The following is a 144,179-nucleotide window of genomic DNA, read 5'->3' as shown; positions in this document are numbered from 1 at the left end:
AAAACCAAGATTCAAAGAAGTAAAGTTGCTTGCCTGATGACCCACATATAGCAAATGGTAAAGCTGGAATTTGAACTCAAGTCTAACACAAACGTATGCTCTTTTCACAAGAGTATGTGCCAATTAGAATATTAACTCTGAAGGGGATAAGAATATACCACCCCCAAATATGCCACTTTGACATAAGAATTATTTTGAGCTGAAAGCAATTGAGGAAACAGAAGACACAGGAAGAGCTCTCTGCCCGCCCCTTTCTGTCAAAAAGCAGGCCATAGGGCTTCCCTGGTGGCACAGTGGTTAAGAATCCATCTGCCAATGCAGGAGACATACGTTCAAGCCCTGCTCAGGGAAGATCCCACATGCCGTGGAGCAACTAAGCCCGGCACCACAACTACTGAGCCTGCGATCTAGACCCCGCGAGCCACAACTACTGAGCCCAAGTGCCACAACTACTGAGGCCCACACGCCTAGAGCCCGTGCTCCGCAACAAGAGAAGCCACCCAATGAGAAGCCCGCGCACCGCAAGAAAGAGTAGCCCCCGCTCACCGCAACTAGAGAAAAGCCCACGTGCAGCAACAAAGACCCAAGGCAGCCAATCAATCAATCAATCAATCAATCAATAGATAGAAAAGCAGGCCATAAGTTTCCCTTTGTAAAGGTGATATAAGTTTCCACGTGTAAAAGTGTCCTCCTCTCCCACACCAGGGAAAAGGAGAACCACTTTTATCATCAGAGATGTCTTCAGTCTGCATAACAAACCTTACTAAACAACCCTTGTCTACCATATATTGCCTAATCACCTTCCCCAAATTAACCACCCCTAGGAGCCCAAACCCCCTTTTTCTTTGTCTAGTCACTTCACAATTTATAACTCTTTGTTAAAATGGCATAAAAACCCCGGAGTCTAATCTCTTCTTTGGTCTTTCACTTTTGTGAAGCCCTTTGTGCACATAAAAATATTAACATGAGAGATAGCCTCATCCACCAGAGGGCAGACAGCAGAAGCAAGAGAACTACAATCCTGCAGCCTGTGGAACAAAAACCACATTCACAGAAAGACAGACAAGATGAAAAGGCAGAGGGCTATGTACCAGATGAAGGAACAAGATAAAACCCCAGAAAAACAACTAAATGAACTGGAGATAGGCAACCTTCCAGAAAAAGAATTCAGAATAATGATAGTGAAGATGATCCAGGACCTCGGAAAAAGAATGGAGGCAAAGATCGAGAAGATGCAAGAAATGTTTAACAAAGACCTAGAAGAATTAAAGAACAAACAAACAGAGATGACCAATACAATAACTGAAATGAAAACTACACTAGAAGGAATCAATAGCAGAAAAACTGAGGCAGAAGAATGGATAAGTGACCTGGAAGACAGAATGGTGGAATTCACTGTTGCGGAACAGACTAAAGAAAAAAGAATGAAAAGAAATGAAGACAGCCTAAGAGACCTCTGGGACAACATTAAACGCAACAACATTTGCATTATACGGGTCCCAGAAGGAGAAGAGAGATAGAAAGGACCCGAGAAAATATTTGAAGAGATTATACTCAAAAACTTCCCTAACATGGGAAAGGAAGTAGCCACCCAGGTCCAGGAAGCACAGAGAGTCCCATACAGGATAAACCCAAGGAGAAACACGCCGAGACACATAGTAATCAAATTGGCAAAAATTAAAGACAAAGAAAAATTATTGAAAGCAGCAAGGGAAAAACGAAATATAACATACAAAGGAACTCCCATAAGGTTAACAGATGATTTCTCAGCAGAAACTCTACAAGCCAGAAGGGAGTGGCATGATATACTTAAAGTGATGAAAGGGAAGAAACTATAACCAAGATTACTCTACCCGGCAAGGATCTCAGATTCGATGGAGAAATCAAAAGCTTTACAGACAAGCAAAAGCTAAGAGAAATCAGCATCACCAAACCAGCTCTACAACAAATGCTAAAGAAACTTCTCTAAGTGGGAAACACAGAGAAGAAAAAGACCTACACAAACAAACCCAAACAAATTAAGAAAACGGTCATAGGAACATACATATCGATAATTACCTTAAACATGAATGGATTAAATGCTCCAACCAAAAGACACAGGCTTGCTGAATGGATACAAAAACAAGACCCATATATATGCTGTCTACAAGAGTCCCACTTCAGACCTAGGGACACATACAGACTGAAAGTGAGGGGATGGAAAAAGATATTCCATGCAAATGGAAATCAAAAGAAAGCTGGAGTAGCAATACTCATATCAGATAAAATAGACTTTAAAATAAAGAACGTTACAAGAGACAAGGAAGGACACTACATAATGCTCAAGGGATCAATCCAAGAAGAAGATATAACAATTATAAATATATATGCACCCAACATAGGAGCACCTCAACACATAAGGCAACTGCTAACAGCTATAAAAGAGGAAACCGACAGTAACACAATAATAGTGGGGGACTTTAACACCTCACTTACACAAATGGACAGATCATCCAAAATGAAAATAAATAAGGAAATACAAGCTTTAAATGACACAACAGATCAGATAGATTTAACTGATATTTATAGGACATTCCATCCAAAAACAGCAGATTACACTTTCTTCTCAAGTGCGCACGGAACATTCTCCAGGATAGATCACATCTTGGGTCACAGAACAAGCCTCAGTAAATTTAAGAAAACCGAAATCATCTCAAGCATCTTTTCTGACCACAATGCTATGAGATTAGAAATGAATTACAGGGAAAAAAACGTAAAAAACACAAACACATAGAGGCTAAACAATACGTTACTAAATAACCAAGAGATCACTGAAGAAATCAAAGAGGAAATCAAAAAATACCTAGAGACAAAAGACAATGAAAACACGATGATCCAAAACCTATGGGATGCAGCAAAAGCAGTTCTAAGAGGGAAGTTTATAGCTATACAAGCCTACCTCAAGAAACAAGAAAAATCTCAAGTAAACAATCTAACCTTACACCTAAAGGAACTAGAGAAAGAAGAACAAACAAAAACCAAGGTTAGCAGAAGGAAACAAATCATAAAGATCAGAGCAGAAATAAATGAAATAGAAACAAAGAAAAGAATAGCAAAGATCAATAAAAGTAAAAGCTGGTTCTTTGAGAAGATAAACAAAATTGATAAACCATTAGCCAGACTCATCAAGAAAAAGAGGGAGAGGACTCAAATCAATAAAATTAGAAATGAAAAAGCAGAAGTTACAACAGACACTGCAGAAATACAAAGCATCCTAAGAGACTACTACAAGCAACTCTATGCCAATAAAATGGACAACCTGGAAGAAATGGACAAATTCTTAGAAAGGTATAACCTTCCAAGACCGAACCGGGAAGAAACAGAAAATATGAACAGACCATCACAAGTAATGAAATTGAAACTGTGATTAAAAATCTTCCAACAAACAAAAGCCCAGGACCAGATGGCTTCACAGGTGAATTCTATCAAACATTTAGAGAAGAGCTAACACCCATCCTTCTCAAGCTCTTCCAAAAAATTGTAGAGGAAGGAACACTCCCAAACTCATTCTATGAGGCCACCATCACCCTGATACCAAAACCAGATAAAGACACTACAAAAAAAGAAAATTACAGACAGATATCACTGATGAATATAGTTGCAAAAATCTTCAACAAAATACTAGCAAACAGAATCCAACAACACATTAAAAGGATCATACACCATGATCAAGTGGGATTTATCCCAGGGATGCAAGGATTCTTCAATATACGCAAATCAATCAATGTGATACACCATATTAACAAATTGAAGAATAAAAACCATATGATCATCTCAATAGATGCAGAAAAAGCTTTTGACAAAATTCAACACCCATTTATGATAAAAAAAAGCTCTCCAGAAAGTGGGCATAGAGGGAACCTACCTCAACATAATAAAGGCCATATATGACAAACCCACAGTAAACATCATTCTCAATGGTGAAAAACTGAATGCATTTCCTCTAAGATCAGGAACGAGACAGGGATGTCCACTCTCACCACTATTATTCAACATAGTTTTGGAAGTCCTAGCCACGGCAATCAGAGAAGAAAAAGAAATAAAAGGAATACCAGTTGGAAAAGAAGAAGTAAAACTGTCACTGTTTGCAGATGACATGATACTACACATAGAGAATCCTAAAGATGCCACCAGAAAACTACTAGAGCTAATCAATGAATTTGGTAAGGTTGCAGGATACAAAATTAATGCACAGAAATCTCGTGCATTCCTATACACTAATGATGAAAAATCTGAAAGAGAAATTAATGAAACACTCTCATTTACCATTGCAACAAAAAGAATAAAATACCTAGGAATAAACCTGCCTAGGGAGACAAAAGACCTGTATGCAGAAAACTATAAGACACTGATGAAAGAAATTAAAGATGATACCAACAGATGGAGAGATATACCATGTTCTTGGATTGGAAGAATCAATATTGTGAAAATGACTATACTACCCAAAGCAATCTACAGATTCAATGCAATCCCTATCAAATTACCAATGGCATTTTTTACGGAACTAGAACAAATCATCTTAAAATATGTATGGAGACACAAAAGACCCCGAATAGCCAAGGCAGTCTTGAGGGAAAAAAACGGAGCTGGAGGAATCAGACTCCCTGACTTCAGACTATACTACAAAGCTACAGTAATCAAGGCAATATGGTACTGGCACAAAAACAGAAACATAGATCAATGGAACAAGATAGAAAGCCCAGAGATAAACCCACGCACCTATGGTCAACTAATCTATGACAAAGGAGGCAAGGATATACAATGGAGAAAAGACAGTCTCTTCAATAAGTGGTGCTGGGAAAACTGGACAGCTACATGTAGAAGAATGAAATTAGAACACTCCTTAACACCATACACAAAAATAAACTCAAAATGGATTCGAGTTTTCTAAGATTTTAATTAAATGCTCAGGGTGTTCAGCAAGGTCTTTCCACTCTGACCAGAACAGGTCAGCACTGTGTTAACTCTGGAATCCCCATTTAGTTCACAGACTCAGAGTTTTTATCCATCAGGCCTCAAAGATTCTTTCCTTGCACATGTACAACTTAGACAAAGCCTCAAGAGTGCATCTATGCAGATCTTCAAAAGAAAAATTGAGAGAGGATTAACCAAGATGGCGGAGTAGAAGGACGTGCTCTCACTCCCTCTTGCGAGAACACCAGAATCACAACTGGCTGCTGGACAATCATCGACAGGAGGACACTGGACTTCACCAAGGAGGATACCCCACATCCAAGGACAGAGGAGAAGCCACAGTTAGACGGTAGGAGGGGCGCAATCAGAGTAAAATCAAATCCCATAACTGCTGGGTGGGTGACTCACAGACTGGCGAGCACTTATACCACAGAAGTCCACCCACTGGAGTGAAAGTTCTGAGCCCCACGTCACGCTTCCCAACCTGGGGGTCCGGCAACGGGAGGAGGAATTCATAGAGAATCAGACTTTGAAGCCTAGTGGGAATTGATTGCAGGACTTCGACAGGACTGGGGGAAACAGAGAACCCACTCTTGGAGGGCGTACACAAAATAGTGTGTGCATCGGGACCCAGGGGAAGGAGCAGTGACCCTGGGGGAGACTGAACCAGACATAACTGCTGGTGTTGGGGGGTCTCCTGCAGAGGCGGGGGCTGGCTCTGTTTCACCGTGGGGACAAGGACACTGGCAGCGGAGGTTCTGGGAAGTACTCCTTGGCGTGAGCCCTCCCAGAGTCTGCCATTAGCCCCACCAAAGAGCCCGGGTAGGCTCCAGTGTTGGGTTGCCTCAGGCAAAACAACCAACAGGGAGGGAACCCAGCCCCACCCATCAACAGTCAAGTGGATTAAAGTTTTACAGAGCTCTGACCGCCACAGCAACAGTCAGCTCTACCCACCTCCAGAGCCTCCCATCAAGCCTCTTAGATAGCCTCAACCACCAGAGGGCAGACAGCAGAAGCAAGAAAAACTACAGTCCTGCAGCCTGTGGAACAGAAACCACATTTACAGAAAGATAGACAAGATGAAAAGGCAGAGGGCTATATACCAGATGAAGGAACAAGAAAAAACCCCAGAAAAACAACTAAATGAAGTGGAGATAGGCAACCTTCCAGAAAAAGAATTCAGAATAATGATAGTGAAGATGATCCAGGACCTTGGAATAAGAATGGAGGCAAAGATTGAGAAGATGCAAGAAATGATTAACAAAGACCTAGAAGAATTAAAGAACAAACAAACAGAGATGACCAATACAATAACTGAAATGAAAACTACACTAGAAGGAATCAATAGTAGAATAACTGAGGCAGAAGAACGGATAAGTGACCTGGAAGACAGAATGGTGGAATTCACTGCTGCAGAACAGACTAAAGAAAAAAGAATGAAAAGAAATGAAGACAGCCTAAGAGACCTCTGGGACAACATTAAACGCAACAACATTCGTATTATAGGGGTCCCAGAAGGAGAAGAGAGAGAGAAAGGACCAGAGAAAATATTTGAAGAGATTATAGTCGAAAACTTCCCTAACATGGGAAAGGAAATAGCCACCCAAGTCCAGGAAGCGCAGAGAGTCCCATACAGGATAAACCCAAGGAGAAGCACGCCGAGACACATAGCAATCAAAGTGGCAAAAATTAAAGACAAAGAAAAATTATTGAAAGCAGCAAGGGAAAAACGACAAATAACATACAAGGGAACTCCCATAAGGTTAACAGCTGATTTCTCAGCAGAAACTCTACAAGCCAGAAGGGAGTGGCATGATATACTTAAAGTGATGAAAGGGAAGAACCTACAACCAAGATTACTCTACCCGGCAAGGATCTCATTTAGATTTGATGGAGAAATCAAAAGCTTTACAGACAAGCAAAAGCTAAGAGAATTCAGCATCACCAAACCAGCTCTACAACAAATGTTAAAGGAACTTCTCTAAGTGGGGAACACAAGAGAAGAAAAGGACCTACAAAAACAAACCCAAAACAATTAAGAAAATGGTCATAGGAACATACATATCGATAATTACCTTAAACGTGAATGGATTAAATGCTCCAGCCAAAAGACACAGGCTTGCTGAATGGATACAAAAATAAGACCCATATATATGCTGTCTACAAGAGACCCACTTTAGACCTAGGGACACATACAGACTGAAAGTGAGGGGATGGAAAAAGATATTCCATGCAAATGGAAATCAAAAGAAAGCTGGAGTAGCTATACTCATATCAGATAAAATAGACTTTAAAATAAAGAATGTTACAAGAGACAAGGAAGGACACTACATAATGATCAAGGGATCAATCCAAGAAGAAGATATAACAATTATAAATATATATGCACCCAACATAGGAGCACCTCATTACATAAGGCAATTGCTAACAGCTATAAAAGAGGAAATTGATAGTAACACAATAATAGTGGGGGACTTTAACACCTCACTTACCCCAATGGACAGATCATCCAAAATGAAAATAAATAAGGAAACAGAAGCTTTAAATGACACAATAGACCAGATAGATTTAATTGATATTTATAGGACATTCCATCCAAAAACAGCAGATTACACGTTCTTCTCAAGTGCGCACGGAACATTCTCCAGGATAGATCACATCTTGGGTCACAGAACAAGCCTCAGTAAATTCAAGAAAACCGAAATCATCTCAAGCATCTTTTCTGACCACAACGCTATGAGATTAGAAATGAATTACAGGGGAAAAAGCGTAAAAAACACAAACACATGGAGGCTAAACAATACGTTACTAAATAACCAAGAGATTACTGAAGAAATCAAAGAGGAAATCAAAAAATACCTAGAGACAAATGACAATGAAAACACGACAACCCAAAACCTATGGGATGCTGCAAAAGCAGTTCTAAGAGGGAAGTTTATAGCTATACAAGCCTATCTAAAGAAACAAGAAAAATCTCAAGTAAACAATCTAACCTTACACCTAAAGAAACTAGAGAAAGAAGAACAAACAAAACCCAAAGTTAGCAGAAGGAAAGAAATCATAAAGATCAGAGCGGAAATAAATGAAATAGAAACAAAGAAAACAATAGCAAAGATCAATAAAACTAAAAGCTGGTTCTTTGAGAAGATAAACAAAATTGATAAGCCATTAGCCAGACTCATCAAGAAAAAGAGGGAGAGGACTCAAATCAATAAAATCAGAAATGAAAAAGGAGAAGTTACAACAGACACTGCAGAAATACAAAGCATCCTAAGAGACTACTACAAGCAACTTTATGCCAATAAAATGGACAACCTGGAAGAAATGGACAAATTCTTAGAAAGGTATAACCTTCCAAGACTGAACCAGGAAGAAGCAGAAAATATGAACAGACCAATCACAAGTAATGAAATTGAAACTGTGATTAAAAATCTTCCAACAAACAAAAGTCCAGGACCAGATGGCTTCACAGGTGAATTCTATCAAACATTTAGAGAAGAGCTAACACCTATCCTTCTCAAACTCTTCCAAAAAATTGCAGAGGAAGGAACACTCCCAAACTCATTCTATGAGGCCACCATCACCCTGATACCAAAACCAGACAAAGACACTACAAAAAAAGAAAATTACAGACCAATATCACTGATGAATATAGATGCAAAAATCCTCAACAAAATACTAGCAAACAGAATCCAACAACACATTAAAAGGATCATACACCACGATCAAGTGGGATTTATCCCAGGGATGCAAGGATTCTTCAATATACGCAAATCAATCAATGTGATACACCATATTAACAAATTGAAGAATAAAAACCATATGATCATCTCAATAGATGCAGAAAAAGCTTTTGACAAAATTCAACACCCATTTATGATAAAAACTCTCCAGAAAGTGGGCATAGAGGGAACCTACCTCAACCTAATAAAGGCCATATATGACAAACCCACAGCAAACATCATTCTCAACGGTGAAAAACTGAAAGCATTTCCTCTAAGATCAGGAACGAGACAAGGATGTCCACTCTCACCACTATTATTCAACATAGTTCTGGAAGTCCTAGCCACGGCAATCAGAGAAGAAAAAGAAATAAAAGGAATACAAATTGGAAAAGAAGAAGTAAAACTGTCACTGTTTGCAGATGACATGATACTATACATAGAGAATCCTAAAACTGCCACCAGAAAACTGCTAGAGCTAATTAATGAATATGGTAAAGTTGCAGGATACAAAATTAATGCACAGAAATCTCTTGCATTCCTATACACTAATGGTGAAAAATCTGAAAGAGAAATTATGGAAACACTCCCATTTACCATTGCAACAAAAAGAATAAAATACCTAGGAATAAACCTACCTAGGGAGACAAAAGACCTGTATGCAGAAAACTATAAGACACTGATGAAAGAAATTAAGGATGATACCAACAGATGGAGAGATATACCATGTTCTTGGATTGGAAGAATCAACATTGTGAAAATGACTATACTACCCAAAGCAATCTACAGATTCAATGCAATCCCTATCAAATTACCAATGGCATTTTTTACGGAGCTAGAAAAAATCATCTTAAAATTTGTATGGAGACACAAAAGACCCCGAATAGCCAAAGCAGTCTTGAGGGAAAAAAACGGAGCTGGAGGAATCAGACTCCCTGACTTCAGACTATACTACAAAGCTACAGTAATCAAGACAATATGGTACTGGCACAAAAACAGAAACATAGATCAATGGAACAAGATAGAAAGCCCAGAGATAAACCCACGCACCTATGGTCAACTAATCTATGACAAAGGAGGCAAAGATATACGATGGAGAAAAGACAGTCTCTTCAATAAGTGGTGCTGGGAAAACTGGACAGCTACATGTAAAAGAATGAAATTAGAATACTCCCTAACACCATACACAAAAATAAACTCAAAATGGATTACAGACCTAAATGTAAGACTGGACACTATAAAACTCTTAGAGGAAAACATAGGAAGAACACTCTTTGACATAAATCACAGCAAGATCTTTTTTGATCCACCTCCTAGAGTAATGGAAATAAAAACAAAAATAAACAAATGGGACCTAATGAAACTTCAAAGCTTTTGCACAGCAAAGGAAACCATAAACAAGACGAAAAGACAACCCTCAGAATGGGAGAAAATATTTGCAAACGAATCAACGGACAAAGGATTAATCTCCAAAATATATAAACAGCTCATTCAGCTCAATATTAAAGAAACAAACACCCCAATCCAAAAATGGGCAGAAGACCTAAATAGACATTTCTCCAAAGAAGACATACAGACGGCCACGAAGCACATGAAAAGATGCTCAACATCACTAATTATTAGAGAAATGCAGATCAAAACTACAATGAGGTATCACCTCACACCAGTTAGAATGGGCATCATCAGAAAATCTACAAACAACAAATGCTGGAGAGGGTGTGGAGAAAAGGGAACCCTCTTGCACTGTTGGTGGGAATGTAAATTGATACAGCCACTATGGAGAACAATATGGAGGTTCCTTAAAAAACTAAAACTAGAATTACCATATGACCCAGCAATCCCACTACTGGGCATATACCCAGAGAAAACCGTAATTCAAAAAGACACATGCACCCGAATGTTCATTGCAGCACTATTTACAATAGCCAGGTCATGGAAGCAACCTAAATGCCCGTCAACAGACGAATGGATAAAGAAGATGTGGTACATATATACAATGGAATATTACTCAGCCATAAAAAGGAACAAAATTGAGTCATTTGTTGAGACGTGGATGGATCTAGAGACTGTCATACAGAGTGAAGTAAGTCAGAAAGAGAAAAACAAATATCGTATATTAACGCATGTATGTGGAACCTAGAAAAATGGTACACATGAGCCGGTTTGCAGGGCAGAAGATGAGACACAGATGTAGAGAACAGACATATGGACACCAAGGGGGGAAAACTGCGGTGGGGCAGGGATAGTGGTGTGCTGAATTGGGCGATTGGGATTGACATGTATACACTGATGTGTATAAAATGGATGACTAATAAGAACCTGCAGTATAAACAAACAAACAAAACAACTAATACTAAACTTTCATTCGGTTATTTGTATGGAAATATGTTAATATAAATGTTTCAGACATTACATGAAATTTCTAAAAATCTTATATGTTCTGGTATAATGTTATAAGTCATAACCCTAGTTATTACTTTAAAATGTATATCTCAGAAATAACTAATTTTCTTGTCAACTGCATTATTATGAACTTTCATCAAATCTTTAACCGTGGTCATTTTTAAGTCTTTTGTCATTTACAGACAGTTCTGGGTGTACTCTGATGCTTTTGTAAATATGTTCCTATAAAAGGGTTTCATCTGCAGGAAATTCATGGAAAAGACTCTGACAAGTACAGGTTTCTGGTACCTGACTGTACTGCTGAACTGAATGAATAAGCATTTTCAGAACTCTAATGAAAAACTGAGGAGCTCATAAAAGTGCTAACAAAAGATCAAGATGAAAAAAAAAATTAATTACATGGGACTGAGTGAACTGATGAGGATGAGTATAATTTTTGTGACTTTCTGGTTGAATTTAAAAAAAGAAAAAATCCCACAAGAACTCAGAGGCAAAGAATATACAAATCAATTTTCACTGCAAAGTAAAGGAGCTGTTACAGTGGAGGATTACTGGACTGAATGTCAATATTATGACATAGTATGAGTGTGTTTCATGTTTGGTAATTGCAATCATTGTTGCTTTTGTTGTGGTCATCCATGTACAATGCTTGGTGTCAGTCTATTTATCTCTTGTAAAAATAAAATACAGTGTGTGTGAAAAAAAAAAAAAAAAAAAAAAAAATGGATTCGAGACCTAAATGTAAGACCGGACACTATAAAACTCTTAGAGGAAAACATAGGAAGAACACTCTGTGACATAAATCACAGCAAGATCTTTTTTGATCCACCTCCTAGAGTAATGGAAATAAAAACAAAAATAAACAAATGGGACCTAAGGAAACTTCAAAGCTTTTGCACAGCAAAGGAAACCAAAAACAAGACGAAAAGACAACCCTCAGAATGGGAGAAAATATTTGCAAACGAATCAACGGACAAAGGATTAATCTCCAAAATATATAAACAGCTCATGCAGCTCAGTATTAAGGAAACAAACAACCCAATCCAAAAATGGGCAGAAGACCTAAATAGACATTTCTCCAAAGAAGATATACAGATGGCCAAGAAGCACATGAAAAGCTGCTCAACATCACTAATTATTAGAGAAATGCAAATCAAAACTACAATGAGGTATCACCTCACACCAGTTAGAATGGGCATCATCAGAAAATCTACAAACAACAAATGCTGGAGAGGGTGTGGAGAAAAGGGAACCCTCTTGCACTGTTGGCGGGAATGTAAATTGATACAGCCACTATGGAGAAGAGTATGGAGGTTCCTTAGAAAACTAAAAATAGAATTACCATATGATCCAGCAATCCCACTACTGGGAATATGCCCAGAGAAAACCATCATTCAAAAAGACACATGCACCCCAATGTTCATTGCAGCACTATTTACAATAGCCAGGTTGTGGAAGCAACCTAAATGCCCATCGACAGATGAATGGATAAAGAAGTTGTGGTGCATATATACAATGGAATATTAGCCACAAAAAGGAACGAAATTGAGTCATTTGTTGAGACATGGATGGATCTAGAGACAGTCATACAGACTGAAATAAGTCAGAAAGAGAAAAACAAATATCGTATATTAACGCATGTATGTGGAACCTAGAAAAATGGTACAGATGAACTGGTTTGCAGGGCAGAAGTTGAGACACAGATGTAGAAAACAAACGTATGGACACCAAGGGGGGAAAACCGCCATGGGGTGGGGATGGTGGTGTGCTGAATTGGGCGATTGGGATTGACATGTATACACTGATGTGTATAAAACTGATGACTAATAAGAACCTGCAGCATAAAAAAAAACAAAAAAACAAACGAAAAAACAACTAAGACTAAACTTTCTTTGGGTTATTTGTATGGAAATATGTTAATATAAATGTTTCAGACATTACATGAAATTTCTAAAAATCTTATAGGTTCTGGTATAATGTTATAAGTCATAATTCTAGTTATTACTTTAACATGTATATCTCAGAAATAACTAAATTTCCTTGCCAATTGCATTATTATGAACTTTCATCAAATCTTTAACCATGGTCATTTTTAAGTCTTTTGTCATTTACAGACAGTTCTGGGTGTACTCTGATGCTTTTGCAAACATGTTCCTATAAAAGGGTTTCATTCTCAAGGAATTCACGGAAAAGACTGACAAGTACAGGTTTCTGGTAACTGACTATACTGCTGAACTGAATGAATAAGCATTTTCAGAACTCTAATGGAAAACTGATGAATTCAAAAAAGTGCTAACAAAAGATCAGGATGAAAAAAAAATTAATTACATGGGACTGAGTGAACTGATGAGGATGATTATAATTTCTGTGACTTTGTTTGAATAAAAAAAAAATCCCACAAGGACTCAGAGGCAAAAAATATACAAATCACTGCAAAGTAAAGAAGCTGTTACAGTGGAGGATTACTGGACTGAATGTCAATATTATGACATAGTATGTGTGTGTTTCGTGTTTGGTAATTGCAATCGTTGTTGCTTTTGTTGTGGTCATCCATTTACAATGCTTGGTGTCAGTTTATTTATCTCTTGTAAAAATAAAATACAGTGTGTGTGTGTGAAAAAAAAAAATCAGAACTCCACATGCAGATCAAGAAACCCTGTCACACACGGCACTTTTTAATCAAAACCTCCAAAAGCAAGGTAAAAAGAAAAGAAAAAAAAATATTAACATGAATAAAATCTGTTTGTCTTTTCTTCTGTTAATCTGTCTTTTGTGTTTAATTACAGTCCTGCGTGACGGAACTTAAGAGGGTAGAAGAAAAGTTTTCCTCCCCTACAATTCCAAGACCACAAGCTCCTATTGCTCTGCCTATGGTAGGACCCAGCAGAAAGAGGAGTGGCCTGTAGGGGAAAAGGACGCAGTGCCAAGCAGGTACCCAGAGAATGAAGATACCTAGATAAGTGGTGGCTCAACACTAAGCTTATCCATAAGATCATATCACTTGCCCCCATTTTATTAATGGATCTTTTATGACAATCAAGTGATATGCTGCATATAAATGACCTTTGAAAACTCTGAAGAGTTATACAAAGGATAAATTAAACAGACCCTTATAATTATCACTATTTCATCCAAAAGCTACCCACAACCTCAATGATCTGAGAGATGAAGAATCAGGAATAGAGGAAGAAAGCTCTCAGAACACTCCAAAATGTTATAAAAGCCACCTGATAAAGGAGAAACCCTAAATATTCACTCAGAGCCTACAGACTCTTGATTTACACACAATTCACACTAAAAGTTACCAGGTTTCCCATTTTCACAGGAGATTCAAAATTCCAATTTGGAGTAAGTAGGATGCTGCTTAGGTGTGATGGACGATAGAGACAGAAAGAGGGGAGCTCTAAAGGCAAATAACGAGGCTTGCAGTCTGGGGCTAATTAGCGTAAGGGCAAACAGCTCTCCATTCCTCAGTCAGGGAGAAATCACAGAACAGTGAAAAGAAAAGGGTGGGGAACCACCTAGAACTATGGTTGCGTCTAACCTCTACCACTGACAAACTCTATGAACTTTGGCAGGTGATGGCACCTCCCTGAGTGTGGCGGTTTTAAAACATGTCTACAAATTCTTTAATACTTCCACCTTCAAGAGGTAGAGCCTAATTCTCCCCTTCTAACAAATAGAATAAAGCAGAACTGACAGTGTCCAACTACAAAGACTAAGTCAAAAAAGGCATTATGGCTTCCATCTTGGTCTCCGTCTCTCCTGGACCATTCTATGTTGTGAGGTCATTCATACAGGCAGCTCTATGGAAAGATCCATGAGGCTAGGAACTGAGGCCTTCCGCCAACAATCATGTGAATGGAAGTAAATTTTCCAGCACCAGTCAGGCCTCAGATGACTGCAGCCCCTGCCACATTCTGAGTGCAACCTCATGAAATCCTCAACCAGAACCACCCAGCTAATCTGCTCCTGAAACACTGACCCTCAGAAACTATGAAAGACCATAAATGTTTGTTGTTTAAAGCTGTTTGATATACGGTGACAATGAATACACTGAGCCACAGTTTCTCCATCTGTAAAATGAGAATAATAACAGAGAATAGGGAACACAAATAAGTATATATGTAAGATGTCTAGCAGATGCTTGGCATGTGGTAGTAGGTGAATATATGTTAGCTTCTTTACCCATCTGCCCCTCAGCTACACCTGAGAGTATAACTTCAGAAAGGATGGATAACTGAATTTTATAACATGGAGAAAGTTAAATTGTTTCTGTACCCTCTTTTTTTTTTTTAATTTATTTATTTATTTATTTTTGGCTGTGTTGGGTCTTCGTTTCTGTGCGAGGGCTTTCTCTAGCTGCGGCAAGCGGGGGCCACTCTTCATCGCGGTGCGCGGGCCTCTCACTATCGCGGCCTCTCTTGTTGCGGAGCACAGGCTCCAGACGCGCAGGCTCAGTACTTGTGGCTCACGGGCCTAGTTGCTCCGTGGCGTGTGGGATCTTCCCAGACCAGGGCTCGAACCCGTATCCCCTGCATTGGCAGGCGGATTCTCAACCACTGCGCCACCAGGGAAGCCCCCCCTTTTTTTTTTAATTTTTGGATTTTATTTCTTTCTTTATACAGCAGGTTCTTATTAGTTATCTATTTTATACATATTAGTGTATACATGTCAATCCCAATCTCCCAATTCATCCCACCACCCCCATCCCCTGCTGCTTTCCCCCCTTGGTGTCCACATGTTTGTTCTCTACATCTGTGTTTCTATTTCTGCCCTGCAAACCAGTTCATCTGTACCATTTTTCTAGGTTCCACATATATGCGTTAATATACGATATTTGTTTTTCTCTTTCTGACTTACTTCAATCTGTATGACTGTCTCTAGATCCATCCACGTCTCTACATATGACCCAATTTCGTTCCTTTTTATGGCTGAATAACATTCTATTGTATGTATGTACCACAACTTCTTTATCCATTCGTCTGTCTATGGGCATTTAGGTCGCTTCCACGACCTGGCTATTGTAAATAGTGCTGCAATGAACATTGGGGTGCATGTGTCTTTTTGAATTATGCTCTTCTCTGGGTCAGCGTTACACCCCCTACCGGACTCTTAATTGCCCTCCCCACTATGTTGCGATGGTTACAAAATTCCTGAGCCCACCTGGGCGACGCCCACCTGAGCAACGGGGACCTGTCCCAAATAAGGAAAGGCATATGCCCTGTCCCACTCCCACCCTATAGAAGGAAGGTATATATGCCTCGACCAATCAGTAAACGAAATTTTCACCTTAGACCATTCCTCTGTTTTCTGGCTATAAAAACTGATCAGTAGCACATGTTTGGGCTAGACTCTCGCAGGTTACTAGGAAGTCGGCCCGCTGTTCTGGCAGCGACCCTTCCCTCTAATAAATTCTAACTTCTTTACATTCTGCCTTGTGTCTGGAAATTTCTTTTCCAACCCACGTTAGGACCACGACGGTTACTATTACCTACTTGAGATGTATGTTCAAGGACATAGAGAATAATAAATGCCCCCAACAGCAGATTAAGAAATAAGCATCCCCAATATATCTGAAGGCTCTTGCATGCCCCTCCTCAACCATACTCCCCACCGACTCCACAGAGGGAACCTCTGCTCTGAATTTGGCGTTTTCAGTCTCATGTGTGTCTCTATACTTTTACTACCCGCGTATGTAATGTGTATTCCTAACCTTACTCAACTGCTTTGCATAGTTTTAAACTTTATAGAAATAACACTCCATATGCATTTTAGGGCAACTTGCTTTTATTTCTCTCGACATTATGTTTTTTGGAGGATTCACCCATGTTGATTCACAGAGCCTGAGCTCATTCATTTTCAGCGGCCTGAGTCTAATGTATATATCCACTTTCCTGTTGATAAGGGGCTAATTTACATCCCCACTCCCAAATACATTGTGAAAAAAGATAATAAAGGGAAATGGAATTAAATATCAAAAGCGCCTGTATTTCAGAGCGTTGCCATATGAAAAGAGCCAAACGTTTTTCATATCTACCTCAGAGGATTTCTGTAAAGATTAAGAAACATGATGATAATAATAAAAGTGAACATTTATCAAGTGCTTACGGCCTGCCTGGCTTCAGGCTAAAAAGCTTTGCATTAATTGTGCATTTAACCTTTAGCACAACTTTGTTGATGGAGCAGCTCATGTTGTCCCATTTTACAGATGAAGACACTGAGGCTCAGAGAAAGGGGAAGTGACTTACTTGAAGAAAAATTGCTCCGAGGAGGCAAGAGTGGCACTTGAACTAAGATTTCTCTGAAATGCTTAACTCTAGACCCCATGCTAGAAAAGGACTCAGGGCAGAGTCTGGCACAGAACAAGCACTTAATCAATGGTACAGAACAAGCACTTAATCAATGGTAGTTGTTATTATCGGTAATAATGAACCATTTTTGAGCCAGGCAGTGTTATCAGAACTGGCATTAATTATTCAGCTCACCTGGGGACAGTGACTTGCAGTAGAGCCTGTATTTAGATTAAGAGGAGGGAAATAGATGACCTCCTCTTAGGAGGGGGTCAACCTTTCCCATAATCTGATTCTAATTATACCCCCAAGGAGTGCCCTAAATCCACAAACATTGGAAAGCTGCACCACTGTGATTCAAAATCTGTGTTAATGCAATCTCTTTTCTCTAGGCTCACGGTTCAGGGTGAAGAAACTGTACATTTATTGCAGGCATGAGGTATAATACTGAATCCTCCACGTGTATTAACTCAGTCAGTCCTCACAGCAACCAAGAACACACCAGAAACTGAGGATCAGGGATATCAAGTCACTTACCTAAAGTCCCTGGGATAGTTAGTGGCTCTGGTATAATACGCAATATATACTTGGTCTCTGTCCCTGGTTCCTTACACAGAGCTCCTAAAACTCTTGTAATTTCCTGAGTGATAGGGGTGCTAGGAGCATCTTTTGTGATAATATTGGGTTGGCCAAAATGTTCGTTCGGGTTTTTCTGTAAGGGAAAATGAACATTTTGGCCAACCCAATATTTGGTCTTAGTCCCCTGTTTCTGACACAGAGCTTCTAAGACCCTTAGGATCTCTGGAGTGTTAAGTGTATCTTTTTTATGCCGATGAGATGACAGCTGGCTGGGAGGCCCTAGAGAGCTTCAGGATGGGCACTGGTCATGGAAAGATCAAGGCATAATTAGAGGGTTGGAACTTTCAGCCCTAAACCCCCTCCCAACCTCCAGGAAGGGGAGAAGGGCTGGAGATTTGAGTTAATCATCAAAGGCCAAAGATTTAATCAATCATGCCTATGTGATGGAATCTCCATAAAAACCCCAAACAGCAGGGTTCAGAGAGCTTCCCATCCCTGTGCTGGAAGGGTGGCACACCCCAACTCCACTGGGGCAGAAGCCTCTTCATCTGGCTATTCCATTGACTGACTGACATATGTTACAATGTGTACAGTGTTTCATGGAATGAAACCTATCAATTTCAGTTTATAAAGTAGAACTCACAGAACCAGAGAGAAGGGTGGTTGCCAGGGGCTGGTGGGTGGGGAAAATGAGGAGATATTAGTCAAAGGATATAAAGTTTCAGTTATAAAATGAATAAGTTCTGGGAATCTAATGTACAGCACTGTGATTATAATTAATAATACTGTATTGTCTGCTTGAAATTTGCTGAAAGAGTAGATCTTAGGTGTTCTCATCCACAAAAAAATATAATACAAAAAATAACTATATGAGGTTATGGATGTGTTAATTACCTTGACTGCGGTAATCATTTCACAGTGTATACACATATTAAATCATCACACTGTATACCTTAAAGTCACATTGTACAACCTAAGTATATACAATTTTTACCTGTCAATTATACCTCAGTAAAGTGAGGGAAAAATAAAATTTAATTTTTTTCAATTTTATGGTTTTCTTTTCATATTTCAGAGGCCACATTTCTTTTTAGGGTGCAAATATTCCCACAGGCCTTTGTAAGGCTCATAAACTCCTAGCACTGACCTCACAGTGCCTGATGGATAAACCAGATCTCATCTCAGCCACATGAAGAGAAAGTCAACTCTCTCTGGCTACCCAGACACTATGACTCGCTTTTGTATTCCTCCATGTTGGCGCTTCTCATGTGTCAAAGCCAATGCAGTAGACGACGTGGAAAGATGCTGACGACAGAACGCCAAGAAGACAAATGATTAATGGCTGTCCCACTCCCCAGCCCCCTGGAACAGAGAGGTTAATTACCAGCATCTAAAACATCTGAGAAGATGTTACACACCCATATTATCAATTAACCTCACATCTAAGAAATCGCCATCGCTGCAAATAATAGAAAATGACTGTCATCCTAATTACAAGGTCCATACAAGAGGCCAGGGTTAGGCAAGGAGACTTCTTTCTTAATTTCTTCCTGGTTAGTTTCCTACTCTGTTCGGCATCCTTTCAATAAGTTACACTTGGGTTCCACTTCCTCCTTAAAGCTGTCCCCAGATATAGTTGCTGCTGCTGTTGTAAATCATTTTTATTGACCACTTACTATATGCCACGTACCACACTAAGTACTTCCTGTGCATTCTCCTCCTCCTCCCACCCACTTCACTTATTCGTGGTCCCTGCCTGGTGCGATTTTTCACTTTTCAGTTTCCAAACTTGATCTAGGTTTCTTTAATCTAAGGAATTCAATTTTGCCATGTACTCCCAAAAAGGGGCTGCCACTCTCGACTCACACCAGCCAAACTCACAAAAGAGCAATGCATAAATCAGTGCCAACAGGAATTCCCTGGCGGTCCAGTGGTTAAGACTCGGTGCTTTCACTGCCAGAGCCCGGGTTGAATCCCTAGTCAGGGAAGTAAGATCCCACAGGCCGCACGGTGCGGGGAAAAAAAAAAAAAAAATCAGTGCCAACGTATTGATTGCTGTTGAGAATCAGAAGTGCTTAGGGAAGAAAAGTTCATCTTCTTCACCGAGCACATTTTCTTCCTGTTACAGATCTCTACCAGAAAACATAGTATATACTATTGCTGTCCCTCTCACCATCCCTTGCACACTGATGTGACTACTTCTGTAAATACCTGTGATTCTTTGCCAGGGCTTTCTCTGGCTAAGCCAGAGAAAAGCATGCTAAGCCAATGCATGGAGCAAGTCAGAAGTGTCAATGAGGTAATGTCCCCAGGAGTAGTCCTTCAGTGATGACTGCTGTGAGTGAAGGATACATACTTCCTCATCCACACAACTTTGCACACCACGAGCAACTCTGAAGCATGTGCTACCCAGCCTCCCAGCTGCCCTCAGCAAAATGCTACTGCTTACTACCCTTCTCTGTCAGATCCCTCCCCTACTAGTGCTTCATGGAATCACCTGCCAAATAAACTCCTTGCACTGAAAACCCTTGTCTCAGGGTCTGCTTCTGGGGGGACCCAGCTTATGACAGACATTATGAGTGGTCCTGCAACCAAAGAGTCAGATGGGCGATCATAACATTGAGCCCCTGCATTCTAGGGATTTCCCTGATGCACAAGCAGGTTCTCTTGCTTGTAGGTCTAGGAACTCTCTTTTCTGGACAATTCTGGACACATACACTGACCAGTCTGGCCTCCTTGGACTCACTTCCACAGATCCTCAGTTAACACAGTCTCTCTTGAGAGGACAACCCAACTGATCAGCTTTTTGTGCTTTTAATTACAATCCCCATCCAAGCACCTTCCTGACATAGGCAGGAGGGGTCCCTAGGCTCTCCCAACTCATCAATCACACACATACTCCCATCCAGGCTTTAGGATGGGTCATTTACTTTTTTCTTGTAATAGATTTTTAAATACATTAAAAACAGTCCCCTTTGGAACGCCCCTTTCTCCTGCTACCAGGGTCCAAGCTCAGCTCTGCGTTTCCTTCACGGTTTGCGATTCTACTGGCCACGTAGATCTTGGGCTGTGGTTCACCATGCACCCACTATGTTCCTGGTGCACCAGTGGGGCACCTTAAACCATCTGTTCACGGCCAGTGCACAGACTAAGAACCGGAGTCAATAGCTTCTTGCCGGGTTCTCGGACTGCCTGGGGAGGAGCGGCTGTTGCGGGGCAAAAGGTGCTCACTTCAGCTTCATCTCGGTCTCCTCCTTCCTACTCCCTCCCCTCTAACACCACCGCTTTTGGAGAGGTTGGAAGCCAATTCTAAGCCGTGTGGCTGACAGGGTCTTGGTGCTCTGGCCTCGTGTCAGGCCTGAGCCTCTGAGGTGGGAGAGCCGACTTCAGGACATTAGACCACCAGAGACCTCCCAGCCCCTCATAATATCAATCAGCGAGAGCTCTCCCAGAGATCTCCGTCTCAATGCTAAGACCCAGCTCCAGCCAACGGCCAGCAAGCTCCAGTGCTGGACGCCCCATGCCAAAAAACTAGCAGGACAGTAACACAACCCCACCCATTAGCAGAGAGGCTGCCTAAAATCATACTAAGTTAACAGACACCTCAAAACACACCACCAGACGCAGCCCTGCCCACAAGAAAGACAAGATCCAGCCCCACCCACCAGAACACAGGCACCAGTCCCCTCCACCAGGAAGCCTACACAAGCCACTGAACCAACCTCACCCACGGGGGGCAGACACTAAACACAAAGGGAACTACGAACTTGCAGCCTGCGAAAAGGAGACCCCAAACATAGAAAGTTAAACAAAATGAGAAGACAGAGAAATATGCAGCAGATGAAGGAGCAAGGTAAAAACCCACCAGACCAAACAAGTGAAGAGGAAATAGGCAGTCCTGAAAAAGAATTCGGAGTAATGATAGTAAAGATGATCCAAAATCTTGAAAACAGAACGGAGAAAATACAAGAAATGTTCAACAAGGACCTAGAAGAACTAAAGAGCAAACAAAAAATGATGAACAACACAATAAATGAAATTAAAAATTCTCTAGAAGGAATCAATAGCAGAATACCTGAGGCAGAAGAACAGATAAGTGACCTGGAAGATAAAATAGTGGAAATAACTACCGCAGAGCAGAATAAAGGAAAAAGAATGAAAAGAATTGAGGACATTCTCAGAGACCTCTGGGACAACATTAAACACACCAACATTCGAAATATAGGGGTCTCAGTAGAAGAAGAGAAAAAGAAAGGGTCTGAGAAAATATTTAAAGAGATTATAGTTGAAAACTTCCCTAACATAGGAAAGGAAATAGTCAATCAAGTCCAAGAAGCACAGAGAGTCCAATACAGGATAAATCCAAGGAGAAACACGCCAAGACACATATTAATCAAACTATCAAAAATTAAATACAAAGAAAAAATATTGAAAGCAGCAAGGGAAAAGCAACAAATAACATACAAGGGAATCCCCATAAGGTTAACAGCTGATCTTTCAGCAGAAACTCTGCAAGCCAGAAGGGAGTGGCAGGACATATTTAAAGTGATGAAAGGGAAAAACCTACAACCAGGATTACTCTACCTAGCAAGGATCTCAATCAGATTCGATGGAGAAATTAAAACCTTTACAGACAAGCAAAAGTAAAGAGAATTCAGCAACACCAAACCAGCTTTATAACAAATGCTAAAGGAACTTCTCTAGGCAGGAAACACAAGAGAAAGAAAAGACCTACAATAACAAACCCAAAACAATTAAGAAAATGGTAATAGGAACATACATATCAATAACTGCCTTAAAAGTAAATGGATTAAATGCTCCAACCAAAAGACATAGACTGGCTGAATGGATACAAAAACAAGACCCGTATGTATGCTGTCTACAAGAGGCCCACTTCAGACCTAGGGACACATACAGACTGAAAGTGACCAGATGGAAAAAGATATTCCATGCAAATGGAAATCAAAAGAAAGCTGGAGTAGTAATTCTCATATCAGACAAAATAGACTTTTAAATAAAGACTATTACAAGAGACAAAGAAGGACACCACATAATGATCAAGGGATCATTCCAACAAGAAGATATAACAGTTGTAAATATTTATGCACCCAACATAGGAGCACCTCCATACATAAGGCAAATGCTAACAGCCATAAAACGGGAAATTGACAGTAACACAATAATAGTAGGAGATTTTAACACCCCACTTTCACCAATGGACAGATCATCCAAAATGAAAATAAATAAGGAAACACAAGCTTTAAATGACACATTAAACAGGATGGACTTAATTGATATTTATAGGACATTCCATCCAAAAACAACAGAATACACTTTCTTCTCAAGTGCTCATGGAACATTCTCCAGGATAGATCATATCTTGGGTCACAAATCAAGCCTTGGTAAATTTAAGAAAATTGAAATTGTATCAAGTATCTTTTCCAACCACAACGCTATGAGACTAGATATCAACTGATGGAAAAAAACTGTAAAAAATACAAACACATGGAGGCTAAACAATACACTACTAAATAACCAAGAGATCACTGAAGAAAACAAAGAGGAAATCAAAAAATACCTAGAAACAAATGACAATGAAAACACAACGACCCAAAACCTATGGGATGCAGCGAAATCAGTTCTAAGAGGGACGTTTTCTAGCAGTACAATCTTACCTCAAGAAACAAGAAAAATCTCAAATAAACAACCTAACCTTACAACTAAAGCGATTAGAGAAAGAACAAAATGAAAAACCCAAAGTTAGCAGAAGGAAAGAAATCAAAGATCAGATCAGAAATAAATGAAAAAGAAATGAAGAAAACGATAGCAAAGATCAATAAAACTAAAAGCTGGTTCTTTGAGAAGATAAACAAGATTGATAAACCATTAGCCAGACTCATCAAGAAAAAAAGGAGAAGACTCAAATCAACAGAATTAGAAATGCAAAACGAGAAGTAACAACTGACATTGCAGAAATACAAAGGATCACGAGAGATTACTACAAGCAACTATAATGCCAATAAAATGGACAACCTGTTAGAAATGGACAAATTCTTAGAAAAGCACAACGTTCCGAGACTGAACCAGGAAGAAATAGAAAATATAAACAGACCAATCACAAGCACTGTAATTGAAACTGTGATTAAAAATCTTCCAACAAACAAAAGTCCAGGACCAGATGGCTTCACAGGCGAATTCTATCAAACATTTAGAGAAGAGCTAACACCTATCCTTCTCATACTCTTCCAAAATGTAGCAGAGGGAGGAACACTCCCAAACTCACTCTATGAGGCCACCATCACCCTGATACCAAAACCAGACAAAGATGTCATACACAAAAAAAAACTACAGGGCAATATCACTGATGAACATAGATGCACAAATCCTCAACAAAATGCTAGCAAACAGAATCCAACAACACATTAAAAGGTTCATACACCATGATCAAGTGGGGTTTATCCCAGGAATGCAAGGATTCATCAGTATATGCAAATCAATCAATGTGATACACCATATTAACAAATTGAAGGATAAAAACAATATGATAACCTCAATAGATGCAGAAAAAGCTTTCGACAAAATTCAACACCCATTTATGATGAAAACTCTCCAGAAAGTAGGCATAGAGGGAACCTACCTCAACATAATAAAGGCCACATAGGACAAACCCATAGCCAACATCGTTCTCAATGGTGAAAAACTGAAACCATTTCCTCTAAGACCAGCAACAGGACAAGGCTGCCCACTCTCAACACTATTATTCAACATAGCTTTGGAAGTTTTAGCCACAGCAATGAGAGAAGAAAAAGAAATAAAAAGAATACAAATCAGAAGAGAAGAAGTAAAACTGTCACTGCTTGCAGATGACATTATACTATATAGAGAGAATCCTAAAGATGCTACCAGAAAACTACTAGAGATAATAAATTAATTTGGTAAAGTAGCAGGATACAAAATTAATGCACAGAAATCTCTTGCATTCCTATACACTAATGATGAAAAATCTGAAAGAGAAATTAAGGAAACACTCCCCTTTACCACTGCAACAAAAAGAATAAAATACCTAGGAATAAACCTACCTAAGGAGACAAAAGACCTGTATGCAGAAAACTATAAGACACTGATGAAAGACATTAAAGTTGATACAAACAGATGGAGAAATATACCATGTTCAACATTGTGAAAATGACTATACTACCCAAAGCAATCTACAGATTCAATGCAACCCCTATCAAACTACCACCAGCATTTTTCATAGAACTAGAACAAAAAATTTCACAGTTTGTATGGAAACACAAAAGACTCCGAATAGCCAAAGCAATCTTGAGAAAGAAAAACGGAGCTGGAGGAATCAGGCTCCCTGACTTCAGACTATACTACAAAGCTACAGTAATCAAGACAGTATGGCACTGGCACAAAAACAGAAATATAGATCAATGGAACAGGATAGAAAGCCCAGAGATAAACCCACGCACATATGGTCATCTTATCTTTGATAAAGGAGGCAAGAATATACAATGGAGAAAAAACAGCCTCTTCAATAAGTGGTGCTGGGAAAACTGGACAGCTACATGCAAAAGAATGAAATTAGAACACTCCCAAACACCATACACAAAAATAAACTCAAAATGGATTAAAGACCTAAATGTAAGGCCAGACACTATAGAACTCTTAGAGGAAAACATAGGCAGAACACTCTATGACATAAATCACAGCAAGATCCTTTTTGACCCACCTCCTAGAGAAATAGAATTAAAAACAAAAGCAAACAAATGGGACCTAATGAAACTCAAAAGCTTTTACACAGCAAAGGAAACCATAAACAAGACGAAAAGACAACTCTCAAAATGGGAGAAAATATTTGCAAACGAAGCAACTGACAAAGGATTAATCTCCAAAATATACAAGCAGCTCAATATCAAAAAAACAAACAACCCAATCCAAAAATGGGCAGAAGATCTAAACAGACATTTCTCCAAAGAAGATATATACAGATTGCCAACACACACATGAAAGGAGGCTCAACATCACTAATCATTAGAGAAATGCAAATCAAAACTACAATGAGGCATCCCCTCACACCAATCAGAATGGCCATCATCACAAAATCTACAAACAATAAATGCTGGAGAGGGTGTGGAGAAAAGGGAACCCTCTTGCACTGTTGGTGGGAATGTAAACTGATACAGCCACTATGGAGAACAGTATGGAGGTTCCTTAAAAAAGTAAAAATAGAACTACCATACGACCCAGCAATCCCACTACTGGGCATATACCCTGAGAAAACTATAATTCAAAAAGAGTCATGTACCACAATGTTCAATGCAGCTCTATTTACAACAGCCAGGACATGGAAGCAACCTAAGTGTCCATTGACAGATGAATGGATAAAGAAGATGTGGCACATATATACAGTGGAATATTACTCAGCCATAAAAAGAAACGAAACTGAGTTATTTGTAGTGAGATGGATGGAGTCTAGAGTCTGTCATACAGAGTGAAGTCAGAAAAAGAAAAACAAATACTGTATGCTAACACATATATATGGAATCTAGAAAAAAAAATGGTTCTGAAGAACCTAGGGGCAGGACAGGAATAAAGACGCAGACGTAGAGAATGGACTTGAGGACACGGGGAGGGGGAAGGGTAAGCTGGGACGAAGTGAGAGAGTGGCATGGACATATATACACTACCAAAAGTAATACAGATAGCTAGTGGGAAGCAGCGCATAGCACAGGGAGATCAGCTTGGTGCTTTGTGACCACCTAGAAGAGTGGGATAAGGTGGATGGGAGGGAGACGCAAGAGGGAGGAGATATGGGGATATATGTATATGTATAGCTGATTCACTTTGTTATAAAGCAGAAACTAACACACCATTGTAAAGCAATGATACTCCAATAAAGATGTTTAAATAAATAAATAAATAAATAAATAAATGTTCCCCCTCAAAGCTGGCATGTAATGCAGTGGACGCAGAATTAAGAAAAGTTAATTTTGAACGTCAGTGTAATTCTTGTGGGAGAACACGCTTCTATAACTTACCTTCCCCATCTAATAATGCTTTGACGGTTTTAGGAATTTAATATTTTAGTCATACCCCACATCTTGCAAACCAATCTGCACATATTTGCTAATAAAAAGGCTATCTTGACTCAACTATATCAAAGTGCAAGCCAGCTAACTCCCCCCTCCCCAAGCTCATATACAAAATACAAAAATGATGTTAGCTAAGCCCTTGATTAAAAATGGCCTCATCTGGAGGGGACTTTTCATAAAGTCATAGCTTGTTAAATAAGGGCTAATTGGAAAAATGAGCTGACAGGGATGAGGGTGGGGAAGCCAGGGGCAATAGAAAGACAGAGAGACACCGTGGCAGCCCAGTGGTTAGGACACGGTGCTTTCACTGCTGGGGTCCTGGGTTCAATCTCTGGTTGGAGAACTACGATCCTGCAGGCTGTGTGGCACAGCCAAAAAAAAAAAGAGAGAATTTAGTGTAAAGTTCAGAGAGAAATGGAGAGAAAAGCAGAGAGAGACAGACAAACGAGTGAGACACAGGCAGACAAAGAGAGATATATGAAGACAAAGAGAGAAAAATGGAGATTGAGAGGCAGAGACAGAAAGACAAAGAAACTGACAGAAATAGAGTAAGAGGGGAAGAGAGAGGTGGGTGCTGGCTTCCCTTCAACTTTAAAGCCCACACCACATCATCATCATCACCAGAGTAACAAACCATAAACACCCTGTCACCTGGGTTCAGGGTGTCCACCAAGGTCGGAAGCAAGGTCAAAATGAAGTGGGTTGTTAGGATCCCAGGCAAGACAGGGAGAGAATGACCAACACAGCTCTCTGGCAGAAGGTTAGACTCCCAGGATTCTGAGCCTTGGAGGCGGAGGCAGAGTTTTCTGGTGCTTTCTAGGCAAGCTGGTCCCCAAAGCATCCATCTTCTGCCTCCTGCCCAGACAGTGCTAACAGGGAATAAGAGTGAAGTTTCACACAGCTCTGAAGCCTTCATTTTGTAAGGGCTAATGGCTGCAGACCAGGGAAATGCCAGGCTCAGGGTGACTTTCAAAACCCATGTGTTCTCTCTTCAGTGTGATCTGAAGGCATCACATACGGTCATCAGTGCAAACCAAAGCTTTTTTGTCCCCCAGACTTCATTGGTCTTCACAACCATGGGATTTGGCCTAGATTTGCTCTATCAGCTGATAATTTATACAGTAAAGAAAAAAAAGGATAATGATAATATCAGCAAGCATTTTTTAATATTTATTTATTTATTTTGGCTGCACCAGGTTTTAGTTGCGGCACACGGGATCTTAGTTGCAGCATGCGGACTCTTAGTTGCGGCGTGCAGGCTTCCTAGTTGCAGCATGCAGACTCAGTTGTGGCATGCACGTGGGATCTAGTTCCCCGACCAGGGATCGAACCCAGGCCCCCTGCATTGGGAGTGCAGAGTTTTACCTACTGGACCACCGGGGAAGTCCCAGCAAGTATTTTTTGACCACTGATTGTGTGGCAGGCATTGGGCAAAACTTTACAAGAATTATGTCATTTCATGCTCACCACAAAACTCCTTGCATTTTAGTAACAGTATTTTTTAGGTAAGATAATTGTAGCTCAGAGAAGTTGTGTTTTGTCTAAGAGCACACTGCTAATAGTTCGGAGAGACAAGATTTGGACCCATTTCCCAGCTCTTCACCACAGTGCCTCTCTTCCAAGTCTCTGCTGTGAAGGTTCATTTAGTTAAAGAATGTAGTTCCAAGTGGCCAAAGAAATGGTTTCTGAAATCCCCCATGCTCCCTTCCTCAGCAGGGCTTTGCATATGCTGTTCCCTCTACCCAAATGCTTTTCCTTTTCCTCTTCCTCTGTCCCCTCTTCTAAGTCTGCTCACTTTTTAGATATCAGTTCAACTGTCTTTTCAGGGGAACCTTCTCTCATTTCCTTGACCAGGTCAAATTCCTCTATTATGCTCTCTCGGAGTATGATGTACCTTTCCTGGGTTCACTAACTGCAGTTGCAATTTCACATATTTTTGTGTGATTGTTTGATTAATCAAAAAACCTCTGCTAGTGAAAAATTCCATAAAGGAGGGATTGCATCTGTTTTTTGCTCATCCCTCCATCCCCAGCACCCAGCAGAGCCCTTGGCCCATAGTAGGCATTCTTTTGTACATATATTTAATTAATAAATTACTTAATTACTGAGTGAGAGAGTGAACGAAATAACTAGAAACATACGTTAAAATCAAGATTAGAGGGTTTCCCTCATGGCGCAGTGGTTAACAATCCACCTGCCAATGCAGGGGACACGGGTTTGAGCCCTGGTCTGGGAAGATCCCCCATGCCGCGGAGCAACTAAGCCCATGCTCCACAACTACTGAGCCTGCGAGCCACAACTACTGAGCTCGCGTGCCACAGCTACTGAAGTCCGTGCGCCTAGAGCCCATGCTCCGCAACAAGAGAAGCCACAGCAATAAGCCCGCTCACCACAACTAGAGAAAAGCCCGCATGCAGCAACAAAGACCAAATGCAGCCAAAAATAAATTAAACAAAATTAATTAATTTTTTTAAAAATCAAGATTAGAAATATGAAGATGGGAAAATGCTACAAGAAACAGCTGGGGGGGGGGCTTCCCTGGTGGCGCAGTGGTTGAGAGTCTGCCTGCCAATGAGGGGGACGCGGGTCCGAGCCCTGGTCTGGGAAGATCCCACATGCCACGGAGCGGCTAGGCCCGTGAGCCACAACTACTGAGCCTGCGCGTCTGGAGCCTGTGCTCCGCAACGGGAGAGGCCGCGACGGTGAGAGGCCTGCGCACCGCAATGAGGAGTGGCCCCCGCTCGCCACAACTGGAGAAAGCCCTCGCACAGAAAAGAAGACCCAACACAGCCAAAATAAATAAATAAATAAATAAAATTAAAAAAAAAAAGAAACAGCTGGGGGTTGCACACCTAATAGGAAAAGATTATTTTCAATTGTTTAGAAAAGGAAAACAAGAACGCAAAGTCTTAAAGCAAAACTGAGGGATAAATTGTATTGGTTCCCATTTATGGTGAAGTTTTAGTTTTAGCTTTTAAAAAGAAAAATAATATCTTAAAAATATAAAAAAGAAACAGCTAGGGGAGTTGAAAATAGTTGCCTCAAGGGATGGACTAGGAGAGAAGTAGGAAACTAATATTTTGTTATAAATATGTTATAATCTGACTTTTAAACTATGTATATGTATTATGTCAATACAATTAAATCATAAAAATTAAAAGTAATGACTTTACTGGAATTTTTTTAAATATAAGAAGAAAGATGAAAGGGAAGGGGAGGAGTTTTTCAAACGGAAAGAGAATGGAGTTGGGAGGGGGAGAGGGGGATGTCAGTGAGGAGGCATCCCGGAGAGCAATCCATGCAGTTCAAAGGATCTGGGTACCCACAGTCTAATTCTGAGAATTAGGAGTCAGTGCTGACCTTGAACTACACAGTGTAATAGAAAGAGACCCTCTATGAAATTGTACACAAAATAAAGTATGTGTGAATTTCCCAGGTTCTATGGCTTTGGTCAGATTATCAAAGGAAGCTATGATGACAGGTTAGGAACTAGTAAATAAACAAGGTAAATTTTTTTATATTTTTAAAAATTGAAAGATTTCATGAAAAAATCTAGATTTCCAACTTCTGTCCCCCAAAATACAGTAACACTAACGCTGTAATGCCTCGTGGTAATGACTGCCCAGAGCTGAGTTGCAGCTGCTCCCTGTGCAATACAGAAGACCAAATCTGACTCGATACTGGATCTATTTCTTTTACTTTAACCTTTGTATTCTATTGCTTTTGCTACTAATTAAGAATGCTGCCTAGAGCCTGAAATACAGGATAGGCCATTCTCAAGGCTCTGACCTTTAAAGGGGTAACAATTTTCCTTCAAATGGAGATAAAAAGTTGCAGAACAGAGAATTACATTGGTCTTGTTGGAGGTTGACAGGAATATGGTGACCTGACCTAATGGGACAGCTGGAAGAACAAAGGATTCCCACACCAAGAAGTTTGCAGCAACCAGCCACATCCTCTTTTAGCATAAAAGAAGCCTGAATTCTAACTCAGGAAAGATGGGTTTTGTTTTTTGTTTTTTGGTTTTTTCCCTAGGAAGAATTTTATTGTCAAGTAATTCCCTTAGGGAACAAAGTCTTCTGAGAACTCTGAAGCACACTCTCTCTCCCCTTTCTTTCTGTGATTTAAGATGGTTCTTTGGGACACTAGACCACCATCTTCTCGGTCTGCTGGCTTTCCGAATAAAGTCTCTATTCCTTGCCCCAACAACTCATCTCTCGATTTATTGGCCTATCGTGCAGGGAGCAGTATGAGCTTGGACTCAGTAACACCTACAGATGGAGCATATGTTCTCCAACTCACCACATCCTACCACTCTTGTATTTTCCTGGCCCAGCCTGCTTCGATTGTTGACATTTCATGCCTGAACCCTGTAAGCAGTCGAGTGTGCAACTCCTGTCAGAAAGTGGCTAGTTCAGACTAAAATGTGAGTGGCTGATATGTTTTCATGCTTTTGTGTTTTTTTGTTGTTTTTTTTAATAGAAGCTTATTGAACCCATCAAAATCCCTAATGATGGAATTTATAGGAGACATATTTCTGAGTCCCACTCAGACAATGTTTATACTCCTCACTCTCTCTGCCATTCAGGTTGGACCAAAAGAACAGAAATCCAGTTCCAAGCATTCTCCCTCTAAAAGACTTCTGTAGACCTTCCCAGATTTCTCTGCATTCTATTTTTGTTGTTAATTTAGTTTGCATTGGCTGGTTTTTGTTTGTTTGACTTTGGAGTCTTTTGTTTTATTTTTGGATTGGTGGGTTGTTTTTTGTTTTTTGTGGGGGTTTTTTTGGTTTGGTTTTTGCTTTTCTAAGACAAACTGTTAGCTGCTGGCAATCATAATTTTGCCTGTCAAAAGAATCTTGGCCTCCAAGAAAATGGGGAATCAGTAGCTCCCTTTGATTGACACATACATTTGAAAGCTTTTGTTTTCCTCCCTAGCTCTGAGGTAACAATCACAGACAACCACTATTGCTGGGGTCACGCTGAGAAAAACCCTGTTACCTTTCCATAATAAAATGCTGTGCAGTTTGAAATCATCTCATGCTGGGCCCATTTTCCTAACTGCTTGGCACCTGCAAAGGGACAAAATGACTTTGAATTGAGGGGTGGCAGTGAGAAAAACAAAGGCGACCAAGCCAGAGTCTGTGATGTTCTTTATACTACAAGCTTGAGAACAGTGACTTCCACTGCAACCGAAAGGGAGAGAGCGATTCCTTGCCTGAGGCTGGTGCCTAAGAGACTGAATCTCTACTTTACTTGAGTCAATTACATTTGATTCAGTACTTCCGGAGCATCATTATGTGAAATGCAGTATGCCTGACTTGTGGGGATGCAAAGATGAGGAAGACACAGCCACAGTTCTCAAGGAACTTGAAGTCTAGTAGGAGAGATCAGACAAAAACCCAGAGACTGATAACAAATATGGTTTCCAACTACATAATCTTTCTGATCTTTCCTGACAAATGTTTATTCCCACTTTTTTTGGTAAACACCACTATGTTCCCAATCTCAAGCTATTTGGCCCAGGTTAGACCCTCACCCCCCCCCCACTTCCCTATTGCTTCCTGAGAGAGAGATCAAGTTCCAATTACACTGCTTGAGCCCCTAGATCAAGTCATACCGAAAATCTTCCCCCTTAGTATTTTCTGAGCCTTCAAGCTGTAAAGTCCCTGTTTGTTTTGCCTAAGCAGGTTTAAGTTATCTTTTTTAACTGAAAAATACTCTTACTTATATTACCTCATTTCATCTTCAAAACAGTTCTGTAAGATTTACAAGAAGGAACTGCTCAGGGCCCTGAAGAGGGTAAGACCGGTGTGAACACTGCCAGTTCTACTATGTAATGTAACCAAACCTTCCTAAAGAAAATGCTTCCTCCACTGAATTATCTGGGGCCAGACCTGAGCTTTAGGGTGTTAAAGGCAAGAAATGCAACTATAACATCAAAAGAAGATTGTGAACCTGGAGACAAGAAGACCTATCAGGAAGGAGGCTAATATAACTTGTCCAGGCAAAAAGGCCTAGACAGAGCAGTGCGCTTCTCAAACTTTAGTATGTATATGGATCAGCTAGGGATCTCATTAAAATCCAGAGTCTAATTCAGTAGGTCTGGGATGGGGCCTGGGATTCAGCATTTATAACCAGCTCCCAAGAGATGCTGATGCTAATGCTGCTAGACCAGGACCACACTTTGAATAGACAGGGTTCAAATCAGAGCAGTGAACAGCTGGAAGTGTTTAGGACAGAAGTGGCCATTGAACATGTTTTATTTGGCTCATACAGTATTTTTAAAAATTAAAAAATGTTACTATACCAGTTTATTTTTGTGTATGTCTGAAATTTTTCATTATAAAAAGTGTTTTTAAGTTTAAATTAATTGTCAAAATATAAAGGTGATTTTTCCATAAATGTCCCAAGTTCTAGCTTCTCAAGAAATCAGATGATCTGGCCACTCTGGGCCCATAATCCTGCCTGGCAACGTGAGGCTCTCTGGTGGGGCTCCAGTTGGCCCCACAGTCCATTGGCTCAGCACAGCACAGTGGTTAAGAGCCTGGAATCTGGACCCATCCTGCCCATCCGGTCCTGACTTGGTACTTCCTACCCATGTGATTGTGGTCAAGTGACTTTCAGCAGTTTTCCTATCTGTGAAATGGGAGTGACATACAGTGAGAATTAAGTAAATGAATATGTGTAAAGCTCTCCAGACAGTGCCTGGTTCCCAGCTGGGACCAAGTAAGGGTTGGCATCATTATTTATCTCCTGGTCCTTGTATGCACCCAAGTTTGCAATCCCTGGTTTATAAGGTGAAATTAAAAGAACACTGTCAATGGGCAAGGCCAGGAAGACCCCCTCTTACTATGAAAACCACCATCCCTGGGTAAGAAGTGAAGATGGGGGTAAAAATCTGATACACACGGGCAGATGCCCACTGTCTCTTAAGCGTCCAGATATCAGCACTTTCTGCATCTCCCCTCTTCCTATTCCTTAGAAAGACCCTTGACCAAGGCCTAAGGAGGGAGAGGTATCCCAGCTGATGCCAGGCAACCCCTAGGACCGCTGAAGAAGGCTCACATCCAACACGCGTGGCTACCCGGACCAGGTGTTAACCCCCTGCCCATCTGGGAAAGAGTGACACCACTGGAGGCACCGCCGCTGCGCCCCAGGCACCGCTCGCGCTGGCGACCACCTGTTTTCCGCGCCCAGGCGCTGCCACTAGCACACCCTTTCAGGGACCCGCCCCCCAAATTCCGGTCGGGTCCCGCCAGTCCTGAGCCTTCTCCCCGCCGTCCAATTCCGTCGTCGCCCCAGCCCTCAGTTTTAGCGCATCCTCCAGCTACAGCAGCCCCATTCCCCGGGACATCGTCCTGCGTCCCCCCCGCTTCCCGCCCCCAGATAACGCCCCCACGACCTCCGACCCAGCGCGGGCTGCAGCTCCGGGAGGCAGGGCCTGCGGTGGCCCGCCCCCCTTCCCGCAGCCCCCGCCCTGCCCACCTTACCCGCCCGCAGCGACTGTGGGCCCGCCGTCCCTCGTCCTCCTCCTCCAGCCTTGTCGCCTCTGCGACCGCCGCCACCACCGCGGCAGAGCCACCTGCGCGTGACCCTCGATCACCAACTCCCTCCCCCGCCCCCCCCACACGTACACACCCGCGTGCGTGCTCTGACCTTAGATGTGGGAGCAGTGGACGAGGGGAAGCTCATAAAGGGTAAGCTCAAAGATCGAGACCACCTCCCTCCCCCTCCACCACCGCCTGTGCAAGAAAAGTTGTCTCTGCAGTTGGGTTTCTCGGCTGGCAGAACCCATTCACCTACTCCTCCCTCTTCCATTCAGTCATTCACTCATTTTCCTGATCCCCAAATACACAGTGGTCTTCGGCCCCTGGCAGAAGGGGGGGATCACCACTTGCTGTCCCTCTACTAGGAGCACTTTCCTCCCCTCCTAAGGGTCCTCAAAGGGAAAATCAGGAAAGGTGGGGTTGGACAGAGGTGAGGGGGGGGGTCAACTGTCATCTCTAGTCTCAAAAGGAACTGCTGGCTGGAATGAGCAAGATTTTTAATCAGTGACTTATACAGTGCCTAAAGTGGACTTTCAGCCAGTTTATTTAACCTCTTTGACCAAATGAAATAGAGTTGATGTTGGAAGTATTAAATGCATTGTTGTATGTAACAGGCTTAGAAAAGTGTCTGGCACACAGTAGGCACTCAATCATGGCAGCTATTATTATTGCCCACTTGCATTCAGCAAGACACCCATCCCCAAAGGTGGAATGGAAAAGAACATCTTGCCAGTGTGGAAATCATCTCATTCTCTTCCTGTTTAAGGCAAGTGATGTAAACCAGAAGACTGTGGCCAAGGGTGGCCTGCAGAATATGTTCTGTTCAGTTTAGTCAGTGTTTTAAGTGAATTAATTGCCAACACTTAAAACTGAGAGAGCACACAAATATGGGGATTTTCAGTACCTCTTTGATAAACAGAAAGTTTAGGCCATACTAAGCCCACTTTCCTGGAGGCAGGAAGATCAGGAGCTGTGGGTCCTTTAAACAGGTGTTTCTTCTGACTGGTCAGTTTCCACTAGGCCCACTTCGCTCATTTACAAGGTCTTCTTGGAGCCTGTGGATCTTTTGAGTTCTGCCTAAGGTCTAATGCTGAGTTTTCTCCAGTTTCCCCAAGAAGTAATTTTCACTATCCCAGGAAACTGAGGATCAGAAAGGTCTAGTGAATCGTCCAAGGTCACACAGCTAATAAACAGAAAAACTGAAATTAGAACCCAGTTTTCATATCCCAGATGCCTGAGGGGTAAGGGGAAGCATAAAGGGGAAAAAGTGCTTTACACCAAATCATCTTTTTGAAAGGAGCATTTTTATTAACAGCCTGCCTCAACGCCAGTTTTGGGGGATTGTTTAATAAGAATTTAAATTTTTACCTTCATCTGAATTGGCAGTGCCCTTTCCCACACTCACTCCACCTCCTTTTTCTTTCTCATTTAAGCACTTTGGAAAATTTCTAAAGGTTTAACTAAGAACGAAAATATTTCTTATTTCTTCCATCCCTAATTACTGGCAACCATAAGTGTTCTTTCCTTTTTTTTTTTTTTTTGGTTTCTTTATTTATATTTTACTCTTTGTAGTTTATAAATTTTCAAAATCAGAGTGTCTTTCCTGTTAAGTTTTCAATTAGGGTTGTGCGGTCTTTTAGCTCAATAAACACACATATAAGAAAAAATGTGTGCTGTGCACATACCCGCCTATCTATATACACTCCCACTCCTCCTAGCAGGCTCTTGGTGTCTCTCCAGGTATCACTGCCCCCAAATATATTTATAGATCTTAAAATTAAACACCAAAGTCACTAAGAGTTTTTTTAATAAGCATAATTTTATCTTTCACATGAAAGTTTTAGAGTTTGGTTGCAACATTGGCCCTAAAAAAATGATCCTATATTTACTGTCATTTGTGCATGTTGATAACTAATTCAGAAGAATCTTAAACACAGTGGAGGCAACCCCCTTCCCCCAAAAAAGAGACACATATCCAGGCCAGATTCAGCTAGTTTATGCCTTCTGTTCTTGACTTTTAGGGCACTCCTTAAGGTGTGTCTACCCCTATGAGGTCAGTTGGAAAGCTCTTCTCCTTAGGCCTTGGACCACTTTGATCCTCTATAGGTTGACAATGTGGGCTGTCAATCATTCCATTCTGTCCAATTACTCTGCAGTGTGGGATGGGTGGTTGGACAGAGGAGGAGGGAAGGGCTTCAGAGACTACAAATTGGAAAAAAGGGAGGAGTAAGAGGTCCTCACTGTGGTCTACCTTCACCCTCAAGCATCTTTAAGGTGTAACTGAAAGTGTGGTCCCCAGACCAGCAGCATCAGCATCACATGGGAGCTTGTTAGAAATGCAGATTCCTGGGCTCTTCCCTAGAGCTACTGAGTCAAACACTCGGGGTGAGGCTCCCAGGGAATCTATGGTTAACATGTCCTCCAGGTGATTCTCATGAATACTAAAGTTTGAGGTTAACCTCGTCCTGAGTGCATTATGCTACAGAGATTTATGCTTTTAATCTCTCTTTCTCCACCTTAAGTTACATTACCAAAGGCTCCCTTCTCAGTTATCCTGGCCAGACCCCAGAGAGAAAGGGAGGCTAGGAACCCCTCCCATCACACTGAGAATCTTGAATAACTTTATCCCTTGCCTTTGGAATATATCATCTTATAATTCAATATTATGCAAATAACCCAATTAAAACATGAACAAAATATTTGACAGTTCAAAAAGAAACGTATATAAATGGCCAATAAGTGCATGAAAAGGTGTTCAACAGTATTAATCATTAGGGAAATGCAAATTAAAACCTCAATGAGATAACCACTATACACCTGCCAGATGGGCTAAAACTAATAAGACTGACAATACTAAGTGTTTGTGAGGATATGGAGCAACTGGAACATTCATGAACTGCTGATGGGAATGCAAAATGATACAATAACTCTGGAAAAGAGTTTGGCAATTTCTTGTAAAGCTCAGCATACACTTATCAAACGACCCAGTAGTTCCACTCCTGGGCATCTACCCAAAAGAAATGAAAGCATATGCTTATACAAAGATTTCCACATATCAGTGCAATTCATAATAGCCCCAAACTAGAAGTGACCCAAATGCCCATCAATATATGCATAGATAAACAAATTCTGGCATTTCCATATAATGGAATACTCTTTAGTGATGAAAAGGGAATGAGCCACTGATACACTCAACAACGTGGATGAATATCAAAAACATTATGCTGAACAAAAGAAGCCAGATAGAAAATGTTACATATTGTATGATTTCATTTATATCAAATTCTAGGGATCTGTCATGATAGCAGATCAGGGTGTGGTGATTAAGGGCAAAGGGACATAAGGAAAGTTTCTGGGGTGATGGAACGGTTCTGAATCTTTACTGTAGTGGTGGTTATACAGATGTAGATATCTGTCAAAACATATCAAACGGGCTTCCCTGGTGGCGCAGTGGTTGAGAATCTGCCTGCCAATGCAGGGGACATGGGTTCGAGCCCTGGTCTGGGAAGATCCCACATGCCACGGAGCAACTAGGCCCATGAGCCACAACTACTGAGCCTGCGCATCTGGAGCCTGTGCTCCGCAACGAGAGGCTGCGACAGTGAGAGGCCCGCGCACCGCGATGAAGAGTGGCCCCCGCTCACCACAACTAGAGAAAGCCCTCGCACAGAAATGAAGACCCAACACAGCCAAAAATAAATTAATTAATTAATAAAAAATATATATATATATCAAACTGTCCACTTAAAATGGGTGCATTGTTACACGGAAATCACACCTCCATAAAGCTGATTCTTTTTAGCATTATCACACATCAATGACAGTTTGATACGAGTGATTTTTTTTAATAAATTTATTTATTTTAGTTATTTATATTTGGCTGCACTGGGTCTCCATTGCTGCACGTGGGCTTTCTCTAGTTGTGGCCAGCAGGGGCTACTCTTTGTTGCAGTGCATGGGCTTCTCATTGCGGTGGCTTCTCTTGTTGCAGAGCACGGGCTCTAGGCGCGCAGGCCTCAGTAGTTGTGGCACACGGGCTCGGTAGTTGTGGCTCGCGGGCTCTAGAGCACAGGCTCAGTAGTTGTGGCACACAGGCTTCTTCTCGGACCAGGGCTCAAGTCCATGTCCCCTGCATTGGCAGGCGGATTCTTTACCACTGCGCCACCAGGGAAGTCCCAAGAGTGATTAATCTGAAGTGCCCGTCTGGCCCCGCTGTGCCCAGGAGGGAATGGCTAACACCAAGAGAAACAGAGAGGTGTCTCTGGTTGGCTTCCAGTCCATCTTAGTGCGGAGCCTGTGCTCTCTCTGTTCCCACTGCAGCTTAGAGGCAGTTCAGCAGTGCAGACACTTTTCCCACATCAAATAAATTCAAATGCCCAGTAACTGGGAAGCAAGCTCCCTGGCTCAATGCAATTACCAAGCACTCCTCACTCTGCCCTTTGAACCAGCCCGACAACCCTGGGATAGAGATTCTGTAGGGAGCGAAGAAGCCATCCTTCCGGGGTTGCCTGGGGACTCTCACCAGCCACATACAGGCACCTGTGCTCCAGTCTCTAACGCTGCTTTCCTAATTGGAGTCAGGATCATCAGAGCTGTGTTCCTGAGCCTTTTGGCGAGAGAAGAAAGCCACAGGCTTGGGGACTCCAGCACATCAGATCCATTTCTGACCGCAAAAGCGGAGCTGCCACGTCTCACAACTCTAAGGGGTGCCACTCATGTAGAATAAATACCATGTAAATGGCGTCCCCGGAACTGGGCAACACAGCGGCCCCTCATGAGACATGGAACTAGGCACCAGCAGCAAAGGTCGCTGGCATTAGCTGGAATAATCCCCATGAGGGATCATTCTTCTCTTCACAGGCCTTTTTTTTTTTTTTAATAATAAAATTCATCTAGCATAAAATTAACCATTTTAAAGGGTTCAAGTCAATGACGTTCACAATGTTGTGCAACCATCTCCACTATCTAGTTCCAAAACTCTTTCATCATCCCAAAAGGAAACCTCTACCCAGTGAGCAGTCACTCTCCATCCCTTTTTCTCCTCCTAGCCCCTAGCAACCACTCATCTACTTTCTGTCTTGATGGATTTGCCTATTCTGGACATCTCATATAAATGGGATCATACAATATGTGGTCTTTCATGACTGACTTCTTTCACTTAGCATGTTTTCAAGATGCATCCATGTTGTAGCACAAATCAATATTTCATTCCTTGTTATGGCTGAATAATATTCCACTGTATGGATAGATAACACTTTCTCTTGATCCAGTCGTTAAGTTAGTGAACAACTGGGTGTTTGCAGGTCTTTTTACAGCCCTTATCTTAGTCCTTGGAGGTGAATAGGACTGTGAGTTCCTTGGAGGACAAATCCATGCCTTTTGAATTCCTGCTCTAACAGAATACCATAGACTAGGCTGCTTAAACAACAAACGCTTATTTCTCACAGTGCTGGAGGCTGGAAGTCTGAGTTCAGGGTGCCAGCACGGTGGAGTTCTTGAGGAGGACCCTCTCCCTGCTTCTGTCCTCCCATGGCCTTTCCTGGGTGTGTGCACAGAGAGAGACCTCTTATCTCTCCCTCTCCTTATAAGGACACTAATCCTGTCACGAGGGCCCCACTAACCTAATCACCTCCCAAAGGCCCCACCTCCAAATACCATCACATCTTGGATTAGGATTTCAACATACAAATTTTGGGAGGACACAGCATTCAGGCTGGTAGGTGGCAGTTTTAACAAGCAAGGGAACTTACTTCTGAGGCATGTCTTGGGGGAGATCTCCACACCTGCCTCCCAGAGTCTGAAACGTTTATATAGAGGCCACAACTGCGCTCAGTTATATATACTGTCCAGACGGTCTCAATCACACCTACTCTCTCAAGGCTGGGCTGTCCTTGAGAATGGCTCTCACTGCAGAACAGTGGGCAGAATGTACACTGCAAGGTCGGGGAAGGGGGTGAGAAGCCTCTGATTGCCTGGGACCACCAACCAGTGGTCACGTCCTCTCAATGACCTCCTCCAGCAGCTGACCCTGACACAAAAATGTGAGTGCAAATAAATTATTTGGGGAGGTGGCCTCAGGAAACACTGGTAGAGGAGAGGGGAAGGCAATGGAAGGAAGCAAATAAAAGTGCATCACTGAGCAGACTGCCATTGGGGTAACAGAGCTCAAATCCCCACTCAATGTATCCTCAACCAAGGAGCAAGGGACCTGGGATCTTATTGTTATCCTCCAACTATCACCAGTTGTGGGTTGATACATGCTCCAGGAGAAGGGAGGGGTGCTAACTCCTGGCACTTCTAGCCTGCCCTGTAAATAGCCAGAAGAAGCCCTCGCCTACGAATCTTAGGTGCAGCTGTTGGAAGCTCTCAGGTCTGCATGCCCAAAAATGGAGTATGCCAAGCGGATATGAGCAGGGCACCCACAACATCTGCTACAGGGACTCACTGAAGGATTTTAAGCAGAGTGAGTTTCAAAGCTCACTCTGGTCTTTGGGAGGAGAAGAGGCTGTAGGCGACAGGAGTGGAAGCACAAGTGCAGCTCGGATCCTGCTGGCAGTGGTTCCAGCAGGAGATGGCCATAGTTTGGACCAGGATGGTGGCAGTGGGGGTGGAGAGAGTGGGAAGGTTTGAGATATATTCAGAAGTAGGAACTGCAGGGTTTGGTGATGGATTGGATATGGGGAAGAGAGAGAGAGGGCCATCAAGGATAGCTCCTAAGTTTCTGGCTTTGTCAACTAGGTGAATGAAGATGCTATTCTCTGAGAGGGAACTGGAGAAGAGAATGTTGGTATTATTGTGGAATTGGATTAAATTAAGGAGACTGCATCTAACCTGGGGCCTTCCCTATGCTAGGCACTCGGTATGGTTCTGTGTTTTTCCTCCCACTCCCATGTTCTTTGAAGACAAGATCAAAGCCTGCTGTGGCCCACAATGAGTGAAACATTTAATCTCTGGGAAATAACAGATAATAGAAACAAACCTCACAGCTCACCTTGGCAGGTTACTGGAATTACATGTGACATCCCAACCCCATTCTGGAAGCAGATTCCAGAAATTACCTTTGGTCCTACTATACCAGGGGCAGATCTTTTTCCTGATTGGCAGCAATTATGGCATAATCTGAGTGTCAGAGCAATGCGGTCATTTTCAGCTGGCAATGTGCTTTTAATTCAGTATTTTCAAATGGCTCAGAGTTTTCTTCTTAATACATGGTCCAAAAATAAACATGGGAGAGCAAACATTTGGGATTTGTTCCAGAAGATTTGAATCAGTCACTCACGTATTCAACAAACATTAGCATCGATTTCAAGGGAACTGGGAGAGAAAGAAGAGCTTTCTCAAGAGCTAAATCATATGGGCGAAGATGAAACTGTTCAAAACAAAGAAAGAAACTGCACTGAGGGGGTCAGAAAAAGCGGTGATTATGTCCACAAGCGGCTTTACAGGGAATACAGGGCCATGGAATGATGCAATAGACTTAGAGATGGAGAGACATGCAGAGTTACCTGAACAGGAGTGCAAACTGGTACAACCAGTTTGGAAAACTGTTTGGCAATATCTATTAGGACTAAACATACATATACACTGTAATCTAGCAATTCCATTCCTAGGCATATTCCAAAGAGAAACGCATTCATTTGTTCACTAAAAGACATGTGCTAGAGTGTTCAAGGTTGTGCTACTCATAATAACAAAAAATCAAAACAAAGAAACTGGAAACAACCCAAATGCCCACCAATAGTAGTATGAATGAACAAACTGTGGTATATTTACACAATGGAATATCGTACACTGTACAGCAATGTAAATGAATAGTTTACAACAACATGCAATAACATGGATGCTTCCCATACAGTCATGATTCTAATAATAATACTTTGCATTTGGACATACTGTTAAATAATTTCAAGAAATACAGAGTAGTATTCCCAGAACAGACACTGTCCTAGGTACTGGAGATACAGACAGTGAACAGAACCTTGAAAAACCCTTGCCTTCATGGATCTTACATTCTAGTGGGGGGAACAGACAGCAAATAAGTAGTATATCCGAAATCTCCAAACATGTTTTAGTTTGCGTTTTGGCTTTTTAATGGAATTAAATAACTTAATGGCCAGGACTGATCTAAATGAACATGATGCTCTAAACCGGGAGGTGACGGACCTTGGTGTCGGGGGGTGACCCTTGATGGACATCAAGGGACCAACGAGTCTCCTAGAATTATATGTAAAATGTTGTGTGTCTGGGGATTTTTCTGGGGAGATGGTCCAAGGCATACTCAGTTTCTTAAAAAGGTCGCTGACACAAAGGGAGTTCAGAATCTCCAAATTCTCCCCAGTGTTGTTTAGGGAGCAGACAAACATTCTCAGAGCACTTGCCTATAATCATGGGATCAACTGTATTTTGCTCCATTTGCTCAACATTATTTCTCTGAACCAGCAAATGTACATACAGCCACAGCCTATGTGTCATTCGTAAATGCTACAAAAGATCACGCTGCTTTACACTCTGATTGCTTAGCGGAACCACTCCCCGAACATCAGGCATGGGGTTGTTTCTCCTTTCTTACCATTCCATAAAGGCTGCTGTGAGAGCTTTGGAAAGATTGTTTGTTCCTTCTAAAGGGTTGTCTTGGAGTGTTTTTGAAAACTGCAAGAAGTGGGTCAAATGGTATCAATGGTTTAATACTCCAGGATGGCTACTGACCACGTTTTCAATATAGCAAGAACAGCTATTAAAAATCACCTACAGGATATGACAAAGGGATCGTTTTAGCTTTAATTCATCACTGATCTTCCTCTCCCCTGCACAATAGTAGTCATTTATCCGTGATGAAATAGGAGAATGAAACATACTTATTACAATAATGGAAAAATACCTATTTTCTGGCAAGATATTTCACGCTTCTATGCCCTTGGAAGTGAAGTTCCTCTCAAATTTTTTCTCCTATCATTCACCATAACCAATGTGTCAGTTTCAGGGTAAACAGGCAAGATGGGGGTGGGGCGGAGGGTGGGGTTAAAGGGTGGAATGTTGCCATGGTAACAAAGGATTTCAGTGATGAGTATCCATGGTGATTGTTGCTAAATTCTGAGAGGTTTTAAATGCTTTATTTAAAATACATAACAACTGTGCAGCTGCTGAGGATGTTATGAGGGGAAGAGAGGAATGGGCTGTTTGTGCATTTATGGATACATGCTTGGTGTGGTTCAGAAGGAAAAAGATAAGGCAGTTCAAGGACAGACGTGCTCCCTGTGTGATGCCTTTTAGCAGCTATCAAGGACTGCTATCCCTCTAACACAGAATGCTCTCACACCCCCGGGTCCCAATTTTACCTCGATCGCCTACTCAACAGGGTGACATCTAAGATAGACTCAGGCAGGAACCAGTCCCCACCCTGCTCCTTCCCTGGGTACCCTGCCCACATCACTGCCTCAGAATAGAAACACCCGGCACTTCTGAGCAGAACTGAGAGTTCCCAAGGGGTGAAGCCCATTGGAAGCTTAAAATGAAAGCTGAGGATTGTAAAGTAGAGCCTATTTTTTCACCCCCAAATTTGCATGGAATACGAATTGGAGAAATGGGACTAGAATCCAGGTCGTCTAGTTAGTAATCCAGAGTTCGCTCGTTCTCCTTTTATATTAGAATGAACTTTGACTATGAACAGCAAAGACCCAACGTAACCGGAACTTTAACAAGATGGAAGCTCATTTCTCTTTTACAAATCAATCAATTAATCAAGCACTAAATCCAGAGGCTCAAGAGGCCAGGCTCACCTTGTTGCTCCACTAGACTCCACTCTCATGGTCACTTCATTGTCCATTATGGCTGCCTAATTCCTGCCATCACAACCAAATTCCAACCAACGGGAAAAAGGAAAAGATGAAGAAATAAAAGCAAAGGGTCCAAATGGTTGTCTTTTTAAGAAGGTTCCTGAAAGCTTCTACCTGATGCTTCCCCTTATACCTCATCTACTGTTACCGAACGCAAGTTTGTGTGCCTGACAAACAGTGAGGCCAAACAATACCAAAACGTTGGAGTTTGGAGCAGAGAAATGTTTATTTCAGGGCCATGCAAGGAGATGGGTGGCTCATGCCTTAAAAACCCCGAACTCCCTGAAAGCTTTAAGCAAAGCCCTTTTATAGGAAAGGTAAGGGAGGGGGCGTGGTTAGTTGCTACAAACTTCTTGGTGTCAGACCCTTTGTTCTTGAGGTCAGGGCACGGTCAGGTCACGATCTTCCTGTAAACCTCCACCAAAACAAAAGTTATTCTCTGTTCTGACAAGAGAGGGCAAGGTCCCGAGGCTCAACTTTCGCCCTCTGAGGTCCAGGCCCTGGCTAAGAGGAAGGGGTCCCTGCACCAGCCGGTTACCCTGCCCGGGAGCATTAGTCCAGCACCCAGTCTCAGTCTTCCTGCCAGTGCCCAGGCCCAGCTGAAGAGACAGATCTCAGCTGCTGGCGCCCTCAGGGGCAGGTCCCCAGATCCTGCCCAGCCGTTATCACTGAGGGAGCCAGGCGCCCAGGACCCAACTGGCCCTCAGGCTTTTCATTTAAACTGAATAGAGTCATTTGTACAGGATCAATAGGAATACATGTTGTAGCAAATACCAGCTGGGTTATTTCCCAACTCACCCTAATTGCCCTTCTCTGAGAATAGCCCCAACTGTTAGAGGAACCACTGACCAAAACTGCCCACCCTGGCCAGGCCTGATAGTAACCACTTGCATGAGTTATCTTACAACAGGGGGTCCCGGTGAGGAACATGGAACCAACAAGCTACCACCAAGTGGAAGAATTCGGGAAAGGTCAAAAGGAGGGAGGAGACGCCAGTCCATATGTCCTACCAACCTCCCAGAATCCTTCTCGCTGGAATCCATCCTGGCTGAGCGATATGCGCACCACCAGGAAGGACCCTGAGTCAGAATGATTGGCCAGAGACGACCCGGAAACTAACCCCATCACCATTAAACCCGAGACTGCGAGCCACGTGGCAGAGCAGTTCTCCTGGGTTCCCTCACCCTGCTGCTCTGTGCCTGGGCGCCTCTTCCCAATAAAGTCTCTTGCTTTGTCAGCACACGTGTCTCCTCAGACAATTCATTTCCGAGTGTTAGACAAGAACCCACTCTCCGGCCCTGCAAGGGGTCCCCCTTCCTGCAACACAACCACAGAGGTGGACCTTAAGTAATGATGTGCAATGTCCTTGCAACTTAACCCTGACCTCTGGCCACCTCCTAGGGGTAGACAACTGATCTAAGCTGGACCAGTTTTTGAAATTTGAACGGAGAGACTGAAGCTGGTTGAAGCTGTTACCTGAATGGCAGTGTCCGTATACTCCGGTTCCTGAGGCCTCCACAGACTGCGCCCCACGGAGACCGCTGCCGCCGCCATTAGGTTGCAGAAGCGGGGATGGCGGAGAGGTCCACTGCTGCCTCAAGGCCTGAGCCCAGCCAAAGGGCGGCCGTGGCGAGGGCTCTGAAGCTCTGCTGGACACAGCCCTCAGCCTTTCCCGGGGTCCCCAGCTCACCCGCCAGCCCTGAGGCCGGAGAGCCTGAAGGGCTCCGGGGAGAAGGCCGCCATCTGCCTCTTACCGCACTCTACCGCGCGAGGACCACCACCGGCCAGGACGACCGTTGGCGGAAGGAGACCTCCAACCGCTGCTCTGCGGCTCTCGTGCCAGCGGTCTCGCGGTAATGGTCATGGTCTCGCGGTAATGGTCATGGTCTCGCGGTAACCGTGGCAAGCTAACGGCTGAGTGCCCACCTTGCCCCTATTACAGCATCTGCTACTAGGCCTCATCTCAATGCAAAGCGGGGAGAGAAAGAAGGAAAGAGAGAGAAGCTCTCACAGTCCAGATTCATCTAAAGTGAGAACTGTGGTGGTGCTTGAGATGATTTTACATGGTATATAATCACCTTGGCAGAAATTCATCCCTTTTCCATTCCCTTCCAATCCTGAGCATGACAAGGAGGAAGTCTCGGGTTGGTACCACAGGTTCTGTACGCCACCCTCACACTTGCTATTGCCTCTTTTTAACAAAGAGAGAGGGAGTCTCAGCCCAGAGTTCTCAGTAGCCCCAAATATCCCTAAATACTAAACCTGATGGGCAGAGCAGATGCTGACTTTTGTTTTACATGAGTTGCTGTCGTATCAATCACAGTTGCCTTACTAGAGCTTTATAACATGATTTTGCTTGTCTTGTTTTAATTGTCATTTATTTTCTATTTTTTTGAGTAATAAGATTTTCCATTTACACTTGTGCAGTGATTTCCTTTTAAATAAACACCTTTACATTTTTAAAAGTGAATTGATTTAAAGGGAAAAACATTAAGTGAAAATAGTATAGAGGGTACATGGATATGTTAAAAATGTGACTGAAGTGTGGAACACACAATCTTAGTGGAAAATACAACTGATGCTGGAAGGGGCTTGCATTCTAATCCCATTTCTGCCACTGATTTGCTGTGTGGCCTTTGACAAGTCCCTTCACCTCTCTGAGCCTCCATTTCCTTACATGTAAAATGAAGAAAACTGGACTCAGCGGTTGCTAAGATCCGTGCTCTGGGGTCTACAGAGGACCCCAAAATATAACTTCCGAGGCCCCCAGACATCATTCCTCTAGCGATACCAGCTTTGCCTCGGTGAGCATTTGAGAGTACATAAGGCAGCAAATGCTTAGCTTAGCGCTGGAGATTAAACTATATTCAGAACATTGCAAATAAATAAAGATTTTTAAGCCAGTGGAGAGCCATCTCCCAAACATGCAAAATTAGACTTAATTATTTTTAAAACAATACATCTCTTAATTTGCAAATGAGCAGAACGGCATGCTAAGCATGGTCTTATTTTGGATGCTAACTACAGTAGCTTTTTCAATTGAAGATTTACGTACTCTCTCTTCACACTTCCCCTCAACTGTTATTAATAACTCTGCCTTTTCCTTGGGTTTAAATTATCCCTAAATATTAAAGCTGGTGTGCAGAGCAGATGCTGACTTTTGTTTTACATAAGTCACTTGTCTTATTATAACCCAAAACAAAGACCCATTTCCCATTTTATCAAGAAATCCCGGGAACAGTTCTCAGAGATTTCTGAGATGCTCTTCCCAGGTTATGATCCTCTAATTTGGCTTAAATAAAATTTTCCATTTCTTTCTTAAAAAAAAAAAAAGAAATCCCGAGAGATGGTCTACTTTGGAGGTCTGGACTTGACCGAGGTGGGGGACACAGCTCCATTGTTCCTCAGACATGTTGACACCTGAGTTCCCAGGCATATCAAGAAATGCACAGGGAAACCACAGTGAGATACTATTTTATACCCAAGCATTGGAGAAAACTGAAATGTCTGACTATAGCAAGTATTGGCAAGGATGTGGAATTCTTACAGACAGGAAGCCAGTCTAGGGAAGCAGTATGTGTGGTGGACAGAATGATAGCTTTGGAGTCGTTCATTCAACAAATATTTATTGAGCACCTACTGTGTGACAGACACTGTTCTTGATGCTGGGGAGGCAGCAGAGAGCATGACAGACAAAACACCTTGCTTTCATGGAGCTGACGTTTTAGAGGGGAAGGGTGAACAACAGACAAAAATAAGTAAGAGATAGAGTGTGTTAGATAATGAGAACTGCCGGGAAGAAAAATAAGGAAAGAGGGAGAAATCAGGGGTAGTGGGGAAAAAATTGCAATTTTTAAAAGGGTTGTCAGAGGAAGGTCAGTGAGGTGACTTTTGAGCACAGACTTGAAATGAGCCTAGGTGGCTCTTTGAGGAAGAGTATTCTAGGCAGAGGGAACAGCCTGTGCAAAGGCTCTGAGGTAGGAGTGTGCCTGGTATGATTAAGGAAGAGCAAGGGGGCCTGTGTGATTGAAGTACAATGAACAAAGGGATAAAGAGCAGGAGATGAGGACAAAGAAGGAACATAGGGGGCTTGTCAGCCAGGGTGAGGCTTTGGGCTTTTACTGTGGTAAGATGGGAGCCATAGAAGAGTTTTGAGCAGAGGAGGACTTAGTGTCCCTGGGGCTGCTGTGATGAGAACAGACTGGAGGGTAGAAGGTGGTGGGGAGGACATAATCAGGGAGACCAGGGCAGAGGCTACTGAGATGTGATAGTGGCTGGACCAGGTGATAGCAGTGGGGTTGGGGAAAAGTGTGCGGGTATTTATTTTGAAAGTAGAGCCAACAGATTATGCTGAATCCAGATAGAGCTGAGTTCAAATCCCAGCTCATCCACTCTCTTAGGCATATCACTTATCCTCTCTGAGCCTCAGTTTCCGCATCTGTAAAATGGGGATAATCATTCCCATGGGGGGCTGTGGTGGGAAGTCAGTGAGGGAGCTGGTGCACAGTGACTCAAAGCTATTATTATCATCTACTCCAGCCAGTGTCCATCTCCTCGTGACTACACTGACCGCCCCAGAAAGACTTAGAGACCCCTGGGGTGAGGGGGTGGGGTCACAGAGCCATGTTCTGATATGGAAAAGGGAAATGGGTCTGACCAGAATGGACCCTAAGAAGCTGATGTCACCGGCAGCCTAGAAACATGGGTCACAAGCATAGGAGGGAGGGGACTGACCAGCACATGACCCATCTGTCCTCAGCGAGAGGCCAGGAAATACTTTTTCTGGGCTCCACCTCTCTCTCTGCCTCTGTCAGTCTCCTCTCCTCCCTCCATTAACTGCAGCCTCTTATTCTCGATGGAGAAGTTTCTGGCTGCCTCTGATGGCCTTTCTGCACACTGAAGATGTGGGAAAAACAAAATAATTAAGCCCTGCCTTTCTTGGTATCTTTCAGCTGGGAACCCAAAGTGCTTTTCCAACATTAATGAGACTGTCGAGGCTCCCAGCAGCTGAGCATAGACGGCAGGTCACAGACAGAGCATGGACCGGGCTGTCAGGGTCTCTCTTTCTGCTGCTTTAAGAGCCCTCCAGGAGGAATATGAGCTAATTCAGAGAAATGTCCATGCCATTCTAAAAGGATGGATGAATCTGCCCTTTGGGTCACTTCTTTAAAAAATGGTAAAATTCAGCACAGAAAAAGGAAGCCAGAAAACCGTAAAATGTTTATGGAAGAAATCTTACGTAATTCGCACAGATTACCAACAATCAGTTTATCAGGCTTCCCTGGTGGCTCAGTGGTTAAGAATCCGCCTGCCAATGCAGGGGACATGGGTTTGAGCCCTGGTCCGGGAAGATCCCACATGCCGCGGAGCAACTAAGCCCGTGCGCCACAACTACTGAGCCTGCACTCTAGAGACCACGAGCCACAACTACTGAAGCCCGCATGCCTAGAGTCCGTGCTCTGCAACAAGAGAAGCCACCACAATGAGAAGCCCACCCACCACAACAAAGAGAAGCCCCTGCTCTCCGCAACTAGAGAAAGCCTGCACGCAGCAACGAAGACCCAATGCAGCCAAAAATAAATTAATTAATTAAAAAAGAAAAAAACGAATCAGCTTATCTACTTCTGCCATAATCAAGCTGGAAATCAGCATAATGTCATTAAGTCAATCAACAAACATTCTGTCATTTCACATGTCGCTCAGACATGTTTTTTTCTGATCTCTGTATTTAAAATAGCATCCCGCTGCCCCCCCCCACTGTTTCCTTTATTTTTTGTTCCTTTATCCTATTTTATTTGTCTTCTTTCTCCTATTACTATATGAAATTATGATTATCTATTTTCTTATTTACTATTTTCTCCTCCACCTGCAAATAAACCTCATGTCTGCCTTATTTGTTGCTCTGTCCCAGCACCTATCACAGTGACTGGCACATAATAGGCCCTCAGTAAATACTGAATGAGTGGGTGAATGAATGAATGAGGGAACAACGCTTTGAGGTAGGTGGGACTGGTATATCTTTGCCATTTAACAGATGAAGAAACTGAGGCTTATCCAGATTAAAGCTAATAGCTCAAGAAGGGGAAGGGAAAGGGACCAACATGGGTGCCTACTATGTTCCAAGGAATGGGCTAGGTGTGCTCTCATCTGAACCCTTTCACAGCCCATGAAGGAGGCAAAATTATCCCCATTTTACAGATGACCAGCAAAGTGCAGATACCACCTTGTGATATGCAGAAAAATAGACCCCCTAAAATGTCCACATCCTAATCCCTGGAACCTGTGAATATGTTACTTCACATGACAAGGGAATTAAAGTTACAGACGGAATTAAGTTTGCAAACCAGCTGACCTTAAAATAAAGAGATTCTCCTCGATTATCTGGGGGCACCCAATGTAATCACAAGGGTCCTTTACATGTGGAAGAAGAGGGCAGGAGAGTCAGTGTCAGTGATGTGACATGAGAAAGACTCAACCAGCCACCACTGGCTTTGAAGCCAGAGGAAGGAGCCATGAGCCAGGGAATGCAGTTGTCCTCCAAAAAGCTGGAAAAGGCAAGGAAATGGATTGAGCTCCAGAAAGGAACACAGCCCTGCTGACACTTTGATTGTAGCCCATTTTGGACTTTTGGCCTCCAGCACTGTGAAATAATAAATCTGTGTTTTTTAAGTCACTAAGTTTCTGATCATTTGTTACAGCTGCAAAGAGAAACTAATACATACTTCCTGATCATTCAGGAGTAAATCCTTGCAATAGATCCACAAATCATTACTGCCCTCTAGGGAACTTGCCCAGCTCTCAGACAGACTCTTCTGTCCCTAGCTGAGTGGGCAGTGGGGACATGACCCCTCCCCAGCTGTGGTTGATTGGACCAAGCAAGGGACAACTGAACCAAAATAGGTCAAATAGAGTCTCTCCCTCCTAGGGATTTGGACTGGAGACAAAAGCCTCAAATTAGTTTCTGTTTAGAGCAGCTTCAGGCCAAATCTGTTTTGTGAATGGGATTTATTGGGCCTGCACTGTGCTTTATTTATTTATTTTTTTAAACATCTTTATTGGAGTATAATTGCTTTACAGTGGTGTGTTAGTTTCTGCTTTATAACAAAGTGAATCAGCTATACATATACATATATCCCCATATCTCCTGCACTGTGCTTTAAAATCTTTTTTTAAATTAGTTGCCAATGCATTTAAATCTTTAAATGTCACATCTTCAAAATCTGGATTACCTGCTGCTGTCAAAACTCAGAGCACCTGGCAATACTAGCCCACACCCTTGAGGGTGATAATTGGCCAGAGCTGGGTTGCAGCTCCCATCTTCAAAAGGGGTCTGCACACTCCTCTTTGCCCCACATCCCACCACCCCCCATTGTTTCCCAGCACTAAGAGCAGGAAGCAATCAACATCCACCATCATGCCTAGGTTACTGTTTGTACTCACGTGTGTCACACTCCAGAGGCTGAGCCTGTGGGTGGCACCAATGGGCTCCTGTGCCCTCTGGATTTCAGTTGGGTGTGGCCAATGGGAGGTGCCAACAGGAGATCAGAAGGCAGAAAGAGCATGTGATTGTATTATTTATTTTACTGGCTCTCTCCCTGTGGGGTCACTAGGACTGACTGTAACCCTCCTCTGAAGGCCACAACTCCTGCCCATGTGGTCCTCTCCATCCCAGATTCCAGAACCACTCCCTCCCCAGTCTTTTGGATGCAGGAGTGGTTACAGCTCTGCTATACTAGCCCTGACGTTCTGCGCTATCCATCCTGGCTTCCTACAGCCTGCCCGAACCTTTATAAATAGTCCCTTTATTAAACCCTTATTCTGATGAGGGTCTGCCAGCTGTTTCCTGATGGGACCCTGACTGGTCAAGAGTGAGGACACGAAAGGTGGACCAAGAAGGCCATTGCTTCCACTGACATCACCTGCCTGGGCCAAGGGAAAGCTGTGTGTTGGGGGTAGAAAACAGAGCTTGGATGCATGGACTGGGGATCTACCCGAGGCCCCTTGGGGTATGGGACAGAGCCAAAGTTTAGTAGAGAAGGGAGAGTGGGCCATGAGCTCTTCCTGAGTCATCACATTCTGGCCCATGACTCTCAGGAATCCAAGATTCTAAATTCAAACCCATATATGTGCCAAGATAAAGATAGCTCATATTTTATTAAGTTTATTTGCCTGATGTATAATTTTCAAATACAAATAAATGATATATGGGCCACCCTTTGCACTCTTGCCTTGGGGCCTGCAAATGTTAGGGGTGCCTCCATCACCCCAAGCCAAGAAGTGAGCATGGAACCCATGCTGAGCTGACTGGATGTCCCCTCTCCCACAGTCTACATCCTGAGCTTTCTGATTAATGCCTTTGACTTAACTGAACCCGAGTTGGTTTCTGTTGTTTACAACCAAAGAACCTGGACAGATATACACCAGTTATGCCCAACCCCAAATTCATTGTTCCTTCCATTAGAATAGGAGGTAAATACTCACCAGGTCTGCATCCACAGAAGACATAGAAGATACAGAGAGGGAAGAAGGGGAGGGTAGGAGGGAACCCTCAGGTACATCTCACAAGAGGTATCCAGAGACTGAGATGGATCCTCCAACCCCAATTTCCCCACTCCCCACCAACTGACTCAGGGCAAATAGTGCGTTAAGATCCACTGAGTCTCATAAAAAGGTTATGCCTTCTGCTGCAGCCTCCACCCTCAAATGTATCAAACAAAACAAAGCAAAACCATTTTTTTTTCATTTTTTGCTAGAAATCATCAAAGCCTCCGCACTTGATTCTCTGTCTTTTGTAAATATTTCTATCGCATCCCTTAAAAGTGATCTCACTGAATGGATGAATAATAATCTAGACAGAGGACAGGAGGAAATTTACATCATTTAAATGAGAGCCTCTATTATGCAAAATTATTATTCAAATCATGTAAATATCATCCTCTCAACTGGATGAACTTGCTGGGGGGGCAGGGGAGGCCACTCTGCGGAGCAGCAGGAGCGAGGAAGCAAGATCATCAGGACCCGAGAAGAGCAGCTAGAGGGAACTAAAGCCTGGAATGGTCTACAGTGGGATGGGCCTTTGTACATTAGGTTTGCTTGTGCATTACTCTCTCCTAAAAATATGCAAAAATCTGAGTCATTCCCCTGCAAATCACAGGAAATGCACCCCTCAGATGTGGGATTTCCCTCCCAGCAGGGTGTCTTGTAAAAATGAGACAACCTGAAAAAAAGTTAGCTTTCAGGATAAATGGGGAAAGGACAAAATGTTTGATACAACAGAGACCAAGCTCCATTATTATTACTGTGGATGCCAATACTCTTAATAAGAACCCCATTCCTTTGCCTGAGAGGCAAAGGGTCTCCTTTCCTTCTTTCTTTCCTCCTTTCTTCCTTCCTTTCTTTCTTTCTTCCTTCCTTCCTTTCTTTCTTTCCTCCTTTCTTTCTTTTTTTCTTCCTTCCTTTCTTTCTTTCTTTCTTCCTTCCTTTCTTTCTTTCTTTCTTCCTTCCTTCCTTTCTCTCTCTCTCTCTTTCTCTCTCTTTCTTTCTTTCTCTCTCTCTCTTTCTTTCTTTCTTTCTTTCCTTCTTTCTTTCTTTCTCTCTCTCTATTTCTTTCCCTCCCTCCCTTCCTTCCTTCCTTCCTTTCTTGATGATGTTCAAAGTTGGGTCTAGATGGCCAGGCCTTCATATTCCACCTTGAGCTGTGGGCTGGCCTGGGAAGGGAAAAGAGCAAGGTGGCTCTGCAGCTGAGGGATCCTTGAAGGGATTAACAGCTAAGGGCCATCGGCTGTCAGCACCCCCCAGCAGTGAGGGCAACAAGCCCTCCATTGAATGGGGATCTGGGTGGCACATGGAACTGAGGCTTGATGAGGTTATGGAACCTGCCCAACGTCTCATAGGTAAAACACAGACAAATAGCAGAGCCAAGATTTGAACCCAGATCTGTCTGATGCCAACATTTCCCCACGGCCATGCACTTTTTTTTTTAAACTGCTAGTCTATACTGCTCAGTAAAAAGCAAAAAGCAAAGGAGTTCATAATGACTTGGATAAAGGGAATAAAAGAGAAAAGATTAAAAGACCAGTCTGAGGTTTGACAGCCTGGGAGCCTGAGTATACGATGGTATCCCTCACAAATGGGAAAGTTGGGGTGTGGCACCAAAGGAGGGAGGCGAGGTGACAGGTTCTGATCTGACCAAGCTGCCTGTGGCAGAGGCAGCTAGAATGAAAAATTTTCATTCAGGGATAGATGACAAAATCACCATTTTTTGAACTCTCTGAGTTGGCAAAGGGCCAAGAAGATAACCCAGTGTTTGTTTGGAGCATTGCATCATGGGAAATGCCGTTAACACTTGGAAAAGATGAAATGCAGCTGAGGAGATTAAATAACAACACTGCACTTTCTTCCAGGGACTGTGAGGACTTGGGCTTGTCCCCAGAGAGAGGCAGCAAATGAAGACAGTTTCACAGATGATGACAAAATGGAACAAGCACACCATGAGGAAGCAGGAGACCTGAGGTTCAGCTCCAGAATTGCGTTGACAAACATACTGTGTGTCCTTGAGCAAGCTGCTTGCCCTCTCTGAGCCTCGATGTGAGTTACAGTGAGTACAGTGAGTGAGTTCTGCCTTACAGACATAATATAGAACAAAATCAGATAGGTTTGTTTCCTAACGATGTCTTAGATAGTATTCTTTTGTCACAGTCACACATCGTTTGCACATTAAAGCTTTAGGAAGAGCATTATTTCCACAAAGAAAAATGTTCATTCTTCATCTGCTTCTAAGACAAGGACCTCTCGATCTGCCTTTTGTTCTTCCCCTCTCGAAGGGGCATTAGGTAAAAGAAATATTTTAGTTTCCTCTTTACTGTAACAGCATATATGTGCTGATACATGGCAATTAATGACACTCCATCTGCAAGTTTGAGAGGCAACAGGAAGTGATCTAGGATGTGCCAGGAAGGCAGGAGGAGGAAGACATCTGGGTGCTTCCTTCTGGCCCCTCCCTGCTCTGACAACCACCCCCACCCCTACCTCCTGCTTCTATCAGCGACCCCTCCTCCACAGCGCCACCTGTCGCTGGGTCCTCCCAACTGCACTCCCTCCCTTTGCCCGAGGGGTGGTAACGCTCCTCTCTCTGCTAGCCCCTCAGTGCCTCAATATGCCCTTTAATTCCCTTGACCACACCCACATCATTGTACATAGTCTTTTTACCAAACTCTGCTCAATTACCCAGTTAAAGTGTGCCTTCTCTTTCCTGCTGAAACCCTAGCTGATATAGTAGGTGCTCAATAAATACAGGAGAAAAAAATAAATGAACGAGTAAGTGAATAAATGAGTGGATGAAAATGGTAACTGTGTGAGGTGATGAATGCATTAATTAACTTGATTTTGGTCATCATTTCATAATGTATATGTATATCAAGTCATCACGGTGTAGACCTTAAATATATGCAATTTCTATTTGTCAATTATACCTGAGTAAATCTGGAAAGGGAATGAGCCGATAAACGAGCAGATACAGGGGAGAAGCGGAGGATTCGGGTTGAGGTTAGTTAGAGTAAGGTCAGTGTTAGGGTTTGTTTGCAAAACAGACGGAGATGGGACTTCCCCGGTGGCGCAGTGGTTAAAAATCCGTCTGCAAATGCAGGGAACACGGGTTCGATCCCTGGTCCGGGAAGATCTCACATGCCACAGAGCAATTAAGGCCCGGGCACCACAACTACTGAGCCTGTGCTCTAGAGCCCGTGAGCCACAGCTACTGAGCCCACGTGCTGCAACTACTGAAGTCAGCGCGCCTAGAGCCAGTGCTCCACAATAAGAGAAGCCACCGCAATGAGAAGCCCGCGCACGAAGAGCAGACCCCGCTCACTGCAGCTAAAGCCCGCGCAGCAATGAAAGACCCAATCAGCCAAATAAATAAATAACTAAATGTCTTTTAAAAAAAAACAAAACAAAACAAAAAAAACAGAAGGAGATGGGATGACATAGAAGGTGAGGAGCGCTGCCCACAGCTGTCTCTGGTGCTGTGTGCAGACCCCTCCATCCCATCTCTGCCACCCAAGAGGACGTGAGATGACTATACTGTGCAAAAATCCCATTAATTACTTTGGCCGAAGGTCAGCCGGCACACCCCACACTCATTCCACAGACAGTACATTGAACCAGCTGCCACATGATGGTCCTTCCAGAGGCGGCCGGCACCTCCACGAAAGGACGCTAGATCTCAGCCTCGAGCAAGGTCGCACTGAAGGAGTCCGGCACGCCTGACGCCCTTAGTGGATGCCACCAGGCTCCGTGGCTATGAAAGGAAGACATTTCTGATTTTCTACAAGCAATTTTGTGAGCTACCACTGCTGTGGCTTAGAATATACTCAGGAGGCCCCATCTGGCTTCTTCCCTGATGCAGGCATTTTCCTCGTTTACAGAATTCTAGGTTTCTAGAGTGTTCAGCGTTTCCCAAGTTTCAGTTATGCAACGCCATGGTCACAATTTTACTGTGCCCTTGTCATGCATGCTTTATTATCTATTTTATATAATTGACTCTCACCTCCCCCCCCCCTTTTTTTTTGGTACATACGTTTTAAAAGGAAACATTATGTCATGCATCAGCAAAGTAGAATGGTTAAGAGCACAGGCTCTGGAGGCGGAGTTCCTGGGTTCAAATCCCCCCTCTGATATGTACTAGCTGTGTGACCTTGGGCAAGTGCTTCAACCTCTCTGTGATTTGATTTTCTCTTTTCTAAGGTGGGGTATACTAATAATAACTTATCTCTTAAGAGAATTGAATGAGTTATGTGTGTAACATCTTTAGAAAAGTTCCTGGAATTAGTAGGCACTATGTTAGTGGTGGTGGTTGCTAGTGTTATAAATGGAAAACTAGTTCTCACTGGCTACATAGACAAAGGGAAAAGGAAAACACAAATACTATATATATATATATGTATTATATATATATTATATATATATATATATTCACACAATGGAATACTACTCAGCCATTAAAAAGAATGAAATTTTGCCATTTGCGACAACAGGGATAGACTCGAAGGGTATTGTGCTCAGTAAAATAAGTCAGACAGAGAAAAACAAATATTGTATGATATCACTTATATGTGGAATCTAAAATACAACAAATTAGTGAATATGACAAAAAAGAAACAGACTCAGAGATATAGAGAACAAACTAGTGGTCACCAGTGGGGAGAGGGAAGGGGGGAAGGGCAATATAGGGGTAGGGGATTAAGAGGTACAAACTACTATGTATAAAATATGTATAAAATAAATAAGCTACAGGGGTATGTTATAAAGCACAGGGAATATAGCCAATGTTTTATAATAACTATAAATGGAGTACAGCCTTTAAAAATTGTGAATCACTATTTTTTTTTTAATAAATTTATTTCATTTATTTATTTATTTTTGGCTGCATTGCATCTTCATTGCTGTACATGGGCTTTCTCTAGTTGCGGCGAGCAGAGGCAACTCTTTGTTGCAGTGCACGGGCTTCTCATTGAGGTGGCTTCTCTTTGTTGTGGAGCATGGGCTCTAGGTACGCAGGCCTCAGTAGTTGTGGCACGTGGGCTCAGTAGTTGTGGCTCACGGGGTCTAGAGCGCAGGCTTAGTAGTTGTGGCTCATGGGCTTAGTTGCTCCGAGGCATGTGGGATCTTCCCGGACCAGGGATCGAACCTGTGTCTCCTGCATTGGCAGGGGTGTATTTTGTACACCTGAAACTTATATAATATTGTAAATCAACTATACCTCAATTTAAAAAGATAAAATTTTTAAAAAGAAAAAAAAAGCAATGTTATTAAATTTTATTTGTTTGAAAGAGAGACTAGCCAATGCCAGGCATTAAAACTATATTAGCACCAAGCTGGATGCTTCTTCATGGAAAAGACTGAAATAGAATTGAACAAGGAAGGGAATTCCCTGGCGATCCAGTGGTTAGGACTCCACGCTTCCACTGATCGAATTCCACGGGTTCGATCCCTGGTCAGGGAACTAAGATCCTGTAAGCCCTGGGGCACAGCCCAAAAGAAAAAAAAAAAAAATTGAACAAGGTAGAACACCTTAACCAGGTGATCCGGTGATATTTAAAGCTCCAAACTTGTATCATCTAAAATTATCCTTCGTATCATACCCACTATTCCAATGACAGGGGAGAACAGAGGTCATGAGGATGGCCTGCCCAAGGGCACAGGCAAATTAATACAGATGTCATTCCCAGCCAAGCTGGAGGTTCTTTGGACATAAGGATGACTGGAATCTCTCCTAGACGTGCAGAACCAAGAGCCCCAGTTCAGCTCTGTTAAGTGGGTTCATATCTTCAGGCGCTGGACATGGAAAGCCCTGAAATGTAAAAGAAGGCTTTTATAAAATTTCATAAAAACTTAAGAAGCAGTCAATGGCCGTTACACAAAATGATTTGCAGAAGCTTCAACTATTTTCATCTTCTCCAAACTGCCCTTATGAAAAAGACAGCCATAAACGTGAAGATTTTAGCAACCCTCTCAGGGCTTGTGAACACTGGTAGATTGCAATCAGTGTCGCAGTTAGCCTCAGGAAATGCAATTCTTTTCGCCACTGAAAATGCCTGCAATATTCTCCTTTGGTTTTCAAAATAAATTCAAATGAGCATCCCTCAAGACAAAGGGAAAGTAACAAATAAAATAAAAATAAAAACATCAGGCTTGGGGGAGTGAAACCAGGAGACAGAGTTTGTTGCTGTGGGAGGTGAACCAATTATTTTCCGTCTTACAGGGTCTGTGCTCTTCACCTGAAGAAACAGGGAACTGAAACTAATGGTCTCTACATAGAGAACAGACTTGTGGTTGCCAAGGGCCGGGGGCGGGGCAGAGGGAGAGGGATGGACTGAGAGTTTGGGGTTAATAGATGCAAACTATCACATTTAGAATGGATAAACAGCAAGATCCTACCGTATAGTGCAGGGAACTATATCCAATCTTCTGGGATAAACAGTAATGGAAAAGAATTTTTAAAAAGAATGTCTATATGTATATAACTGAATCACTTTGCTGTCCAGCAGAAATTAGCACAACCTTGTAAATCAACTATACTTCAATTAAAAAAGAAAACTAATGGCCTCTAATGACTGCCACTTACACCTCACACACACACACACACACACACACACACACACACGTGCGCACGCGCACGAGCTCTAACAGGGCAAACTAGCTGCTCCTCCTACCACCCAGCCCTTCCCCACATTGTTCTTACTTGAAGGTTGTCCATCCTCCCAGGAACCCAGACTCCAGACTTGAGGCCTCCAAGTACCTTATCTCCACCCCACCCATCCACATAGCACACCAAATCTTGCTGACTCTCATTTTGTTATTTCTTTTTGCTTTTATTTATACAATGCTTATTATCTTCCAGAAAAATGGGCTAGGGGTGCTTCAAATATGATCTCTTTAAATCCTTACAACAGTCAGTAATGAGCACTGTTTTTTGGCTGCCCAGCACCCACACCCTTTCTTCTGGTAATGGCACCCCGTTTTCTTTTGAGGACCACCCCCACTCTCAGTCCATGAGGCTTAGGAAAGGCCAACACACACCCCCTTCCAATGACCCAGGTCTGACCAGTGAGTGTGTGTATTCCATCCCCCTGGCCATAAGGATTCACTCAGGAATGGGTATGTGAGCTGTGGTGATCCAATTAAAGTCAACCTCGTAATATTTATAAGAACTATTAGGAAAGAGGTACTCTCTTTTCATAGGATTTGCTGAGGGAGTATGATGTAGGCTTGGAGATATTGGCAGCTATCTTGCCACCATGAGGAAAGAAACAGCCTGAATAGAGCCAACAATGAGTCAAGAGATAAATCTCCAGTGACTTTACTAGAGCCTCTGGATCCAGCCATACCATAAATTAAGCCAGTCTCTAGTGAGCATACAACACAAGTAGTTACCTTAGTGGGAGAATGAAAGCAGAATATCTCAGGTAGAACAGTGAAGCATATGCAACGGCCCTGAGGCAGAAGCATTTTTGTGAAACAGAAAGAAAACCATTGTGGCTGGGGTGCACAGACCAGGGACAGGCAAGAGTGGAAGAAAATAAGTTCTGAGTGAAAGGTAAGGACCAGACCATCCAGCGTAGGCCAGAGTAAGTATTTAGATATTTATTCTAAAGACAATAGGCAAAGTTTAAAGAAGGAGAGGGTTAATAATCTGATTTGAATTTTGAGAAGTTCACTGGGGCTGCTTGAAGGAGAATGGACTGGGGTAAGGAAGAGAGCAGGGCAGATGTTGGAGGGACCATTTGGGGACCACTGTAATCATCAGGGGAGAGAAAGGGTGGCCTGGAACACGGTGGCATGTGTCCAAACAGCTGCCCTTTGAAAGGCCATAGAGAGGAAGGGAGGCCGGCCACGTGCTCTATCTTTCTAGCTACATGAAGTGAAAACTAATGCAACGGCCAAGGCAAGATTTGCCGCCCCCAGCAGCCCTCCCGAATCACCGTATCGTGGAAAGCTAACACAGTCAATAAATCCACAGCTGCTGGGCGAGGGTGCTGCTGTGCATACATATAGTCACGAAGCAAGGAGCCGGGAGCTATGCACCAGTTACATTCAGTTACGCCTGAGCTTGCAAGAACTTGGAAGCTGGGCAAACTGTCTGCCAGACAGGACCCCTTGTACCTGTTTGTCTTTTCCTGTTCACACTCTTCAGTGATTTCTTCTACTGAATGATATTTCCCTTGAGTTAAAAAATGGCAGATGTTCATTATGAAGGGGAAAGATTCCTTTTCAGGGGAGAAATTAGACAATATCACCTTGGCCAAGTGATCAAGGTTAACATCATCAATAACAGGACAAATGACACCATGTGCCTCTTAATGGGACACACCGAGAAGGACACAACGTTGCCCACGTTGTTTTTGCCAGAAATGTTTAACCCCAATCTAATCACAAGAAACAATCAAACAAATCCAAATCGACAGACTTTGTACAAGACAAATGGCTTGTGCTTTTCAAATACCAATGTTGTGAAAGACAGAAAGAGGGAAGGGAACTGTTCTAAATTCCGGGAGACTGAATCAAAAGGACTGCTAAATGCCATGCGTGATCTTTGATTGGATCCTGCTTCCCAAAAAAGCAAGACATTTGGGGGACAATTGAGGAAATTAAAATACTGACTGTATGTTAGACAATGGTGTTGTGTCAATGTTAAATTTCCTGAGGGTGAACACGGTACTGTAATTACGAAGAAAGTTGAGGATGTTTTTAGGACGTGGGCACCGCAGCGCTGAAGGATGAAGTGTCATGATGTCTGCACCTGATTCTTAGGAAAAATAATGATAGAGATAGAGATAAAGATAGGTAGGTAAATGGGTAGATAGATATAGGTGGGTAGGTAGATAGATAAGATAGGTAGGTAGGTACATAGGTAGGTAGGTGACAGATAGATGGCATAAATGTGGCACCATGTCAAAAATGGCTCTATCAGGGTGACAATTATGTGAGTGTTCATTGTACTAATGTATCATTCTTGCATTTCTTTTGCATGCTTGAAATCTTCAAATTAGAAATTGTGGGAAAAATCAGTGGCACTCACACATATAGGACATGGCCGGTGTCCTGCTGTCACTGTGATAAAGAGTCATCTCCCTGATGGGGAACGCTGGGATCACCATGCACCCTGGTTTGCCCAGGACAGACATCATTATTAACAGCACCCCCTGAAAAAATGCTCACCCTAGTTATGTCCAAGATGGTTGCCCAAAGTGGAGAGAAAACATTGCCATCATCTGACTTTTGAGATATCAGTGTGTATCACTCATTCATCCACCAAATGTGTACTGAGCACTTGATGGTGTGCTGAGTACAATGCTGAATAAAGTCAGGAAGTTTCCTGCCCTCATGAAACTGATGGTCTACAGCCGAGTCTGGCAAATTACAGCCCATGAGCCACATCCAGCCTGCTGCCTGTTTTTTAATAACTCGTGAGTGAAGAAAAATTTTACATTCTAAAATGGTTGGAAAAAATCAAAAGGAAAAGGAAATTTTATGACACATGGAAATTAAGTGAAATTCAAACTTCGGTGTCCACCAATAAAATTTTATTGACACATAGCCCCGGTCATTCATTTACACATTATCTCTGGCTGCTGTCGTACACCAGCTGCAGAGTCGTGACAGAGATGGCATGGCCCACAAAGCATAAAATATTTACTCTCTGGCCCTTTGCAGAAGAAGTTTGCCGACCCCTGGTCAAAGTTGTGTTTTCAGTGGAGTTCCCAGGGTTGCCAAAAGATGAAGTAAGATAACGCAAGTGTAACAGTACAGGACCTGGCACTTAATAAGTTCTCAGTCGATGTGTGTTGGCTAACTGCCTCGATTTACTCATCTGTCAAATGAAGATAATAACTGCACCTACGGGGTGTGGTGGTGTGTGGATGTAGTCAGAGAATGCAGGTCAAGCCGTTGGCACGGTGCCTGCATCTGGCAATCACTCAACAAACAGCAGCTACTGGCTGTTACACATGCTGACTTGAGCAATGCGCTATTCACAAGGTGCTTGTCACATTTATTAGCGTAATCTTTTTAATGTTTCATCCTGAAATATTTCAAATGTTCAAAAGAATATATGGGACATATAATATAAACATATTATAAAATGTTATAAAATCCATAAAAAATGTGGAACATATAATCTTATAGTGTAAATACATTATAAAATGTCATAAAATCCAAAAGTATACGGAACATATGCTCTTATAATGTAAACAGGTTATATAATAAGACATACAAATTAATAACATGATAAAACAGCTCAAATAAGCATCTTGGAAGCCATTGGAACCCCACTTGCCCCTCTCTGTTCTCATCCAGCCTCATCCCTTTCCAACGCCAAAGCAACAACTATCCAGAGAGTGGGGGGTTATCGTTCCCATATTTTCCTTCAGAGTTTGACTACAAATGATTTTCTTCTCCACACATTGTATTATTTGTTTTTGCATGTGGCTGAGCATGCAAAATAAATGATCTCATCCCGTTAATCTTCTCCCACGATTTGCTTGTCCCTTTGTTATGATTCGTCCATGTTGACATGATCCACTCCTTTCCTCTTCTTTCCCTACACATCAATCAGTGTATGGAAAACACCACAATGGATCCCATCCATTCTTCTGTAGAGGGGCATTTGAGGGTCTTCCATTGTTTTGCTCCTACAAACAATCATTCTTGTATATGTCTGTTAGCTCATTTTATCTGCACAGGCAGTATATTATGATTGTCACCCCATTCTCAGTGAGGTTCTGAAAGCTTAAGTTACTTGCCAAAGTCACGTGTGCAAAACGCATGACCTGGTCTTTACTGTCAGCCCGTCCCCATTCTCAGCTCTTTCAGATCAACCTCCTTCCCAAACTGAAGCAATTTCCCACTTACTGACTGTAATAAAAGTAAAAGGTTTTTGCTCAACCATTACCTCTTGGAAGGGCTGTGTAAACTCTAATGCAACCCATGAATTTCGTTCACATCATCCCTGCTACGTGCCATCAGCTGGTAAATTCATATAACACAGGAACAGGCTATGTCAAGGGCCTGCAAGACATTCCCAAGCCCTATAGGAAGAACATAGATGTTTATTGAGCACCTACTATGTGCCAGGTCACCCACTGCCATTAAACTCAACAACCCTTCACAACAAGGTAGATTTCCTAAAGAGGAATCTATGGATCAAAGGCTTGAACTGACTTGTCTTAAGATCCTATAGCCAGGAGGTGACAAAAAACCAGGAAACAAACTCAAGACTGTGGGATTCCAAAGCCCTGATTTTTCCCACTAAATCAACATGCCTGGAATAGAATGTTCCATTTCCTCCTGGAGCCTAAAACTCAAACGTAATTAACACCTTGTATCAAAACATATATTTTAACTTACCCTTAGCACAAACTTGACGGTTTATTCTTATATCTAAAGAGAGGAATTAGGACTTCCCTGACGGTCCAGTGGTTAAGAATCCGTGCCTCCACTGCAGAGGGCATGGGTTTGATCCCTGGTCAGGGAACTAAGATCCCACAGGCCGTGCAGTGCGGTCAAAAAAAATAAAAAATAAAGAGAGGAATTATGTGGTCCCAAACAAGGATCTTAGTCCATTTTCAAAAGTGGAAAAGGTACTAAACGCAGTAAATCAATTCACAGTAGGCCACTGCTAGAGGCTCATTTGTATGGCCGAAGCTCAGGAGTCTTTTCTGTGCATAACTCAAACCTTTGTTAGATATTTTCTAAAGCCTTCATACAAACTAACATTTGAGAGAATCCACCTTTAGAAAGAAGGAAATTGATTTTCGTATGAGAAAAAAAAAAATAACGGTAATAGGGGAAGCAACCACCAAACATGTATGAATGAAGATGAAAACAACTACTTTCTACAAGTCGAGAAATCTGGACCCAGACATCTGTCACCTCCCAAACAGACTTTAATTTTAGAGTTTGCTTCCTTTACATTTTTTTTCCCCTTCTCTTCCCATAGTTAGATGGATTTAACATATGCTTGGGATTTCACAGACTCGGTTTTGGTAGGTGCGATGTCTAAGAATATCTGAAGCTGTTTTCAAGACCTTATGGGATGACGTTTGTCTTGTTCTTTGAGAGCCAGTCTTTGGATTTTTCTTACTCTTCATGGCTACTCTTGTGATATCAAGTGATTCCCAAATCTCTGTCTGCAGACGTGAACTGACCCAAGCACGGGTATAATTTCCAACGACCTTTCTCTCCACATGGAAATCCTCCAGCGCAGCTCATCTCAAATGTGCCCACGCGTCCCCTGCTGATCTTGTAAAAAAAAAATACAGGTTCTGATTCAGTAGGGCTGAAGGGGGACCTGAGACTCTGCATTTCCAGCAGTTCCAGGAATACTGTTGCCCTGTCTGCTTGACCTTCAGAAACAGCAGTGGCTTGACTAGGATGGCAGTAGTAAAGGTAGGGAGATGCAACAGGCCAGGCATAGATATACCTTAGGAGAGTGGCCAGAACTGTCTGCTGGGTTGGACACGCAGTGGGGGAGGGGTCAGGGACGATCCCTAGGTTTCTGGCCAAAATAACAGGGTGGTGGCCATGCCAGGTCCTGCACCAGTGGAGTAGATGCTGAGACTGCCGGCCCAGATCTTAAAGGGGCAGGCGTAGCCTTCCCCTGGTGCCGGTCGTGACTGCTCAGAGCTCACAGCTGCCCCCAGGGAATCAGAGTGAAGCTACCTCCACCTGAGACCAAGTCCTGCTTTCCCCAGCCTCCCCTGCCTCCCTCTCTCCCCTTCTCCGGAGGGCGTTCCTTCTGCAAATCACTTGCCCAGGAGTTCCTGTTGCAGGCTCCACTTCTCGAGAACCTGACCTAAGACAGGTGGGGAAGGTCTCCCTGAAATCTTATGATTTAACCCAAAATTTTTGATTAAAAAGGCTTTGGGGGGTTTTTGCCTAGGTATAAGAGGGCTGGGGGCGCTGGGGAGTGACGGCTGAAGGGAACAGGGTTTCTTTTGGGGGTGATGCAAATGTTCTAAAATTGACTGTGGGGCTGGTTGTATATACCTGTGAATATACTAAAAACTGTTGAATGGTACAGTTTACACAGGTGAATTGTATGGAATGTGAATTACATCTCAATTTTTAAAAAGCAGTTTTAAAAAAATAGTTGTCCATCTTCTGCCCAAAACAAAAAACAAAAAAGGCCACCCTTCTTGGTCGAGGCCCCAGGTTGCCTTTCCAACCTTACCTCCCATTCCCGCCTCCAGGTATGGGCTCCAGCCAAGTTGAGCCCTCCCCCTCCCCCACCCCCAACCATGTGCTCTTCTGTTCTGTGGCTTTGCCTGCCCGCCATACCTCCAGGAATGCTCCACTGGGTCCCACCTCCAGCTAAGTGTGAAGCCCTCAGTCTCTCCCGGGATTCCTCAGGGGACAGTGTGGTGAAAAGGAGGGGGCATGGACTTTGGAGTCAGACCCACCTGGGCTCAACAAATCCTAGCTCCCCACTTACTGAGTGGGACCTCAGATAAGTCAGTTTGTGTCCCTGAACCTCAGTTTACTCATCTGTAAAATAGGGATCAGCCATTCATCCTACAAATACTGAGCTACCCAGGCACCATGCTAGGCACTGGGAACGTGACTGCGAGCAAAACAGATGGGGGAGGGTACCTGCCTTGCAGGTTTTGAAATCATCTCTGGTAGTGTCTGGCACATTTAACTGTCATTTAGTAAATGAAGGGTATTATCATCATTTCCTTTTACTCTTTTAGTCTTGATCCAGGGCTCATCCATAGCTGTTTTATTTTCCATCTTGTATTCAGCCTGTGTGTGTCTCCTTTCCCTAAATGGGCCATCAAGTCCTTTAAGACAGGGATCAAGACAGATACTTGCTTTTTATTCCTCACAGCACCTAGTCAATGGCTCACTGAACTCATTAAAAAGTGGTTGAGGGGCCTTCCCTGGTGGTGCAGGGGTTAAGAATCCACCTGCCAATGCAGGGGTCACGGGTTTGAGCCCTGGTCCAGGAAGATCACACATGCCGTGGAGCAACTAAGCCCGTGCGCCACAACTACTGAGCCCGTGTGCCACGACTACTGAAGCCCGCGCGCCTAGAGCCCATGCTCCACAAGAGAAGCCACTGCAATGAGACGCCCGCGCACTGCAACGAAGAGTAGCCCCCACTCGCCACAACTAGAGAAAGCCCGCGTGCAGCAACAGAGACCCAACGCAGCCAAAAATTTTTTAAAAAAAAAAAGTGGTTGAATGGATGCACACATGCATTATTGTTTGGCACTTTTGAATCTGAAAGAAAATCTGAAGTAATTCTCAACTCACTGGCCCAGATAATTAAGACCAGTCTCACATGGTAGCTGGTATAGAGCTTTAGCATCCTGGTGATGGCAAGAATGCTTTCCCTCATCCCCACTGAGAATGACAATCACAGCAAGGCCCAAACCAAAAGGCACAGACAGGTGTATCCCATATGCACCTAAGGAGCATTTTATAGAAATTGATCCTGGTGACTCAGTAATTTCAGTCGTCAGTTAGTCATAGAGAATTAAGTATCTTTATTCCTAAACTCAAAACAAGACAGACCCAGAACTCAAAAGAAAAAAAAAGGCAAGTGACCTAAAGAGTTCACAGAAAAGCATACACAAAGCATTTGAAAAGATGCTTGGCCTCCTTCTTAAGAGAGATGCAAATTTAGTTACACTGAACTATCTTTGTTCACCTATCAGACAGATGAGGGCTCAAGTCTGAAAGGTAGTTTGATAAAGGCGTGAGGAAAGAAGCTGGTAGGGCTATAACTAGGGTCAGCCTCACTGGGGGACAATTCAACATTCTACATCCAAGTAACAAATGTAAACCCTGGGAACCAGCACTTACAGTGGAGCATATGTTCAAAGTTGCTCTCGGTCCTTGGGGATAATGAGAAAGACTGTTCACGGGAGACAGGTGTGGAGATTTCCCACTGTATGCTCTTCTGAACCCTTTACACTTTGTTCTAAGTGAACGTATTACCTACTCAAAGAAAATACACACAATTTTTAAGTTCAGAAGAGCTTTAAGCCTAAGGGGGGAGAAATTTTTTTAAGCAGACATATTGGTTAATGGGTACAGAATTTCAGTTGTGATGATGAAAACAGTTCTGGCAACGGATCGTGGTTTAATGTTGCACAATAATGTGAATTCCCTGCACTGTATACTTAAAAGTGGTTTAAATGGCCAATTTTGTGTTACCCATATTTTACAATTAAAAAAATTTTTTAAACAAAGTAAAGACAAGCACACGAGACCTCATGAATCATGAGGCCACATTCAAATACCATCACCGGGAATTCCCTGGCGGTCCAGTGGTTAGGACTTTGCGCTTTCACTGCCGAGGGCCCAGGTTCGATCCCTGGTCCGGGAACTAAGATCCTTCAAGCCACGTGGTGTGGGCAAAAAAAAAAAAAAAATACCATCACTTGGAAGACCTAGATCACCTGAGTTATCTAGGGTAATCCTGAATGAACAGATGTTATCTTTCTTAATAAAGGATGATTCATTCATTGTAAAACTAAATTACAATGTAACTTTATTGACTTTGTAAATTTATATGAAAACATTTACCATGCAGGAAAAAAAATCCTTTGCCTTATGACATGAACTTGATATTTCCCTTGAAAAATGTTATCTCAATAATGATTACATTCAGAATGAAATGGCTCATTCCAAACCATAATTTATACTCTATACTAGGAAGTCCTAGCAAAACTGGCCTAGATTATCCAAAACAGTGAATTTATATTTCATCAAGAACTGAATGGTTAAAAATGCAGTAAATAGATGCATGGACAGAGAATAAAGACACTCATAAAATATGTACTGTATTTTGTTGCAAAATGTGTCCAAAAGAGTGCTAGAACTGCCATTGGTATAGATCATGACAGAGAGAGTTATTCTTTGTTCAGAGATGAATGGAGAAGCAAGAGCTGAACAGAGAAATAGCTATTTGCCTTGCATGTTCATTTCTAAAAAGAGATCCAAAGAAACTGGCCTTGACTGAACCCATAAGAAAATGAAAGGACAGTTTCCCTCTTTCTCTATACACATACACACACACACACACACACACACACACACACACACACACACACAAGGTTCCCCACTGGTCAAGAATAAGCTTAAGTGACCCTCACCATTGAATCCTAACTCCCTGTAATTCACTCCTCTATGTAACCATCAATTTCAGTTAATACCCTTATTGTTTACTCTAATCGAATTATAACTACCTGTATAACTGTTTTATTCATCCACTTCCCAGTCCCTAGCCTCTAGTGGGGATTTAATCTTTGCTGAATGGAAGAGAATTTGTACCCAAAACAGTCTATGGCCTTACCAGGTAGAGACGCGACATCAAGTCTGAGCAACACATGAATTTCTTTCTCCATAAACCACCCACAGATTCTTTTTTTATATATAATATTTATTTATTTATTTATTTATTTATTTGGCTACGGGTCTTGGTTGTGGCACGTGGGATCTTTAATTGCGGCATGCTGGCTCTTAGTTGTGGCATGCGGGATCTAGTTCCCTGACCAGGGATCGAACGTGGGCCCCCTGCATTGGGAGCGTGGAGTCTTAACCACTGGACCATCAGGGAAGTCTAATCGTGTCCTGTATACGTTATACAGACATACTTTTTACTCGCTATTTACTCATAAGTTCTTCCAAATAAAATTCCCTGTCTCCCAAAGCTACTCATAAAATAGGCACTCAATAAATGCTTGAGGAACTGATTCATTCATTCTGAATTCCAGGTTCCCTTCTAGATAAGAGCTGCAAAATGTCAGCATTTGGCTAGTGTAAGAGGTTGAGGGACCTGTAATCCCAGTTTTTCCTGGACATTTCAGATGAAGTAAATGACAAATACCATAATATAAGAAAATGGTTTTATTCCTAATTTTTAGTTCCCATACAGTTTACAAATACACTTTTACTCTGATAATACGGCTTTGCAACTAGCAAAGCAGTTGAACTAACACCCATAAATACAGGTGGGGAGACAATTAACATCCACTAATGTCTCTCTACATAAACTATTCTTTTAATGTCACTTTTTTTTAAAACAATTGCAAATAGACTACATAATATACGTGGGCAAAAAGGCAATTAAGTGAATCTCTTGAAACACTAATGTATAATAAACAGTGCATATTATCAACATTTACATGATTCACATCAAAATGATGGCATCCTAAAACGTATTCCTTTTAAAGGAGAGATTTATCAATAAAATATTACATATCTTTTAATACTCTGGTACAATACTTCATATACTGCAGGAAAATTAACTGTAGATCTAGTCATTGACTTAATAAAGGATCCTTTTCCATTAGCTTTTATTAATAAAAGAATCACAATTAGGTCATAAATAAACAGGCAAATTATTAATTACATAATTTGAGGTTTAGGATGAAAACTTGTAAAAATTAGTTTGATATACAGCAAAGTTATACAACACACTAAAACCAACTGTTTAATATTTTTGCCTTATGTGAACTGCCCATAGTAAAAAAGGAACAAACTTTTTAAGGATGGAAGATATAATAAACTATATCTTGGAACTTATTTTTCAAGAGGAAGAGGAAAAAAGATTTTAACGAAATTAAGGGCTAATACAGATCCTAATAAAGGCATACTGAAATCAGGGAGGCCACGTGCTTACGATGTAAAACTTCATTCCCCCAACAACATACAGAAAACAAAAACTGCACTGGGTTTGTACTTACGTCTACAGTCTAAGTTTCCCTTACGGATTAACAAGCTACAACAGAACACTTCACAATTGCATACCTTTTTCCACATTCCTCTGAACTAGAAATAACCCAGGACATTATATTAGTTCTTAAAAACCCTAGTAACCCCTTAATAACCCCTAAAAATAATCTTGATGATTTTCTTGGCTGTTCCAAAGCAACTGGGCTCCGTAAAGAATGCACGAACACCAAGAAAGTAGTACATGTATTTTCTCATCCTCATTTAGCTACATTTGTAAAGTTACCGATTTCAAAGGGAGAGATGACCAGAATTTTCAGGAGGGCCACACACTGGATACAAGGTGTCTTTTTGTTTTGTTTTGCTTTTTTTAAAAAAAAAAACAGGCTATTAAGACTCTGAAATTTGGCTTTTTTAAAAAACCCCAATACCACATGCCAGATAATTTCTTCACCCCAAATATAAAATCCTATGCTTGTAATTTTAAAATACTTAGCCAGCTATGGAAATATTGTGCAAATTTAATGTCTACCAGCAACCCAGAAGCAGACTGCAGACATGTAGCTATCACACCTATTTTCCAGGTAACCTGATTCAACTATTACTGACTGCTGTGGTCCCAGGCCCTCTGACCTCCTCAGAAACCACCTCTTTGGAACTTCCATTTCCACTGTTTATTCACACCCGCACCTCGAGCTCACCTCCCCCTCCCCCATCTTCACAGCCCCTCCACCTGAATCCATCCTGTGTAATCTTACCGGAGAACCTGCAATCACCTTTACCAAACACACGACAAACCTTAGCAACCTAGGGACTATTAATCTTGTCTTGGCATCAGTTTACACCACATAATAGTTGCCGACTTCGTGGAGGGAAATCTAAATGAAATCAATGTCCTATTACAAATGAAGCTGGCCAAGATCAGGTGTTTCCAAGTGCAAAAACAACTGATCTTAAGCTACAGGCAGAGACGTTAATGCAGCAGATATATTGTACAATCAAACCCTTGTATGCTGGTGAAAGACCTTGCCCCCAAAGTCCAGAGTCAAAACATTATCGCAAAAAGGAGAACCATTCAATGTGACAATGCAATACAAATAACAGGATTCAAGATCCTTGTTGCAAGTACTGAACTGGAATCTCTTTACAGGCTTGACAAGAAGACAGCAGTCATTTACATTCCTCTTAGAAGGTAATTACCTTCAACAATTCTAAGTTCAATGGATGGATGGGGGGAGAGGTGGGGGGGGAAGTCATGTAATTTTGTCTGTGAAAATGGCAGCCAGGCTCTCCCCAAACAACCTCAGGGTTTCAAAGGAGATAAAGACCTTAGAAAGGAGCTACTAACAGGGTTGGATCTAATCCTTCCTTTTCTGGAGACAAAGCAAGAAGAATTCAATTAAGGAGATCATGACTTAACGGCAAAGCTGCCATGGCATTTTATTATCTTTACAAAGTCCACCAATGATGCTTTAATTGAAATACACTCATTGAATGATGATTCAACACACAGGGCAAAGAGGGATGTCTTTGGAGAAGGCACTTCAGGTAGAACATTAGCAAATCCTACTGCTTGGTTAAAACAAAAATGAGCTGCTGCTAATTCAATCTGATTAGTGGCCTCATGAGGACTGCTCCTCCTCACTGCAGCCTTGACTGCGTGCATGGGTGTGGGGCCCAACTGAAACCAGGGGCGTGAAGAAAGCACCCCATTCACCTCCCTCTGCAGCGGCCAGGGCAATGAGGTGGTTCTGCTTTCAAATGCTCTGCCCTCCCGAACACACCCATCCTTAAGAGACCAGTTTCCCAAAGCGATGGTTCCGAACATATGCTAAAAGCCAGCAGAACTGGTTCAGGAAGCTCGCTGAAGGCCCTCTGTTTCTGCCTGACTTCCAGCTTACACCAGCTATCATAACCAGCTTCAGCTTCCCAAGGTCACTAGCAGCTTCTACTTTTGCTAACCTCTTTTTTTAGCTGTTTTTCCATGGCACTGGTTCTGACAGTCTGTTACACTGGGGGCCTCCAATGAACCTCACCTCCACTTCATGCCCTCGTGCGGTCCCCTCTTCCCAAATCGGGGCTGGGCCTGGGACTGGCTTTAATCAATAGAAGGCAGTAGAAGTGATGCTGTGATACTTCTGGGTTTAAGTCTTAAACCTGGCCACTACTGCTTTATACCCTTGGGACCTCTGAGCTGTCATAAATGTGGTCCAGCTACTCTGCGGGCGAGGCCACGTGGAGAAGGTGAGACCTGAGGACCGCATGCAGATGGAGAGGCCCAGCCATCCTGCCAACCACAAGTGACACCAGCAAGACAAGGAGAGGAACCGCTCAGCTGAGTCCAGCCCAGTTTGAAGAGATGGGGAAAAGCAAGTTGTTTTAAGCCACTCAGTTTTCAGGTGGTTTGTCAGCAACAAGTGATAACCCAAAACTGGTTATCCATAGATGCATTTTTTTCCTAAATACAAGACAATTACTCAAATGAAAAGAAAAGATGACAAACGTTTTCCCACCACGAGTTTCTCAGTCAACAGGCTGAATGGTAATTGGTCAACCGCTAAGAAGAAACCATGCCTTTTATCCTAAGTTCCCATGATTCCCGCCCCCATGATTTTTTAATGGCAATGCAAGGGGAGACAGTCTGGGGCACTGGCTTAATTATTATTTAGCCAAAATAAGAGGCCATCAAAATGAATTATCCACTACTGGATAAGTGATGATAAATGAAATTGTTCTCACTTCTATAGGGTGTTGTTACTTAATTATCCCCAATCATGTTTCCTCTTACAAGTGCCCTATCATCCCCCACAAAGCAGGGGGGAAACTAAATTTGTTGAGGTTATCAAAAGAAAAAAAGGCCAATAACTAGAATTTGAATCACCATCATCTGGAAAATATAGAGCACAATTTAACTGCTTCCTCAATTTAAAATAAAATTCCATAAAATATAACACTGTCTACATCATAGAGATGATTTCTTCTTATCTGGGGACACGAGTAATTGGAAATCAGGTATTGTTGAGTTAGAATACAGTGGTCTTTAAATGGTTTCAAATTTTGCTTATCAAAAGGTAGTCAACCACAATGCAAGCCTTCCAAATTCAAATTCATTCTTCATGTAAACTTTCTTGCATCATTCTTGATCTTTTCAGGGAGAGGGTGAAAGTCCACATCTGGCAAAGAAATAAGTTAGAATTCTTAAGGAGCATACATCTAAAAGTTTGGCAAGGCAGTAAACCATTTTAAAGTAGATTTAGAGCTTTTAAATATACTATTCATTGAAATGGGAATTTCGACTTGAAATGCTAAAAACTTACCTTTTAAACATACATCACACAATTGGGTCCCTGTCTAAAAAGGTGATTGGAAGGAAGGAGACGTACAAGGGAGACGAATTCCCAGCATCAGAGCTGGAAGGGATGTGGAGTTGAGCCAGTCAGAGGCCCAGGAAGTCCAGTGCCCTGTGTCATACAGCCAGCCAGTCAGAGGCCCACTGGGGTGAAAACTCAGGCATCCTGACTCTGACCATCCAGTGCCATGTCCCCACAGTCCCTAGATCCCTACAGATCATCTCCCAGCACAGCGTGGGTTAACCTACTTTAATAAAAATTGCAGGAATGATGATACCTGCTCTTCATCACCGGTATCAACCATTTTTCTGTAAGTGCTAACCCTGCCCTTCACAGAATTAATTCTGTATTTGATTTCAATGTTTAATGAATCCAGCTTGGAAAAAGAAATACAGGCAGAAGAAAAAAGAGGCTGGTTTTTAAAATTCAATTATGGTTCACTTTGTTAAAACAGTCACAAATTATTTGCCTGCTTCAAAGTGCCACAAATGATATAAACAATTAACCAGTAGAGCACTTCTGTTGAAATACCTATTTCTGTGCTTGAAGTCTTGGCGGGTCTCCTCATCTGAAACTTTTCTGCTGCTGCATCAGACCCACATTTTCATAGACTCTAGCATTATCTTCTCTCATTCTGAAAAGAAGAAAAAGAAGATGACACTAATAAAAACGCAGACATACTGTGGAACCTTACATGAGTTATAATGCACATACTCTATTCTCTGGGGACCGCGTGCGGCGCAGACATAGCTCCTGCCCCCAGGAGCTGACATTATAGGAGAGGATATCATACAGAAACACACAGCGAAATAATTCTGAAGTAAGAGCCTCGAGTCCCTGTGCTCCCGGGGTTTGGCGGAAGGAGAGTCGTTTTCCAGGAGGGTGGAGCGAGGCAGGCCTGTACGATGAGGCATTGGGTTAGACCTTGAAGGGAGGTGGGACATGTGCATAGAGAAAGGGATGGTATTCACTGCGGGCAGAAGAATCTGAACGGGCCAGAGCAATGTAAAGGCAAAGCGTAGGAACGGTCAGGCGGGGACTACAGATCCATTCAGCCCCCAATCCGGCGACATGAAGGTGAACATGAAGCTGACCGGCAGTTTAGGGCCCCAGGGTGGAGGGCCAATGCATCGGAGCCCAGACTCTGTTTTGCTGAGCAGAGTGGAGACCAGAACAGTCCAGGGGGACGAGGAACCCAGCAGCTCTGGGCTGGTCAGAGAGGAACAAGCTGAAACAAGCAGCAGGGGCCAGGGTCTCCTGGGTCTGCACCCTACAAGGGGGACAACGGGAACAGAGAGGCAGAGAACCTATTAGTTAGTCACAGGCAGGCCACTGGTAAAAAGGGAGTCGTCAGAGCTAATTCTGTTGAGCCAACATGTGGGGAAAGCTTTCTGGCAAGGACTCGGAGCCCTCACGTGCTGGTTCCACTGCAAATCACTGCAGATAGCAATTTAAAATCAACTTTCCCCATCGGTCCGCTGGGAAAGAAAAAAGCAGGCAGAAGGAAGAGGCAGCTTGGTGGAGAGCATACTTTTGCTATATAATTTCATTTCAATGTTAAATAGAAAGCAAATGTAAATACGAGCCTCATACATGTTATCAAAAATGTTTATATAGAGTATTAAGGCCAACAGGGGTTTAAAAATCCACATCAGAAGCAAACAGGGATAAGACTCTTAGGGGAAAATAAAAAGTAAATGTTATACCAGAGAGTGACTTTAGGATATACAGAAAAATAATAACTTACAATTGTTATTCACATAATCGATTTAACAAATATTTTCTTATCACATGTTTTAGTTTAAACATGGAGTTGGCAAAGTTTTTCTGTACAGGACCAGACCGAAAATAATGTAGTCTCTGTGGGCCACACACGGTCTCTGTCATGTATTATTCTTTGTGTGTGTGTTTTTTTTAATAACCCTTTAAGAACCATCCATGAGCTGTACAAAAGCAGGCCATGGCCCAGATTTGGCCTGGGGGCTGTAGTTTGCTAACCTAGTTTAAATACCCACAGTAGATTTCTGCTGACTGTGGAAAATTAGACCATGATTGTGTTGACACACTGATGGTCAATTTACTTACTTTTACATAGCAAAGAGTCTTGACTTGTCAAAAAGGGTGTTACCTACCTCTGCAACAATCCACACCCCATCAAAAGAAAAATTAGACTCTTGGGACTTCCCTGGTGGCGCAGCGGTTAAGACTCCGCGCTCCCAATGCAGGGGTCCCGGGTTCGATCCCTGGTCAGGGAACTAGATCCCACATGCTGCAACTAAGAGTTTGCATGCCACAACCGAGGAGCCGGCGAGCTGCAACTAAGGAGCCCGCCTGCCGCAACTAAGACCCAGCGCAACCAAATAAATAAATAAATAAAATATTTTTTAAAAATTAGATTCTCCTTGGAGAACCAGCACTTGATATATGTACAGTCCCGTAGACTCCTAGCCAGTGTGGCAAGCAGCCTTCAGTTTAGGTCAATTAAAATTTAGTTTAGCTAGCCACTGGCACACTCAAGAACCAGTTAGGCAACAATAATGCGCACCAAGGAAAGGCATGTGCTGCAAAGACGTATCATTTTTTTAAGCTTTTCTATAGGATTATGTTCACGTAAAAAGATTTTCCTTCAATTCTACTTACTCTGCACAGGACGGCGTTGGGGTACAAGGCGGGAGGGGACTCTGATCTCCACTTGCCTGGTCCGTCAGGGAATACTTAATATTCGTGTATTCGTGCCCTTTCCTCTTGCTTTTCTGAAAAGTGAAGATTGCATATATGAAGAACTGTGACTTTTTTGAGGGAATGAAGAAGTCAAAAAGGCATTTCATTAAAAAGAAAAAAAGAGAGAGAGAGAGAGAGTTTGACAGACAGACAAGTTGGACCCTGAATACTGGTATGTTGACTAAATGTCAGGGAATTCACCTCCTTCATGTAAATACATCATATGGGTGAAAAGGACATTTGAACCATACAATTCAAAAGCAGAGAGTCATGCATTAACAACTTACTGTATTAAACGAAATGTACCTGTTTCTGAACTAAGAGAGAATTCACACGTTCTTTGCCACATTAGCATCTAATCATTTCATAGTTCACTTGCAACACATTTAATGATTTTCAAGTAAACAGGTGGGAAAAGAGTTTCAGAAATAAACGCACTCCAAGTAAAAACTGCACACAGGTACAAAAGATGGCAGCACTCTTAGCAGAATAATACACTTCATCATATCGTCCCCACCCCACCCCCACTCCAGAAAAAACACTAGCACATTTAAAACTTTATTTTCAGCCCAATGATACTCTGGGGGAAAAAAGGCAGAGAAAACCAGTAAAATGTAATCTCATCTCAGATACAGAATGAACTGCATTAGGTAGGACTCCTAGTTAGATGATTTATCACTCTTTCCTCCTAAATTCACCCAGAAACAACCAATTCCGAAAATCTAATCCATCAAGTTATCTTCATTATATAATGCTGCCTTCATTACAGGATTATTCAAGAAATGGTAAATGTTAGAAAAAGTATCCATATCAAATACTGACGTACAGCAGTGACTTTCATTCACTGTTGTTGAGAGGGTGAACTGGTGCCATCACTTTGGTACACAATTAGTCAGAACTGATAGTACTAACTAGTTAGTATCTGGTAATGATGAAAAGGCACATATATTTTACAACCTTAAACGTTTACTTCTTGAGAAACTCACGCACCCAAGCCTAGAAAGAGCTGACAAGGATGTCCAGTGATGTGCTATTCCTAACAATGTTCACCAAGAGAACACTGAATACCTCACAATGAATACCTCACATTCGTATCACGAAATAATATGCAACGGTGAAAAGGAAAAGTGTGTGTGTGTGTGTGTGTGTGTATGTGTGTATCAAAACAGATTACATACACAATGTTAGGTGGAAAAACACAAATTGCAAAACAATGAAACAGTATATCATCTTGCTAAAGATTCTAAACATAAAAACAATGTCATATACTGTATACAGATATTTGTATTTAAAAATTTTTAAATACAAAAAGAGACTGCAAGGCTAGTTACTGCCTTGGGGTTCCGAGGGTGAAGATGAGGGGTGGTCCTGGGGGTGGGTATCAAACGGAATCTCAGCCATATAGCTGTTACACTTGATTGCTTTTAAAAAGAAAAAAGATTTGAAAGAAATGTGACAAAAGGAAATGGTCTATTATGGGTGTGGTACTGAATGTTTTAAATTTTTCAAAATAAAATGTAAAGCATAAAAGAAATTTAAATCCACCAGTGAAATTTCTTTTTCCTCAAACTTTTTGCTCAAAACTCACCAAAAACAACAGCTAAATAAAAAATGGAAAATCTTACTACACATAAAACAAGGGAATGCTACAACTCCAATCTACAAACTATAAAGTGTCTCTGATATAGTACTGTGAAAAGTGGACCAAAATAAGAAGGAAGCTGAGAAGCAACACATACCCCTCAGGTGGTAGCAGGAAAAAGAAACCCCTGAATGTCGCTATCCCAGGAGTGAAAGGCCTGGGGCTGAGCCATGGCAGGCCACAGGAGAAGTGGGGGAAGCCTTGTCAAGAGCCAGTTCAACACAGTAGAAAGGCCCACAGTCTGAAGAGCCCTTTCTGCCATCCACTGCCACCCTCCCAGCTGAGGTGGCCTAGAGGAGAGGCAGGGTAGGAGGAAGCATTATTAACCCCTCTGACTCTACAGGCATTGCAAAGAGTCAGAATGACCCCCTGAACACCAACACATGGATGTGCTCCCAGGGCAAAGGTAACAGGGCACTGAGACAACAAACCCAAGCAAAGCTGTGGACCTCCTCAGCCACCTTGCCTCCCCTCACTATGGACTATCCGATAATGAAGGGGTCAGCACAGAACCTATATAAAGAAGGGGGGAAGGTACAAAAAGGAAAAAAGGGAGCAAAGAGCAAAAGGCAGATGGAGAAAACACATCAAAAAAGAACCTAAACAAAGAAAGAAGAAAAGATGAACACAAATAGTTCTGCCTTAATATCATAGACTTTACAGACATGAGCTTTCTTAAAAAAGAGCGTAAATAAGAGATTATATGACAACAGAGGAGATGAAAAGCAAGCTGGCGAAGCAACGAAAGGAAATAAAAGAAGAAAGACACGAAATATAGTAAGTTCAAGTCTAATTAGAGGTAGCAAAAAATTAAATAACTAAAAACATAGAAAGGGACATTGTAAACAGTCTAGAGGAAAACATATTTTTTAAACTATTAATAAAATACATAAAAGTGATGGAGAAAGCTATTAAGAGATTTGATATATATTATGGAATTCCTGAAGATGGGAACAAATAAAACAGAAAAAAGTATTCTAGGACATAATGCAAGTAAATGTTCCTGAAATCTCAAAGGAAAAAAAAAATCTGAATCTGCATTTTAAAAGGAAAAACTTCACAATCAATCTCCCAAACATCAACAATAAAGAATATGCCTGGATTGGATCTCCAGGCAGAAAAAGTCAGTCACATGTAACGGGGGATAATCAAATTGACTTTAGACTCCAACACAGCCATGTAATTCCAAAAAATCCTGTGGGGAAAAAAAACCCCAAGAATCTTATACCCTGCTAAGTTACCCTTTAGATATAAAACCAATGTTTGGACATTTAAAAAAAAAAAAAAAAAGCATGCAAAAACTTAGAATGCAATTATCTTAAAAAAAAAAAAAAAAAACCAGCTAGTAATGAAATCTAGCCAACAGAGGTAAATCTAAATCAAAACAAAGAATTCAGAGAAACAGAAACCATGATAAAAGGACTAGAGTTTTGATCTAAATACAGCACTAACACTGAACAACTGTCATAATTATGATATAAATGTCATAAACAATGACAAAAATCAGGAGACAAAAGAAAAATATGCTAATTCTCTTTCACAGAGTTAAATATCAATTATTATTACAGTAAAAACAGTTAAAATTTTCTAAGCACTGGCTTTGTGTCAGGCACTATTTGAATATATTATCTCATTTTAATCCTCATAACAACCTTTTGAAATAGATACTATTATTAGCCCTATTTATTATTTATGTTATTTATTTATTTTTTTTGGCCACGCCACACGGCACGGGGGATCTTGGTTCCCCTACCAGGGATCGAACCTACGCCCCCTGCAGTGGAAGCGTGGAGTCTTGACCACTGGACCGCCAGGGAAGGCCCAGCCCTTTTTAACAGATGAGGAAGTGGTGTGCAATTTCTAGTCATAACCTTAAAACAGGGGTTGGCAAACTAATGGCCTACGGGACAAATCTAGCCCAGACCTTTGGCAAGGCTTGTAAGAATAGTTACTTCATCACAAGTTTAATAGTTTTTAAAGGGTTGTAAAAACAGAGAGAGAGCATACAACAGAGACCATATGCAACTGGGAAGCCTAAGAGACTCACCGTCTGAGCCTCGACAGAGAAAGTCTGACTCCTACATTAACAGGCAGCTGCTTGCCCTCCACTTCCTCCTACTCTCTGCAACCATGTGGAAAAGGATACGTCCTAAAGGACAGTAGAGGGACAAGACCGAATGTACCTGGGTCCCCGGATGAACCTAGGTCCCCGCCCTATACCCTCTGATCCCCAAATTGCCTGCCAGCTTGGACTTTTCTATAGAGAAATAAGCTTCTATCTTGTTTAAGGCAGTATTATTTAGCCTCTGTTAAAGCAGCCAAACCAATTTATTATAAATTGCAGTCATTACAGAACTTATAGTCTAGGGAAGAAGTTGCAAAAAAGAAATCCGAGGAGAAAATGTTTCACTGAGTCTATATAGTATTTGAATTTTTTGAACTGGTTTTAAAAATTTAAAGCCCTTGTGAATAATCACCTCTGAATAGCAGCCACACACTTTTTAGCACTGAAATGCTGACTTACATAAGAAATAACTTTTTTAAAGATACAATATAATTTAAAATTAAATATTAGCTGGAAGAATTGACAGAGAACATCACTTATTTAAAAGTTTTAAAATCCTAACTCATTTTTTTAAATAAAAAATTTTAATATACAATAAATAAACTGAAGCATAAAGATGCTTTCTACTCAACACTTTTTTTAAAATTGTGGTTTAAAATAAAACACATGAGATATATCCTCTTAACAAAACGTTATGTGTACAGTATAATATTGTTAACCACCTGCTATTGGTGTACAGCAGATCTCTAGAACCTCTTCATCTTGCATGACTGAAACTCCATCCCCCCATTTCTTTCTCCCTACTACACACTTTCTTGAAAATCAAAATCAATATTTCTACATGAAGTGATGACAAAAGAATTTTCCAATGAGGAATAATTAATGCAAATGGAACAGGAATTATTTTTAAAAATCATAGCAGCTTGAGGAATAACATAAAAATGCTGGAGCTTTTTAGCTTATTTTGGAAAAACAAGAAATAAAACTGATTCACAAGTCAGATGGGTTTGTTTCTCGGAACCATGACAGCCCAGGCTGTCTTATAGATCAAGAAAAATTCTCAGGGGGTAGGGGCTGTTTTGTTTCATTTTGTTTTGTTTTGCTTTGGGGAGTGGAGGGAAATTTATTTCAGAGGAGGTCTAAAAAATGATCTGAAATTGATCTATCCTCCACTGGAATTCAATGACATAGCATGGTTACCAAGTCTCTTGCAATGTTTATAATAAATCTTACGGTCTTGTCAACTGACACACAGCCAAGGTTGAAAGGAGGAACCAACCATGAGGCTCTAAAATCATCTGGTATTAACTATCTTTCCACGTGAGTAACCCCAGTTACAATCTTAAACCTTAAATTACAAAAAAGCCCAAAAGCCAAGAGCAGGGAGAGAGTAAAATGAAAATGCTCTTGTCTAAGTTATGGAGCAACAAGACGATGCATCCAGGGTGCTCTGGGCTCAAATGTCAGGATCACAAACATCCTGGCTCCTTCCACATCTAATCACAGAATCTTACTGGTTCTACTCTCCCTGGGCTCACTATCAGCCCCTGCTATCCCGTCCAAACCACCATCGGTTCTCACTGACGCTGGTCCCCCTGCAGCTGCTCAAGCCTGGTGCCCACCCAGTCTTCCCTCTCAAGCCAGGGCCCTCTTTTTAAAATGACGATCTCTTTTTTTTCATAAATGTATTTATTTGTTATTTATTTATTTTTGGCTGCGTTGGGTCTTCGTTGCTGCACGTAGGCTTTCTCTAGTTGCGGCGAGCGGGGGCTACTCTTCGTTGTGCTGCACAGGCTTCTCATTGCGGTGGCTTCTCTTGTTGCGGAGCACGGACTCTAGGTGCGTGGGTTTCAGTAACTGTGGCACGCGGGCTCAGTAGTTGTGGTTCGAGGTCTCTAGAGTGCAGCGTCAGTAGTTGTGGCACACGGGCTTAGCTGCTCCGCGGCATGTGGGATCTTCCCGGAGCAGGGATCGAACCTATGTCCCCTGCATTGGCAGGGGGATTCTTAACCACTGTGCCACCAGGGAAGACCCGAGGATCTTTTTATGTCACTCCCCTGCTTCAAAATCCTCAGTGATTTCCCATTTTCCTTAGGATAAAGTTTTAAATCCTCAATATGGCCTGCAAGACCCGCCCCCTCGAAATCTGGCCTCTGCTGACTTTTCTAATCTCACCCAACACGCCCCATGCTCTCCCTCTAACTCCTTCTACTCCATCATACGGATTTATTTCCATTTCAGGAACATGACTACTTATATTTCCAGGATCTGGCACAGTGCCTGGCACATAATACAACTGACTTTAATTAATGCAGGAATGAATAAACAAATGAACAAATGTGAAAACACCTTTTTATTGAACCAAGGAGATTATGGAAGATCTGCGAAGAAGCACAAGGCTAGGGAAACAAATAAAATAGGACAAATGGAGGCATGGCCTCATGCGTATATGTGTGTATACACACACACACACACACACACATATATATATATGAGAGAGAGAGAGAGAGAGGGATTATATAGAGAGAGCTGGACAAGAGGAGTAATTAATTTGTTAATTAGCAATTCAAAGAATATTATACCAGTACAAACAAACATACCCAGTATCCAGATCTTGGCTTTGGAATACCACTCTTCAATAAGAAGAATCAGGGCTCCTTAGAAAAATGGCTGGGAAAGTACAAGATGAACCTAGATCATCTTGTGGTGTCAAAAAGAGTAAGGAAGTAATCAAAAATGGGAACATAACAAAAAAACACAGGAACCAACTCGAAAAGGTTCCCACTAGGCAAATTTGGGACAGTTTAAGCAACAGAATAAGTAACAGTAATGGACTATCACCCCCTCTGACATAAATAAATAAATGAGTAAATAAATAAGGGAGATGGGAAAGCTATTCCTTATAGAAGGCTTCCAACTAATAAATGAAAAGGGAATGGTGGAAAGAGAAAATCACCATTGGGCAAATGTCACAGTGGTAATTTTTCCTGGCAAGAATCGTGAATGAATGTAAAACTGGTAGGCAAAAAGTATGATGAAAAATTGTTCATTTATATAGTTTCTTGTATCTACCTACAAGATATTACTTAAAAAGGGAAAGACAGCAACTTAACAGTGGAGAAATCAGACAGACAACACCTTAATCAAGTGATCAAAGTTAACACCGCCAGGAGCGAAACAAACCAAGAGGGAGCTCATGATGTGATGCACCAGGAAGGACACAGCATCACTTCTGCGACCGTCCTGTCAAAAATGCATGACCTGAATCTCATCAAGAGAACACATCATACAAATCCAAACTGAGGAGCATTCTACCAAGCAACTGGTCTGAACTCTTCAAAAATGTCAAGGTCATGAAAGATAAAGATTGAATACTGCTCCAGATTAAAGGAGACTAAAAATACATGACAACTAAATGCACCACGTGACCCTGAACCACACGAAGGATATTAGTAGGACAAATTGGCAAAATCTGAACACGGTCTATAGATTCGAAAATAGCTACTATATCAGTGCTAATTTCCTGATTTTGATAATTTTACTATGCTTATAGAAGAGAATGTCCTTATTTCTAGGAAATACACATCAGAGTATTTGGAGGCAAAGGGACATTAATGTTTGCAACCTACAAACATTTCATTTAAAAAATTATATAGGTATATATAAAGTTATTTATATACGTGTGTATGTGTGTATATACATATGGAGAGAGAGAGAGAAAATGAATCAGTGATAAAGTAAATGTGTTAAAATGTTAACAGTCAGGAAAGGTGGGTGAAGGGAATTCCATTATACTGTTTCTGCAAATAAAAAAAAATTGTTTTAATTCTGAAATGGAAGTTAACAAAAGAAATCTACTTCCAAGTAAACAGCAGAGTGTGAGAAGATCCATTTATAAAGAGCTGAGAATTTTCTCAGTCTTGCTCATTTGCATTTCCTCTAGATTCCCACCTCTGTTTCTGCATTTCCTCCTTCCAATGCTGTCTGTTTCTCTACTGCCTTTTCTTTTTTTCATTTATCCCTCTGTAGCACATTCTTCCACTCCTTAATGCTTAATTCTTCCAGGTCCTTAATGCTTCATAATTTTGGAAATGACTGTATTTCAAAATATTAATTATCCTAAATGAGTTTTGTTCTTTTGCTTAATTTAAAAATCAGGTGGTTTTAATGTTCTTAAGTCTGCCACTTAAACCTTCTGCTAAAATAAAGTACTTCTTACTTTACCACTAAATCAAGTAGCAAGTTCCTACACTGAATCAAACAATACAATGCAGAAAACAACATATCATGGGATCTAATTTTTAAAAATAAATATAATCTAAGCCTACATATATTTAGGCTACATAAATCCAAAGGCTCATATACCAAATAGTAGTTCATGTGCTGACACATATTGGCACCAAAAAGTACTGGCTGAGTGGATGATTGCATGCATGCATTCTAGTACTCTTGGGATGCGATTACCAGGGACATTCAGTTTCTATAGTCGACATTCTGTCTACATTCTACCTCTCCTACCCCTCACCTCCAATAAAAGAGCAGCAATAAAGGTTTTTTTTTTTTAAGTAGTTCCTAAATCCAAATTACAACTTCAAATTCAGGGTCAGAGGGACCATATATGGTAATGGGAAGATCTGAAGTGCCAGAAAAGCTGGGAGGGAAAGTCCCTAAATTCTCCAAAACAAGAAGAAAAACCAAAGCTTCTGAGTGAAATAGAGAGCTTTCCCCCCAGCTTTTCTGAACAAGACTACATTATGTTCTTCAAGATATTCCCGAATAACTTCCCATTTGTACCAACTGTACTATACTCTCTTGTATTTATTAGGAGTCCTTCTCTTTGGGCAACTTTATGCTTTAAGTATTCCTGGCCCAAATTAATATAAGTGGGAGACAAATATAAAACAGCCTACAGTAACCATCTAAACAGTTCATAGCACTTACAATCACACAAAGTCAGACTTAAAGCAGTAAAGTTCAAAACCAGTAGCTTGTTAACTATTTGATGGTACCTTTCTATACACACACTGCTTCTGAAGATGTTTTTGTACAAGGAAACAATCTAGTGAGTATTTCTGTACGGACTGAGAACCTACTAAACTAACTAACTAACTTTGGCTAACCACACTTTGATAACGTGGCTATGCTGCTAGGCTAGAAATCTTTCAATTAGGTGGCAGGTCCTATTTTGAGAAGCTGAGTTTTCTGGAAGGCAATAAACAGGGTAAAGCAGGCAAATACCGTTGGTGTTTAGACACTATCCAGTCTGCAGCGCAGCGTCGGGGCCGGGGCTGGGGCTGGGGAGGGAGATAAGCCTACGCTCCCAAAAGAGCAGCCTCCTCAATCCTCTTTAACTCAGCTTTGTGTCTGTTATGAAGAGCTTCCAATGGAAAGGCACCAACGCCACATTGTTCTTCATTATGCATGGCTTATTAAAATTGAAATTTTACTGTTTCCAACTCGACCAAATTGGTGGTTCAAACCCCCATGTGCTATTAAGAGTGAGGCGTTCATTTAAGAGATGGAATCAGGATGAATATCACCTGGACCAAAAGTGGAACAGGCTGGAAACTTTGAGGCTTTGAGTTCTAAGCTTGCCACGTGAGCCTGGGAAAATCCCAATTTTTCTGTGGCTGTTTCCCCAATCTGTCAGGCCTGGTGCCCCTTCCTGAGCTACTCCATACTGAAAAATCAGAGCTGTGAAGTAGGGAATAATTCGTTTCCAGAGAGGCCCTTCCTGGTTGGGAACTTGTTTCTCCTTTTCAAAGAAAGACAGTTATCTATCAGAGCCTGTTCTTTTGCATGGAAGGAGAGTATAACCAAGCTGCCCAGAAAAAACCACTGAAAATCCACACGCCAGCCTTCTAGGCTTGGTACCTGCTCTTCTTCAATCCTGCGCTGTAGTGTTTCAATATAATGCTGGACGGCCATATAGATGAATCGGTACTGTGCCTCTGTCTGGACCATCCCTGACCTCTGAGACCGCACCATCTGAATGGTTTTGGGAACGTCAATGTCACAGTCGACACCTACAAAGCAAGCACCATGGAGTATCAGGATAAACTGCAGAGACAATGTGAAGTGGTTTAATGCACAACTGTTAGCAGACTCAGAGATAAAGCAAATTTAGTCTTTAATGTTCTAACCGAACATGTTCCAAGGGCTACAGCACTGGCCTTCTGACCAATACCAAGGATCCTAGAAGATTACAGGGTAAAGGGTCAGCAGTGAGGGGTCCCTCACGTTCCAACAGCACTGTCCCATACCATCAGCAAGGATTAGGCAGCTGCATGTTCAACAAAAGACCAGAGCAGTGGCACCCACAGCTCCTAGGCTTTGTTTTATGCCAAAAGCTCAAACAGCATCACTTCTGTTCTCTGGCAAACATACTGAAAGCTGAAGTCTCCGGCCTAAATTTTTGTGAAAATATTTTAACATTCAATTCTCTTCTACAGGCTATTTTCACTAGCACTTTCCTTCCATAAACTGAAAACAGGAACCGTAGCTTCTTGTCCTCCAGATGACCTACCTTTCTCTCTGATGATGTCAATAAGAATATCAATCACAATGAACGTCCCTGTTCGGCCAATTCCAGCACTGTGGGCAGAAGGATGAAGAGCGAGGACAACTGAGTCATTCATGAGGGTTTTATACGCAAAACCAAGCTATTAATATTCACAGAAACAATGTCTGCTCTTGGGAGTGTTTATAAGATTGTCTATTTATATTTGCAAATATATTAGCAAAGAGCACAGGGCTTTGGACTCAGTCCATCCTACACTTGGAGCCCAGCTTCTCCAGCACAATGTGCCTGAGGCAACTCCCTTAACCTCTCTGACCCTCAGTTTCCTCATCTGTGAAATGGGTTGTTGTGAGGATCAAATATGAGTAACGGATGAAAAGCACTGAGCTCAGGTGCTGGTACAGAGCAAGTGCTAAATAAAAGGGAGCTTTTAAAGAACTGAATAAATAACGTTTCACACACATCTACTTGCATATGAAAGAGATTTAGGAAACCAAACTTTCCCCAGTATAATCATGAAACCTAAGCTTGGGCACCAGCAGCCTGCGAACTCTGGTGCAGAGGCCATGGGCCTGGCTTCTAGAAGCCTGGATGGGGAGCAATCCGAATCTTCTGAAGCAAACAAGTATATTGTCAGGGGAAAAAGTATACCTTATTTCCGTGGAAAAAGAGAACAGAAGCACAATCAAAGAGATGAATCCTAAATTACTATACTAACAAAGAAAACCAAGCAAACATTACCAGACTAAGGGCTCCTTGAGAATAAGGACTGTGTTTACCACCCTCTGCCCCACCACCCCCAGGTATATGGTGGTCCCGTAGGATCTAGAAGAAATGTACTTTGGGTCAAAGTGGTCCCTTAATGTCTCAAACAGAGATTAAATTTTTCCCTCAGTTAAAGAGCTAGGGATGGGCAGGTAAAAACAAGCCCCCTGGGCGTCAGGACACGGGACAGGCAGCGTCCTAGAGGTGGAAGGGTTGGTCACCTGCAGTGAACCACCACAGGCCCCGCGTCCATGATGCTCTCCTGCTTATGGTGGACCTCCTCCAGGAAGTCCAGCACGCCCCCGGGGTCACTGGGCACTCCGTGGTCCGGCCAGGTCCGAAAGTGGTATTGCCAGACCGTTCTCTCCGTATTCCCCTGGAGTAGAGCCAAGAAAAACCAGAAAAGAATTAAATAAATCAAGGGGTTGAGGAATCATCTGGTCCCCATCTTTCCCAGATCCTACGTGAGCCAGGGGACCGGGCCCGCACAGAGCCTCCTCACACACTGTTTACAGGTCCCCTTCACGAGTTTCCCAGATCTCTCCTCCTTTTGGGTCTGGCTGAGCAATCCTGGAGGCAACCCTTGGCCTCTGTCATAAGAACCAAGATGCCTCATATGGCTATTTGTTCTTCAGGAAACTACAGCCTGAACCAGTCTCTGAATCCTCAGCCAGGGGCAGACGAGGTCCCTGATCCTCTTCATCCAAGTGCAGCTCTACCTGAGAGGCAACTGAGGCCTCTGGGACTCAGGGCTCTCCTCCCACCGGATGAGAAAACGGGTATTCCCTCAAGCACTTGTTCCTCTTTGTCTTTTTGTACCTGGCCCTCCTCCCCTCCCCCAACACACACTTTTATTATAATATATTTAAACCTCTGTTTGGTGCAAAGCAGATAAGAAGACAGGCTTTGCAATCAGATGGGTGGATTTAGGCCCAAATCTCAGGATTCACACTCACTGCGGCCCCTGGACATCTCTAAGCCTCAACTTCTTCATTTGCCGATGGAGATAAGAATCTCTCAGTCACGATACCATCGTGAGGACTAAACAACGTCAATTAAACACACAGCCACTGCGCAGTAGACAGTTAAAAGACTCAGCACACTGGTGCTCTTCTGAGCACTGACATTAATAAAGGTCAACAAGGGTACCAAGACCACAAAAAACCAAAAAGCATCGTGTTCTGGGTCTACCCAGATTGGATCATTGTAACAGCACTATTCGTCACTACATCTTCTTCCTACATATCTGGAGACAATCCAAGCTAAGTAACGTTTTTAAAGGGGATTTAAAAAAAGAGAGAGAGAGTAACTAGACCAGTGTCCACCACCAGTAACCTTCAGAACATCCAGGGAATCTGAACCACAATCAAGATCCTTTCTTGAATTATGTGCATTTAATCTGCTGAGTCAGAAAAAGATTTTTCTGGATGTTACCAGTGAGCTAAAAATCAGGGGGCTACCAGGGTCACAGAAAGGACAGGGAACGAGAGGCATCCAGCACCCGGAGCACCCTTGCTCCTCCTCCTTCGTAAATGGCCACTGAGGTCTCTGCTCCCACCCCTCCTTCCCAGGCAATTAGGAGGCTTAAATGAGATCATGTGATAGCACTTTAGAAAACATGGATCGAGCTCTACAAAAAAGCAGATAATCTGTGACCAGCAATTCTGGAGAAATGATCGGTCCCATGTCAGCACCTGCATCCGAGGGTGCAAAACACAAACCCAAACGCCAACATTTCCCGTACCTGCTCCTCCCAAATCTCCGATAACAAGAAGATGGATGGTTTATCACTAAAACTGAAGAAAAATACACCTGCTACTGAGAAACACCTGATGATGAGAAGATGGGTAGTTTATCACTAAACCTGAAGAAAAACCTATCTGGAATCTTTGTCTGATGTCCTCTAAATCTCTGTCTCATTTCTGCTTGACAACTCCTCTCTCAGTCTCTGCAATAGATTGAACCTCCACTCTCTCCCCACAACTGCACCCCCGCTGACATCAGAAGGTTGACATCCCACCCTGGACCACAACTGCTGAGGCTTCCAGCTCACTTCAGTCCCCCGACCACCTCCTGGAACTCACCAGACCACTGAGCCCCTCCTCCACCCTCCGCCTGCCTCCTCCTGCCCTCGTTGGCGGAGTGCCCAGCTCAGATTCCACGCACTCTCCTGACAGTCACTCTCCATCACAGACGTCCACTCCCTCCACCCTCTCTCCATCCACTGCACACACAAACACACACACCCCGCCCCGCCCCAGCGAAGCCCCAAGCCTGGACGAACCTAACCACCCACTTTCCCTGTTTTGTACCCAAGGAACAGAGTGTCCTTGGAGAAAACTCACACCAGGTGACTGGTATCACTGAATGTTCATCTTCACCACCTCAATGGGCACTCAGCACTGCCCAGAAATTTACTGGATTTCTTGCCTTGCTACACAATGACTATTTCATCCTTTCCTCACTTTCCTCAAACATTTCGCCTCTTCTTATTCCCTTTGAATGTCAATGGATGGCCTTGCCTCAGGTCTGAGAGAGAATTTAGAGCAAATCCCTGTCAGCTCCCCTCCCTGTATCTGTGGCCACCTTCTCCTCTTTCCCTCCTGTGGCCAAGAAGTACTATCCCCATCGATCAAAACCAACCCATCCACGATGCTCTAGATCCCATCCCCCTCCTCGTTCAGCCTCCACCCTTGCCTCCCTGGCATCCTCGCCTCGACGTCTGAAAGGCATCTCAAACTTTACGTGTCCAGCAGGTTGCGCTTCATCCTCCCTCCCTCCTCAAATCTGCTGCAGCCCTTGCCCCTCGTTCACGCCATCATCAAATCCCTTCACATTTACATCCACAATTATCTCCAGTCGGTCCCCTTCTTTCCATTGCCCCTACCATCTTTTACCCAAACGATTCAAGCCCTACCATCCTGTACATCTTCCAGCTTTTCAGACCTCTGCCACAGTGCCACCGTCCACTCAGACTCAAAACCCTACGATGTCTGATTCCTCCTCCTCCTCCAATAGCCAAACTATCCCTACACACCCTGCAGACTTCACCCCCCCCCAAGGGGTCTCTCACATCCCTCGCTTCTCTTCTAGAGTTTATTCTGGCATTTTATATCATATTCATTTCCAAAGGAAGGAAAAAGAAGCAAAACGTGGAGAGAGGCCATCAGACCTAGACCTCTGTGGAGCCCTCCTGGTTACAGGCGTCCTGGCCACTGGAGTCACCCCATCCCACTCCTCCCTCGGGGGGCTGTAGGACACCTTCCTGGCACCTGTCTCCACACATGTGTCCACTTGGCACAAGAACCATCACGGGTCCTACACCAGCCAATGAATAAAATTTACATTTCTTTTTTTTTTTTTTTTGGCCATGCCTGCGGCATGTGGGATCTTAGTTCCCCAACCAGGGATCGAACCCAGGCCCTCTACAATGGAAGCACAGAGTCCTAACCACTGGACCAAAAGGGAAGTCCCTAAAATTTACATTTCTTCACATGAGAGTTAAGGCTCTTCCCAACTTGGTCCCAACCTCTCTCAACCCAAGTTTACTCCCTCAAGTCCCCACTTGCCTTCATTCCCTGTAAACCCCATTTCCTTGACGTTGGCACTTCAGAACCCTCGCTGACAACGACACTTCATCTGGGAGGCCCTCCCTCCACCATCTTCTCCCACAGAGACCCCGCCCTAAAGGCCCACCCTCTTCTGAGACGGTCTCCCTGATGCCCCGGCCGGAAGGAAGCCCAGCCTCAGCAGAACCCCAGCACCTTAGACGGGTGTGACAGCCGGTGTCTGCTCGACAGCACAGGACTTTGTATACGTGGCTTCTCTCGGCTACATGACTGCAATTCCCTGAGGACAAAGGCTATTTCGCTTACCTTTGTGTCCCCAAAGGACCTTGAAAAAGTAAGCCCCTCTCACCATAAAATTAAAATGAATCCAAATCTTGTTGGATTCAAAGTTAGTCACCCCAGGGACAAACCTGAACTACAAGCAATTAAAAGCTGATGCCATGGAATTTGGTCACTAAATAGGCCCCAGGGCCTTTGCACTGGCTGCTCCCTCTGCTTAGAACACTCCTCTCCTGACCCCCTGGATGCTGCTCCACCTTCAGGTCTCAGCTTGCGTGGCACCCCCTCAGAGAGGCCCTCCCTGTTTACTCCATCTCGGGTACCCAGTCACTCTCTAACACACCATCCTGTGGCTTTCACAGCTGGAGCACAATCGGAAAGCTTAGTTGGTTATTTACTCCTTAACCTTCCACCTCCCCAGGCTCTGTGGGGGCAGGGACTGTGCCGGTCTGGTTTGCGATGTATCAGTAGTACCTTGACGGTGCCTGGCACATAGAAGGCGCCTGATAGATGGATGTAATTCAGTGAGTGAATGAATGCCTGAAGGTATGCAGACAGGAGTAACCGCACGACCCTGGATTAACGTACACCACGCGCAGTTACCAAAGTCTCTAAAGTACGACAATATACTTACTTGTCCAACCTTCGAAAGTTTAAGTTCTCTTAACGTGTAGTCATGAGCAGCACTTTCTTTGACGTTCCGAACGCGCATGACCCCGTATTCTTTTAGCGCATACTCATCAGGCCAGTATTTGACACATTTACTCTGGAAGGGATCAGAGAAAAGACAGTTAATCTCTGTGAAGTCTGACATGAAAGCCGAAACCAAAAGAAAACCAACGTTCAAGTCTTCCTTGATGACCACTAACATGGAAAATGGCCTGTCTGGTATCTAACTGTTGGGTTGTGAAAGAAGGAAAGAAGAATTCAAAAAGAAAAGCAGGTGTGTGGAGAACCAGGGAGAAGTGGGAAGAGAAAGCCGCTGCTGCAAAATTGTCTAATTTAAGCCACAGGTTCAAGGAGAGTCAGTGTTTATTTCTCTGTAAAGAACCAAAGAGGCAGAAAGAAGGGGACTACCCAATGTGAAGGTGCTGTCTAGCATGCACTCAGTCCTGAATTCCGGAGATCTGCCAGTCACTCTGCAGGGAAGGCAAGCAGGGGCTCTGGAGGTGGATGGGCTGCCCAACGAGCCAGACTGTCTGGTTCATTTCCGTGCCGGTGTAGGAGGTCTCCCTGCCTTACCTAACCCAAGTGTGAATAACTCCAGCACAGAAAGGCAGCTGATGGGGTTTTGAACCAGCTGCTTTTTCTATATCCAGATCCATCTGATACCTGCTACACACGTCACCTTCGCTTAACTGGGTGCCTGGGAACGCCAAGCCTGCAATAGCTGCTGGCTTCAGAGCAGGCAGATTGGAGAATACGGCACCAAGGGAATCATTCTGGCTGCCAAAGAGGAAGATATTTTGCTCAATGAGAGATGAGTCTGCCTATATTTGGTGATGTGTCCTGGGCAGAGAATGCCTTTGTGTCTTGTTTTTTCCTGGGAGCAGTCACCCACACCACTCACTTTCAACAACAACCAAGACGCAAATATCAGCGAGAGAAATCTACCTTGTACATTAGGAAGACAGAGAAATTCACTGTTATAAAACAAGAAATCAGAGAGCAGCTGCAGACACCCCCAAAGTCAATGACTGAGGGAAAGAAAAAAAACATGGCAGGAGGAAAGGTCAACAGAAGAATTAATGGACAGTGTTTACTTTTCTGCTTGGCATGGCTTATGTGGTCTTTTATGTATTATTCTGAATTCAGCTTTCCCTCCACGATTCTGTAGATCCAAAAACCTCTTCGACAGATTTGACACAATTTTTATTATCCCCAAATAAACACTTTGACTATTAAATGTATGCAATGCTGTCACTCTCCAATCAATTCTGAGGACTGCTGGTCGCTCAAAAGAAGACAAATTAAATCACAACTCCTAACATTGTAGCTGACTCTGCATATCTGCAATCTACTGTGCCCTCCTCCCAGTTTCCCAAACTCTGATGTAAACCTTGGCAAACAAATTCTAAAATGTGAGTGCTAATACTTTAGCTCTTAAATTAAAGCCCAGGAATCAAAGGGAATTCAGAGTCTGGTTTTTCTTCTGTGCACTGGAGGGGATAACAAGCGAACAAGTTACCAGAAACGCTCACGGGGAGACTGAAAGCCCATCATGTCCTCTTCTCCAGCAGCAGAGTACAGAGGAAGAATGAGAAAACAGACAAAGGCCGGGAGAAGGAGGTAAGGAGCAGGGGGCAGAGTGACTTGGCCCAACGTCTGTCTATTCTAGGAGTTTCTGGCAGCTCTTCTGAGAGGGACCAATCCTGATCCCTCTGAAGTGACCTGAGAACCCTCTCTTCACAGCTCCCAAGTCCTCTGAGAACAGGTGGCCTCCTACAACTGCAATCAGGCAACAGGCAGGACGGAGGGCTCAGTTTTCCTTTCCATACTTAGAGCAGGTGACACTCACCTGAAGCAGAAACTATGAAGACATTTTAACTTGTCCGTTAATTCAAGAACATCTACTGTTACTGCAGGCAGCTGCTAGCGGAAGCCTTTGTTTCACAATGACCAGACCTGGCCTCAAAGGTATTCAGAAGTGTAACAACTAGCAGTACAACAACGAAAATCTTACAAAATCACACTGCCCTTCACAACTGGTATGAAAATTACATTAGAAGGGGTAAAATCCAAAATCACACATCTGTCTTTTTATAGGGTATGACTGCTACATTCCACGCAACTTTTACATAAACCAGTTAAAGTATATCTAAAAAAAAGAACTTTGACTAGAACACAAACAAAAACAGAGAACCTTTCCATATTAAAAAATCCACAATGGATGGGTTCACTTTGGGATAACACATACAGCTGTCACTCAGTGAGATTTGTCTGCTTCTCTATAGGTGTGGGATGTTATAATTTTTAAAAACCTGAAGTGTCATGAAGAGTGCAGGGAGATGGGTACTAGGCATATGCTGCTTGGGGGGAGTGTACACTGGGACAACCACTCTAGAGGGTAGTTGGCAGAATTTATTAAAATTTGCAACATGCAAAAGCAAAAACAATAAATAAACAAGAAAAAATAAACAAAAAAATTTCAAAAACAGAAAAAAGATAAGAGAAAAAAAGAAAAATAAAATTAAAAAAAAATTTTTTTTAATTTATGACATGCACACCCCCTATGACCTAGCAATTCTTCTTGACATCTAACCTAGAGAAACACGTGCCACATACAAAAGCAAGAACAAGATTGTTCACTTCAGCACTGTTTATAAGAGCAAAAACTGAAACATTTAAATGCCTAATATATGACGGTTAAACAAATGGTGGTACATCCATACCATGGAATACCATGCAATTACTAAAAAGAATGAGATAGGCCAATATGTACTAATAGAAGAAGTTAGAACATATATTTACTGGGGGGAAAAAAAACCAAGATACACAATAAAGTTACTGTATGACAGCACTTTTTCATACAGTACTTGTCAGAAAATAGCACTATATACTTCTATAGGTGCATGTATGTATGTAAATACATGTACATGTGCAAATGTAGGTATATAATGCCTATTATACACATGCATATGCAAATGCCAAGAAGACAGTGTCGAAGAATACACATCAAACTGATAAGAGGGTTTATGTTGGAGGAGGGAACAATCGGGTGGACGAGGGATGGTGACAAAGGTAATTTTAATTGTAAGGAGTTTGAATGTTTATCTGAATATATTGTCTGGATAGTTCAAATTAATTTTTTAAATGCTTTGAAGTCCTGAGTATAGTTCACATGACAAATGAAATCAATGTTTATTGATTAGTCCTCTAATCCCCTGGAGGTACCAGACAGGCCTTCTTACACTCCCTTTATGACCTCTGCTTCTGGACACAATGGGGTAACAGAGACTGGATTTACTCTCCTACCTTAAACCACTAAAATGGAAAAATGAAATGACATATATAATAGGATTAGTAACAAGGACATTTAAAAAGTTATTATAAATATATTTCATATGTTCAAAAGGTACAGTAAATGATGGACATGTTAAGAAGAGAGACATAGAATATATTAAAAAGACTCAAATAAAACTTAAATGAAAAGGACAATTTCTACTGTGAAAATTACACTGGATAGGATGAACAGCAGACTCTACACTGCAGACGAAAAGATTAACTTAGAGCAAAAGAAACTTATCTAACTTACCCCAGACACAGAGGGAAAAAAGTGAACTGAAAAAAAATGAAGAAAGTCTCAGGACAACTTCAAATAGCCTAATATGTGTGTAATTGGTATTCCAGGACAGGGTGGGTTGGCAGTTCATATGTGAAGAAATAGTAAACATTGTTCAAATTTGAAGAAAACTATAAACCCACAGACCCAAGAAGCTCCATGAACCCTAAGAAGAAGAAACATAAAGAAAACTACACCAAAGTACGTCATAATCAAATTTCTCCTACTCCCTTTTTCCCAGAGGGTCAGAGTAAGCTTACTGTGTTTACTCAGCTTTTTTTTTTTTTTAATAAAATTATTTATTTATTTATATTTTAATTTTGGTTGTGTTGGGTCTTCGTTGCTACCCACGGGCTTTCTCTAGTTGCGGTGAGCAGGGACTACTCTTCATTGCAGTGCGCAGGCTTCTCATTGTGGTGGCTTCTCTTGTTGTGGAGCACGGGCTCTAGGCGCGCGGGCTTCAGTAGTTGCAGCACATGGGCTCCACAATGCAGGCTCAGTAGTTGTGGCGCATGGGCTTAGTTGCTCTGCGGCATGTGGGATCTTCTGGGACCAGGGCTCGAACCCATGTGCCCTGCATTGGCAGGTGGATTCTTAACCACTGCGCCACCAGGGAAGTCCCTATTCAGTTCTTAACATGTTCAACCTGACATGTCCAATACTTCAAAAAAGTAGAGTATATAGCATACCTTTCCTCTCTCCACTTCTTTTGTTGTCATGACAATCACTCGGGAGTTCTCTTGAAACACCATCCGCCAAAAGTCATTCACGGTGTTTTGCAGGCAGCCTTGTGTGGCAATGTAACTCTTTTTGGGCTTTGAGTTGTTGCACTTGGTTTCAAATTCAGGCTAGAAATTTAGGAAGAAAATACTTCAAACATTTGAAAACTGCTTTCAGGCCATGAAGAAGGATTTAAAATACAAAAACTGGCTAGCAATATACAGTCAGAAAACACCACAAGAAACAAAGTTTACCATGATAATGTTTGCATTGATGTAATCTGAAACAGGCTCATTGGGATCACCATCATGTAGGACAACCCTGGTGTGATCAACTGGAAGAAAAAGAGACCACGGTCACAAAGGTACTGAGACCTCTTCAGGACAAATCAGTTCAAATCAGTTCATCCTCAACGAGTCCAAGTTTTGTTCATTTCATGATAAAACAACATTAAAAACTAAATCGTAAACAATAATCTGAATATGATGCCTCATAATGCTTTCTTTAAGAGAATAAAGCAGCAATGTCAATTCCCTGGTTTTGATAATGTACTATGGATATATAGAATATTATCATTGGGAGAAGCTGGGTAAAGGGTACATGGGAACCCTCTACATATTTCTGTAACTTCTTGTGAGTCTAAAATTATTTCAAAACAAACGGTATTTTTGTTTTTTGGGGTTTTTTTTTAGAGGAAGAGTAAACTACAGGTAAATGACATGATGTCTGAGATTTGCTTCAAAATAATTCGGGGAGAGAAGAGAAGTGTATCAGAATATAGATGAATCAAGATTGGGCAGGAGTTGACAATTGTTGGAGCTGGGTGATGGGTACGTGTGGGTTCTTTATACTATTCTGTCTACTTTTGAATATATTTTAAACTTTCTGTAATAAAAAGGGTTTTCTTTTTAATGAATTAAATTAAATAGAATTAAATACAGTATCTAGACAACAGGATTCTGATGATAGTATCTACTGACCAAATTTTATACAAAAGTACGTTACTGATTTTAAAAAAATCTGAGTGTTCTACCTAAGCAACACATTTTACACTGAGAAATAGTAGTAAAGTTGTATGTCTTACTAGAATAATGTTCTTTTGCTTCAGACTCCCCATCTTTAAAGAATATGATGTTAATCAGAAGAAACATCTGATTGGGATCTTTAAGGGAGGAAAGGGCAATAATATTCTATTTATCAATAGATACTTCATACCACTGTTCCCTTCATCTTTTCCTACATCCCCACATCTTACTAATGAGTACCATTTAGACCTCCTGAGCAGAAATGAAAACTTAAGACATAAAGAGGGCAATGCTTCCCCAACGTCATTAGGACCATGCTGTGGCTCAAAATGATTCTCTACAAATTCCTCATTGTCTCTCCTCAGTATTAGAAATGCCTCCACTTTCTCCCATCCTCACCTGCACACATTACAAATATCTATATGGATGTGATATACATATACACTGTGTGTGCGCACCTATGTATACAGAAAGACTATGCCACACACACACAGACACACACACGCACACATGGGACGGGTTTACAGTATCTGACAAAATAGCTCTGACCTGAGGAGACATTAGAGCAGTGCTCTCCAATCTGATCATGCTCCCCAATACACTTCAATAATAAAGTTTTTGAACACTGAAATATATATACAATTATACATACACACAAGCCTTATTTTTAAATTGGGTAAAAACATTATGCACGCTCTGCCATCAGGCTGCACATCAGATTTAAAATTTTCTCTCTCTTTTTTTTTTTTTTTTTTTTTTTTAAGATAAAGGATGTAAATCAAGAGACGTTCTAAATGTTCCTTCCCTGTCCCATAGCAGACTGCCTTACCCAGCCCACTCTGGAGACCCTGCATTAGAGCCCAGGGCTAAGAGCAGTGACTTTGGGGGCTCCAGTACCAGTTCTCCCACTCACTCCCACTTGTGACCTTGCTAAAATGGTCGCTAAAATGGTCCCTAAAATGGGGATAATAAGAACTCCTGCTCTGTGTGCATGGGATACGGATTAAGTGAGACATGGACTCAGAGTCTGGCACAGAGACAGCACTCAGGGGAGGTGAGCTATGACAACCGTGTGCTGCCATTTCTGGGATCCTCACCCAAGGCCTACATCCTTCTGGGCCTCTTTTTCACTACAGTTCAACTCAGGCTCTACCTGGTAGCATCTGGGTGTTAAAGGAGGTACTGCTTTATGAATATCACAAGGTCTGCTTCTGAGCAAAGCATAGGCATGCACCTGAATCTCCAGTAACTCGAGCTCAAGGGATGAGGGATGTCGGAAAAGATGAAGGGAACAGTTGGAAGAACCCCCAGGAGGAGCTCGTCTGTTCCCCAGATGAGGGAACAGAGCCCCAGAGAGGAGGCATGGAGTCCCCAAGACCCAAGGGCTGGGCACTGCAAAGCAAGGACACAAGCCTGGGACCCTTGAGGCTGATGGTGAGACCCTGGGAGATGGCAAGCCTTGAGATGATCTCTCCTACGCAGACAAAATTAATTAACAGAAGGAAACAACCACACACTAAGCCTCCCAGTGGCAATTTTACTCCGTAATCAACATCACAGGAACTCAGTGAACGAGGCCATCCATCCCCAAAACAGCTGATTATTTTGGAAACTACTTACAATTAAAAGAAGCTAAGGCCTTGGATCTGCTGAGAAAGCACATGGCCCCCAGAAAAGTTACTGAGACACTGGGAATCAAAACCTCCTAGAGTGACTATTATGGAGAAATATATTGATACTTACAGGGCAGGATGTTTTTATATCTATTTTTGTTTTTATTCTCTTGCCTCTGACCCTCTTTTCGGCTGTAGAGAAGTTTGCACTCCTGTTGTTGTAGTGTCTAGAGAGAAACAAAAGTAAATATTATTATGCACCAAAAGCTTCAAAAAAAAAAGCTTGACCCAGCACTTCCACTTTAGGGAATTTATCCTAGGAAATGTTCAAGAGTCGTGGGCAATAGCTACAAGAAAGCTCACCTTAATGCTATATCAAGAGTGGCAGAAACACTGGAAACAACATAAATGTCCAACCAGAAAGGGCTGCCTAAATAAACACTTTCGGTCATTCATACAAAAGATGTTCTACAGACATTTAAAAGATATCCTAGGAGAATATTTAATGCCTTGGAATGATGATCAGAGTAAGTATTAACTGAAAAGCAGGTCAAACTTCCAAAACAGTGTCTTACATAAGCCCGTATGTCTGCATGCACCTGTGTATATAAGAAATGGCAGAAGGATATACACCAAAAAAGTAACGGGGATTATTTTTTTCAGAGCAGTGGGATTATGCTTTTTCTTTTTGTTTTCTTTCTTTTTTTTTTTAACTGTTTTTTGCCTAAATTTGCTATAATAAATAAATATTTATAAGAAGAGAAACCTTTTAAAATAACAATTATTAAGAACGAAAGCCAGTGAGCATTGGTATACAGCATCCAAATAATACATGTGATCCGTGTTCTTGAGGATTTTATGATCTGCCTTTTACCACTGATTAATTCAGAGCAAGCTGAAAGTCAGTTCTCGAATTTGGATCCTGGCGGACAGTAGTAGTTCTGGTACCACTAGATCATGGGCATGCAAGCTTTGTTAGCAAGGCTTTAGAGTCCTCCTATGCTTCAAACCCGTGTCAGTGCCCTGGGCAGCCAGCCTGCGTCTGCACAGACACCCGCTCCCCTATGCTCTGAGGGGAGGGGGCCCCTATCCTCTCCGCAGCCAGAGGCAGAGGAGGAGAACTCTCGGGCTCCCAAAGCGAGGGGTCAGGAAGGACACCTCTGCAGGGAAAAGAGGTGGGGAACGCGATCAGGGCAAGAGCCTAAGCCAGGCAGCCACAGCGGAGCTGGCCCCAGGGGAAGAGAGGACGTGGGGAAGTGGTGAGAAGCACCAGCTGCAGAAGCAGACAGGAAGGTGGACAAGCCAGGCTGAAGCATTTTCAAGGAGTAGGTTTCATTTTCAAAATTACCAGAAGTGCCTCTTCAAGGGACCCTTGGTTTCAAACAAGCCTAATTTGAATGGGAAATCACAAATGGGGCAAATCAAGAAAGTGAAAGGAAGACTAAAAAGGGGGGGAAAAAAGTGTTATATATATTTTTAATATATTTATATATGCTAAAATGATTTTCCCTTAGAGATTTCTCTACAAGGAGAGGCAGAGTCAGTACTTCGTAACACAGCAGCCCTGTTATATTTCCATTTCATTTATCTGAATTTCACAGACAGGTATGAAAGTCAGGAGTTTAAATTGTTAGTTTTGACTCTCAGTTTCAAAATGCAATATTTGGCCTTGACACACAGCTCATAACCAAAGTGTTTAGCCAGTGGAAACCTGGACAGAAATAAAATACAATGTATGCAGAACTCTGACAATCAAACGGTCACTCAAAATTCTTAAATGAGTTCACTTTAAGTAATTACAGCCATTTGCCTCCTTGGAGCTGGCATTTCCTCTGAACTGTGAGCCAGCCTTACGGTGCAATATTGCTGTGTTAGGAAGAAAGTTTGATCTTGATTATTAGACATTAAGGTGAGGTTCAAACACTATGAACTGAATCAATCACTTAAACATCAACCAAGTGAAGAGAAACACCACCAACAAAAGCTACAACGGGGTGGGGGGAGGGCGGGACACATGCTAGGAAATAACTAGGTGCTTGATTCAAAACAAACTTGACAGCAAAGCATTCAAGTGTTCACTTATGAAACAAACTTCAAGTGATGCTCCACTTGTGGAGGGCACACTGCCAGAGCATTCTCTAGAAAAGGCAAATTTCACCCAGTCCCGCCCTGTTTAATCACCTTCAATTTCTCCCTCTGCCTTCAAGATCAAATGCACGCTTTTCAGAACAACTCAGGAAACCTTCTCTGAGCTAATGGAGGCCTGCCTCTAACCTCAGCTTCTGCTTCACCAAGTTACTATCCTGTCCGTGCCTCAGTGTTCCCAAGTGTAAAGTGGGGCTAATCCTAATTACCTACCCCATAGGGTTGGTGTTAAGAGTTAAGGCGCACTGTCTACACTCTAGCCACACCAAATATACACAAGGGTCTTGAACTCACCATATTTCTTCAGGCCTTCATGTTCTTATTCATGCCATCCCCTCTGCCTAGAATTCCCTTTCTCTGCCTTGAGTACCTATGAATGGTTACATTTTACTTACTCATTAGGACCCACCGCAAACACCTCCTCCTCTGGGAAGCTCTCCTGACCCGCTCAGCACGACCTCCCTGTGGCTCACGATACCAGTGCAAGGGCTGCAGCACCTCCCTCCGTGAGTACACTCGTCACACTGAATCCCAGCTACGTCTTTACAATCTGTCTCTTCTATTAGAGAGCATGGACCACCCTTGTTTGCCTGCAAACAGCACAGCATCCAGCACAAAGTAGGCACTCAAAATGTATCCGCTGAATGAACAAATAAATACAGAAGGGGGTGGAGGGAGACATACAAACCACAGACCATCGTGGCGATGGCCTCGGCACTACAGGGCCCACATTCAGCATCCCATGCTGACACTGTCGGCCTGGCCTTCAACGTAAAGGAAAACCACGTAGGCAAAATATTAAAACAGCATTTCCCGATCTTCAGTCATTTGAAAAGCATCTTCAAGATGCTGTGCCATCTCAGCACATCACCTGTTATATCAGTTGTTTTCTTAAATTAACAGCCTCTTTTTTCCCCTTCAGAAAATGTATTTCAAAAGGAAACTGCATGTTACTAGCACACATGAAAACCAGTATCACTCTCCATATATGGAAGGTAACCAGAAAAAGGAATATCATAAAAACAAAATAGTGTCAAATTCTACCTGGATACTGTAGCATGCCTGAGACTCTGTAAAGAAAAAGGGACACTGGCAGGTGTTAGAGGTAGGTGTTAGAGGCATATTAAAACTGTACTCAGACCTTCTCCTAAGCCACGTCAAAAGGAATGGGTAAGGGTTAAAAAGAGAAAAACCTTCCTCATTCGCTAATTCGATCTTACTGTAATGGGGTGCCAACGAAAATCATCTCACACACCAAGAACACTTTGCTAGAATAATCCAGAGCTCCAGGCCAAGGAAATCCTCACCAATACCCATAGCATGTTGGCTGGACCATCTACTCAGCTCAGCCTCTGGCTTCCCTCATCCTGCATTAAGTTACCAATTGCTTCTTCCATGCGGATTTGAGGTTTGAACAGCACACAAGTTGAAACAGTTTGGGCCCTGGAGTGTTCCAGAAAGGACAGGCCCAGAGGCACTGTGTCCCAGGCGCAGTAGGGTGCTAACTGCCGGCGGCTGGCAGCTGTCACGTATTAGTAATGACTAACAGTGTGCCTCTCCCCCTCCAGCCCCGCTCCTTCCTCAGTGCCCATTAGCCCATTCTCATCTGCGCCTGGGGCCCAAGTCGCCTGAACACATTTCATTTCCCACAGTGGAAGGCTGCCATCCATCTCGAGTGAGACTGAAAATAAAAAGAACTCAGAAGTTGTCACTTTCCATGTTCTGCCTGCAGAGGCTCCCCGACTGCACCCGAGATAATCAGCTACCGCCTGCTAAGGGGCGCTTCCTCCCCAGCAGCAGGCTGATGGCCGGAAGAGAAAGGAGAATAGCCAACAAGCCCTGCCCCCAGGAGGTTACAATCCCTTCAAGGTTGATCTTCCACAGCCTCCCTCTCAGCTGCCCCCAGGGCACCAAAAGCTGTGAATGACCTGCAGCTGAATGTCACTGTCTCCATCCCCATTCTCCACTGGGCCTGGCAGGATGCCAGTGATAAGGCGTGGGACAGGCAACTAGAAAGCTGGGGCACAGGCTGTAAGATACCCCATTTTCCCAAGTAAAACAACCAAAGGGTTTGCAACCAAGGATGAACCCTCAAAAAGGACCTGATTACATGAATCAACGGTGATCAACAAATGGATTATATCAAACTTTTAAGCCTTTATAAAAGGCATGAAGAGAAAGGCAATCCCCAATCCACATTGTACATTAGGCGTGCCCAGCAGCATGACCAAGTGTGGATGGAACAGGTGTTCACAATGCAGAACGGTCCCTCACATCTATGGCTGTTGAACATCTGTGCTCCCCATACCTGGACCCCTGCCAGCCTCCAGCCTAAATGCCAGTAGCGGCATCCCCAGTCACCGTGATGACCGAAAGAGACCCTCACAGGCTTCCAAAGTCCTCTGATTAAAGACCACTGGAACCGGCTCTTGACCAGAATGTCACGAATGCAAGTGGAGAAACAGGATCAAAGAAAGACAGACAAACAACAAATGAATGGGCAGAGCCAGGCAGGCCCATGTGCCAGGACAGTGGCCTGAGAACAATTTGCCTGCACTGCTCTGAGCAACGGGGACAAATTGCTAAGGGGAAAAAAAAATAACGCCACTAACCGTTAAGGCCAGACCAAACTGTACAGTATTTTTAAAAACAAAGCTACAGGGACTTCCCTGGCGGTCCAGTGGTTAAGACTCCGCGCTTCCACTGCAGGCGGCATGGGTTTGATCCTTGGTCAGGGAGCTAAGATCCCACATGCTGCGCGGGGCGGCTACAAACAACAACAACAACAAAACAAAAAAACAAAGCTACAAGGGGAGGAGACAAGATTAACAAAATACTGATAAGTGTTACAGCTGAGTGTTGGGAAAAAGAAGGTTCATTGTCCTATTTTCTTGACTTTGGCGTGTGTGAAAACTTCAATAATAAAAGGTTTTTATAAATTATAAAAAATAAAAATGTAAAAGCTCCTATTAACTCTCCCCCTACCCGACTCATGGCTGGTCACCTAAAGGAGAGAAAGAGGGTTGAGGATGGCTGTCAGGCAGATGGCCTCTCTGGTGTGGGGGCCACGAATAATAAGACAGCAGTAACCACGTACGCAGGTGCCAGACCGGGCCTTCTTCCCGGTCTGAATGAACTCCTGTCTCCCTCTGGCATCTGCCCTCCGCACAGAGGAACACTGGAATTCTCGCTCCGTCCTCTTTACTGCAAACTCTGTGGTGTCACCAGGCACCACCGGCGGGTGAAAGCCCCCACTTCCAGATGCCACGCTGCACGGCCTGTCACCATTTCCCCGCGGTGGAGTTGGGGAGGCTCGTCCCCAGTGAGTCCGCAGCATCATCCGGGAGTGAAAGGGCAGCTGGAGATTCTCATCACCAGAGAAGGTCCCAACTGATGGACAAGCACTTACAAAGCACTGTGAGGGACAAAACCAATCCAAGATTTGGTTCCTTTCCAGGTGCTTGTTTGAAGTTAAGTCACCTCCTTCCTCCAACAAGGTGAAGTAGAAAAACAAATCTAGAAGACATGGTCCCCAGAGGAGAACAGGTTCTGACATAGGAAACAGCAGCAAACAGTACAAGACAAATCTATCATTAATAATCTATGATTAAGTGTGTAATTAATTACGTGGTGTGGAATTTAGGGAGTGAGATCCATGAAAACTAAGTGAAGCAGGTTTCTGGGAGGAGGTGAGGCTTGAGGCAAGTGAGGGGCTAAGATGGGTGCAAGGAAGAAAGGAAAACATCCCAGCAAGTTAGGGACATAAGCAAAGGTGGCTAAGAGGCCAGAGTTAGTGGCCTCCGAGTTAGGGTGAAGGAAACTGGTCAAAGAGTCTGGAAGCTGCGTTCTGTCAGTGGTGGGAAATGAGGTGAGGTGGGGAGATGGGGGGCCTTGAGAACTGGGCAGGAGATCTTCAACGGCTGAGAAGCACAGCACGGTAGACTTAGAGTCAGAAGTTCTGGAAGTTCAAAGCGCAGCCAACTACTTGCTAGCCACATCCTCGGGGACAACTTTCTCCCTTCTTCTGGGCTTCAGTGTCTTCATCTTCAAAATGAAAATGCTATGCCTCTGGTGGGAAATCGGGAGCCACTGAAGGTTTTTGAGCAGAAGAGTGACAGGAGAAATGTGGAGAGTAGATTAGCACGAAGGGCGAATGGAAGGGCAGAGGCCGAGAGTAAAAGAGCAGCTGGTGTCTTGTGAGGCGATGAGAGCCTGCACCCCTGGCAGCAGGCGAGACTTCTGTCTCTGCTGCTGCCCACCTGGGCGGTCCTGGGCAGGTGCCTTGATCTCTCAGAGCACCCGGGGACACAAGATCTACCTACCGCATAAGATCTGGGGATGCAATGAGATGATTTCCCTAGCCCAAAATGCAGCACCAAGCAGACAATAAATGCTAGTTTCTTTCCTTCCTCTAAGACCACAAAGACAACTAGGAAAGAAAAATCAACCGGACCTGGTGAATGGCAAGGTATGGGAGAAAGAAGAGAAAGATGCGTTAAGGGATGCTCTGAGGATTCCAGCCTACAGGGTCAGAGGATACACAGGACAACCACCAGAGATGAGAAGTAAAAGGGGATACGTGGTCTGAAGGGGAAAATAACAAAATAACAGGTCTGGTTGTTCAAACTCAAATGCTTGAGTTTGAAGAGATATGACAGCCAAGAAGAAGCATGGAAGGCACAATTCAAAAGGTAGAACCAGAGCCCGGAAGCAACACAAACTTAGTGGTAATCAGACTAGGGTGAAAATGGATGTGCTCCTCAGGGAAGAAGAGCAAGTTTAAAGCAAGACAAGCAGAGGGCCCAGACCATGTCTTGGAGAACCACCAGAGTTAACTGGTTGGGAGAAGAAAAAGCAACAAACAGCAAGAAGAGCACAAGGGAGGGGAGGAAGGAATAAACCAGGCACATGCTGCTGCAGGTCAGAGAAACAAGAAAATGGTGGCAATGAGGAGCTGGACAGCTGTCTCAAGAGCAGCTCACGGAAGAAAGGGACCAGAGAAAAGACTATTTTTTAATCTTAATAAGAAAGCCACTGGTGTCTTCTCAAAGTGTTACTTCAGTATACTGGGGGCTGTCACATTCCAAGGTTAAAGAAGAAAGGGGCTAAGAAGAAATGGAGGCTGCAGCACAGGCCCGCAGTGCGGAAAGCAGCAACGTTGTTCAAAGGCAAAGGGGAAGGTACAGCAGAGATGTGAAAGCACCTGGAAGCACCTTCGGTTCTTCAATTCTCTGTAAAGATGTCAAGCATCTCCAGCAAACGAAAACAACTCTAAAGAGAAAAACCTGACACTGGAGGGGCACAGAACAAAAGCAAGGGGTGGTGGGGGGGGGGGGGAGTGGGCTGAAAGAGAAATAGTTCAAAAGAAACAAAGGAATTTCTCCAGAATGGAGCTTGTGGAATAAAACCCCTTAGCCACTGTGATGCTCTGCCCACCAGAAGGTGGCAGCCCTTCTATTAAGCAGCTGGGAGCGCAGGCCTGGATGGAAAAGCCTGGTGACAGCTCAAGGCTGCCCTCCCGGAGCATTTTTAATCATGAGGCTGGAGCCCTGGTTGGGGTGGTTGTTCAGTGTGGCTTTGCTTAGTCACCAAGCAGAAGATTTCCGCTAGAGAGCACCAGCAAGAATTATTTTTTGAGACACAGCTTTGGGGTGCAGTTAAAGCCTTGTCTCCATAAAACCTAACCATCTCCAAGTAGAATTTGTGGGTTTGAAGAAAGGCACTAGCTCCTCTGTCGGTTGGCAGAGCTGCTGGTGGAATCCAGGACATCTGTGTGGCTGTCAGAGAAATGCCTGCGATGCCCGTGCAAACGGAGCACAGCTTCAGACCACGACAGGGAAGAGAGGCTTGTATAACAGAAGGAGGCTGGGCTTTTAAAAAAAAAACCCAATTACTAAGGAAAACAAGCTTTAAAGAGCTGAGAAAATAGAACCCCAGTTAAAAAGGTGTTGTGGAAGGTTTGTCTGTGTGTATTGTGTTTCTTTCTAAATCAGAAACAGAGGGTTCAAAACTAAAATCTGCCTGAAATTCATTACTGAGACCCTGAATGACATCCTTTTAAGCAAGTGTGTAGAGGGGTCTCAGAGACTAAAATGTGCATTCACCAACCCTCAAACAGGGGCTCCAAATGAAAACTGCATGAGAATAAAGAGGAACATCTCAAAGCAAAGCCTGGAACATTCCTCCACACTTTTTAAGCATCAGAAAGCTGTTCCTTATTGAATATAAGCAAAGGGTCTGAAGCCAGTACAAGTCCCTCTTGCTACGGAAAACAGCTCAGATTCAACATAACACAAATACTTATTTTGTGCCTACTGTGTGCCAGGCTCTCTGCTGGATTCTGGGGCTACAGTGAACAAAACAGGACTATCTGTCCTTGCGAGGCCCACAGACTGACCCGGACTATTTTTTTAGATAATATGCACACAGCAGACATAAAACAGCAGGATCAAAGTTTGTCTCTTTATTTTTTCACAAACAGTTTCATTTGAACAAGACCTCTTCTTATTCCAACAGACCTCATAACGCCATCTGCTTCTATGGATTCACAGTGACAAGAAACAAACATTAAACCAATAACTACACAAATTATTCATGAATTCCAAGGATGGTAAACTCTACAAAGGAAAGGATCTGCTGCTATGTGCACATATAACAGGAAGAATCAACCCAGGCATAGGGACAGGGATCAAGGAGGCTTCCCTGAGAAAATGACAAATGACCCTGATGCTGGGAACTGAAGAGTGAAGAGATGTTAGCGTGGTGAAGTGAGGAAGGAAGAACATTCTAGTACAATCCAACCTGTAACACAATTGCATTAGCTGAAGAATCATATTCCCATTAGGTATGTAATAGGCAGTCCAAACCTTAACATGTCTAAAATGGAAGTTGATCACCTGCCCCAAAACCCATCCCTCCCAGTTTCCCCCAAAACTCATCCCTCCGAGTCTCCCCCAAACCCATTCCTTCCATTCTTCCCCATCTAAGCAAACGGTAACTCCATCCTACTAATTAATTGCTCAAGCCAAAAACTTTCACCTTATCCTGCCTCACCTCTGTCTTAACCATACAATCTGTCAACTCTACCTTCAAATACTGACAATTCTGCCTTCAAAAAAGTCTCAAGTTCTCAAGCACCTCCGCTGCTGCTGCCCTGGTCAAAGCCAACATCATTTCTCTGTTCAAATTATTGCAATTTGCCTCCCTGCCCATCTCCCTGCTTCTATCCTTCCCCTTGCAGACTGTCCTCCGTGTGGCAACCTGAGTGATCACCTCACTCCTGTGCTCAAAACTCTCCTTAGATTTTCCATCTCACTCCAAGTAAAAGCCAACGGCTTTACCCTGACCGCAGTGCCCCGTAGGATCTGACCCCTCCGTTATGGCTGCACCTACACTTCCCTCTTGCTCACCCTTCTCTGATGGTACTGGCCTGTCTGCTGATGGTGCACCACGTGCATTAAGCACATTCCCACTTCAGGGCCTTTGCACTTGCTGTTCCCTTTGCCTGGAACGTTCTTCCTGAGGTTATCTGCATGCCTTGCTCCATTATTTCCATCAGGTCTCCACTCAAATGCCATTCTGTCAGAGAGATCTATGTAAAATGGTGATGCCCCCATCAGCACACCCTTTTTATCTTCCCCTACTTTATTTTCTTCACAACATTTATCACCATCTCACATAATGAATACTTACCTGCTTCTTTGTTTACTGTCTGTCTCTCCCAATTGACTCCACAAGGATAAAGACTATGACTTGTTCTCTGCTACATCCCCAGAACCTAGAACAGAGACTCCAGCATAGAGTCTGTGCTTAATAAATATTCGTTAAATGAATGAACAAACTAATCACTGCCACCACCAATGGCTACTGTTTCGGGGAGATATTTTGGGGGTGTCTGCCCAACTCCCTATAACCTTCATCTGAGAACTATTTTTCCCCAAACACAGTGGTCCATGAAGATGTCTTTGTTCTATGTGATGGTGTCCTTGGACCAGAGATGGATGGCGTCTGAGCCAGTGAAAATCGCTGAGACTTTGATACAATGACTGAAAGTTGCTAGTTTCAATATCTGAAAGGGGTAAGAAGTAAAGTTCGTAAGTCAAGAAGCAAAGAAACCTTCTGCAGGGAAAGAAGAACGAAGCAGGTGTGTGGAGAGCCGGGGTTCTGGATACAGAGGGGGCAGTGAGATGGAAGAGGAGGGTGAAGGCAAAGACTGGCAGCCGAAGAACTATCAACAGCAAGATTTCCATCCTCAACTTGGGTCCTGCAGTCAGATGATGTCCAGGCTCAGCTCACAGGGCCCCCTGGCAACTCAGGTCTAGAGACTCAAAAGGGAAGAACAGGCACAGAGAGGGCAGATACCCTATAAATGTAGCCATGCGATACGCCTCTCACGGTGACACACAAGGGCTGAATTCAGGTTTCAGGTAACTTGCACATCGCAGGGACAAAATTGCAGGATCAAAACCTGCCTGATCATTTATTTAGTGTTCATCTCATGTTGACAGAACTTTACTTCATTTCAACAAATCTAGAAATACTTTCCACTTCTTTACAGTCATGGCAGAGATATGCAGGAGACAAAAGATGTTTACAGAAAAGGACAATCTCATTTTACCACAGTAAAAAAAACTGGGGAAAGAAAGGAAAAAAAAATGGGGACTCTATAGGAAAAATTAAAAACTTGGGTTTGCAATGTTTTGACCACACCACATATCCTAGAAGAAAACCACCTACCTGAATTTATTTCAGGAGCAAAGGAGAAAAGAACCAAAGAGCTTCACAAGACACTTTGTATTTTAAGATGCATCAAAATCGGAAGTAATTTATAAGTGTCTTCTAGGGAAAAATTACCCAAAAGAACACAAAGAGTTTCACAGAAAACCAGAAGCCGGGCATATAGACAAACAAAACATAGCTATGAGAGTTAAATTATCAGTGGTATTGCAATTTAGAGCTTTGGTTCACTTTAAAGACCATCAGAACACACAGTAAGAAGGAACTGATCCCAAATTTATCACCTTCTGGGAAACAACTAAGGTACAACCACTAAAATAATAATGCCTTGCTGTTGGATCAAACTTCAGCTTCAGAGCATTTAGATTTTAATGAATCTCTGCTTCCACATACCTAAGTTCTTCTATAATGGTTCATTCTGTTCTCAGCCTTATTCCCCTGGCCCCAACCTGAAAGGGCAATTTTTTGAAAACTGACTGGATTTAAGAAGCAGGTACATAAGAGATCTAGAAAGCAGGCCATCAGCTACTTGGATTTAGCTTCAGTTTAAATGAAACGTTAATGCCCTGATTTAGTGCCTGACAATTTATCACCCCAGCCTGACGTCTACAGAGGACTTAGTAGAGTACAGATGTGATCTTGTTTTTTTCCATTTCCCCTGAAAGCCAACTCAGTTTTCCCCCATTTTGTTGTTAATAATGTATAAAAGATGAACTGAATTTCAGATGTCACGGACTGAAATCATCAGGTCAGCGTTTAGAATCAACCTTTTTCCATGGCCAGAAAAGTCAGGCTAGGATTTCCTTCTAAGTTCTATCCTGACCCCGCCAAAGGGATCATAAAAAACTCCCTACTGCCACAAGCTGTAGGAAGGTTTGACTTTGTTTCTCTAAGCATTGCCTAAGTGAACTTAAAGAATCCACCACTGCACCAGATACCCAATTTGCTGCTGTAATTTTTTTAAAGTTCATAGTCACTTTATAGGAAAAGTGGTCTGTGCAAATGATGGCCTCAGCTATTTTGAAGTGTAACACAAAAATGGGACTAGATTACAAAATAGCTCACTGGGACTTCCCTGGTGGCTCAGTGGTTAAGAATCTGCCTGCCAGTGCAGGGGACACAGGTTCGAGCACTGGTCCAGGAAGATCCCACATGCCGCAGAGCAACTAAGCCTGTGTGCCACAACTACTGAGCCTGTGCTCTAGAGCCCGCGAGCCACAACTACTGAAGCCCGCGCGCCTAGAGCCTGTGCTCTGCAACAAGAGGAGCCACTGCAATGAGAAGCCCGCACACCGCAATGAAGAGTAGCCCCCGCTCGTCGCAACTAGAGAAAGCCCGCGCGCAGCAACAAAGACCCAACGCAGCCAAAAATAAATAAATAAATAATAATTTAAAAAAACAAAATAAAATAGCTCACTTCTTATATTTACCAAAAAGGTTTGATATCTTTTAATTTTAATTAAAAATACTTTTCAGACTTTAAATATGCTAACCAAAATCATGTAGGATATATAATAAAAATTAAAGATGAGTAGGGGGTTCCCTGGTGGTGTAGTTGGTTAGGTTTCCGCGCTTTCACTGCTGTGGCCTGGGTTCAATCCCTGATCGGGAACTGAGATCCCGCGAGCCACATGGCCTGGCCAAAAAAAAAAAAAAAATTAAAGATGAGTAACAATCATCACTTTTTTTAACACAGAATATAAAAAAAATGTTAATATTAACAATAATCAGCGAAAAGAGAAAAATATGCATGCACAAGGCTATCCATTGTATCTTCTTTGTAATATATTTGGAAACTATCCAAATGCTCATCAATAGGTTGAATAAACTATGGTACATCCACACAGTGGAGTACTGTGCAGTAAAAATGAATGAAGACTATCTGTAGATAATACTGTGGAGTGATCTCCAATGTAATAAAAAAAAGAAGTTGGAAAAAAGTATGCAAAATTATGCTACTATTTATCCATGAAAGGATGGGTTATGAAATTACAGATATATATTTGCTTATACTTTTTGAAAGGTAATGATGAACTACAACTTTTTTTTAAATGGCTATAAATATAAGGAGGAAAAGACAGGGATAGAAGATAAACTTCTTTGAATGTACTTTTTATATTTGACTTTAGAATCAAAGGCAATATTTTATATAATTGTAAATAAAATTTTATAGAAAGAAATTTCTGAAATCAAAACATAAAATGAAACAAATAACCTAGTTGTATATCCAGTTCGTATATAACCACATAGAGAAGACTATTACAAATGAGTTGAAAGCGCAGTAATTTGACTATACATCTCTGAAGGATCTACCCTAAGGATTAAAAAATAAAAGCTGGAAAAAAAATTAAACTGTTTTCAGTAATGATATTATTGGGGGTAGCAGAAGTCTTATTAGTCTGAGTCTTAAATTTGAATTGGAAGTACCATTTGGACTCATAATTTATTTCAAGAAAACAATTTTTTCTAGCTCCACCCATTGAGAAGGAAATAACCAACCTGACAACAATAAACACTTCTGGCTCCCAGACTGTAGTCTCTAAATACCACTTCCCAGGAAAGGAAGAAAGAGAAGGAAGGAAGAAAGGGAGGAAAATGAGAGAAAAGCTAACTCACTCCTTGGAGAAATGACTGATTCCAGTTCTGACATGGGAAATGTATTACACTGTAACAACTTATTACACCAGAAAGTAAGGAATCTAGCAAAAACTACTAGAGTTGTATAGGAAGGAGTAGAAGCCAGCTTGCAGAAGCTCCCACTGGTCAAAGCTAAAATAATTTGAGCAACAGAAATGATAATAAATGCCATAGATAGAAGCACACTAAATATGTTTAAAAAATCCATGAGTACATATAGATAAAAAAAATTTTTTTTGGAGAATGCTATTTTGAAAACTACTTAGTAAACAGGAAAGAATCAGGCATATATCCTGCCTTGGTGACAAAAAGCTCATCTTTATAGAAATATTCCAGTTAATAATGACGAATGATAAAGTTAAGAATACCACGATCTTACACACCTTATAAGTGAATGGATCTAGGCAATAATTACCAGTTGCTGCTTAGAAAATAAAAAGAGAAGCAACAGGACATAAGCACCTCCTGACACACCATCTCATACGCAGTCTTGCCAAAGAAAAACTGGATCTAACAAAGTGTCTAGATAGATCAACTTACAAGAAATACAGGGGAGAAAGGTGTTAAAATCCACCACAGAGACACACTCAGAAAAATCCAGATCGTAAGTAACTCTCTGGACAAAGGACCTGCTTTCTCCAATAACAAAAACAGTAACAAAAAACAGGGTCCTGTGGTTTGAATGTTTGTGTCCCCCCAAAATTCCTATGTTGAAATCCTAATGCCCATGGTGATGGTTATTAGAAGGTGAGGCCTTTGAGAAGTGATTAGGTCATGAGGGTGGAGCCCTCATGAATGGGATTAGTGCCCTCATACAGAAGGCCCACAGAGCTCCCTCACCCCTTCTGCCAGGAGGGAATACAATGAGAAGTTGCCAGTCTGGAAGAGGACTCTCACCGGACCATACTGGCACCATGATCTCAGATCCAGCCTCCAGAACTCCAGAATTCTGAGAAATATATTTCAGTTGTGTATAAGCCACCCAGTCTATGGTATTTTGTTATATCAGCTGAATGGACTAATACAGAGAGAGAAGAAAAGGGAGTGGAAGAGAAAGGAAGGGAGGGGGAAAGGATGGAATAGAGAGGCTGAAAGGGGAGTAAGAATATAAAGAGGCTTAAGATTTTAAAAACAGTGGGAATTCCCTGGCGGTCTTGTGGTTAGGACTCTGCACTTTCACTGCCAAGGGCCCAGGTTCGATCCCTGACTGGGGAACTAAGATCCCACAAGCCTCACGGCAAAACAAAACAAAACAAAACAAAAAAAACAGAGTTTAAAAACAGAGATCCATGGGGAACTTATTTGAAAAGTGATCCAACAACAAACAAGTTAAAAAAAAAAAAAAAAAGACAACTAGCTTAATTGGAACAATGACTAGCTATTTGATGAACTTTTATTATCTTTTTTTAGATGTGGTAGTAGTGTTTTGGTTAATTTTTTAAGAATTACATGAATACTGAAATATTTATGATATTTCATGTGATATCTGGGGTAACTGGTGAAACTGATAATGGTACATGGGGGTTCTTTATACAAATCTATTTTATATTCAAAATTTTTTTCATAATCAAGTGGGGAAAAAACACTTCCCAATTCAAACAATCTGCAAGTGTGTGTGTGTGTGTGTATATCAAGAAAATGTGAACAGTGACTGATATGTGTTAATATTAAGAAATTATTGTTAATAGTTTTAGGAGTGATAATGATATTCTGGTTATAATTTTCTTTAATGAAATAGTTACAGATGAAATAACATCTGGGATTTGCTTCAAGATAAGCCAGGGCTGGGGGAGTTAAGTGGGGTGTAGTTTAAAAAGACTGGCCAGGGGCTTCCCTGGTGGTGCAGTGGTTAAGAATCTGCCTGCCAATGCAGGGGACACAGGTGCAATCCCTGGTCCAGGAAGATCCCACATGCTGCAGAGCAACTAAGCCCATGTACCACAACTTCTGAACCTGTGCTCTAGAGCCCTGCTCCTCAACAAGAGAAGCCACCGCAACGAGAAGCCCGCGCACCGCAACAAAGAGTAGCCCCTGCTCGCCACAACTAGAGAAAGCCCACGCGCAGCAACGAAGACCCAACGCAGCCAAAAATAAATTAATTAATTAATTTAATTAATTTATTAAAAAATAAAAAATAAATAAAAAGACTGGCCAGATATCAACAATTGTTAATGCTGAGTGATAGGTATATATTGCTATAATTATACAATTTGCTCTGCTTCTGTATATATTTGAAATTTTGCATAATAAAAAGTTTTTAAAAATAGGCTTTTCATTCAAATTTTGATGTAAGATTTCTAAAATTTCTGTACTTATCCCTCTCTCAACTCAAAGCTCCTTAAAGACGAAACCCTGTCCATCTTGTTCACCATGGTGTCCTTGGTGACTAACCCAATGCTGGTATAAAAGAATAAATGTGAGGTCAAGTCCCTGGTTAGCAATGTTCAGCAATGACCATGACTGTTCTATTCTGTACACATCCTCAGTGCTGCAATTCAATCAATATTCGTGGTACAGAAGTTGGACAATTTACTTAACCTCCCTGAGTCTGAGGCTCCTCGTCTGTAAAATGGAAATAATATCTCACCATTAATCTGACATACTGTGGTTAAAAGGACTTCATGTGGCCATTCATTTGTTCATTCATTCCACAAATATTTATGAATTCTAAAGTCCTACAAAAAGTATGGAATAATCATTCCCATAAACAGAGTAGTATTAATAAAATAACATAAATATTAGCTAAATGTAAATACTCATTCAACAAACATTTACGGAGTTTCTGCTGTGTACCAGGCACTGCGCTACATGCTAAGAATAACTATGAAGGTAAATATGGCACACACACACAAAAAATTGTTTTTGACGAAGTTTTCTGTCACAGGGATGATAACGGAGAGAATAAGATTACAATGAGTTGGCAGGTGACAAACTTCAGTGCAACAGGAACACAGCCCACTCCCACTGGAGACATTCTCCTACCCAAGCTGGTTTCAGGAAAGAAATCAGTTCACTTAACCTCTCAAAGTTATAAATTTCAACTCCCAGATTAAAGCCACCATGAGATAACTGTCTTTCACTTATTCACTGCAGTAAAGCTATAGATTCTTTCTATAGACCCCAGCCAATGCTGGAAATCTTCCGAAGAATTAGATTCTTTTCTTTTTCTGGGGTTTTGCCAGCAGTCCAAACCAAAAGACCCAAATGGAGCTATTGGCTCATCCATTTAATATTAACTGCCAACTCCCTTCTCCCAGAACATAATGCCACTTTATTCGAAAAAGCCCCCTCAGCAACTTGTTCCATGTCAATCAATGGCCAAATAAGGAAAGGACGCAGATCCAAGTCTTTCAGATCCAATCCCAAACATGAAACCAACTTCTCTTCCATTAAGAACAGGATTTAATAAATCATGTAAAAAAATTTTTTTTAATAACTTACCTCAAATTCTTCCCAAAAGCCTTGTTTGACTTTATCTGTGGTCTCAGCTAATTTGCTTAGTTCTCGAACCCGACTTTCTATTTCAGCAGCATTGATACGAGTTGTGTTGAGGGGCTAATCAAATTCAGCAGTTGGTGTGAAATGAAGAAAGTATTACAGAAAAAAGTGTTAATGCAAAAAAAAAAAAAGACTTCTATGTTGGTGTTCATAGAGGCAAGGACAGGAAGTTCACAGTAAAAGTTTTCAAATAGAGTTTCACTTTCCTTTCTGTTCTTTCAGGAAATATATCTTTCTTCAATCTCCACACACTTTGCTGATATAAATTCAAACCTATTTTTCTTTATAAATAGACCACAATGTTAGAGATGGTATCATTTGCCACTAAGTAATAAGTGTGAGCTTTGAAACAGCAATAACTCCAAAATGTAAAGGTATGATCACCTAAAGGTAACCAAAGGTGCATCTACAATGAAAATTTGATAAAAACTTTGCTTTAAAAACTCCATAAGCCTTTTAGAATTACATATGGAGATAATCATGAAAATGATGTAATATCTAGAATTTGTTTCCAAATACTACAAGAAGAAGGTAGTGAGTGGAGTAATAAATGAAACAAGATTTGATGAGTTGATCGTAATTGAAGCTGGGTGATGGGTACATGGAGGTTCACGATACTATTCTACTTCTGTCTGTTTGGAATATGCTATGTTCGGACTTCTTAAACTCTATAAGGAGGGGGAGTTTAGCTTTCCAAAATGCTTACCTGCTTGAGTTGCAGTACTGTGCCCAATGTTTCTACCATAGGATTCTTCTTGTAATGCTCCACGAGATCTGTCAAAGAGTCAAACCGTTCTCCTCCACCAACATCATATTTCAGTTCCTTTCAAGACAAAAAAAAAAAAATTATGTCCATGACCTTTATGTTAAATTACTGTTTTTCCCAACTCAAGTACAGAGACTAACTCTCCCCCAATAATGGAAAGATTGAAGAGCTGTAAGAGCACAAAGAAAGGGAAGCAACAAAGATGATGAAAATGGAGAAGCAGATCCAATGTAAGAGTTCATTGTGAGGTGTGAGAAGCTCTAAGTAAGTATCCAACATTAACTAGGCCACAAAGAAGTTTCTCCCTCATAAGTTAAATAAATAGCTAGAAAAAAAAAAAAGAAAAACCATATTTACTATTTACTTATACTCTAGGCTAAGTGACTATACACAAGGCTGCTGAACAGAAGATAAATAACTACTTCTCTCTGAAACACAACAAACTCTAAGGCTGGTGAGGCAGCACTGAAGCCCAATATACAAGCCTTTACTTTCATCTTCTAATGAAAACTTAAAAGGGAAATTATAAACAGAGACCAGGAAATTTTTTCTGACAAGGAGACCAGAATAGGCTGTTTCAGGAAAACAACAGGAAAATGGTTAAACTTAGAAAATACAAAACCCTAGAAATGATATATGAAGATATTTGGGTATGACCTTTTATTTAAAAATATATCGAGCGAGCGGGGAAGAAGCACTTTCAGAATGACAGAGTTAAGGACCTCTGAAAATCTGCTCTTTCACAAAAGTAACAAGAACCCTGGCAAAAATTGTCATCAACTTTTTCAGAACTCTGAAAATTAACCAATAAAGTTCAAGGAGCGTTTATTCAAGAAAAAGATTGAACCTTGATGAGAACAACAAATTGTGGCCTTTTAACTTGCCCTATTCCCACCTACCTCTCCCCAGCTTCTTGGTAGCCTTGAAAACCAATAGTCTCATAACCACAGTAGCTGTGAAAACAAAGCAGCTTAGCATAACTGGAGTAGATAGATGGATTTGGAGCTCTTTCCAGACCTATCCCTAGACAATTATCACTATCTGATCTGTTTAGCAGATCCCTGGGAAAGCCTTATTTTCAGAGCTTGTCTTTATTTGATTGACTTACAGCTTACTCAGCCTGCCTTCAGGGGATCTCCCAAAAACAATCAGCAGCAATTGTTTAATATCACAGCTGCCTAAGGCAGCAATACCAGTCAGGGCAAATAAGAGATTGATCAAAAACTTAAAAGGAAAATCCAGGCAACGTCCACAGGGGGCTCTGAAAACCTCCAACATATCCTTGAGAATCTAGAAGGACATGTGCATGTGCATGTACATGGCTGTGTGAAGTCCAGGAAAGATCCAAAAAGGCCCTAATCTTTACCTCTAGCTGATCCTGAGGTTCTGTGCAAGCAGGAAGTGAAGGCTAAGGCAGAGTTTTAAGGTGCCAGAGCACTGAAAGCAGTCATGCCCCAACACACACACACACACACACACACAGACACACACACACACAGCCTCTCTGGCAAAGGCTGGGAGATTTAATGTTTCAAGGCATTTAAGGAAATCTCTGTTCAATCATTAACTGATCACTAAGCTACCCAAGCAAAGACTTCAGTGGCCACACAAGACAAAGACAGGAAAGTCACTGAACACACAAACAGCAACAACAACTACAGGAACAATAAAAAGTAGCAACAACAAATAATACTGCCTCAGAAAGGAGGGCAAAGGATTTATATTATATTATTTAAAATGCCTAGTTTCCAACAAAAACTTATGAGACATGCAAAGAAACAAGAAAATATGATCCATACTTGGGGGTGGGTGGGGGAGGGTGGGAAGCATTCAACAGAAACTGTCCTTGAGAAAGCCCAGGCAAAGATTTTAAACCAGCTAGTATAAATATATTCAAAGAACTAAAGGAAACTATAAATTAAAAGAAAATATGAACATGATATCTCATCAAATAGAGAATATCACAAAATGATAAATACATAAATGTACATAAATGTTCATAGCAGCATTATTCATAATAATTAATGGGCCAAAATGCCCATTAATCTTTTAATGGATAAACAAAATGTGGTATATATCCATATAACAAAATGTTTGCCAATAGTTTACTGACACATGCTATAACATGGATAAACCCTGAAAAACATGCTAAGTAAAAGAAGTCAGTCACAAAAGGCCACATATTACATGATTCCATCTATATAAAATATACAAAATAGGCAAATCCATTGAAACAAAGAGGTTAGTGGTTGCCAAGAGCTGGCGGGAGGGGGAAAAATGGGGAGGGACTGGTAATGAACCCAGGGTTTCTTTTTGGGGTGATGAAAATGTTCTGGAATTAATGTTGTTGGCTGCATAACTTGTGAATATACTAAAACCCACCAAATTGTCCACTTTAAAAGGGTGAATTGTATGGTGTGTGAATTATATCTCAATAAAGCTGGGTTTTTTTGGGTTTTTTTTTAATCTTATTGAAAAACTGAAGCAATAAGTGAATAGACAGCTGCTATTTAGGAAACTATGTCAAAACAAAGTTTGATGTAGTTGACCAAGAACCAACCTCCTTGGTCTAGCCATCACATTAAAAACAAGAAATGGTGAGTTCAGTTCTCCCAGCCTTAACCAGAATTCTATAATATGAAAGTACATGTAGTCACAGGCTAGACTGTGCTGACCCAAGGGAGAAGCTGAGGCCATCGCTTTAGAAATTGAGACAGAGGCAGACACCAGCTGTAACCAAGCACAGACTGAGATACTGCAGGGCTGGGAATTCCCTGGCGGTCCAGTGGTTAGGACTCCGTGCTTTCACTGCCGAGGGTTTGGGTTCAACCCCTGGTTGGGGAACTAAGATCCTATAAGCTGCGTGATGCAACCAAAGAAAACAAAAAGATACTGCAGGGCAGAAGGTGACGTACTGAGGCATGACTTAATCTGCCAGAGATAGAGAGGAAATAAGTAATTTAATAAAGTTCTGAAATGATGAAACAGTTATAATTAACAAGGTACTAAAAGTGTAGAAGCCCTTAACTAAATGACTTTGGAAGTAATGGTGTCGGTCTTCTCCCAGCAGAAAAACCACCCAAAGATGACATTTCGCCAGACCCACAGTTCAATCCGGGCTTTACCTGACAGCGGATCATAACGTGGGTCACTTTAGACTTGCCGTCATTGCTCTCCCCTTTGTCATCTCCGGTTCGGACAGAGAGAACAAAATCTCCAGGGTGGCTCTGGCTCTCCCGCACAAGAAAGCTACCGTGTTTTCCTTTCTCGGTTAATAATTTCTCTGCTTCTTTCCCAGACAGATGTCCATGAAACCACCTAAATTTTTTTAAATGAAAAATCAGTTGAGTTCTGCCATGGGCTCACAACATTCTTTCACAAAACCACCATACATAGTCACCTCTACTTAACACAATTAAAAACAGGCACGTTCCTCCAAGAGATTGATCCATTCCACATAAGCCAGAATTTGCATCCCAAGCAGGCAGGAAAAATGACAAAGATATTAAGAGTGACCATTAGGGGAGTTCCCTGGTGGCCTAGTGGTTAGGATTCCGGGCTTTCACTGGCATGGCCCAGGTTCAGTCCCTGGTCAGGGAACTAAAATCCCACAAATCACGTGGTACGGCCAAAAAAAAAAAAAAAGACCATTAAACTCCTTAAATGAGCCCACAGTCATTTGGAGGCAAATATCCTCAATCTTTCCTATTTTCTTTTAAATCCCCCATCTTTTAAAAAGGCAATTTGTCATTTCTCCACTGCCAAACCCTAAAAGGACCGACTATTTAATCACAGTCATTTAAAGAAGTTATAATAGAGAGTTATGGTAGCGACAGAGAATCATTTGAATGTTTGCCCTTGCTTTGGCATGCAAACACTACATTAAAAAGGATCTTCATTATAAATTAGTTCAAGCATTCCAAGCTTTTCCAGATTTCCAATCTATACTTCAATAGCCTCCAAGTTTGCTGTCAACATCTTTGGACTATCTACTGGGTTATCATTTCAAATTTTAATGCACGTAAGACTTGGAGTAGAGGCAAGGGATTTTGCTAAAAATGTGAATTCCCATGCATCACAATCAGAGATACCAATACACTAAGTCTGAATGGGGCCCAGCAATCTGCATTTTTAACCAGCACACCAGAGTCCTAATGTAGGCCGTCTGAGGTCAGACTTTGAGACAATGCTACTCTAAGTTACTATAGAAAACATCTTAACATAGTCATATTAATAATGTGGCTTTTTCCCTCAGGATCTTGGTGAGGAAACAACCATGATCACAGCACATAGTGCTAATGGCTCAACACTAAAGGAATATACTTCGAGGTATTTTTCATCTACCCTCAACTGAACAGAGTAAAATTAAATAAACTGCACAGAGTTGGCTGACAGCCTTTTGCTTAATAATTTGGCTGGAAAACAAATTATCAGCATAAAATACCAGTGACACAAAGATATAAGTAGAAGAAACCTACTTGAAGACAGAAAATATTCAAACCTAATTAAGAGACCCTGATTTGGTACTGAGTCAGAGAGAAGAGACTGGGAATGCAGAAAACCAATAAAATCAATGCAAGTTAAGTCAAGCCCCAGCTTTCATCAGCTTAGTTCCAACACTGGGGAAAGATCTCTGAAATAATACAATTCCCTCTAATTAGGGTCATTCTCACACATTTGTGGATATAACATAAAAGAACTGATGAAAAATCTGACCGAGTTCTCTGCTTTCCCACTTCTGAGCTTAAACTGACATCTGTTGGTGGCATTGCTGAATAGCTGGTCAGAAGCTACTACAGGGAACTGCTATTTTGGTGTTCCCATTATCATTTGTTTTCCTCTCCTAACGCTCAAAGTTCAATAACGCTCAAGTTCAATAATCTTAAAATTACTGCATGTGTCACGTATATACAGGAATAGTCTGAGACTTCTGTAGAACGAGTGTAAGTAACACTGACTGAAGCTTTTGCAAGAAAAGGCCACTCAGAATAATCTGATCCTATTACTCTTACTTTAGTAACACTTTTAAGATTACAGTTTGAGAAACAGAAGTCAAACCCCCATAATGCATTCACTTCACACCTATGGCATGGGAGAGATGCAGACTCTGCAGTTACGAAAATGTAACTGACCTTTCAGAGGTAGGATCTGCACAGTTCAGAGGATATTTGAGCTCAATAACATCTCCATTCTTCTCTTTTAATTGCCCATGATGTTCCATGTAATACTGGACCAATTCAGCCAAAGTGGCAAACTTCTCCCCTCCATACAAGTCATAGTAATCACCAGTGTTCTGAATCTTGATGTGGGTGACAGCTCCATTTCTTCTAAAATAGTCCATTAGAAAAGTGGGGGGAAAAGACAAATAAAGAGCTATACTAGTAAAAATGGATCTCATATTATCAGATTTCACCTAAACATTGAAACAAACCCAAGGAATGTACAAGTTTACGCTTTTCCTAAACAAATGCAGTGAGTGAAATAACCACACAGTCAACCACTTCAACACAAAGGGCTCTGCGTATATTAAGTGACAATCATTTTTCTCATCATTAATTAATCAAGACAAATATCACTAAAATTAAACGTACATCTACCTTATAATCCAGTAAACCCACTCCTAGTATTCTGCCCCAAAGGAATGAAACTGCATGGCTACCAAAAGCCTTGTACAAGAATATTCATTGCAGCCTTTTTGTAGTAGAAAAAAATTGAAAGGTCAAATATTTATGGCCAAAATGGATACACAATTACTCATACAATGAAATATCACACAGGAATTTAAATAAAAGAGAGAGAGGACCATTGATATATACAATCAAATTAGGTGAATCTCAAAAACATTACGTTAAGAGAAAGAAGCCAGACACAAAAGAATATATACTGTATGACTTCATTTATATGACATTGTAGAATAAGCTAGTCAATGGGGATAGAAAAGAGAAGAGTGGTTGCCTCCTAGGGGGAGGGAGAATAGAAACCGGCACCAAGAAACTTTCTAGGGGGATAGAAATACTCAAGATTTTGATTGGAGTTTTGGTTGCATTGATAAACACATTTGTCAAAACTCATCTCACTATACACTTAAGATACTATACATAATTGTATCTTTAAAAATCATTTTAAAGACATATAATTAACGGAGTTTCCAAAGTGAGATAGCTAGTATGTCAACCCAATGAATTGACAACACTGGCCAAAAGTTTCTAAAACTTAGTATTTTAGTTAGCCTAGGCAGTTTGATGATTTCCATTTGGTTTTCTGTACTACTAAATACATCTCAAGGACACCCATAATCATCTTTGTGGACCCGAGGGGTCTGGCAACCCCAAAATGGTAATCACTGACCTATATTTATTTTTTAGTCTGACCCTATAGTGTTACTGATGAAGCCTCTGTTAAATATAAACACACTTCTACTAAAGATAAAGGAAAATGGAAACGAAGGAAAGTAAGAAAAATTGTCCTACAATGTTAATAACAATATCTACTTCTAATTTTTGGTTACAGTCTTTTCCAGTGGGTAAAAAAGGCACTTCGGGTCTCTCTCCTCCAGCTACACCTGATTCTATTTTAACACCTCAGCTTTCTATCTCTAACCTTGACTTAACATATCACAAAAACAGATATTTCAGGTATGGACTATAAAGCAACATAGATGGATCTCAAAAACATGATACTGGGAATTCCCTGGCAGTCCAGTGGTTAGGACTCGGCGCTTTCACTGCAGCGGCCCAAGTTCAATCCCTGGTTGAGGAACTAAGATCCCGCAAGCCACACAGCGCAGCCAAAATAAAACATGATATTGCATGAAAGAAGCACAATGCAGAATGATATGCTCAGCATGTACCATTTATGAAAATTTCAGAACGCACACAAGTAATATTATACATTATTCATAACACAGACATACATATATATTCTATTTTATTATTATATTACTTTTATGTTATATTACCTATTATATTATATGTACTTTTTTTTTTAATGAACTAGAAAGAAATACACCAAACTCAGAAAGTAGCTGTCTCTGTGGCAAAGAGAAGAACAGCAGGAAGGGTGGTGAAAAAGGGAAATTTTGCTTTTTTTTACATTTTATTTTGAAGAAAAAAATGACTGGCGATAAATACAATATGGGTAATTGGACATAATTTTTTGTATTTTTTTTTCCTCAAAATTAAAAAAAGGGGATCTTCCTTGACTAACTAAGGCAACTTAATCATCAAATTTTCAGCACGGGCACATAACAAAAAGATTAGATCACCTGTAGAAAACTAGAACAATAAACTTGTCATTTATGCATGCACACACACACACATGCATCTCAGTGTCTATAATATACATCATATACATAAGAAAACATATATAAAGTGAAACTTGGCAGTTTAAGAGTTGTTAAAAGCACTGGTTCTAAGACAGTTCAACAAAAAGATATACAAATGACCTTTAACCTTATTAAAAGATGTTCAGCTTCAATCATAAGAGAAATTAAAATTCATTGAGATACCATTTCTCACCTATCAGGTTGACGAAAGTGAAAAGCTTGACAACACTCAACTGGAAGCTGTGGAAAAACAGGGACCCTCAGACACTGCTGGTGAGAATGCAAAATGGTACAATCACTGTGGAGGGGAATTTGGAAAAACTATACTAATATATATTGACTCTCTGCCCCAGTCATCTCACTCCCGGGAATTCACCTCTGAAGATACATTTCCAAAAGCACAAAACATATGCAAAATGTTATCATATTAAATGCAGTATTATTTATCATTGTAAAATATTGGAAATAACTAAATTCCCATTTTTAGGAAATTGTATAAAGTTACATGCTATGCAGTTAATTTAAAAAATGAGAGAGATCACTAAAAGATTTCTGTAAGTGAAAAAAGTAAACTACAAAGAAATAGATTTAGTATTCCACTTCATGTGTGAAAAGAAACACAGAAAGATAAACCATAAATTAATAAAACTGGTTACCTACAGGGATGGAAATAAGGTACATGGGGTAGGGATAAGAATAAGATTTGTCAGAATATACCTTTTTATACAGTTTGACTTTTAAATCTTGTAAATGTTTCACATATTCAAAAAATAAAATCAACAAGGATCAAAAAAATGAGTACAAAACCAAAAAACTGAATACAGAAAGAAAGAAATGACTCTAACTTTGCAGTAAGTTTGTAACTACACAGAAAATTAATTCCCGTAGCTTTTGAACACAGTACAGATTGTACACCCTTAGTGGGATATATGCTGTGAACAGAAACACTCCAGATAAATCATGAACTTTACTTAATGGGTTTGTAATTAGAAATGATAATGGTATAGTAATTCTGAAACTATCTTTGTATTATAAGATTGGGCAAATGAGGTCATACATTGATGCTGCTGTGAAACACGGTTCTCTCTACAGAAGGCAAACACAAATACGGAATGGGAAAAGGTAAGGAAACTGGGCTGAACTGGAGCTATCAAACTTGCTTGATATACATTTATATATTTATTGATACTGATATATTTAAAATTTGGTTTTAAATATATAAGTATTTCCCAGCTCTGTCTACTATAAGGGCCTAGAAGCAATGACACTCCAGAAGACGGGGCAAACAGATATTATGTGCTTCCTGATGTGAAATAAAGGGATGGCTTCAAAATCCACTATTGAAATGACGAGAGAAATTTGAATATGGACTGTGTGTTAGATAACATTATGGAATCACTTAAAATTTCTCATATATAATAATGATACTGTAGTTATACAGGATGTCCTTGTTCATAGGACATGCACACTGAAGTACGCAGAGGTAAAAATAAGCATCCTGACATCTGCAACTTATTTTCAAAAGGTTGGGGGAGGGGAGAGTATATACATACACACGAACACACACTCAGAGAAAAAGAGCAAACATGGCAAAATGTTAACAGGTAGAGGGAATGTGGGTATTCACTGTACTCATCTTTTGACTTTCCTGTAGGTCTGAAATTTCTCAAGATAAAAAGTTGGGGAAAAAGAAAAAAAAAAACCTCACCAGTTCTGTAGTCCCGGCTCTGCCACTTACTAGCTGTGAAACCAGCTTTGTAAATTAACCTCTGTGCTTCAGCTTACTCACCCCTAAGATGAAGGTAACAGTGGTATTTATTCATAGGTTGTTGGAGAGATTAAATAAAATGATATGTGGAGAGTGCTTAGCAAGATGGCCTGGAATATGTCAAGCCCTCAATAACGTTTGCTATCATCCTCCTCCTCAACATCATTGTTGTTATTATTATATAATCTCCATCCAAACTCTTACAGGTCAAATGTCACTCAACTGTAGGTTAGAAGTCTGCTAGGATAAGCCTGGAAAAATTCATGAAGGCTTCTGCCCTCTCCTTGTAGCAAAACGGAAGTAAAAGCCAACAATGTGAGCTCCTTGAGAAACTAATCGATACCAAAAAGGGACTTCCCAAATCCCGAAGGGGTCCTAAATAAATCCTCAGAACATGTTTTCCTTACTTCTTTATTTAAAAATAATAATAATAAAAGCAAATTCATAGAGCAGTTCAGTTCTGGCTCCTGGAATGAGCTAGAGTACGGAGAATAAGTATATAAGAGAAAGTCAATTTCTAGAAAAACTCTCCCACATGTGTCCAAAGAGACATGTAACAGATGTTGGCAATACTGTTCAAAACAATTTTAAACAAACTAAAAACAACTCAGTGTCCAACAATAGGGGATGGGATAAACTGTGGTATATGCACACCTTCGAATATTATATAGCCATTAAAGTTAATAATTAGATCTGCATGTATCAGCACAGAACTCAAAAAAAATTTAAAGGTAGTCTCAGAATAAAGCCATGGATATGAATTCTAAAAACATACAAACCAACCTCATATCATTCACACATAGTACAAATGCAGTACAAGTATAAAAACATGTTCAGGAAGGAGATATACCAACCTCTTGATGGTGGTTTCCTCTGAGGAAAGAGGGAGGGGAATGGGACTGGGCAGGGGAACAAACGGGACCACAACTTCCTCAGTGATGTTTTATTTCTTGAAAAAGAAAAGTGATCTGAAGAAACTCTTCTCCTTCTTTCTTTCTTTCTTTTTTTTTTTTTAATTAAAGTATAATTGATTTACAATGTTGTGTTAGTTTCAGGTGTACAGCAAAGTGATTCAGTTATATACTTTTTCAGATTTTTTTCCCTTATAGGCTATTACAGGATATTGAGTATAGTTCCCTGCGCTATACAGTAGGCCTTTGTTGTTTATCTATTTTATATATAGTAGTGTGTATCTGTTCATCCCAAACTCCTAATTTATCCCCCGCCCCACTTTCCCCTTTGGTAACTGTAAGCTTGTTTTCTACGTCTGTGAGGCTGTTTGAAGAAACTCTTAGAAAGTATTTTTCCCATTCAGTAATCAACAGACGGGAAAGGAAAAATGCAGGGAACAAGGACTGAGCCTTGTTTTGGACTGAACCAGGATCGACCCAGGCTTTAAGAACTTATGTTATGCTCCAGCTCATCCTCAGTGGTCTCTCAAGAGAGAAAAGCCCCCCTTCAGGCCTCTTCTGCTGACTCCCCGAGCCTCTCACTCTCAGGAGGCCACGTCCTGAACCCCACAGCAGGCCTGAATCACACCTGATCTGTGGGCCAGGGCACTGGCAAGGCCTCACCCACAGGGCAGCAGGCAGACCTTCAGACTCTAAATGAGGGTCGCAAGTTGTCCACATGTGGTCTTAACATTTCCCCCCTGGAAAACACTCTCAGGATTCTCTCTTTTTCTTCCAACTTACCTAACAGAAAGTGTAAAGTCTCCAGGGTTACTTTTACTGGGCCTTGCCAAAAAACTGCCATCAACTCCTCTTGTCAACAGTAGGTTTTCTGCCTCCACGCCAGTGATATTTGGGTGAAACCATCTTGAGAGAGAGAGAAATAGACCAATGAAAAACAAAGGACTCTGTCAGCACTACTTCCCACACCGTCACAGCTAAAATGCTTATTAGTAGAGTAGCAAATAAAGACACCAACACAACCCCTTTCCCTTCCTCTCTTTGGTCACCGCCTCCTCCTTGTCTTCTCCATGGTAGGGGCTTGGGATCCTGCTAGCACAGTAGAGGGGGCTGGGGGCATGGTCAGTGGGATTGGGGCTGAGGTGGATGCTATTTATATAGGGTGGTGGGGAGGGCCTTAGCAATAAGGTAACATTTGATCAGACCTGGAAGAAATGAGGCAGCAACACGCAGCCATATAGGAAAGGAACATATCAGGCAGAGGGAGGAACAAGATCAAGGGCACGGGGGCAGACCGTATTTGACATGCTCAAGCACTCAAGAGGCCAGTATGCTTGGAGCAGAACAGGCAAGGGACAGAGCAGTAGATGAGGCCAGAGAGGTAATGAAAAGCCGGATGATGCAGGGCCTCGGAGGACACTGTAGAAACTTCAGCTTTTATTTTTTGTGAAATGGGAAAGGACTAGAGGGTTTTAGGCAGAGGAGCAACGTGATCTGACTTATATTTTTAAATCATCTTCAAGCTATCGTGCAAGGGTAGAAGCACACAGATCAGTTAAATAAGCTATTGTGATAATCCAGGCAAGAGATGATGGTACCAAGGACCAAGGTGGCGGAAGGAGTAGTGATAAACGGTCCAACTGGGAATATTTTAAGGGTAGCCAACAGGATTTCCTAATTTATTACATATGAGATGGGAAAGAAAGAAAGGAGTAAGAACAACTCCTAGGTAGGTATCATGTCTGGGCAAGTGGAAGGTTGGCGGTACCGTGTACGAGATGTGGAAAAAGGGTGGGGAGAGGAAAAATCAAGTGTTAGATTTGGTACGTGTTAAATCTTATTTTTTTTTAATTTATTTATTTTTTATTTTTTATTTATTTTTGGCTGCGTTGGGTCTTGTTGCTACGCGCGGGCTTTCTCTAGCTGCGGCGAGTGGGGGCTACTCTTCGTTGTGGTGCGCGGGCTTCTCATTGCAGTGGCTTCTCTTGTTGCGGAGCACGGGCTCTAGGTGTGCAGGCTCAGTAGTTGTGGCGCACGGGGTTAGTTGCTCCGTGGCATGTGGGATCTTCCTGGGCCAGGGCTCAAACCCATGTCTCCTGCATTGGCAGGCGGATTCTTAACTACTGCACCACCAGGGAAGGAAGCCCTGGTACATGTTAAATAATGAGATGCTTAATCATCTGAGTGTCTGGTACATATTAAGCACTAATGGTTAGATATTACTGACAATCATAACAATAACTATAAGATTGTTCTGACAAGAAATAATCAGAAAAGGCAAGAATCTAGACGTAGTCTATCAACATTCCTGTTGTTTACATTAACTGAAATTTATTTTCTTTTTAATTTTTCCTATAGCATCTTACTAGCATTTTGGGGAAAATCTAAACATCATTCTGATTATCCTAGAGAAAAATCACAGGGTTCAGATCAAAAGGAAAACAATATTAGTTTGCTTTTTACTCCCTCTGAGAGCCTGTCAGAATATCAAGGCAGAATTTTGCCCAGGGAAAACTCAACCTGAATTTATAAGATACCTATCATTCCAGCATCCAATACTTTTGCATACAGTATGATTACTAAACTATCCTTTTTTTTTTTTTTAAATCTTGTCCACAGCTTCTTTAATCTATGGTTCCCACCTGAGTCCCCACAGCCCTAGGGAATCAAAAAGCAATAACAGAAGGCTTCCAGTTACTTTTAACTTTTCAAAAAGTATAGTGAAAATCTTACGTTAATCTTCAATTTGTCTACCTGTATAAGCTAGTTAAAATGTCAAATCTCTTTTGTTTTTGGCTACAAAACAATTATGTTACTTGGTGTGGTAGTCTGAAGCTGAGTGGCATATATGTTTTCTTCTACAGCAAAAAGGGAAAACTAATTACTATATGCTGAATACAGGTTAGGAAACAATTCTCTTTAGAACACTGGGTTTGTGGTTTAAAAATAAAAAAACAGGAGACCCCAGAAGTGAAAAAGCTGAGAATCGCTGGCATGTGGTGGCAAAGCTTTATGGGCAGGAGCACGGACTCTGGAACCAGACTACTTTGGTTCAGATCCCAGCTCTGTGTGACCCCAGGCTAGTTATTTAAACTGTTAACTCATCTATAAAATGGGAATAGCAACAGTACTGTGTCATAGGGTGTTGAGAGGATAAAATGAGTTAATATTTATAAAGTGTCTATAACAGTGCCTGGACTTCAGGGTAGCCAAGGACAATGATGACTGCCTAAATTCACATCTTCCCACATATCCTTCAAAAACAATACAGGGGACTTCCCTGGCAGTCCAGTGGTTAAGACTCTACGCTTCCAATGCAGGGGGCACGGGTTCAATCCCCACGCCACACAGTGTGGCCAGAATAAATAAATAAATAAATAATTTTAAAAAATTTAAAACTAAGGGGAAATTTTTTAAAAATATGGAATTTTTAAAAAAGAACAAGTAAAACCACACAATAACCTAACCATGCCCTCAACCTAAGTAGAAGACAGAGAATGCCCAAACTTCCAAATTACCTGTAAGTAAAAAAAGAAGACACACCAAATCTCAGTAGTGATCTCTTATCTTCTTACTGCAACCCTCTGTGCCAAGCCAAGGGCATTCTGAGAAAAACTGCATGTCAGAGAGAACAGGGGAGCTAGTGGCAGGCCTAAAATTGCTGTAAAAGCACCTCCAGAAAGAGAAAGTCCACCCCTAAGTGTGAAAATACTGAAAAAGTTTTCTTGTAGATCAGAGCCCTATTTATAGGAAAGGGGAATGATTTAAAGTGTAGTGTTAGAAATGCATGGTCTCTGGGGAAGAAAAAGGCAAAAAAGAGACAGGATCCATTTGGCAATTAGGTGACAAAAAGGAAAGGAAGTAGAAGGGGGAAATGTATTTACCTGCAAACAAACAAACAAAAAACCCAGAGGACAAATAACCTCTCCCCTACCACAAACACAAATACATACACAAATCCACTAAAAAAAAAAACCTGGACTTTTCCATACTGACAGAAGAAGATGCCATTGAATTAGGAACCTTTAAAATATTTAAGAGCCACAAAATAAATAGGAAAAAAGTGAATAAGACTATACAAAGTTACTACAAAAAAGAAGAGTCACACATCAGTCAGCTTTTGAAAACTACCCCAGACAAACACCCATGATGCAGAAGAAACCTATAAGACAACACTCCAATCTGAATTAAATATACTCAAACAAGATTTGGGGATATGAAAAAACACTCTGAATAAGAAATTTAAAAGTTAAAAACAGAAATGGACAAAAAGTAGGAAAAAATGAAGAGGGAGTTGATCAAACTCAGAAAGAAAAAGGAAAAGAAAATCATCTCAGAAATGAAAACTAAATTACTAGGCGCCCAAAGGAGAATAAGTTCAAATGAAAATCTAATAAGTGGCATTAAAGAAAGGTAGGAAAACAATGAAGAGAATAAAATATGATGAAGAAAGAAGTAAAAGAGATCACAAAGAAAATGGTTAATATGAAAGACAAGCGAAGAAGAAACAACATACATATAATCGGGGGAAGGGGAGGGGGGGAAATGCAATGGAACAGAACTAATATTTAAACCTAAATTGAGAAAACAAATAAAATAAGATGTGAATCTATACATTGGAAAGGTCCAGATTAGCCCAGAATAGCCCAGAAATTAGCCCAGAATAATCGCTGACAGTTATTCTAATGAAACTATTATGCTTTAAAGACAAATGGAAAAAAATCAAGGCCTCCACGAAAAACAAATAACTTACTATAACAAATTAGATTAGCATCTGACTTTTCAAAGCCAACATATAAAGCAAGTTGATAAATGAACAAGCATTTTTTAAAAACTCAATGAAAGAAAAGGGTAAACCAAGAATTTTATATCAGGCTAAGTTATCCTTCAACTATCAGAGCTACAGAAAAAACAAGTTTCAACATACAACAACTAAGGGAATGCTGTACTTATCAGTCTTTCCTGATGAATCTACTAGAGGATAAACTTTATCTAACCAAATGGTAACAAGCAACATTAACAAAATAACCGATGGTGAGCATTTAATAATCTATAAATGTCATGTAAGACTAAAACAAAGATGGGAATGAGAGTAGAAAACTAATGTACAACAGTTATATACTGTGACACAGTAGAACTACTACAACTAGAAAATGGGAAAAGGAAAACAGAAAAAACCTCATTGTTGTATAGGCAATAGGCAATAGATGGATGTTTAAGGATAATGAAAAAAATCTGATAAGCCTGATAATAAAAGTTAAATAACAAAACAGAGGACTAAGGACATTCAAAAAGGTGTAAGTACTAGATTAAAAAAAATACAAACCTTCCCAAATACCCCCTCAAAAAACTGTTTTCAACAAAAAATTTTTAAATATACATCTTAGAAAAAAATTATATACATATATACACACACACACGTACATACACACACACATCTCGTGAGAAACAATGCAAGGAAACACTACAGTTGACCCACGAACAACATGGGCTTTAGAGGCACCGATCCTTGCGCAACTGAAAATTCATATATAACTTTATAGTCAGCCCTCTATATCCACAGTTCTGCTTCCAACTGCATGGTTTCAACCAACGGCAGATTGTGTCATACTGTACTACATATTTATTGAAAAAAATCCGTGCATAAGTGGACCCGTGCAGTTCAAACTTGCATTGTTCAAGGGTCAACTGTAAGTATAAAACATTAAGATAGAGGACTTCCCCGGTGGTGCAGTGGTTAAGAATCCGCCTGCCAACGCAGGGAACATGGGTTCGAGCCCTGGTCTGGGAAGATCCCACATGCTGCGGAGCAACTAAGCCCATGCGCCACAACTACTGAGCCTGCACTCCAGAGCCCGCGAGCCACAACTACTGAAGCCCGCACGCCTAGGGACCGTGCTCCGCAACAAGAGAAGCCACCGCAATGAGAAGCCCGCGCACCGCAACGAAGAGCAGCCCCCACTCGCCAGAACTAGAGAAAGCCCGCGCATAGCAACGAAGACCCAACGCAGCTAATAAATAAATAAATAAATAAATAAATAAATAAATAAATAAGCAAAAATCAAAGAAAAAGAAAACAAAAAAGTAGTAGATCTAATTAATAAAAATCCTGCTTTTTAAAATTAACAAAATAGACAAACCACTAGTTAACTTATTCAGGAGTACAAAAACAAAAAAAAAATCACAAATACACAAAACAAGAAATGACGAGGGGGAAATAAGCATTGAAACAGAAGAAAAAAAATTTTTTAAAGAAACTACTTTGCAGACTGCTGTGCAAATAAATTATAAAATCTAGATGAAGTGAATAATTATCTAGGGAAATACAGACTGCCAAAACTGAGTCCATTAGAGAGAAAACTTAGGCAAACCAATTTCTATATAAAAATAGAGAAAGCAATTTTAAAACTACCCCACAGAAAAGCACCAGGCCCAGATGGTTTGAAAATGGAATTCTATCAAACTTTCAAAGACCAGACCATCCCACTGCTCTATAAATTATTTCAGAGAGTCAAAAGGAAAGGAAAACATACCACTTCCTTTCATGAAGCAAATATAACACCGATACCTATACCAGATAAAGACAGCTACTTCAGTGATACGGAAGGCAGACACCTTGCTCCTAATTCTAATAAGATTCTAATTATTTTAAAATTATAATAATTGTTATACTGCAGTATTTCAAAAAAAAGTCCTTAAACCTACAATTATCAGGTTAATGAAGTGAACAAAGGGAAAAACCATTCTGTCTCCCCTCTACAGCTCTCTCCCAGCATCTTCCTCCATTATTGGTCTTCATTAAATGAAATACTGCGGACTCAGAGGCTGCTTCATTTTTAAATACCGGTCATCCAGCCTGGGCCGCCACCACCTATGGGGGATCTGTTCCCTTACTGTCACCACTGTTATCCCCTCTTTCTTTTTTAAAATAGATTCTAGAAGAATTTCTCAGGTTTGTCCTCAACCTCACCACTGGGAGGGCTGCCTCAAGGGCATTCTTTACTGCTTCTAGCAAGATCTTTTTATTTATCTTCCTGTTTTTCATTCCCGTTTCATCTTTCCTTATCTCAGCCAACTACTTCAGGCAGCTCTAATTTTTTATAGACTCAATGTCCTTTGGAATCTTGTTCAGAACACAAACATAAACTTTCTAAAACCTTTTAAAATTCATTTACTAAAAACAGCACAGATAGGTATGAAATTCAGAGAAAAAGCCCAAGCTTCCCTTGCATCGTCAGAAGTCACTACAGTTAGCAGTTTCCTAATCTTTGAGAAATGTCTCGTGCATATACATACATATACTTACCTACGTGTGCATGTGTGCAAACACACTACTCTCTCTATGCCAGCCTGTGTGGAACACACACATACACAAATGCAATCCTGATCTACACCCCAATTTCTTCACTTACTACAACGCAAAGATCTTTCCGTGCGAGCGTTCTTTTTAATGGTTATACACTATTCCATTGTAAGAATGTACCGTCCATAATTTAATCCCTATTAGAGGACATTTATATTATTCATAGATTTTTGTCATTACAAATAATGCAGCATATCACACCCTTTATAATCATCTTTATACACTTTTACAAGTATATCTGTAAATTAAAATTTTAGAAATAAAACTGCTTTGACAAGAGTTTTTTTTTTTTACTCTGACAAATTTGCCAAACCACACTCAAAAGAAGGTACCAGTTTTGACTCCCACGAATTAAGCGTGAAAGCCCGTTTTCTCCCAGTTTTGCCAATACTACGTATATTACCAAACTTTTTCATCTGAGTCATGGAAAATGGTACCATTCTAGTTTGCATTTCTATGTGAGACTAGCACTTTTTCATGTTTTCGGACCACTTTTTTTTTTCCTTTTCTGTGAGTTGTCAGCTTGTCATTGTTCGTTTTCTATTGGATTTTTTTTTCTTACTGATTTAAAGGGGCTCTTCTTGATAGAACCAGAAAATGATCCTTTATTATACATGTGACAATATTTGTCTTAGCTTTTTTCCCTTTTAACTTGCTTGTGGTTATTTTTTTTCCCCAAAGAAATTCATCTTGGCATGGTTAAATTTATCAGCTTTTTCCTTTATGGCTTCTGGGTTTCTTGCTATGTTTAGAAAAACTTAACCCACAGTACTGTTGTGAAATGGAAATAAATTAATACACATAAAATGCTTAGCACAGAAAAAAACTCCAAGGAGTTTCACCTTTGGAACTAGGAATTTAGTTTTAGGTCAGAATAAAACACAATAAAGGCACAGATTTTAACAGGACCCTGCAATAGGTACTAAAAAGTGGGGATGACTGGGAGAAGAAAGTAAACAGGACAGAGATGAGAATTTACATCAAGAAAGAGTATGGAGACAAAGAGAAGACAGAATTATTATTTACTACTAATAATATTTTATATTTAATAAAAATTTATAAATTATAAAATAGAAAAGACTTCTCCATGCTTGTATTATTACATATACTTTTTTTCCCCTCAATTATCAACTAGCTCTGATAGCAAGGAAAAAAATAATTTACTGGCCATTATATATTATGGCTGGTTAAAATTGTAGCTACATTTACTGTTTGCCATGTGCCAGTGTGCAAAGTAGACTCCAGAAGTCAGACTTTTAACCATTACACTCTGCTATTTATTTCTAAAAATTTCTAAAGCAGAACTCTGACTGCAGATGGTCTTCATTCACAACCATGTGTTCTCACCTTTGTATATTTTACAAAAATAACACTTATGTAGAGTATCCTGCTGATGCTGAGGGACATTATAAAAGTGACTTCCACTGCTGAAGGTGACGCTAGGTAACTACAACCAGCACCCATCAGGTAGATTGGCAGAGGAGATAAGGCAGGTGGTCTCTTTAGCCCTTTATTAAATAAACCATTATTATTTCATTTCCAACTTCTAATTATACCTATCATGTTATTAAGAGTGAACATACAGACACACACACACAGAACAGTGAACACAGGAGAGTGGTGTTTACAGGGGAAACTTAGTAACCAGCATTTAGCACAAAGGCTAGACAGAGTAAGGGCTTAATAAACATTTATCGCTGTTGTTGTCATTATTATTATTGGTGGAAGATATGCAGATAGATTCGTCTCCTGCATAATTATGTTAGTTTCGCACAGACCATTTTGAGATATGAATCATTTATGTTACACTGCCTTTTCAAAAACTGAACTTCACAGCTCAGGGGCTGTCCCTACATTATCTCAAACAGTATATAATTAGAAATTGGAAGTTCTATTCCATAACCCACCCACTTGAGTTTTGATATACTGTAAACTCTGCTCCCTTGGCTATTTTTTTCAAAAAGCCTTTGTATTTACCAAAAAAGTCTTTCCCAATTACATGTTTAATATTTGTAGTGCAATTACTGGCAGTTTTGTGATTTGCAACATGCTTATCGCGAACACAGAGCAGTTAGAGTTCATTCAACCCCTGAGATCTTAGTGAGAGACGGTAAGGAAGAATAGTGGAGTTAATAGGACTAATATGATATTATAGAGCTGGCTTCAAGGATTATTACACTGGTAATATTAGGTACTGAGGCTGTACATCTCTAAACCCTGCCCCCATCTCTCACCTAGTGTGAATTCAAATAGCAGAGGTTAGTCTCCCCAAAAAGTAATGTAAATGTATCTGTATTACCTAAAAGGAGGGGAAAAGGGCAAATTAGTATATCTACATTTGGGTCTGTCAACAAGGTGGGTCCATACAGGATGAGAAAAAACAGATAAATTTCCAGTCTTCCTCATGTATACAGTGGGCACTTGGTGAACGACTGCTGCCTGAATTAACTTCGGGGAATGAAGAAAAACCAGGGAGGAGAAAAGAGAGAGGAAGGGCATAGCGAAAAAGTCACACAGGGAAGTGGGGGAAGAGCATTCTCCTCTTGCACATTCTAACTCCTGCAAACCTGCCAGAGCTTGACAATCCCTTCTAATCGGTCATCCTCTGGCACTGTCTATTATTTATTAAGACTCTCAGGTCATAACATGGTCCAGGTCGGTACCACCCATCTCACAGAACGAGCTTGAAAACACATACACACACACACACACACACACAACACCAACACTTGTGAAAAAGAGCCTCAAATCAATGTCTAAAACAAATCAGCCCTGTGCTGAGTGGGCCTGAAGAAAGGAAAAACAGAATCCCTGCCTCCAAGAGAGTTTACAAACCCAAACTATCTGTCCAGAAATCCTACCAGAAATCTAAATCCCTCATTAGTGAATACAGATTCTGCAAAGGCTTAGCTCACTGAGGCCAGGACCTTATTTATGTCAAGTGAGTTTAAAAAAAAAAAAATGCTGATGAACCAAAAAGAAAATACAATAATGCTTAATATTTTATCTATGTCCCCTTCCCCCAGTGATGTGGGGAAACAGTCAAGCAGGCCAATAATTTCAGGAACTTATTCTCAAGGCTGCTATGCTAAGAAGGGAATTTAAACTAGGGATCCGAAGTCTTATTTCAGTTTCTTGCCTACATATAAAGTGATACTGGGTATAGCTTTCTTACCCGCTGCTCCAGAAAAATCATTATCTCTGTCCTTGGGGAGAAAGTTTAGAGTTTGGTACTTTCTGCAGATTACAAGAATATTCCTCTTTTCCAATTAAATTTTAATTTTCTATGGGAAAAGGATGAGTCACAAGGGAGGGGCAGTCGATAGGGACAAGCATTCTAGGTAACAGAGGCTAGAAAAAAAGTTAAAGCAGCTAGCTTTCTAATGGTAGTGTATAGCTATGTCTTTATAAATCATTATCTTTTCATAGAGTTTCACTGGTCAGCATCTCTGCTCTGATGACAAGACAATAAATGGAAACTGCCTCCAAAAGTCTTTCCACAAATGGCTTCTACCCTGTTCAAAGCCTCTCTCTCTCTTGTCTGCTCTCCCTGGGTCCACTCCAGCCTCCTACAATTCTCCCTTCACAGCAGCTAGAGGGATATTTTTAAATAGATCAGCTCATGCCACTCCCCTGATCACATCCTTCTATAGTTTTGCATTGCTCTTAAAATACAACCCAAACTCCTCTCCATGGTCCACGTGACAGTGAGGACCTTAAAAATCCCTGTGTGGTCTAGTCCCCACCTACAGCCCCAGTCTCAGCTCCGCCACGTGCTCCCTTCTGTCCTTCAAGCACTCCAAGAACTCCCTACCTCAGCACTCTCGCACTTGCTGTTTCCTTAAAACCTGGAACACCCAATGCCTAGCACAGTGCCCCCCGCACTTAGTAATCCCACGATAAATAAGTTAAATCACAAGTTCTTGAATGAATGGGTCAGTGTTTCATTAGAGTGGGTCAATGGAATGACACAGACTTGGATCTATAGTCTACTATTTTTAAAATAAATATATTGCGTGTGCGTATATGTATGTGCGTATAGACAGACATATATACAGTGTGCATGAATGTGTATATCAGTATAAAGTATGTATGTATTCTAAACAGTATGCTCTATACTGGCAAATTTCAGTTTCAGTTTGGTACTACGTTCATCAAACTCGTTTGATGCTGGCCTACAAGTCTGTCTCCCTCTCTAAATTCAATGCTCCTTGTGAACATGAATCGTATCTTTCATATTTCAGTGCTGCCAAGGACCACAGCATATACAAGCTTGCTAAATGCACACAACCCTCCAAAACTCAGTAATGAACTGGGCTGCATTTTAGGGTGTTTGAATCCATTTCGGGGAGGGTCTCAAACTGTTGGTTGCAGGCCACAACTGCCACAGAACCTGCCAAACATCAGTATTTGCCTTCCCCTTCCTTCAAAAGGTCAGCATTGGAGGGCAAGTGCTGTCTGTGTTTCCCAAAGGGAAAGAGGAATAAGCACAGTATCTTCTATTGTTCCATAGCTGCCTAACAAAGTACACCAAGGCCCGCTAGTAACAATTACAAACAAGGGTTGGCTCTGCTTTTCCAGCTCTTGTGCGACTCTCTAACATTCGCCATACTGACCACGTGCAAGAAGGGTAAGTGATCTTAGCAGTGGCCCCTGCATTTGAGCAGCTCTGGACAAAAACCCGAGCTTACATCGGGGCAGGACATTAATAAAGACAACCCAGTTTCAACTGGAAAGACGTAGAACTGTTATTTTTCAGTAAGGCAAGTTTATTTACTCCCACAGGATAGAAACAAACAGGGCCACTAAGGAGAGCCTGGGACAAATGTACCTGACCTGCATCAGATAAATCAAAAGCCTAGAGTCTGAGAACAAGCTAAATTTTCTGCCCCCTCAGTTCAAGCCCTCAGACACTACCTTCCAGAGGAACAAAAGCAAATGCAAAAGATGTACCAGATGCTGAAGAATACAGCCAGTTTTGTCAGCTAAACAAGGCAGAGTAGGGCAGCCAAGCAATCTCAAAATCTAAACTCAGCACTAGCATTGCTATATTACCTGGGTGGGAGGGAGAATCATATAATTGCTCATACCTTCCTTTCCTTACCTGTGATGTTGAGATGTATCAGCATACTGAATATATGACATTGTAATTATTAAATGCATACAAACTCTAAACCCTAAACCCATGAACCAAAAAGAATTACTCTGATAATTAAACAACACAAAATTCAGAATATTAGTCATTCAGGAGCCAGCTCATATGATCACCTCCTCAGAGACTTTTCCTAAACCCATTATCAAAACTAACCACGTTCTCCACATTCGGTTTATTTTTTTCCCTCCCAGCAGTTATTACTACCTGAAATAGTCTCATTTATTCATGTGTTTGTCCACTTTCTCTCTCAGCCATAAGAACAACGATCTTTGCCTATTCTACAGCTTCATCCTGCCTGGTTCAATAACTACTTGTTGAATGAATTAATTCTGAGGTTAAAAATCATTTGAAAAAGAACACAGTTCGAAGACTAACACTGATTTCAAGACTTGTTATAAAGCTACAATGATCAAGATCATGTGGTATTGGCATAAGGAAAGACAAATAGATCAATGGAACAGAAGAGAGTCTAGAAATAGGCCCACATATAAATGGACAACTGATTTTCAACAAAGGTACAAGTTCAATAAAGATGCACAGTCTTTTCAACAAATGGTGCTAGAACAACTGGACACCCATATGCAAAAAAGAGAAGATACAGCCACACCTCATACCGCATACAAAAGTTAACTCAAAGTGTATCATAAACCTAAAACTATAAAACTTATAGAAAACAAGAGAAAACATTTGAGACATTTTGGGTTAAGCAAAAATTTCTTAGGAATGACACCACAAGCATGATCCTTTTTCTTTTTAATTGATAAACTGGACTTCAGCAAAATTAAAAACCTCTGTTTAAGACACTTTAAAAAATGAAAAGACAAGCCACAGACTAAAAGAAAATATTTGCAATTCTTATCAAAGACTTGTATCCAGAATAAGAAACTCTCAAATTTCAATAAGAAAACAAACAAGTAAATTTTATTTTTTTTAACAAGTAAATTTTAAAAGGGAAAATATTTAATCAAATAGACGTGTCACCAAAGAAGATATACAGGTGGCAAATAAGCACATGAAAAGATGATCAACATTATTAGTCACCAGGGAAGACACAAATTAAAACTACAATGAATAAATATCAAATCATTATGCTGTACACCTGAAACTAATATAATGTTCTATGTCAATTATACCTCCATTAAAATATTAAATAAGTAAAATTAAAATTAAAAAATTAAAAAGTGCTGATATGGGGAAAAAAACTACAATGAGATACAATGACACACCCTTTAAATGGCTAAAATTTAAAAACTGACCATTCCAAGTGTTGGCCAGGATGTGGAGGAACCGTAACTCTAATACACTGCCAGTGGGAATGTAAACGGTATAACCACTTTGAAAAAGTTTGGCAATTGCTGAAAAAGTTAAATATACATCTGCTATGTGATCCAACCATACCACTGATAGGTATTTACCAAAGAGGAATGAAAGTATACATCCATACAAACACTTGTACACGAACATTCAGAGCAGCTTTATTTGTTAAGCCAAACTCTGAAACAACCCAAACATCCATCAACAGGTGGATGGATAAATAAACGGTGGTACATCCATAAAATGGAATATTACTAATCAATAAAAAGTAAGGAACTATATGACACACACTACAACATGGATGAATTTCAACATAATTTTGCTGAGCATAAGACGCCACACATAAAAGTCCATTTACATAAAATTCTAGGAAATGCAAACTAATGTATAGTAACAGAAAGCAGAAGAGTGTTTGCCTGGCAACAAGGAAGGGATTATAAAGGGCACGAGGAGCCATCAAAAGGGGTGATAGATATGTTCATTATCTTGATTGTGGTGATGGTTTCACGAGTGTATACACGTGTCAAAACTTATCAAATTGTACACTTAAATATATGCAATTTGTTGCATGCCATTTATACCTCAATAAAGCTGGGTTAAAATAATAAAATAGACCTATGATCTGAAAAATAATAATAAATAATCCCCAATTATGTGTGTTACATTCATAATCTGCTTTTTAGGTGGCACACATTTCTTTTCCATAATAGGTAAGGGAGGGCTGGAGGAGAGGAGGAATTACTCCATTTCAAACTGTCATCTTTACCACTTGCTGCTTTGGCTATACCCACACTTCCTGGCTTCTAAACTAACAAGCTGGACAATGTAGGGTCTATTACTACCCAGCCCCTACCCCACTCCCAGCCCCCAGTCTTTGTCTCCTAAAAGAAGCAGATCCTTACTTGTCTGGAAGAGCAGACACAAGGAACAAAAGGCTCAATGACTATTTGACAGATTAAATAGACAACTGTTTTATTTAAAAGCTCCCTAAGGAATTAGAACATTTGAGGCTATACACTGTTCTGCTGAAATGCAATTATATATTACCCAGATCTGTAAGCACTTGCCAACAGACCTGTCCAAATCACTCACTTCCTAAGTTTTCAGTTTTCTTCTTTCTCTCTCTTTTCATTCCATGAATGAATAATGTGCAGGTGTATTTCTGAGAAGACATTCCTAATATTTTGAAAAGTCTCTCATTCAAATAACTCCAACAGCTTGAAACAGTTTCTCAAATGTCTAAGACAGTGACCATAACAGGACAATGAAGTCTAAACAATGGGTCTTATATAGGAATCGTATATAAAGAGTGAAAATACAAAATAGCAGGATCATTATCTGAAAACAGTAGATCACACTACTGTTTAACAACAAAATTAAGGCTTACAAATTATTGGCAATACTTATAAAATAATAGTAACCTGGTAATTAACAGAGGGGTTCTGGCTCCATCATTTATTGAGTGAGTGACCTTAGGCAAGTTGCCTAACTTATTTTTTTTTTAATTTATTTATTTTATTTATTTATTTTTGGCTGCATTGGGTCTTCGTTGCTGCGCACGGGCTTTCTCTAGTTGCGGGGACCGGGGACTACTCTTTGCTGTGGTGCGTGGGCTTCTCTTGTTGCAGAGCACGGGCTCTAGGAGTGCGGGTTTCAGTAGTTGTGGCTCATGGGCTCAGTAGTTGTGCCTCGCGGGCTCTAGAGCACAGCGCGGGCTCTAGAGCACAAGCTCAGTAGTTGTGGCGCAAGGGCTTAGTTGCTCCGGGTCATGTGGGATCTTCCCCAACCAGAGCTCGAACCCCGAACCCGTGTCCCCTGCATTGGCAGGTGGATTCTTAACCACTGTGTCACCAGGGAAGCCCAGGTTGCCTAACTTCTGAAACTCACTTTACTCATCTTTAGAACGGGGATAACAATACCTACCTCATAGACTTATAGTAAGGATTAAACTTGTTTGGCATACAGTAAGAGCTAAATAAATGTTAGCTATTAGTAGTATGATTACCCTGAGCTTTCACCGGATCTCATTAATTCACTAACCTTCCTTCTGACTCTTAGGTTCAAATCCTATCATTTACTAGCATGTTTCTTCTGAGCCTCAGTTTCCACATCCGTAAAACGGGGGTGATTAATGTTACCTGAGTTTTAAGGTTGTGAAGGATTAAATAACTAGAGATACAGCTCCCTTCCCTCCCATCTCCCAAAGCGAAGATCGCAGAGGAAGGAAATACTTCTAATAGCTGCAGATACAGTCAGTTTTTCCATTTCTGGCACGTGAGGGGTGGGGGGGAAAGGAGATGCAAAGAGGCATATAAAGGGGTCAGGGATCCTGAGTAAAGCCCCCAAATGCGCGCAAGAGGCAGAGGGACCCAGAGCGGCTCGACCGTCGGGGGCCTGGCCCCGCGCAACTGGCCCCTACTCTCCCCTCCCGCGTCCCAGGCCGAGGAGCCTCCCCAAGTGAGCGGGGTTATTTCGGAATCACCATGAGGCAATTCTCATGAGGCAATGGGTCAGGAATGCGGCGCCGAGCCGGGCCGCTGGCGTCCGCGGTTCCCCGGGCGGTTCTACCTGACCCGTCCAGACGGGCATTCCCAGGGCTGCGGGAGCCGGAACTCGGGGAGGCAGGAAATGAATGGGGACCCGAGGGGTTGGGGCGCGGTGGGGCCGGACCCCCGGGCCCGGGAGGGCTAGGGGGTTGGGACGGAGCCTGCCCCCGCGACCCCGGGCGGGAGTCTGAAGCCCAGCCGGGCCGCCCCCTCCCGGGCGGGGCTGAACGAAAGCGGCGGGGGCCGGGCCGAGGCCCGGGCCGGGCCCTCGGTGCTCCTCACCTCCGCGATGTCATGTTCCTCCCGCCCTCCGGCTCCGCGACGGACCCGCTCCTAGCTCAGGCTCCGCTGGGCCCGGTCACATCGGGCTGGCCCGAGGGAGGCCCGCTCCGGACCGGACGGGGGGCAGAGCCAGCCGGCCGCGCGCAGACCCCCCTCCAGGCCTGGGGATCCCAGAGACTGTGCAGCCGCCCCCCAAGCCCGGTTCGCTCCTCCTCCTCCCCCGCCCTTCGCTGCCGGCGCCACTGTGACGTCATCCCACGCGACGCCCGCCGCTACTTCCTTCTTCCATGCCGCCGTGGACTGAGCGGCGGCTGGTGATGGCAGTTCGGTGGCTCACTGGAGCCTTCTCCGCGCTGTTTCCAAAGCACCCTCTCATCCTCTTTTAGATCTTGGCGTCAGGCGGTGCATTGCGCGCTCAAGTTGTACGCAGTCGCGTGAACTGATCGCATCGGCTCCCACCGTGTCAATTTCCATTCCTGCGCCAAGTCGAATTTCATTCATTTCATTCCACAAAT

At 41.7% G+C, this 144,179-nt stretch overlaps 1 protein-coding gene across 2 annotated transcripts; it reads right to left on the bottom strand.

Moving 5' to 3' along the window:
* Positions 1–57,831: 57,831 nt before the first annotated feature.
* PTPN11 (protein tyrosine phosphatase non-receptor type 11) lies at positions 57,832–143,884 on the bottom strand. 2 transcript variants are annotated; one of them, XM_061170505.1, is made up of 16 exons: positions 143,665–143,884; positions 127,788–127,910; positions 122,134–122,328; positions 120,127–120,319; positions 116,942–117,058; positions 116,179–116,292; positions 99,350–99,446; positions 96,836–96,915; positions 96,551–96,709; positions 92,214–92,345; positions 87,953–88,107; positions 86,973–87,040; positions 86,321–86,472; positions 76,659–76,771; positions 74,550–74,652; positions 57,832–58,777 (listed from the first exon to the last, which is right to left on the bottom strand). In XM_061170505.1, the coding sequence occupies exons 1-15, from the start codon at positions 143,676–143,678 to the stop codon at positions 74,583–74,585; spliced, it is 1,782 nt and encodes a 593-aa protein (XP_061026488.1). In that variant the 5' UTR covers positions 143,679–143,884; the 3' UTR covers positions 57,832–58,777; positions 74,550–74,582. The 2 variants fall into 2 exon arrangements, with proteins under 2 accessions (XP_061026488.1, XP_061026487.1); XM_061170504.1 differs by lacking the exon at positions 57,832–58,777 and adding an exon at positions 69,854–73,841.
* Positions 143,885–144,179: the final 295 nt, after the last annotated feature.

The sequence above is a fragment of the Eubalaena glacialis genome, chromosome 15 (genome assembly GCF_028564815.1).
Source record: "Eubalaena glacialis isolate mEubGla1 chromosome 15, mEubGla1.1.hap2.+ XY, whole genome shotgun sequence".
In the NCBI taxonomy this organism is placed as follows: Eukaryota; Metazoa; Chordata; class Mammalia; order Artiodactyla; family Balaenidae; genus Eubalaena; species Eubalaena glacialis.
Note: the sequence above shows the minus strand (reverse complement) of the source record. Positions and strands in the feature narration are given on the sequence as shown.

Bases quoted from the DNA above. Each gene is read 5' to 3' on its own strand.
- PTPN11 (XM_061170505.1), bottom strand. The intron at 120,320-122,133 runs GTCAGTTACATT...AAAAAAATTTAG, and splicing joins GCAGATCCTACCTCTGAAAG to GTGGTTTCATGGACATCTGT. The intron at 117,059-120,126 runs GTAAAGCCCGGA...TTGTCTTGAAAG, and splicing joins ACGTTATGATCCGCTGTCAG to GAACTGAAATATGATGTTGG.